This window comes from Rhinatrema bivittatum, chromosome 18, assembly GCF_901001135.1.
Source record: "Rhinatrema bivittatum chromosome 18, aRhiBiv1.1, whole genome shotgun sequence".
NCBI lineage: Eukaryota > Metazoa > Chordata > Amphibia > Gymnophiona > Rhinatrematidae > Rhinatrema > Rhinatrema bivittatum.
Window position 1 is genome coordinate 28,405,403 of NC_042632.1, and position 140,307 is coordinate 28,545,709.

Consider the following 140,307-nt stretch of genomic DNA (forward strand, 5'->3'; position numbering starts at 1 on the left):
CAGGCTCAGTAACCTGGACCTCTATTTTTCAAGATGTATAAAATAGTGATTATGAGAGTACAGGCTACTTACATGCATGTATTTCTGTGAAAATTCACCCCATGAGTATGGCCCTTGATGGAATATTATCTTGGGATCTTCAAAAAGGCAGATAGATCAAGACTATTAGTAAGAATAGTATTCATGGCTCCTCCTACATTGACCCCTTTCTTCATCAATGGAATATAATACATTCTTGAAAGGGTAATAACCTTCTCAATGGAGAATTAATACATCCCTAAAATATTTCTTTAAAATAGTTCCTGCATGGACAATAACCTGGACCTTGGAAAATTGAGCAGCTGTTGATTTTTGTTCTAGCTGCATTCTCCAAGGACTCCAGTTTATTGTTTAAGATTACGCTGTCCTAGATCTGGGCCACACCAGAGGCTTGTAGTATAGAAATCTTAATTCCTAGTGAAGATACCAGCCCCTCCACTTCACTCAACTGCTTATCGGTTTTCCCAACTTGGACACAATTCTCTTAGAAAAGTTACACAGTAGGGCAATTGATTCAGCCAGCGTATTCTCAGTATGAGTAACCACCCTTCACAATCCAGGAGGGTGACATTTGGAGGCACAGCTGGATAAAGCCCTTTAAAATACTCACTCTTCTCCTGGGAGGGTCAAATGGATGACAGCACTGGGACTCTCCCTGGAGCTGAGGGCTTCACACTGTCCTTGGCATTTTGTTCCTTAGTATGCTTCACTCTGCTGCTCTGATCTACCAAAGGGTCCCTCTTGATTTGCCCAAGATCTCCATGCCACATATCTGCTGCTTTCTAGAGCTTCCATCTGTGTTTCCACTCTTCCTCAGACATTCTGCAATTCTTGAGCACATCCAGAATACCCCACTGGCCAGCCCTGGCAGCTGCAGCTAGCGTTTCCAAAAAAAGGATACTACCAGCTGTGGCCAAGGAGGCTCGAAAGTTAGTAACGTTAACTCCTGATTGAATGGCGAGGCCCCTGAAACAACCAAGGCATCCACACATGAGTCCACCCAGGCAGTCGAACGGTTTTGCAACAAAAACATGATCATCCATAGGGCCTTGTATCAAATTGGAAGCCGCAAGTGAAGCCACAGGTTTTCCCTTTCTCTTCCTACCCATCTTGAGCCAAAAAAGAGGAAAATCTCCAGGCAGGTAAAGAAAATCTAACAGACTATGAAGAGCTTCTGTTTCAGCAGCCATCTATGGTGGCCATCTTAGATTCCCCCCAAAAGATCTATTTTGAATTAGTGGCCTAGCCAGAACTGATTTTACTGGCTGGACCTAAGGTTAACACGGGTAAACACTAGAGCATACAGGTCTGAGCTGTGGTAGTTCTCAGAGTCCCCGGTTTCATGTGGCAGATTTTTCAAGATTCTGTGGCAGTGTTTTCAAAATTCTGCAGCAATTTTATGGCAAATTTGCATAATTTTATATTTGCATAATTATGTGGCCAAGTACATGGCACATTTACATAATGTTGCATAGATTTGCATTTAAATATTTTAATTTATAAAAATAAAGTCATTTTCTGATATTTCTGGATAAAGTTAATTTATTTGGTTCTTTATTAGAGGAAAAGGGATCTTAGTGATTGGGGCTGGGGAGAAAAGAGAGGAAAGAATCTGAACTTGAAGAGAGGGGATCTCAGATAGAGTAGATTACGTGATGTGGAAATTGCTCAGTACGAGAGAGAGAAATTTTGTATCTATTTAGTTTGAGAAGATGTGATATTGGTAAAGAGTCTATCCTGCCAAATCATCATTGGAAGAAATATAAATTGACTATAAATATTTTTGTAAATATCTTTTAAATCATTGGTTGAAGTAAGACGTTTTTGGAACAGCACCCAGTGGTGGTGTGTCTTATTTGAAGAGAGTCCGAAGTAGCATTTATGAGTGCCCAACAGTAGGATCTTGAGAGACCATATTCTCCCTCTACCTCCCCATGGAGAAGAATCCATCAGCCCACCTCATGTCTAATAGAGAGCCTGGACTATGCGATTTTCTGTCTTTCCTATTATGGGGTCCTTATGTTTGTGGGAGAAATTAAAACAGCAGTACCATTCTTTATAGTAAACTAGTAATGACCAATTGGCCCATCTGGTCTGTCCAGTTGAGTTTCTTCCTTTTGTTTTCTACCTCTCTGGGCAGATATGCTCACAAATTCTCATGTGCAACCACTCTGGGTAGGCGATCCTATACAATTCTATAAGCAAACCAACACCAGCTCTCCCCTATGTCTTCCCCCTAACCTCTCAATCCGCTTCCCACCACTTCCCTAGACATCTGTCTCAAGCATATCCAAAATCTGCCACAGTGCCAGCCTCCACTACCAATCAGGTCGATACTGTAAGACCGCGGGAGAGCGGACGAACGCCCGCTCTCCCGGCGCGCGCACCGGCCCTTCGCCGGTGCGGGCGATTCAGTATTTAAATGAGGCGACGCGGTGCAAACGAGGAAAAGGAGGCGCTAGGGACACTAGTTCGTCCCTAGCGCCTCCTTTTGGCCTGGAGCGGCGGCTGTCAGTGAGTTTGACAGCCGACGCTCAATTTTGCCGGCGTCGGTTCTCGAGCCCGCTGACAGCCACGGGCTCGGAAACCGGACGCCGGCAAAATTGAGTGTCCGGTTTTCGGCCCGACAGCCGCGGGCCGAATTCAAATTTTTTTTTTTAACTTTTTTTACCTTTGGGGACCTCCGACTTAATATCGCCATGATATTAAGTCGGAGGGTGCACAGAAAAGCAGTTTTTACTGCTTTTCTGTGCACTTTCCTGGCGCCGGAAGAAATTAGCGCCGACCCAAAGGTCGGCGCTAATTTCTTAGAGTAAAATGTGCGGCTTGGCTGCACATTTTACTTACTGAATCGCGCGTGCATACCTAATAGGGCCCTCAACATGCATTTGCATGTTGAGGGCGCTATTAGGTGCCGCGGGTGGGCCGCTTGTTTTCCTCCCCTTACTGAATAAGGGGTAAGGGAAAACACGCGTCCAGAGCAGGCTGACAGTGCGCTCCGACGGAGCACACTTTACTGTATCGACCTGTTTGTAAGCCATTTTAGCTCTTCGTTTCCTTTTGGGTTCTTACAAGGCCAACTTAATCTGACAACCAGGTCTCCTTCCATGTATCTTATCAAGTTTTGTAATAATCTGCACAGCTACTAAATTTAGTGAGGCCATTGTACCTGCTCATTTATGTTCAGGGTTTAACCATGGTCACTCCTTGCAGGTTACCCCAGCATTCTTGGAAGCCTGAGGCAGCCATACTTCTGCAGTTTAGGGCTGTAACCCTTGACCCATACATATTTCCCCAGTGCTTTTGTGGAAGCTTAAGTAGTCATACCATTGCTATTTAGGGTTGCAACCGCCACTCATACAGATTATTACCCCAGGGTTTCTCCACCAGCATACAAGATTCATACTAAAGCCCACATTCAGCTCCTGTCCCCATGTCTTCTCACCAAGCTTTGTAATTATCTAATCTAAAGAGCTACCAAAACTAGCAAGGCTGTTTCTCTAATCTGGCTTCTTTGGTCTCAGTGGGCTTATTGGACATTACCTGGCTACCATCAGCTTGCTGATACTTACCTGGTGGGTTGGGGAGGGGAACAATGTAGCTTGCTGTCACCAACCTGGCTGCCCATGGCCTGCTGTATCTCTGTGTTGCACTTTCATGCTATACCCTTTTGGTTTTTTGTGTGGGTCAGCTCTTCTCTTACCTTTACTCTTCAGGGAGTGAAGAATGAGTTGTTTACAATACTGCAAACTCCCAACCTACCAGTGTTATAGAATATGACAATAGATAAGGACAACTGGCCCATCTAATTTGCCCAGTTCCACCCCTGGCACAATGCCATAGATCCTAACTGACCTCCGATTCCTCCCTTAACTCTTTGCCACTAAGCATCATCTATGCTTAGGACATGCTTTTCTGAATTCTGTTACCATTTCATGCATTTACCATCTTTCCTGTGCTAAATTATTTTCTGAAGTTGCTCTTTCAGTGATACCAATGAAGAAAAAGCATCTCTGCAGTTATTTCCAAATAATACTCAAAGTATATATGTGTGTGTGTGTATATGTATATATATATATATAATCATCCCCTGGGCACAGTGCTTGCTTGAAAGACCAAGCCACAAAGAAAGTTTTACCAGCAATACAGATTCATCATATAGTATAGAAGTATTAATTGATTTTACACTCAATGTGTTAATAATGCAAATGTGAAAAGAATTTAGTCTGCTTAGGGACACTGATCACGATAAATACATTGTTGCTAGCAGCAGGATTACATAGGGCTATTTTTATCTATAGAGTGACAATGAGCAACTGGCATTAAGCATTGCTATGTGTAACACTGGTTTTTGGATTCTTATCCCTGAAGTTGGCACAGGTTTGTGGCCAAAACGTGCATGAGACTGTCACTTCAATGGGCATCTAATCACTTTTCCTTAGGATTGGTGCTTTGTGGGTGTTGGATCCCACCCTTATTTGGCACCCTTGGAGACACTTATTCCATCTCATGGTTTTAGTTGGGTTTTTTTTTATTTCAGATGACATCCGAATGGCGGCGCATCTATATCCCATAAATCTAGATTTCTCTAGGTTGAATTGTTGTCTGTCTGCCATTGCTTCTTGGCTGTTAGTCACAAATTGCAGCTAAATCCATGAAAATCGGAGTCCCTTTGGGTTGCTAAAAGTGATTCTCTCTTGGGGCCTTCCGGCATTGTCAGGGGCGGATGTTGGCCCTATGGAAAAGATCGTGACGCTTGCTGTCAAACTGGGCTTTGTGACTAGTATCTATTTTAAAATAAAACTAAAGGTACCTTTGCTAGATATCTGCAGAGCCTTTCTGTACTGGAAGCAGGTACCCCTCAATTACAAACCCCCCTTCCTTTCCTTTATTTACTGCAGGCTGCCCTGCCATGCTCTGAATGTTTTATTGCACAGAAACATGTTTAACAGCCAAGGTGTGAAATGAATTAATCAGGCCTTCTGGGAACAATCTCCCGCGTTTATGGAGTTGGAAACCGTTCGGTGAGACGGGGTAAAGCCTCCGATCTGGTATTTTAAGCCTGCAGGGTGCCTTTAGTGATTCACCTTTCCAGGTGTGCGCGCACTCGCACTCCTCACTAGGCAGCACTTTAAGCTCCCGCGGTTGTCGGCTTTCATTATTTAATGGACTTCTCCCTTAGCTTTGTCCAGGAACCTTCATGTATTTAAAAGTGTAGACGCAATCTTTCCGACCAACAACAAATGGCTTGGGACCAATTCCCAAAGATCAAAAAAGCAGACCAAATACTCTGTTTTGGGGAATCTGAGAGAAGCACCAGGCAAATGTGCCTCCTCTGTCTCTTGAAAGAAATCTGAAACGGACAGGATATTCTCTTCAAATGAGCAAAAGGTGACATTTCCAGGAAATATAAAGAGGAATGGCTGCAAGTAGTGAATCGTAAAAGGTTTTCCAATAATGGGGTGAAGGGGAGAGAACTGAAAGTGACAAGCAGTAGAAGTTTATGGTACATAACAGGATAGGAAAGCTCAGTGTTTACTGTGTCTTTTTTGTCAGTTCCAAAGGGTCTGATCATTTTAACTTCAAAAGCTTTGCCTGCCTGGAGGGTTTTCCTTTGATTATCCTGATCAGAAGGGCAGTGATGCAGCAGCCTGGTACCTCCATGCAGGCCTTGCTTTGGTCTTTCCTGTGGTGTTTATTTTTGTTATTAGTTCACCTTTATTTAATCCTAAGAGTGCCTCTTTAAATGTCCTTAGTGCCCTCCTTCCTGTATGTCACTGTTACGGATTTAAGGCAGTTGCTTCTAAAAAGCATTGCCCTGCTCTCCTTGCATTTTCAAGGCCTTCCACTTTCCTGTACAGGCTGTCTTCAGGCAGGTTTCGCCATCATAGCCCCGGACGTGCGTTCAATGCACCAAAAAGCCCATAGAACTCTCTTGGGTCCTCTTGTTCTTTCTCTTAACTCATTTCTTTCAATAAGAAGGAATCTTCCACTTTTGTTTTATTTTTACTGCTATTGGGACTTCTACAGCCCTCAGCCTGCCTGCCTGATGCTTTTGTAGCATTTTCAATCCCCAATTTTTTGCCATGTTTAGAAACTTTGATTTTTAATGAATGGAAAGAGTGTCATTAGGGATATTTCATATCTTGATTGTAAAAGTCTTTTGAACAATTAATACAACAGTACAATTTATCAAACCAGAATTTTTTGCATCTTTGCAAGCTAGACACTATATATATCCAGTCTTCTTTCTCATTCCTTGGAGCTCCTTGTGGCAGATTCTCTGGTGTATACTCTTGTTTCCTTAAACCAACAGAATAATACATTATCTTATTGGTATAATTTTAGATTCCGAAGGGATTCTTCTGACATATGCTCTTTATCGATGGAATCTCGGGCTTATCGGTTGGAAAATGTAATGGCAGAAAATTTGGTTATTTATTTTAAACTGGCTTTTAAAATTCTCAGATTCAAAATAACAAGAGATGCAATGTAAATTGTTACATAGATCAATTCAAAATGAATATTGTTGAAACAGAGATGTGCATAAAATTGAAAGGGGTACTTTGATTCATAATTTTGTTCTTTGTGTGGCTTTCTCTTTCCCTTCTGGGAGATTGTGCTGAGCACGGTAGAAAGTGTAATTCGTGTTAAACCTCCGTTTTATGGAGCGTTTCTTCTGTTAGGCTGAATGCAATGGGCTATAAATCTCTGCAGGCAAGAAAAGTGTGTAAGCATTGGCAAAGTCTTGTATATTGCAATGTTGGATAAAGCCAGATAAACCAACATCATTGCTTTGGTTTCAAAAGTTAGCAGACTGGATATTAAATATACTCAAAGCATGGGAGGACCTAGTTTCTTTTTGAGACGTAATGTATCATTATCTACCAGCAAAACTACAGCTTAATTTAAAGGAAGTTGGTTATACTCCTCAATGAGAGAGAGTCTGAATAATATGCCTCAGATTCTGGTTATGATATGAATGGGGACTGAATGAGTGGATGATAGTGGAGTCTTGTGTCCTTTATGTATCTTTTTGTGTTCCAAACATGTAGAGCGATTCAAACTTTATAGAAAGTGTAATTCTACTATTACCTTGTATATTAATGTTATTGGTTCTCTCTCTATTTGATGATTGTTGTTGTTCTTTGTGAATCACTTTATGCATAAATCATAGAAGTAATACTCCACAAAGCAGAGGTTTAACATGAATTACTTTTTCTACAGTGTTCAGCACCATCTCTTCTCTCAATGTTATGCCTATCTCTGTGTCAGCAATATTCATTACATATGGCTCTTTCAACCACCACCCCCACCACCCCTGCCATTCTTTGTACACATATCCATCCTTTGGCTTTCATACACCCCACTACCGTTCTCTCTCAGTTCTGTCTAATCCCAGTCCCCTCCACCCTATATGACAAACCCCTTACAGCCCTCTCTCTCTGTTCTCTCCATTCTAGCATTGTTTCCTTCACGCCTGCTGCAGAACATGTGGGCAGCATGGATCTCGGCGAGAAATAAGATGCCAGACAGTCCAAGTTGCACTGCTGATGCCAAGGAGACAGGGAGGGAGACATTCACCCCCTCCTCACTTTCTCCCAGCATACATCCCCCCTCAACTTCCTCAACATTCCCCCCCCTTCCCTCAGAAGCATTCATCTCCTCTTGCACTGCTTCTCCTTCAGTATTTAGTTCATGCATTCCTCCTCCCCTCAATAATTCACCACGCATGTCTCCCTCAAACTCCACATTTACTTCCTTTCTCTTGCCAGAAATCATTCTGTCCTGACTGTCGCTGTGGTGACTCCCTACTTCTCTTTACTGGCAACTGAAGGAATCCCAACTCCTAGAAGCACAGTGATCTGCTTGCCCCCTCTCCTCCACTAGAACTAGTTATAGACAGGAAGAGAAGAGACAGAGGAAGGATGTACCAGGATCAGTCCAGACTCCTGGTTTTATTCATCCCTGCCAGCAGATGGAGACAGAGAAAAGCCTCACTGACACTGCTTGATAAGCCCTGGTGCCACCTGCAGTAGCTCAATATTTCTCTGTCTCCAGCAGATGGTGGCTGCTGCAGAAACCTGCAGTCTCTTTTTTTTTTCAGGTGAGCCTTCCTTCCAGGGGATTAGTTCCTGTGAGGAGTAGATAAGCCCTGAAAAGCTTAATATAACTCAAATAAATAAGCCTCTGCTCCCTGTTCTAGGCTCTTCTCCTGTCCTCTGCAATGTTGCTAATTTGTCATGAGGACAAGAGCAGCATTTTGCCCATGAAAGAGCCATATGTGGCCCCCCTATAGAGAGTACAGCAAAATCAGCTTCTGAAGAAAATAAGCTGAAAATGAAATTCTCTGTAATTCAGGCTTTGCCATGCTTGAGAAAATGTTTCTTACCTTTCGGCACTCCTACCATGGGGTTTAGTAGAACTTCCCCAGCAGCTTCTTAGTCTGTTAGAGCTCAGAGAGCATATAGGTGTGTAGAATCTGGCCTAAGACCCGGAATAATTGATAACTTTACTTTTAAATATAAACATTTGCTGCTTGGGAGAGGGCAGAATATTATATGCTTATGGGCAGCAATCTAGTCTTGCTGTGGTTTATAGTTCTCCAGGTTTCAGTGCCTCCTTAAAACTAAAAGTTCAGGCATGACAAATGGATTATTTCCCCCTACCAGCAGATGGAGGCTGACAACTCTGATTTCTCCTGTGACATCACAGTTACTATTTAGAGGGTGGTGCCAGCAGTGAGATTCCAGTATTTTCTGCCTCCAGCAGATGGTAGGATTGGGCTGGTGCAGCAGTTAAGGAGTGGATCCCTGATCAGACCCCAGGGGCCAAGTCACTGCTTAGGCAGGACCGGTGCAAAAGAAAACTTACAAAATACCTAGTGGTCCAGGTGGGGACCCGGGAGCGTTCTGCCGCTCCCGGGGCCTCGGCTGCCACTAACCAAAATGGCGCTGGTAGCCTTTAGCCCCTACCATGTGACAGGGGCCGCCAGTGCCATTGGTTGGCCCCCGTCACATGGTAGGGGCTAAAGGCCACCGGCGCCATTTTGCTTTTTGCCCTTTCAAAATTCTGCCGCGGCGCCCCCTATATCGTGGCACCCTAGGCACAGACCTAACTCACCTAGTGGTTCCTCCGTCCCTGGGCTTAGGCCAGTAGTGCAGCCCATTATTCTGCTCCCTGCCCCCGAGCGGGCCTTTGGTTGAGCCTGACCAAGAAGCACAAAATAAAAAAGTCATTCCCGCTGCTGGAAGGGAGGCAAAACCCAGGAGTCTGGACTGATCTGGGTACGTACAGGGAAATGCTATTTTCTGAATCAAAAGGAAATAAGACTGCTTCTTCGCGGTGGGAGGGATGAATTAGTTGGTTTAGCCAACCACAAATCTCCAGGGGGCTTATCTCTAAAATATATAAACTCTTCACTGTAGACTATGCTAAATAACAATATGGATTCCAAACACATCCCTTCCATTATCTCCCTCAATAGACAAAAACAAAAAATAGTTAAGAAAAAATTTCCAAAGCCTTGTAGACATCTAATCTTTATCCCCTTAATTCCCAAAAATAAATTACTTAGTATTTCACTTATTTCCCTACTATTGGTAAATGGGCAATCCCTAGTCAAAAAAAATGCCTATCCTTAATGACATTCTCACAGATAACAACCCTGATATATGTGCAATCACCGAAATCTTGTTTAAAAAATCTGACTATGTTCTTTTAAATCAACTACCTAAAAATAAATATGACATCACAGCTATTCCTAGGCTTAACAAAAGAGGAGGTGGTATAATGATACTGTCTAAAAAAGAACTCCTCCTAAAAATACAGCATATAAATTCTCCACCCAAATTCGAAATAGCTCTCTTAAATTCCAAGTGGCTACAAATTTGTTTAATCTATGCACCCCCAAGCCTACTAGAACTTAATGTCTCTCCATTAATTGAATTTTTCGTTACTAACCTAAAAACTGAAATTCCTACCATCATACTCGGTGACTTTAACTTATATGTCGATAAGGACCCATTATCTCACAACTGTGATGCATTCTTAAACTCAATGTCAGCATTAGGTTTTCATCAAATAGTAAATCAATCAACCCACAAAGCAGGACACACACTAGACTTAATATTCATCAACTCTTATCTCAACACCATTCTCAGTCCTACTACTTCCCCAATCCCATGGTCTGATCATAAATTAATTACCTGTGATATAAATATCCAATACGCAACCGTAACACCCCTAGCAACCAAGACCAGAATTGAATACAGGAAACCTTGTCAACTAGATACCCTAACTGATCATCTCTCAAAATCTCTGAATGACCTAGACACATCAAACAGTGATAACGCAATCAATTCATGGTTCTCTTTAACAAAAAAGTAGCTGATAATTACTGCCCACTTATTAAAAAAGATATTTCCATTAACAAAAAACACCACACCCCATGGTACAACAATGAATTAGTGATATTTAAAACAACACTGAGAAAAGCTAAGAGACACTGGAGAGCTTCTCCTTCCACCGAAACACTAACTACAAATCTCAATTACATAAATACAACGAAGCCACCAATAAAGCAAAAAAAGAATTCTATTCTAGCAAAATAAATACATTTCAATATAACCCTAGAGCTCTATTCTCATACGTAAGAGACCTGACCAGTCCTATTGAAACTCCCACATCAAACAACTCTTCTAATTGCGATACAATTGCTCAATATTTTAAAGAAAAAACTTTAAACATAATAAAAAACATACGGTAGCTCCCGTGAACTCTAACCAAATTGTACTACCAAGCAATCCTAAGGACCATTTAACCTCCTTTGACACAGTTTCATCTCTTGAGGTCGAAGGTATAATTAAATAAATGAACCCAGCTGCCCACCCAATTGACTATATCCCAACTAAACTATTAAAAACAATCACCAATATAGTATCTAAACCTATTGCCGATATAATTAACTTGTCCATAACCGAAGCTAATGTCCCACTCACTTTAAAATCAGCAATAGTAAAACCAATCACAAAAAAAACATACGCAAACTCATATGATCTCTCAAACCTAAGACCCATTTCTAATTTACCTTGTATATCAAAAATTCTCGAGAAAGTAATTCAAAATCAACTAACAGATTATCTGGAAAAACATAGTACCCTGTACAACACGGGTTTAGAAATTATTTTAGTACAGAGACCCTTTTAACTTCACTACAAGATATCATCCTAAGAGGAACCGATAATAGCCAACCTTACTTCCTGATCTTACTGGACATCTCGGCAGCCATTGATACAGTTAACCATAATATCCTCCTTGATAGACTAAACAAAATAGGCATTAAAGACTTAGCGCTCAAATGGTTTAGCTCTTACCTAACAAACAGAACCTTCAAAGTAAAATTTCTTGATAAAGAGTCACATCCTATCGATCTCTGCTTCGGAGTGCCCCAAGGATCCTCTCTATCCTCTACACTATTTAATATCTATATGCTCCCTTTATGCAAAATTCTGTCAGGCCTCGGTCTAACACATTTTATCTATGCCGATGATGTTCAAATTTTAATACCGATCCAAAAGTCCATTGACCAAACTCTAAAGCTCTGGGACATATACCAATCCACCACTGAAAAGGTATTAACCCAAATGAATCTTTCCCTAAATACTAAAAAAACTGAAATCCTTTACATCTCCTCTAAATTAAGCAAGACAAAAGAGCTTGAAATTCGAGAAGTGGCCAAAAACTACCCCATCTCCCAAGAAGTACGAGATCTAGGGATTCTTATAGATTGCGAATTCTCCATGAAATCTTGCGTTAAAAACATCACAAGCGATGGTTACTTCAAATTAAACATACTCAAAAGATTAAAACCCCTCCTATTCCCTAAAGAACTTAGAATTGTCTTACAGGCACTTGTCTTATCAAGATTAGACTAGGTAACTCACTATTCTTAGGCCTTCCCGCAAATATCACAAGACCATTGCAACTTCTGCAGAACTCTGCAGCTAGACTCTTGATAGGTACTAGAAGATCTGAACATATCACCCCAATATTAAAAGAACTTCATTGGCTGCCGGTCAAATACAGGGCCCAGCATAAAATCTTATCACTAATACACAAAACCCTCTCTACAATGAAAAAATTGAAGGGCTAACCTCTTCACTTCACTTCCACACCCCCTCAAGAACCACCACATCAACTGGAACAGGGATGCTGCCAATTCCTTCCCCCAAAATTGCCCACCTAAATAATGTAAGAGAAAGATCTCTCTCTATTGCTGGACCCCCTTCTATGGAACTCCATCCCGCAGGAATTATGACTAGAAGCTGACATCAAATTATTTAAAAAGGGGATTAAAACTTGGCTTTTTAAACAAGCCTACCAAGAGCTGTTTTTATTATACTATCTCTACCCAAACTATACTACCTCGCTAAATGTTTAAATTGAGATTATTTAGCCTATTATTTAGTTTGCTATGTTAATTATATTATGAAATAATGTATTTACTTCTTTATTCTTTGGAAATGCAAATAATTTTAAATGATTAATTGCTAACTACTGTAAACCGATTTGATATGCTTGCATGAAAAGTCGGTATATAAAAATTATTAAATAAATAAAATATATCCATAGATATAGTATGTAGAAAAATGAACTCCTATGGGAAAATGAATTGAACTATGATATTTCTCAACAGGAATGAGATATAATTAAGACAAGGTCTTAATTATATCTCCGAAAAAAATTATATTCCGAAAAAAACTCAAGACTTGGCTTTTCATCCAAGCCTTCCCTTAAGCCTAATATTGCAACAGCTCTTTCATTTAGCCCAATAGACTAAATGACCGACCCAGCCACTGTATTTTCATACGTTCTCATTCTCCAGTTTTTTCTGTCCTTTATTTCCTGGCTACCCTAGCCCCCAAGTTCATTCTCCCTGTTATTTGTATCTGCGCTTCGGCCTTCCTGTTACATGGTTATGTTCAGTTAATCCCTAAGTTTGATGTAAACCGGCCTGATATGAAGCTTGTCATGAAGTTCGGTATAGAAAAATGTTAAATAAATAAAATAAATAAATAAGGTGTGCTTTGGTACATCCCACTTGTGTGGACTGATCTGGGTATGTTCAGGGAAGGAAAATTGGTTCTTACCTGCTAATTTCAATTCCTGTAACACCACAGATCAGTCCAGAGGCCCGCCTCGCTGGTACTGCCAAAATACTGACTGTCCGAGTGTTTTCTTCGATGTATTCTGAAGAATTCTTTCCCAACTGAAATTATTAGTTTAATTGTGTTGAACAGTTGATAAGAGTTTGTTAGTTTCTGCTTCTGGGGGAATCCAACCCTAGGGTCTAGTTTGCCCTATTATAGGGGAATGGTTTTTGTTTTTGGATCTTGGCTTGGGTACCGATCAATACTGAGGGACTGCAGGTGGCACTCTCAGTTATGTAGCAGTGCCTCAAAGCTTTGTTCTCTGCCTCCATCTGCTGGTAGGGATGCATAAACCCCACTTGTCTGGACTGATCTGAGTATGTTCAGGAACTAAACTTAAATATTTCTTGGGATCCAAATTTTTTTTTTGTCCGCCAATACATGATACCAATCAAAATAAACAAGTTACTTGGGCAACTTTTCAAAGCAGATAAAAGCGAAATAGCATTTACTGGAAGAATAAAGATGCACCAACTGCCTCCTCTGCATAATCATTTGGAGACCTTGATGGGGCATGAAGGAGAGACACTGTCTCACTTTTATAGTCGGTCTGGGTGCTCTCTGAAAATTGGAGTAAAATAACTTTAAAAAGGAGTGATTTATGATTTCATTATGGAATCCCCTATATTTATGTTTTGTTTAACTGATTGGGAAGGGAGAGTTGATGGAGGAGTGAAAATTAGAAAATGGCATGATTCCTATTTAAATGTGGCGTATTGGTCTAGTTTGTTATGGCTTGGATAACTGACCATTGCTGATGCAATCGAATAAAAACGAACAAAAAACAACAAAAAAACCCAGGTTTGCCACTGTGTATTCTGTTTGTTCTAATTTTCAGGCATCCTCCTTCCATGCATTGTACTCAGCTTTCCATTCTTTCCTGCTCTCTGAGCTCAGCATAAACGCCGGCACTACTTCTGAATATCCTTTTCTGGTGTCTGCAGTTCTGTGCTGAGGGCTGGCCCGAGCTTCACTTAACTTTCATGGAAGGCTTTGAATGCTGCTCAAGCACTTCTCATCCCGGATCTTGCCATCCCGTGTCCTTCACCAGCTGCATGTTGATCTCTAGTGTTCCCCTCTCTCTCCTGCACCAAAGCACTGCTTTGGGCACCCTTTCATTTCTTTTGGTCTGTAACAAATGCGCCTTACTGCTTCCCTATCCAACCAGTGCCAAGTAATTTCAGAGTAATACTTCTGAGTTAAATCATTAATTTGGTGTATCATCAAATCATTTTACATCTTGTGTGAGCAGTAATAAGACCTTACACATAGAAATATCACTTTAATAAAGGTTTAAATGAACAATTTACAGTAACTTTCCATGATTCTGGTGACATCCGGAACCACTAGAGCTTCAGTCTTTCAGTTCAGGGTCCTGGGAGCCCCTCCAAGAATGGCGAATCTTAGTGGACTGCTACTCATCCACAACACATGCACAGATGAACTGCCACATTTTACATGTCCAAGAAAGGCAATTCTTTTTCACTGATTTTTTCTGGGCCCTGGCTTGTTTCAGTGGATTAATATCGAGCTCGCTGAAACTTCTAGCTAGACTGGCTCAGCGTATTTGCTATCAAAATCAAAATTGTGCCTCAATCCTCCAGTTCACAACTCTTCCTTAAAGGGCAGTCAGCACTCACAAATTACTTGCACTGGAGGAACGCGACTGCCTGAAACGTGAAACCGCCAAAGGCAGATTTTATATTAACCAGAGCAGGATAGCAACATACAGAGCAATGCAAGATAGTACGCCAGGCCAAGCGCACGGCTTTACACGTTTGGACGCGCATTTAAAAACCCTCATGCAATAAGGGGAATAGCGGGTCCAAACCAGTGCGTAGCTAATAGCACTCATCACATGTAAATTCATGTTGATGAGGCTATTGGCTATTACCACCCAATGCAAGAAAACAAATGTACATCCGATGCGCACATTTTTACTCTCAAAAATTAACGCCTTCCCTGGAGCAGGCATTAATTCTTGAGGAACCCCAAAAGTAAACAGAAAAGCAGAAAATACTGCTCTGCACAGGTTAGGAAAATGGACGCTCGAAAATTGAGCGTCCATTTTCCTAACCCGATTTTTTTTTTTTTTTGCCGGTTCTCCTTTTTTCGGCTGTGCACAGGTTAGGAAAATGGATGCTGCTAAAGACGCCCAATTTTCCCTAGTGCATCCTTTTTACCACGGCAGCCCATTCAAATATTAGATCAGGCGCTCTGGAGAGGTGGATCGGTGCGCGTTAAGAGAGCGGATGCTCCAATATTGCATTGGCCTGATAGCGAGACTGGGACGTGGCAGGGAGAGGAAATGAAACAGAGAGGAAATATTCCCATTATTTCCCCCAGAAAGTGCTGTAGTGAGCTGGGTGAGACTCTCTAAAACTTCAGGCTGTTACTTTTCTTGATTTCTTCAACAAGGTTTCCTCTGGGAATATTGAACTACATAAAAAAAGGAGAGAAAAAAAACCCCAACAATAATAAATAGGCAAAACACACTGCAGACATCAAAACTAATCAGGATGACACAGAATACAGACACTGCAGCATGTTTCACAGAGCCCAGACGCTGCATGTTGTGATTCTAAACTGCAGCCCTGAGAAGCTGCCAGGTAAGTGTGTGAAAGCTCAGGCAGCTGAGCTCTGCTTAACGGTCAAAGAGATTTAGGAATTGTTTTTCACACACTCACCTCCTCCCTAGTAGAAACAACTCTCAGTTTGACAACTCCGTCTTTCAGCTCCTGCTCCCCGATGATGGCCACGAGAGGGATTCCTGTCTCTTCACAGTACTGCAGCTGGCTCAGCAGCTTGGGGTTCTTCTTATACATCATCTCCGCCTGCAGGGAGCCCAGAGCAGAGCCAGGAATGAGCGCCCTTTACACAGCCTCGGACGTGCTCCCCCCAGATCCAGCAGTGAGCATTCATTACACAGCCTCAGATGTGCCCCACAGACCCAATGGGCAAGAGTAGAGCTGACAGTGAATACTCGGCCGCAGACAGAGCACTCAGAAGCATCCCACACACTTGGTATATGAGCAGACATTACATATAATGGGAGAGATGCTTTTGGTTCATTGCATAAATATCTTTAAAATGTTAGTATACCAGTAGCCTACATGTCTGAAGAAGGTTGACAAAGGTAACTCAGCTTTTGCCCAGGCAACAGGCCAAGATACACGTCACAGTGGAAAATGACATTCTTTAAGCCTTAAAATACAATTATCATCACTATGTTATTTTGTTTTAATTCTCTTAGAGGCACACCCTCAGGGGGCTAGGGAAATACCTACAGTTCCTGAATGTACTCCACTTTGAAGTGCCTGAAAAATGGCATCTAAATCAAATAAAGGATGGACATCATATAGTTAAAGAACCCAAGACAGAGTAACGCTGCCTTAGCATGGTGCACTTCAGTAATCGCATAGTTTTTTCCAAAATGGAATTAATCCTTCTTCTAGGAGCTCCACCCTGTGCGGTGCTCCTTGATGTTGTGGCCAAATGGGATAAGCCAGCAGTGGACACTGATGTGTTCGCTAAGCACATTGTCGATACTGACCCTGCATTATTACACTATTTAAGAGGGGGCCTTTCTGAAAAGCAAATAGTGGCCACATTCATATTCTCTGATATTCTGGTTTCTTTATAAGTGAGGAAAACAAGGTTTATGCTGCCACAGCAGGAATGAATGGACCCCCACAACCCAGCTGCATGAACACAGATCAGGGACCTCTCACTCACAGTCAGTTTTGGCCACAAGCAAGGTACCTTAATCCCAGCACTCCACAGCTCAGTGATAATTTTCATTCTCTCTTCAAGAAATCTCTTCTGAGCAGCTGCCACAAGAACCTGAGTCTCGGTTGTTCGGATTTTCTCTCCAGAGACCTAAGAAAAAAAGAATTAAAGATGAATGTGAGGAACACTGTGACACGTGTAACTAAAAGAGCTCTGCCCCTAAATTCCACAAACCGATGAACCCCTGGAAAGAACGATGCGCTACCACAGACGTACATCCCACCTGCCTCCAGTGCAGCAGAGATAGTGAGCCATCGCCTGGCTTTTGGCATTCTGGGATTTGTACTCAGTGTTTTAAATTCAGACTTTGGCAGATGAAAACAAGCTCAGAGTAAACTGTAATTATCTGAGAAACAGGACTACACATTCCCTCCTGGTCATCAATCTTACATAACTCTAGGAAGCTCTAAACCTACAGGACATATGCCTTCAAAAGAAGGCAGAGAAGAGAGGGCAGAAATTGGGGGTTAAGCCGATTAATGCTCCAGACTTTCATCTCTGGAGACCTGAATAAAGTAGGAGCTGTACACAAAATGATGGGACGAGCTTACTTCTGCTTTCTGCTCCATGATGGAAAATATCCTCTCGATTCCCATGCTGAGTCCCACACACGGCACTTTCCTGCCCTTGGCGTCAAACATTCCCACCAGCTCGTCGTAGCGTCCCCCTCCAGCCACGCTGCCCACGCCGACCGCCTCCTCGGCGTGATCGTTCTGCTGCCGGAGCTGCACGTCTCCCTGATTCTGCAGCAGGACAGCCTCGTAGATCACGCCGGTGTAATAATCCAACCCACGGGCCAGGCTCAGGTCAAAGGAGACCTACAGGATAGAAAATGGTGACTAGCAAGACCTCCGGCACGCGAGCAGTCAGGCCATCTACTCTCCCCCCCCCCCCCCCAGTCCCTCGACTCTCACATTATCGGTCACACCAAAGAGCGTCAGGTACTGAAACAGCATCTTCATGTCCTCCAGCCCCTCCAGGGCCAACTTATTCTGGGAGAGTTGGGGGTCCTGCAGCAGCTGTTCAACCAGAGCCATCCCACCTGCAGGAATCAAGACCCACAGCTATAAGAATATGAATAAGGTCACAGTAAATACGTATTTTGTACCCTGAGATTCAATGCCTCATGCTGAAGTCAGGCAGAAGCAGGCCTGGAAATGCTGTTTCTATGCAACCATGGAATTGATTTATCAAAGGTCCTTCTGACTGATAAAATCCTTTTTTTTGTATCCTGTATTCAAATAGATATCTCTGCATTACATTAGTCATTTAATTACACTCATAGCCGGAACCTCTGGTTTCCTGTGGCAGAATTTTCAAGATTATGCAGCAAGAGTTTGCAAATTCTATGGCAGATTATTCAAAATTCTGCAGCTATTATGTTGTATATTTGCATAATTTTGCATATATTTGCAATTTAAATACTTTAAAAAAAACTTTATTTAAAAATAAGTTGTTTGGTGATATTTCTGTGACCAGTTTATTTGATTCTTTATTAAGAGAAAAAAAAGATTTTAGTGATTGGGGCTGGGGAGGAAGGAAGGTAAGGGATCTTGGAATAGGAAGAGAGGAGATCACAGAGGAGGGAAATAAAGGAATCTTAGGAGGGGTATAGACATAAGGGATGGAGAAGGACAGAGGGAGGAGAGGATGGGTGATTCAGGGAGGGATCGGGAGTGGGATGGAGGAGGAAGGATCTGGAATGAAGCAAGGGAGTACTGGGGATGTGGGTGGAAGAGGAGGGATGGGGTGGAGACGGAAGGAAGCCACAACCTCCCTCCCCTAATCACACTTCTCCCTCTTTCACTTTCTCCCCCCCTGGGTCTCTCCCCATCACAAACCCCGGTTCACCCCCACGAACCCGTCACTCACCCTAGCTTGCCCCCATCCCATCCCTGTTTTTCCCTCCTCGTGCTGTGAACCACGGTGTTCGGGCGCGGCAGGGAGGAGGTGCCAAAGAAACTGCAAGGCTGACTGTCTTCTCCTCTTATTCCACCGAATGAGCGGACAGACGAGGGGACGCCGACTCTCTTTCAGGGCAGGCAGGAGAGGAGCAATGCCTGAGCATCAGCCCACTCCCACCACGGTAGGTTTGGTTTAAAGGTCCCTGATCTCCTGCAGCAGGGTGGCCAGGCTTAGCCAAATCCCATGGCAAAGGCTGTACTTCGTGGCCTGTACCGCAGCTGCAGAACTGTGGGAGACTGAGGCCTCTGCTCCGAGCTAATTAGAAGCCCCTGGGGCGCAGGTTAATGTATAATACTAAGTGGTAATCCATAAATACAGCCCCAGTTTCTTGCAGCAATAGGCAGCAAATTCTGTGACAAAGGTCCTCAAACTGTGGCAATTCTGTGGCACCTTTGCATACACCGGAATCATTTTGCATATGATATCATGTGCATGTATTTTGCATAATACAAACAAAGTAGTTTTCCAAGCTTACTTTGTGTCTGAATAATTTATTTTGTTCTTTTGGGAGTTTTATGGCTGGAGAGTTTCAGATTCTGATGTTGGGGATGGCAGGAAGAAGATCTCTATGGAGAAGAGGAGGGGGATCAGGGAAGATCAGGGATGTAGGGAGAAGATCATGATGGAGAAAAAGAAGAGGTTCTTGGATCTTAATGGCGGGGGGGATCCAGAGATAGGAAAAGGAGGCATCCTTTCCCTGGTGCCAGCCCTGCTCCCTCTCACATCACGTATCCTTACACCCTCTTTAACACAGTCCCCCCTAGCCCTTCCATTCTCTCACATATACACCCCCTCCCTGCTGCAGCCCCTCTATTAAACACTCCTTCCCTACCTGTCTGTCCACCCAACAGGTGGTAACAGGTGGGAAGGAAGAGGAGAGCAGCAAGCACTGCTGATTCAAGCCGGCATGCTGACACTCTCCTCCTCCTGCCGTCAAGTCAGCATGGGAGGCTGGGGACAGCCTCAGCCTCCAGAACCCAGCTTGGCCCTCTGGTTTCCCACGGTGACTCTGCAGCCCTTCCCGAAGCATCCCTGGCGCCCAGCGGCCCCTGCCCATAATCAAATTAAATAATCCTGATTTCTCTTCACATCACCAGAGTTATGTGCAAATTCCAAGCTGAAGTGTGGTGGTAGGTAAGGCGATAAAAGTCATGCATGTGCTCTGAATCAAACCTTACATGCAAACAGTTATTCAGGGTTAAAAACAAAAGCAAAAAGCTACAACCCTGAATAAAATACAAGATCTACAATATGGCATAAGTGGGGTTTTAGCAGTGCTGACCTTTAGCACTGGTTGGGCGTTTTCTCAAAGCCCCGTTATATAAACTGCATAGAGTTAGAAGTTATAACACTAGAAAGAAAAACCATGCATATTGTGAACGGTAATGACCTTTGCTCTATTTCAGCTAAAGCAAATGTCCTAAACTGGTTCAGATTAGAACTCTTTTCAACTTATGGTAGCATTTTAGAGAGCTAGAGCCTTCTCATAGTTTCTAAATGATTACTCATGACATTACTACATCTGCAGAGTTATTGCTAGTTAATATTTATTTATTTATTTAAAAGTTCTTACGTACCACACCCTCCATAGTGCGGGGCGGTTTACAATAAGACATGCATAATAAATAATATGAAATAATTAAAATACAAAATAAAATAGACATCAACATAATAATAAAAGTCTCAGATAAAATAAGGAACAGAGATGTTATTGATCAGAAGCTGAAATAATGTTGTAAGTAAGACCATTCAAGAGTGCAACGCCCCAGTTATTGACTGTATAGTAATTAATGAACTAAGATGATATATTTGTCTCTATTTCCAGATTGGTGTATGAGCTTGCTGGTCTCTTTACATTGAAGTAATAAAGGGAACTATTACTGGAGGCACAGGTGTGCTTACTGTCTGATATTTTTAGAGTTTTTGTATAGCACCTAGTTAGGGGAAATCTGGTTCCCCACACATGCAGGACAGTCATTCATGAAGAACGAGGCCATACTGTGTAAAACAAATGGTAAACGCGGAGTTCAAAGCCCCCTGCAAGCCCACGGCTGCAGTAAAACACCTTTCACTAAGATAAAGATCAGAGAGCCGGATGCTTTCCTTCATTTGTAGCAATTTCATGCTCAAAGCAGCGCGACACTGAGTGTTCGTGCAGAGACCGACTCGACCCAACCACCAAACTGGAACCAAAGGCTGGCAGAGACTTCACCTTTCAACCCCTTCGACCTACAGTTAGCCATGGTTGAATGCTCCTGTATAACCCCATTTCACAGCCAATAGTTGCAAATGTCCTCTAATAGCCTTCCCTCTTTTACCCCCCCCCCCGACTCTCATCCCAGAACTGTCCATGGAGTAAAGGTCACCCCACAGCGGCCTGGGCCAACAGCTCCAGCCATGCATTATTTCCCATCTGATGCAGAAAAGAACAAGGTGCTACACAATACTCTGTCAAGGTCTTGAGAACAGTCCAAGGTAGTCAGTAATATTACTTTTAGGACAGTTCTGATACTTTACTATCCCCCAGCTTAGCTGATACACACCGCTAAATTTAATGTGTTCTCCTATTTGATCTGCAGCTTCAGGTGCAAGTCCCTTCTTTTCCACCATTTCTTCCTTCACAGCCTCCCAAGATACCTAGAAAGAATAGATGGAAGCTGATCAGATCCCCTGGAACATAATCTGAGGTTCCTACAGTTTCCATGTTTGCATTAAGTGTACAGACTATCATGAACCACAACCCTTACATGGAAACTGTTTCTCTGGGGCATCATCCAACCACCGAATCCGGAGCAGGCAGGAGCACCACTCCCAGTGTGAAAGCAGAGCTTTTATAGATTTCACCCAGCACAGCAACCAGGACGAGGGGACTGCTTTGTACAGAACAAAACTTTATGAATAACCAGCCATCTCAAGAAAAGAAGCAGGAAGTAACTGGTTTCTATTACGCTCAGAATGCCAAAACGGAAAGAGCAGATGAACCCCGAATCCCTTCCTGCAGAACACAGTAGGGGCCAAGTAAAACCTCACACTTCCAGGACAAATCACTCGCTAAACTCACAGCCCCAGCAGTCCCAGTATCCTGCCGTTGCATCCCACCCCTAACCCCATATATAAGAAGTCTGCTTCACAAAGGCCCAAGAACACGCCTCTTGGTGTATCTGAAGGCACAGAGTTCTGCTGGTTTCTTAACACGGAGGGCTCACATCAAACCAAAGGCCAAATCTGCAAAAAGCAGCTGGCAATCTGTCCTTTCTTTACATGCTGTTATATTGCCCTCCCAGCAGTAGCTGGAACAGGGGTGGCCAACCCTGGACCTCAAGAGCCACAAATGAGCCTGGTTTTCAGGACAGCCACAATGAATATGCCCGAGAGATGCTTGCATACCACAGAGAAGTGCATGGAAAGCTCTCTCCTGCACATTCACTGTGGACATCCTGAAAACCAGGCTTGAGGACTGGAGCTGGCCATCCCTGAGCTAGAAGATGGACACATGTTCTGTTTCAGGCCAGATGAAAGCTGGTTACATCACATTCTGCTAGGGTGGGTTTGGGATGAGAAGCCCCGGTAGGATGCTAGGGCTCAGGATCAGCACATCAGTAACCAATTTGTGCTGTGGACTAGAATTTGACAGCAGCCACGAGAGAACGCCCTCATCAGTCACTGTGTCCCACAAGTCAGACAAATGTTTTACCTTGTCCAGTTTGTCCACGCAGGAGCAAACTGTTTGAAATTTATTTCTCGGAACACCACAGATTTCAAATACGCCTTCCAGGATCCGTCTATCGTTGATCTGGAAGCGAAGAGTCACTTTTCAGAGGCCTGGCTATCACATGATTTCATTTCTCTGTTCCACCGGCTGAACACAATAAATCTGAAACTCACACATTCAGTGAGGCTGTTTATTGTATACTTCTTACTAAGAAACCTGCCACAGGTCATGTTACCTGAGAGAGGCTGACTCTCCAATGTCTTTCACCTATGATAGCCCATTTTCTGCCAGTGGCCCACTTCTCTATCACTCCCTTCCTCCCCCCTCCCAAAATCCTGCACTCATGGGCTCTAAATTTGGCCACTAGATTTCACTGTTGCGGCCCTCAGCTGCAGCCAACCTGGGGTCTGCAAGACTCGACGCAGGAATCAGGTTCAGGCCAACCCACAAAGAAAAATTTCATAATATTTACAGAAGTTACAATTTATAGGAATCAATACAAAACTTCAACGTGACCGATCAAGCCACCTGTCATGTCAAAGCAGCAGCTCAGGTCCAGCGAAACAGATGCAAATGAACTGAGCACTGGATGTTTGTACACGGGAGGAAGGGCAGGCCTATCAAATCCTGGGCTTACCTTGATGAGAAAGTCTCCCAGCTGCAGTTCCCTCAGGATCTCATGCATGATCTTCACACACTCGGCATCAGGAATCATGGGATCGTACTTGCCAGCAATGTCAAAATCCTGCGACACAGGCAAGCGGGCGTGAGACTCTACACAGTGTATCATCAACCATGGAGAAAGCAACCACAGAAACTAGAAGGCCACGGAGGTGGTCAAAGGGCCGGAGATCCTCTTAGTTTCATGGAAACAATCCAGAGGAGGCCCATCCTCTCACATTTTGAGAAGCCATAATGGATAGCAATTTTTCTGCCGCAGCCTAAGGACTGTAACTAGCTGTGGAAATATGTGTCCTGTGGTTTGGTCCTTCCAGGCTATTCCATTGTCAGAATACAGACAAGGAGTCGCGCGGGTACTCACACACTGGTAGAACTCCCTGTAGCGTCCCCTCGTCATGGCTGGGCTGTCACGTCTGTAAACTTTGCCAATATGGTAGCGCTTAAAGTTTGTGATTTTATTCATTGCCAAATATCGAGCAAAAGGAACCTGAGAGCCAATGGTTAAGAATAAAATCAAGCACGTGGAGGTCACTCATATGAGAAGCTTTCAGAAGTGTTATTATGGAACCACGAAATGCAGAGCAGGACTCGTTCAAAGCTTCTCCCAGCACTGGGATTCTCCTTGCTGAGAGGAGTGTGATTAAGCTGTAAGACAGATTGTCTGCTTGCTTTTCCCACCCGATTCGAATCTTGGAATATAGAATGCTCCCGCTTAGGGGGACAGGGAAAACAATTCTGCATGCTATGAATCAATGAGTGGCAAAATTAACCTTTTTCATTTAGATTCTGCCTTTTTGGGACACTTCAGGTACTGCAGGTGTTTTCCTGTCCCCCAGCAGGCTCTCAATGGAGGCTGAAGTGACTTGCAAAAGGGTCACAATGAGTGGCAGTGAGATCTGAAGCCTTGTTTCTCTGGTTCACAATCCATTGCTCCAACCGCTAGGCTATTTCTCTATGCCTGCTTGACTAAAAATAGATGGTCTATTACATATCGCTGGCAAATAGATTAGGCAGAATTACTTGGCACTGTCTGGAAAAAAATACTGCTCTGTACTAGGAAAGAAGGGTAAGTAATTAAAGTCAAATCATGGTCATTTGCAAAGTATAAAATCAGATCAATAATTACATTTCAGGAGGATGATTGGTAGTATCTTATTCTATGTTTGTGGCAATTTTTTCTAGTTAGTGTGGTTTACTTTTATTTATTTATAGGCATTTGTTATTTGCCGCCTTTTATCCAAGGCTGGCCTCAAGGCGGATTACGACAAATTTAATACCAACCACACAGTTGAAGCGGCATTAAGAGTCAAACGGTCATTATTCAACACTCAAGAGGTTAGGTCGGAAGACTGAAGGCTACTGCAACGAAGACCTAGCTGAAAAACCACGCCTTAGCTTTTTTTCCTGAACATAAAGTAGCATGGCTCAAGGCATAAGAGTAATGGTAACTTATTCCCTAAACCAGGTTCTAGAACAGGAGCCACGCTAAACTGCACATCTCAGATCCATAAGTACCGGAGTCAACGAATAAGCAAAGCCACTCCATACTTCAAAGCAACAAATGAGCAAGTAAACAGGACTACAATCAGGGATTCAGAGTGTGGAGGAGGAAAATAGATTCCACAGAAGAGAGCCTACCTGATCTTATTTGCAAAGCAGCTAAGGAAAAGGTAGGGTCTTTGGTAGAGCTTCTTCATTTCTTTCAACAGGTGCGAAAAGCTCTTAACAACAGAAGGATGACTGGGAAACCTTGTACTGCCAAAGCTGTCACCACTGACACTATTTTGCCTCGATTCAGACGGATATCCTGATCTACACCGAGGAATCGGTACAACGAGAAAGACGTCTGTAGGTAGGACCCCCCTCACAAAACAGCTGGTAGAACTGAGGGGGGGGGGGGCGCAAAGCTGAGAAGCTTCTGGGACAGTGAGGACTTCAGCGATGTTTACAGAGGTGCAAACATGGAAAATTCAAGCAGAAGGGAAGATGACATTGAAGCACAGAATGACAGATGGACTCAGCTTACCAGAGTCACTCTTGTACTGTGGCATGGGTGAGGTGAAAGGGGAGGTGCTAGTGCTAGGCAATTTCAATCTGCTGGAGGTTGACCGGGACAGTCCCAGTGATCCTGGATTCTCTGCAGGGAAAACTTGTAACAGAATTCACATGGATGGGCCAACATTCGACCTGGTGCTTACAAATGGGGAGAATGTTTCCGATGTTCTAGCGAGTGATTTATTATTTATTTATTTATTTTAATTTTTTCTATACCGGCATTCGTGATAATATCACATCAAGCCGGTTTACAATAAACAATGGGTGATAACCGGAACAGAGAACGAAATAATATGAACTATAAATAATATAGATGCAGTTACAATAAACAAGGAGACGTACAACTAGGAGCAAGAAGAAGACAAGATAGAAACTTTAACAAAGTGTATAAACCTGTAGAATGGAGGAATTTCCAAAAATGGATGTTTGAGATTTACAATGAATTGTTCAGTACAAGTGTGACTGGCAGATGTGGATGAAAGGAGGAAGACTCAGGAGTAATCTAAGGAAATATTTATTTACAGATAGAGTGCCGGACACAAATAGCCTCCCTGTTGAGGTGGTGGAGACAAGGACAGTGTCTGAATTCAGCAAGCTCTCTCTGAGGGAGAGCAAGGACTATCAAGCTAAACAGGAGATGTAGATGGGCAGACTAGATGGGCCATTTGGCCTTTATCTGCTATCATGTTCTATGTTTGACTTTGTTAACTATTGAAAATATTAAACTGAGCTTTGTTTGTGTTTAAATTTTCAGTATTATTCTTCATCTTTCTAGCTTGACATGTTTCCTGTTTCATAGAAACAGAGAAATGAAGACAGAAAAGGACCAACTGATCCACTCAGTCTGCCCAGCAAGCTTATGCCAGTATCTGCTGCACTGTGCAGGTTACCCCCCATTGCTTATCGGTTTCCCAGACCATAAAAGTCAGGGTCCTCGGATGCTGTTTGAATCCAATTTCCCTTAACTGTTGCCAAGGAAGCAGAGAGCAATGTTGGAGTTGCATCAAAAGTATCAGGCTTCGTGATTAAGGGTAGTAACAGCCGCATCAGGAAGTTACCCCCATGTTTATTTGTTCCCCAAACCGTAAAAGTCAGGGTTCTCGTTGGTTGCTCTCTGAATCCAATTCCCCTTTTGTCACTGCCGTTGAAGCAGAGAGCAATGATGGAGTTGCATGGATAGTATCATTTGTTAAGGGTAGCAACTGCCACACCAGCAAGTTACCCCCATACACTCTTTTCTTTAGTTCCAACCTCTACACTTTGCAAACTGCATACAAATATAAAACAGATCTACCCCTCCATTCACTCTACAAGCAACTTTTCAATAAGGATCTTAACTTGTGTATGTTTCATTTTGGAGACCAAAGAAACTGATCCTACTCTGCCATGGAGGAGTAGCCTAAGGCCATGAAAAATATTCAGAACATTTAGATGTTAAGATGATTAGTCTGGATGGCACATTCTCTTCTAGAAGCACATCTTGGCCAATAAGCCACATCTCCATACCTGTGTGGACTGACAGTTCATGAAAGCAATGCAGAAACCAGGGTGATGAACTCTGAAATGAACTATGGAAAAGGTAGACTAACACTGTAATGCTTACCAGACCCCCAAACCCCTTCTTGATCTTAGATTAAAGGATACAGTCAGATCATAACGAAGGGAGAGCAGCTCTCCTCCCTGGTCTTCCAGATTGTAGATGAGTTTGCATTGTTCTCCATATTTCCCTGTCAGCGTCTCCTACAGAAAGCCATTGAAGAGCAGGAGAATTTGGGGAGGAAATTAAAATAACTAGAATCCACGCCAACTGCAATACGATTCCGACTTCATAACACAAAGCAGACGTTCAGCTTTGTTGAACAAGCAGTTCTGGGATTTAAGATAAACTATACCTGTATCTGAAGAAAATCATTTTAATTAGCCTAATTGTATATGAATATGGACTGAGCCTATTCTGAAAACCAGAATATTTGCATCTCTCAAGAATTGAAGCTGGACAGTCCTACTTAAAGTCATAACCTGGGAGTCCAGGGTTACTGAAGCTAAGAAGCTTTTGCCTAGCGCTTGGCAGACAAGATGCCACCTCCAGCAGAAGCGCATCTTTCTGATCGAACCCCAAATCAGTCCAGACAAGTGGGGTTTATGCGTCCCTACCAGCAGATGGAGGCAGAGAACCAAACTTTGAGGCACTGCTACATAACCAAGAGTGCTACCTGCAGTCCCTCGGTATTTTTGTCTCCAGCAGATGGTAGAGGTGCAAATCTGCAGTTTCAAAAAAAAAGAGAGAAAGTAGAGATTTCGGCTCCCCAAGGTGATAGGTTCCTTCGTGGGCCATCCAATGGGTACAGCAGGGCAAGTGGGGGGGGGGGGGTGTGTGTGTGTGAAAGCCAGGGATCCTGGTTCCCTCTCTCCCTCTGGGTCCCTGTCACCCTCAGAGAGATGCCTCCTTCCAGAAGCAAGGAAGTATTTTGAGTTTATTCCCTTTTCTGTCATTTGTTTCTTCTGGTGTGAATGCTCCTTTATAAAATAAAATAAAAAAAAGACAAGGAGCAGGGCTGAGGCAGTGGTCGGTGGCTGATTTCTTTCTCTGCAGGGAGGCAGGTAAGGGTGAGCGGGATGGAATTTCTGTCCTCCGTCGGGGCCAGAGGCCTCTTCAGTGTTGGGCAGCGCCGCGGGGAGTTTTCTTCAGTGGGGGCTGTTTTTAGGCCCAATAAGAAAATTATTACTTACCTGCTAATTTTCGTTCCTGTAGTACCATGGATCAGTCCAGACAGTGGGTTATGTCCCCAATCCAGCAGATGGAGTCAGTCAAAGCTTCGAGGGGGCGTCACCATGAGTACTACTACCCCCTCTGCAGGAGTTCAGTATCGAGTATATCAAAGCCCGAGTAAACAAAGAACCCCCAAATTGGATCAAGTTTAAGTAACGGCAACAATCAGCCGCATAACCTAAGCAACAAAACCGTGCCCGTCCCACCAACGGGTGGGAGGTCAAGAGGTCAGCGTGTCAACCCCAAAACGGAACTGTGACAAACAGTGAAAAACTGAGAAATCGTGAGAGACAGGAAGTACTACCGTCCCGTAGAGGTAAAACAGTCGAGCAGGAGTAGGACCCAAATGCGGTGGGCGTCTGGACTGATCCATGGTACTACAGGAACGAAAATTAGCAGGTAAGTAATAATTTTCTTTTCCCTGTACGTACCTGGATCAGTCCAGACAGTGGGATGTACCCAAGCGTCCCTAAACCGGGTGGGGTCCTGCGAGACCCGCTCGTAGAACCTGCTCACCAAAGTGTCCAAAGACCGAGGAAGCGAGGTGAAGACGATAGTGTCTCGAGAACGTGTGTAACGATTTCCAGGTGGCCGCTCTACAGATTTCTTGAGAGGAGACCGAGCGGGTCTCCGCCCAAGAGGCCGCCTGAGAGCGTGTAGAATGCGCAACAATACCGGGCGGGGGTGTCCGCCCCACCCCGATGTAGGAAGCGGCAATTCCAGCCTTCAACCATCTGGCAATGGTCGTCTTCGAGGCCTGAGCTCCCTTCCGAGGACCGGACCAGAGGACGAAGAGATGGTCAGAGGTCCGGAACTCATTTGTAGCCTCCAGATAGAGGCGCAGAGTGCGCTTGACATTCAAGAGACCGAGAGACTTCGGCTCTGAGGAAGAGAAGGACGGCAACTCCACCGTCTGGTTCACATGGAATGCAGAAACCACCTTCGGAAGGAAGGAGGGAACGGTGCGAAGCGAAACTCCAGAGTCGGAGAAACGGAGATAGGGCTCTCTACACGACAGAGCCTGCAGCTCCGAGATGCGTCGAGCGAAACAGATGGCCACAAGAAATACAGTCTTGAGAGTGAGATCCTTTATCGTTGCGCTGCGCAGCGGCTCGAACGGTGGTCCCGACAGGGAGCGAAGCACAAGGTTAAGACGCCAGGAGGGACAAGGATTCCGCACCGGCGGTCGCATGTGCTTGACACCCTTGAGAAAACGGAGAATATCCGGGTGTTGTAGCAGAGAACCCCCGTCCCGCAGGAGCGAACCAAGGGCGGCCACCTGAACCCGGAGTGAATTGTAGGCAAGCCCCTTGTCCACCCCTGCTTGCAGAAACTGAAGGATCTGAGGAACCGAAGCCTCAGTGGGACTCGTGTTCAGTCCGGCACACCACAGCTCGAACACCTTCCAGACTCGCACATAGGCTACCGACGTCGAAGTCTTTCGAGAATGCAGCAGCGTTGACACTACCGCCTCCTGGTAGCCCCGGCGCCGAAGGCGGTGCCTCTCAAAAGCCAGGCCGCAAGACAGAAGAGTTCTGCCTGGTCGAAAAATACCGGGCCTTGGTGAAGGAGGCGGGGGAGATGTCCCAGACGGACGGGTCCGTCGATCACCAGTTGGAGCAGGTCCGCAAACCAAGGTCGTCTTGGCCACTCCGGAGCGACGAAGATCACCAGTCCCAGGTGGGCCTCTACGCGGCGGAGTAGTCTTCCCACCAGTGGCCACGGCGGGAACGCGTATAGAAGCAGGTTGGCCGGCCACGGGAGTACGAGAGTGTCCACGCCCTCCGCTCCACGCTCTCTCCGGCGGCTGAAGAACCGGGGAGCCTTGGTGTTTCGTGCGGACGCCATGAGATCGAGGTGGGGGGATCCCCACCGCCGGACGAGCAGCTGCATCGCCTCATCGGAGAGGGACCATTCCCCGGGATCCAAGAGCTGACGGCTGAGGAAATCCGCCTGTACATTGTCCACGCCCGCGATGTGCGAGGCCGCCAGGCGGGCCAGATGCCGCTCCACCCACTGCATCAGCATCTCTGCTTCGAGCGCGACCTGCGGACTGCGAGTGCCGCCCTGTCGGTTGATATAGGCCACCGTCGTCGCATTGTCCGATAAGATCCTGACCTCCCGGTTCCGGAGGAGTGGCAGGAAGTGCTGAAGCGCTAATCTGACCGCTCTGGTCTCCAGTCGATTGATGGACCACTTCGATTCCTCCGCGGACCACGTCCCTTGCGTGGCGCTGCGGTCGCAGACCGCTCCCCATCCTACGAGACTGGCATCGGTGGTTACCACGACCCAATTTGGTAGATCGAGAGACATGCCGCGGGCCAAATTCTCCGGATTCATCCACCAGGTCAGACTGTTCCTGGCAAACTGCGGCAGAGGGAGGGGCACCTGGTAGTCCTGCGAAAGCGGCTTCCAACGGGATAGAAGCGCTCTCTGTAGAGGCCTGAGGTGCGCAAATGCCCAAGGGACCATGTCGATGGTGGAACCCATCACCCCTAGGAGCTGCAGATAGTCCCAGGAGGTGGGAACCGATAACGCAGAGAACCGTTGTATGTGTTCCCGCAGGGCTTGCCCCTTGTCCTGACGTAGAAAAACCGCGCCCAGACGGGTGTCGAAGGTCGCCCCCAAGAAATCCAAGCGCTGCGAGGGTACCAGGGAGCTCTTGGAGAAGTTCACCACCCATCCCAGGGACTGCAGAAACTCTATGACTCTGGCCACAGCCGCCTGTCCCTGCCGAAAAGACTTCGCTCGGATGAGCCAATCGTCCAGGTAAGGATGAACTAGAATCCCCTCCTTCCGCAAGGAAGCCGCTACCACCACCATGATCTTGGTGAAAGTGCGCGGAGCCGTTGCCAGCCCAAACGGGAGAGCCACAAACTGGAAATGTTGATCCAGGATCTTGAACAGTAGAAGACAGTGATGCTCCCGGCGAATGGGGATGTGGAGGTAGGCCTCCGTCAGGTCCAAGGAGGCCAGGAATTCCCCGCGATGTACCGCCGCGATCACTGACCGCAACGTTTCCATGTGGAACCGAACCACCCGGAGTGATTTGTTGACTTCCTTCAAGTCCAGGATGGGCCGGTAGGATCCGTCCTTCTTTGGTACCACGAAGTAGATGGAATAATGGCCCGAGCCCACCTCTCCGAAGGGCACGGGCGCAATGGCGCCTATCTCCCAAAGTCTGTCCAGGGTCAACTGCACCGCCCGTCGCTTGGTGTCCGAGCCGCAAGGGGAGAATATGAACCGTCCCTTTGGAGCGCGGACAAACTCCAACGCGTAACCTTGTCCGATGGTATCCAAGACCCACTGGTCCGAGGTGATCCGCGCCCACTCCTCGTAGAAGAACACCAGCCGCCCCCCAATCCTGGGGACGGCGGAGTGGGCGAGCTGAACATCATTGCGAGGACTTGGGAGAGGGTTGTCCAGCTGCGGGAGCGGGACGCACGGGGCGGCGCCCGCGAAAGGAGCGAGACCAGGGCTGAGACCTGGGGGCAGAGGGCCTGGCTGCCGCCGGTCTGTAGTTCCGGTTGCGCCCTGGCTCTGGTCCGAGAGGACGAAAATGCCCTGGTGGAGCAATATCTGTCTTCCGGCAGGCGATGAACCGCGTTTTCCCCCAGCGACTTGATGATTTGATCCAAATCCTCCCCGAACAGAAACTTGCCCCTGAATGGCAGGGAGCCCAGACTCGACTTGGAGGACGTGTCCGCTGCCCAATTGCGGAGCCATAGGAGGCGGCGAGCCGCTACCACCGAGGCCATGGAGCGGGCGAGGACCCGAAACAGGTCATAGGAGGAGTCAGCCCCATACGCAACCGCAGCTTCCAGTCTATCCGCCTGGGCGGCCTCCCCGGCCGGTAGGACCTGAGAGATGAGTAGCTGTTGCACCCAGAGAAGGCTGGCCCGCTGTGCCAGCGAACTACACATCACCGCCCGCAACCCTACCGCGGAGACCTCGAAGACCCTCTTGAGGAAGACTTCCAACTTGCGATCTTGCGCGTCTCTTAAGGCCGCTCCCCCCGTCACTGGGATGGTCGTCCTCTTCGTGACCGCTGTCACCGCGGAGTCCACTTTAGGTACCTTGATGAGATCGAGAAAATCCTCCGGCAGCGGATAAAGCCTCTCCATGGTCCGGCTGCCCTTAAAGGAAGCTTCCGGGGCATCCCACTCCCCTGTGAGAAGCTGAAGAAAAGACTCGTGAATGGGAAAAGCCAGAGCTCTCGGCCTCCGGGCTGCCAAAACCGGATCCCCCTTCTTTGAGGAAGTGACCACAGCTGGCGCTACGGGAGCGGGCGGCTCCGGCGGTGGATCGAGGTCCAACTCCTTAATAACTTGTGGAAGTAGGTCATCCAGCTCTTCCCGCTGGAACAGACGCAGCGTGTGCGGATCATCACCCTCTGAAGTGGAGTCCCCTTGACCCGGATCCGCCGGGTCCGATCCAGGGGAACCTGGCCCTGTGCCCGCTGCCCCCGAGCCCACCGGGAGCCGGGACGCGAGCGGGAGGTAGGGGGGCCCCCACACCTGCCAGAGCGGGGGGGGGGGGGCCGGGGAAGGTAGCGAGGGCCGCGGAATCTTGTTTGGAGGAGGTCCCGTGGGAGCATCAAGGCCCTGCAGATATGCAGTGTGCATCAAAAGGATAAACTCCGGGGAAAACCCCGGTCTACCCGAGGGGGGCTCCGAGGGGGGGGGCCCCGGGGAACCCTGCCCCTGCGGGACTGTCTCCGGGTCCGATTCCGGGAGTAAGAGTGGAGGAGATTCCCCAGCATCCCCGGCCCCAAGCGCTGCCTGCTCCCCTTCAGGGCGCATAGTATGTAAGATGGCCGCCGTTCCCGCCAGGAATGGGGGAGGGGCCGGCCCCCGCCGCCCGGGCAAGCCTGTCAAACGAGGGAAATCGATGAGGGGCCGCGAGGTGCCTTCCCCCCTGGGGAGACACCTCGCACAGATGCCCTCCCTCGAAATCCGCGAGCCTGGCTCGCCGCAGGCAGAGCAGTGCGCTGGCCGCGGCATCGGAGCCGTCAAGGAAACAGTCCCGGCAGAGCCTCGGGGGGGGCCGAGAGCGGGAGCGCCACTGCGGGGGGGCCCGGACGGCCTGCACAACCCGCCGAAAACGAAACGGCACCGCGGGGGGGCCTTCCTGGCCGCGCGACCCGCCAACGACGATCTCCCCGCCTGCCTCCGCAGCCCACGAGGAGCCACGAAAATGGCCGCTGGCAAGGGAGAGAACGCGGAGAGGCCGGTCCTACTGGCCTCCGCGAGCCCCTCCGTCGAAGAAAAACTGCAGGGAAAGGAAACAAAACAACACTGCACTTACCCCGCTCGCAACGAGAGAAGAAGGAGAGAGCAGACAAACACAGAGGGAAGCCACGCCTCCCAATTAGAACCCTCTAACTCACTTTACACTTTTTTTTTTTTTTTTTTTTTTAAACAAACTTGATCCAAAAAGAAGTAGGCAGAGAGAAGAAAACCAGAAAAGCAATACAAGAAGTGCCTAAGGTAAGCGGGAGCAAGCCCAGATTCCACTACTCGCATCTGCTGGAGTCAGAAGATACTGAACTCCTGCAGAGGGGGTAGTAGTACTCATGGTGACGCCCCCTCGAAGCTTTGACTGACTCCATCTGCTGGATTGGGGACATAACCCACTGTCTGGACTGATCCAGGTACGTACAGGGAACGCGCCGGCATGCCATCTCCTGCGCAGCGCGGGAAGATTTGTCACGGCTGCGGATCTCAGTGTGCACGTCTCGGCGTGACCGCGTTTTGCCCCGAACGCATCTCCGGAGGGGTTGGGACATCCATGGGACCCCCGGGGGGGGGGGGGGGGAGCAGCCGGAACACAAGGTCGGCTGGGATGGTTCTGGAGACCCCAGAGGGGGGTTTGGCCTATAATTCCCTTAGGGTCCCTTGAGGTAGGATTCAGGGAAGACCACTGGCATCTCATCCGGATGTAGTTTGTTTCCTCAAGGGGGCAAAGCATCTGTGTCCTCTGGTCTGAAAGATTTGTCCAGCGTGGAATCTTAATTTGATTCTATGGAGGCTGTGTGCGCCTCCCTTTGAACCGATTAGAAATACTTCTTTAAAGGATTTGACCCTGAAGGCCGTTTTCCTGGTGGCTTATCTGTTCCGCTAGAAGGATATCTGAGCCGTAAGCGTTGTCGTGATGGGATTTTTTTTACGTACAGTTCCTTCCTTTTTGCCTAAGGTGGTTTTCTCCTTTCACCTTAACCAGAAGGTCGAGCTGCTGGCCTTTCCGAATTTGGTGGCGAATGCTCCTACGGCGAGGGTGTTACACTTATTGGATGTGCGACAAATTCTTTTATGATATCTTAAGGCGATGAATGCCTTTTGGAGATCTTATCGTGTTTGTCCTGGTCAATGGAGCAAAGAAGGGGAATAAGGCTTCCAAGGGCCCTATGGAACGATGGTTAAAGGAGGTGATAGCGTCTGCTTCCATCTGAAAGGGTCGGTCGGTGCCGGAGGGGTTGTGGGCAACCTTGTGGGTGGAGTGTCAGCTGCTCTCTCCACAGGAGATTTGTCGGGCGGCGACGGGGTCTTCTCTTCCCACTTTTACCAAACATTACCAGTTGGATGCGTGGGCGTCGGAGGCGTCTTTTGGGGGAAAGTGTGTTGCGCGTGGGTCTTTGGCGTTTCCGCTCAGAATAGAGGGGGCTTGGGTATATCCCACTTGTCTGATCTGGACCCGGGGTACAAACGGGAAAGGAAACTTGGTTCTTACCTTCTAATTTTCATTCCTGAAGTACCACAGATCAGTCCAGAGACCCATCCCACATGTTTGAAAAGACTTCCTCGCTTCTGGATATTGCCGAGCTGGTATGTGATAGACTCAGATTAGGGAGAAGGGTACATAGTCGGGTATGTGCTTTGTTTTAATACAAGGGGGGCCTAATTTTTAGGGGGGCTCCGACGTTGATTCTCTGTTCGCCCAAGGTTTATTAGGGTTTGTTAAGATAGACATTTTGGCTTGGGTACAGAGCAATCCTGAGGGACTGCAGGTGGCGCTCTCGGGTATCTACAGTGCCTCAAAGTTTTGTTCTCTGCCTCCATCTGCTGGTAGGGATGCCAAACCCACTCATCTGGACTGATCTATGGAACAAAAATTAGCAGGTAAAAACCAAATTTCCCTTGCAGACCAAGATCCTGCTTTCCATAAGCAGCTGTAGTTCCTCACCTTCAGTTCAAAGACAGGGGTGTCAATAGTCTGCGCTCCATGACGCTTGAAACAATTCAGAATAGTGCTGAAGACTCTCTCCCGAATTGCCATCTGTCTGGGATGGCAATCCCTGCTGCCCTGTGACCAAAGGAATAATTTGTAATGAGAGGAGCTTAAGTGCCGTTTAAACCATTTCCAGCAGATCCTGCTGGGGCATTTACTATAATACCTAGGAAATGATATACACATATGAAATTTACACTAAATGTTATTTATACAAAAATATCTAAAGTATATCCACCTACAAAACTGTATCCAGTCAAAATACCAATCATCAAAGATGCATAAAACTCATTAAAAAGACACCACAAACACACATCTACCATTCTCACACATTAAAAGTAGAAACCCTTCCTCCCAACATGTTTCACATACTATAGCTTCTTCGGGGAGAAATTACAAATTCCATCCTACACATATATAAAGAATGGTGAATTCATCTCAACATTTTTCAAAGATTGCACATATCTCTATCAAAACTGCTCAAAGAGCAATCAAGAAACCTTCATGGGATTTTGTCTTCAAATGACATCAAAGAGGAAAATCCTTTTTTGGGTCTCTCTCTTTTGCCCTACACCACACCATGATCCTTTTCAATTAAGATATCCTTACAAAAATGTTTTAGACTCCTATGTTTTGGGGGTTTTTTTTTTTTTAATTTTATTTTTAACTACATTTCAATTTATAAACTGAGAAATACATAGGATAATATTTACCAAACACGATCATTCCAAGAAAAATATTTCTACAACATTATCCTACAGTTGCTCAGTGTCACTCTACAGATCAACAAAGGCCCAGGGTAAAATTGAATTGAATTTATCTTGGTCCATGTCCATAAAGCAGACTAAATTCTAAGGCACATTGGATATTAATAACTTTCATTCTTAAAAAATGAGTGTAAAACCAATATATATGTCCAAATAATACTGCTGTACAGTTTGTTGAACCTATTATTTCTGATGGAATTCTTTTTGTGTTTGCCTTGTTCAGTAAGCACTGAGTCCTTGGGATGACATTCATTCATTTAAACACATTTGTTTTCCACTTATATTGGACCAGCCATGGTAGGTGGACTACACATTAAAACATATATATAGCTAAACTAAAGTAAAACAGGTAAATAAATCTGTTTTAAATAACATGCACCGAACCTCGCCGATAGTCCCTGAACAACGACTCTATAATGAATGCATATACCTTCTAGACAAGGGCTTCCGAAAGCAGTATAGCTTTCAATTTTTTACTTAACTGCTTAGAATCTGACATTTTTTGAAGCATAGCTGGGTGTTTAGAAACAACCACTCCTACTGTACTTGAAATGTAACTCACCTTGAGCTCCAGTTTGGAAAGGTGAGTAAACAAATTTAAAATCCAAATGATGTTGTTCATTTTTATCACTAAGACTAGTGCTGCCATTTTGATTTCTCTGGCAAGAATAAGGACCACAGAGTAGGAAACCCTGGAACATGTAAACATGTAAAAACCCTGGAACATGTAAAAACCCTGGAACATGGTTTTTACATGTTCCAGGGTGCGGGCAGCACCTCAAAAAGCTTCCAGGCAGCTCAGGAGAACTAGACAAGGAATATAAAACTTATTCCTGGCCAGGGATAGATCAGTGCTACCCATCATAAAATGACGACATTGTTATTTATGACCTGCTTTTCCACCAAGAGAGTTCAAAGCGAGTTTGACTGCTAAGCAATTTCAAAGCAAGTTGCAAACAGTTAAGCAGGTCAGATACAATGGTCACACCCAAGTGACCAGCAGCTACTATTGTGGAAAGAGCAAAAAGAAATTTAGCTACAGCTTCATTAATGTCTGTATTTATGAAAAAGGAAAAAATTATTGAATGAAAACAATGTAAGAAACACAACAGAAGAAAAAGACCTGAAAGCCCATCTAGTTTGCCCAGTTTACTTCCTAGTTCAATGCCATATACCCAGTTAATCTATGGTTTTCCCCTTCATTCCTTGGCAACTAAGGATTCTCTGTGCTTTTCCCATGCCCTCTTTAATTCTCTTCCTATTTCTGCCTCCTGGAATCCTCCACTCCTTCTGTGAAGAAATGTTTTCCAGCATTACTTTCAGCCTACCACCTTTGAACCTAATATCATGGACAGCCAACCTGGTAACCAAGGAAAACAAGAACAGCCTATACGTATATTGGTATGACTTTATTATTTTAAGCTAGTATTTGTTTGTTTTTAATCATATCTTATATTGATTGGAAACCACTGTGATTTTTTTGAGAATGGCAGAAAATCAAATTTAATTTTAATTTGTTTAAATTTTTACTAAAAACAAAAGATGTACAGGTGCACTTTTTTTTTTTATTTAGAATAATAAAAAAGACTTAAAAAGAATTATACTGAGATGATTATGTATTTTCTGAAGAGAATGCTTTGCCGTACCTTTGGAGTTTTGAGAACAAAATTATGTTTCTCATCATCTGTGCTGGAATGAACCTTCTGTCCTAGCTGCCCTGGAATCTCCTCTATAACCTGCAAGTGTCAGAAAATCAGAGAACAAAATCAGCTTTGCATACATGAGAAAAAAAAATCAGGTTTGGCTCTAAGGCATAGGCTCTAGTCAGCTTTTAGCAGAATGTTACCTGCAGGAGGCTCTGTAAGGGCCAGTATAGCAGTGGCACAACTTACAGTCATACTAAGAGCTGTTTATGCAGGATAAGCTGAAAAACTTTTAATATTTATATATCTCCTTTGGAAGGGATTATGAATCTCAACAAAAAGATCTTAATTTTAAATGAACTTCTGAGCCCTAAAGGATGTTGCTCTAAATCAGTTCCCAAATCTTCCTGGAGGACTTCCCCAGCCAGTCAGGTTTTCAGGGTATTCACAAATAATATGCATGCGGGGAAATTGGCATACACTGCTTCTACTGCATGCAAATTATTCATACCTATTCATTGCAGATATTCATTGACTGGTGGGGATCCTCCAGGACAGGTCAGGGAACCACTGCTCTAAATATGAACGGACCTAGTGGGAGATGGAGATCTCACTTTTAAAATAATTTTTTTAGTTTATGCACTTTTTTTTTTGTAATAAACTGGTAAACTAAGCGAGAAGCAATACTCTTTCACATGTGTTTATTTCTGCACATTAGCTGGGGATGTGAGCATACCTAGCCTCTGCAATGAGGACTAGATTTAACACCTACAAAATTCCTCTTCTCCATATTTCCAACTTTGCTGAAACTGCGTGAATGTAAACACTAGAAGGTGGAAAGTGGTAAGGTGTGAGTGATCATATATTATAATTATTATTATATGCTTGTAATGGTGGCATAGCACGTTAAATATTTACACTGTACCTAGGAATTCTCACACAAAAAATAAATACCAGCAAACAAAAGTAATAATCCCTTTTATTTGAACCAACTTCAAAATCTGTGACAAGCTCTTCAGAATAAAACCTTCAGCAAAATTCGCAGTTACACGAAAATTACGCCTACGATAAAAGAGGGATCCACTTTTTGTTTCAAAATGCCAAATCGTTTTAAGTTCAAATGTCTTATAACTTTTGACAGCTAGTAACAAAAGCATTTACTCCTCCAGACCACCTTATTTGCTGACCTTTATTTCTATGTATTTAAATGGACTAAGAGTTCAGCTGCATTACTTCTCCCTACCACTTAAAAAGGGTAGTTTGTTATTAAATCGTTTACTGTAACCAACCAATTACTCCTATTTGCATTAAAAAAAAAACCCCCTTAAAATACAGATGTAAGTCTTTGCATTGGCTTCCTGGTCCTGCCAATGGATGGGACAGAATAGAAAAAGAAAAGCACAGGGGTATCGTCTCCTTCTGGGATGCTCGGGGTAAACTGAGCCCAGTCCTTTCCCACTGGATATTTGGCGTGAACTTCACAGAACCTTTCCAGATGTCACATGCGGTAGGAGTGACCCGGGCAGTTCGGCTCACCTGCCCGTGGAGGGGGCGGAACGGGAGGTCAGCCCTCCGCCAGGCCTGGGCAGCCAGCCGGCCTAGCACGCGCATCGCTTCCGCCTTCCCGGACGGGCAGCACTAGGCGCGAGCCGTGCCCGGTTCAGCCTCTTCATCCCCCCCCCCTCTTCCCACCACCCGGCCCGCTCTACTCCTCCGTGCCCAGCACCCGCGCGCACTCTATGGTTGCTGTCGGCGTGCTCTCTATGGTTACGTGTCTGCTCTGGCGCGCTCTCTGAGGCTTCTCTATGACCCCTGGGCGGATTTCTCGCTTTACGGCTTGTCGTGCGACCCTTCTCCGCTTCATTGAAGCTCCAAGATGGCGTCGGGCAGTGGGGTAGGTGCTGATGCAGAGCTCAAGCTGGCGGGTGGGATGCTCGAGAGTGGGTCTTTAACTATGAGAGTTAGGATGGCGTTTCCCCCCTCGCACTCCTGGGCGTCGCCTCTGCAGCTGGGGTTCGGTTTTCTGTAGACTTCGGGGCGCTGTAACTGCTCCTGCTGGGATTTATTTGCCTGTCTCAGACCAAGAGAGTTGAAGGATGACCCGAAGCCGCTCTGCAGGGGTCTGCTCGGATCTCAGCGAGTCTGGGATCGGGGAGAATAAGTCCCTGTCGTCTGGTCCGGCCATGGAGCTTTGCGTTTACTCGGGTCAGAGCAGGCGGGGGTGAGTCTGCAAGTGTTTTTCAGTTCGCAGAGATACATTTGGAACTTTTCCCAATGTCTTAAACATTCTGATCGGCCTACATTGGCGCTGCCCGAGTTTTTTTGGAATTAGGGCCACTTTTTTTTTTAAAGCAAGACCTTTCAAACCACTGAGAGGGCCGAGGAGTTTATGGGGATCCTCTACCCCTCCCCCTAGGTTTGCCATCAAATTCTTGAAATACTGAAAACATTTTATTGTTTGAAAATGATTCATTGAGTTGGGAGGCGGGGAAAGTGCTGGGTAGGGTGAAAGGGGGTGATATTGGTGTTGGGCATGGGTAGGAGGACAGAGAGGGAGATACTGGCTAGAGGTGACTGCCAGTGGGAGAGAGAAATTCTCCAAATATTAAAGCTTTTCGTTCCTTCTCATAATACCTATGCCCAGTAACAACTCTTCTGCCCTGCCACCAATGCCCGGTAGCATTTTCCTTCTCTTTCATTCACTGCCAGCATTGGCCCTTCTTTTGCCACTTTCCTCCCAGCTGCTGTAACACTGTGAGACCGTTACTAGGAATCAGTCACCATCTTCACATGCCTCTCCTTACTTCTACTACTATGCATAAGTAGAAGTGCAGGTGTATTAAGAGGAAGAATGAAAATCTTTAGTGTTAGGTTGTTTTTTTGGGTTTTTTTAAAATAATTTTTCTCCTGTCTGCACTCAACTCTGACTAATATCTCCCTCTTTACCCCATTACCCATGCCCATTAGCAGTAGCATCCACCTTTATATTTACCCCTCCTCTCAAGCATGCTGACTTTTTTTCTACCCTGTTTCTGCCTCTAGAGGCTCGTGGGACACTTAATTCCCTCTTTCTACACTGCTCTTATTCCTCTACTTGCTTCCTGTATACTGGTCCACCACTTGGTTCCTGTTGGCTCTGTGTTTTTTTTTCCCTGTTCCTTCCTCTTGGAGGAAGCAATGGTGACTCCTTCATGTAGAGGAAAGTGACTTCTGCCCCTGGTGGAAGCAGGAGTATAGGTTTCTGGCAGCAGGATGAAAGATGCTCCTAATATGAGCCTGTACAGAGATCCTCTTAGTTCTTGCTGCTGCAAAGTGCTGCTGTATTTATGCTCTCCCTCCCCTATCTACATCTCTTCATGACATCACTGGTGAGCTGGCCGGGAGAGGAGGAGTAGCAACATCACTTGGGAAGGAAGCTGCCACAAATGGGATCTTAGGGCTGCAGATAAATATAATATAATATATTTAACAGACCAGAAATAATTTTTGTAGGCACATTAGGCCTGCAGGCTGTAGTTTGGGGACCCCTGATAGACATTAAGACTGACTACTGTTCCATGACTGTTGTGGTCAATCCCTTCAGTTCATTACCTGTTAAATTTAGTAAAATAGACTTTTTAAACGAATTGAGAAAGCAATCCTTTGAAGTAATTATAAATGAGTGTCTTGAAATGTTAATGCTGAATATGTTAGAATGTTTTAAGATGAGAGTGGGGGTAGTAAGGCTGTTGGATAAGAAATATTGGACTTCATTTATGAATTGGTGTGCAAGGCGAGGTTCGTCTTTCATAATGATCTTGAAATCTGGAGATCTCTGTGAATACACCTACCCCCCAAATGCATAGTTACTTTTACTTGGAAGATGATGGAGTTGCTGGCGTCCTTTACGGTTGTGTCTCCACTTCCTGACATTAGCTGAGGTGTATGTTTTAGCTTTTACTTTAAGTTTTGGTACCAGCTGCTTTTAGTACAGTAAAGATACTTGAGCAAACTGTACAGGGTGTGATTTGTACAATTAGACAATGAAAGATGCCATATGATCAGTGACCAGCTAGCTATTCAGCAGGGTGCTGCTGATGTTAAACCATTAGCCTGCAGCTAAAATGTTTTTGGGGGTTTTGTTTCTTTATTTGAAATTTTTAGCATGAAGAACAATTGATTACAGAAAACAAAGATGTTTGGAATACACAATACAAGAAGAACATATTAAGCAATTCAGCCAGAGTTTAGACCAAAAATGGGAGGGCTGCACATAAAGGACACTGCTTATCCCATGACCTTTTAGTTTTCTTGAAGAGTCTCATGAGGGACTTTGTCAAACGCCTTCTGAAAATCCAAATACACTACATCTACCGGTTCACCTTTATCCACATGTTTATTAACCCCTTAAAAAAAATGAAGCAGATTTGTTAGGCAAGACTTCAGTGGGTAAATCCATGTTGACTGTGTCCCATTAAATCATGTCTTTCTATATGCTCTATGATTTTGATCTTGAGAATAGTTTCCACTATTTTTCCTGGCACTGAAGTCAGGCTCACTGTTCTATAGTTACCCGGATCGCCCCTGGAGCCTTTTTAAATATTGGGGTTACGTTGGCCACCCTCCAGTCTTCAGGTACAATGGATGATTTTAATGATAGGTTACAAATTTTAACTAATAGATCAGAAATTTCATTTTTTAGTTCCTTCAGTACCCTAGGATGCATACCATCTGGTCCAGGTAATTTGCTACTCTTTAGTTTGTCAATCTGGCCTACTACATCTTCCAGGTTCACAGTGATTTCGTTCAGTTCGTCTGACTCATCACCCCCGAAAACCATCTCCGGAACTGGTATCTCCCCAACATCCTCATTAGTAAACACAAGCAAAGAATTAATTTAGTCTTTCTGCAATGGCCTAAGAGCCCCTTTAACCCCTCTGTCATCTAATGGTCCAACCGACTCCCTCACAGGTTTCTTGCTTCGGATATATTTTAAAAAGTTTTTATTATGAGAATTTTGCCTCTATGGCCAACTTCATTTCAAATTCTCTCTCTGCCTGTTTTTCTTATCGTTACCTATTGCAGATTGAGTGTCTCTTATCGATCTAATTTGCTCTTCAACACTATTTACTCTACCATTATAATCATTAACTTAAGAATATAAGAAGTTGCCATACAGGTTCCATCATGTCCAGCTTCCTGTTTCCAACAGTGACCAATTCAGGATGCAAGTATCCAAACATTAAATAGATTCCTTTGAATTTGTAATTCCACTATTTAAAAAGTTGTCAATTCTATCGGAGTTTTTTCAAGATTTTTAATAAGTAATAGTAATGTCTGCTTGGTAATATGGGATCCTTTTGGCAAATCACCCAATCTGGGGTTGCCCAAAACCTTTGGGTCCACTGATGTAGCAGATTGACCAAGAACTAAATCCTCCTCAACTTGGGTTCTATTCCCCACAACTACTTTGGATGTGGAATTGTTCCCGGGATCAATTACTGTCTCAGTCCCAACACAAAAAGGCAGACGTGCGTCTGGGCTCAGGAAGACTGTCGAACCTTCAAGGACAGCATTGGAAAGGCGAACTGATACTGCCCAGGAGAAGCATCTGGAGTTGAAGTCCTATAGACTTGAATTAAAGGCCGGGTCATAGAAGGGGAGGGCATGATGGATCCCTTATCAGTATGGGGAAGAAGAGCCAAAGTAATATATCGGGGGGGCGGGAAAGGAAAATCGCTATTCACAGTTCCACAAAGTCCTTTCCCAGCCAACCCGGAGGGGAAAAACAAAATCCATCCCTTAGGTGCATGGCTTTGGCAGCGCACTGGCTTAACTAAGAGGACTGGTGCTGGGTGATGACAGACACCAGGGCCGCCTCCGAGGGCGCGAGGACACACCAGGAGAAGGATGAGAGCGCTTCCCTGTCGCAGCCCTGCAGCTAGCGTGATGGCAGCGAGATGGATGAAATTCCTCTCTCTTCCTGTTGATAGCAGATGTGAACGAGCACTGCGAGGCTACTGCTTTTTCCTGACCTTCATTTTTATTCAGTTGGGTTTTTGAGTGTTTGTGTTTTGTTTTGTTTTTAATGCTTAATATCCTCATACTTTTTCTTTGCAGACTAAAAACATGGACTTCCGCCGGAAGTGGGATAAAGATGAATATGAACAGCTTGCTCAGAAACGACTCACAGAAGAAAGAGAAAAGAAGGATGGTATGTATTGAATTCTCTTCTTCCGCTGATGTCTCAGTTTTCCTGTCCCAGATACTCCACAATCTCTGAGCAAAACTGCACATATAGAGAAAAGAAATGAATGGGTTATGCTGTAATATTTAACCATTTCTTTTTCTTCTTATGGGATATGTATGTATGTGTGTGTATATATATTATATATGTATGTGTGTGTGTATATATATTATATATGTATGTGTGTGTGTATATATATAAAAAACCCATTAATTCTTTAAAAAAAAAAAAAAAGACTAATGTCTAGTAATGAGCAGGTCTGGAAGTCGTTTAAGTAACTTAGGCACTGGCTACAAATTATTAAGAGCCAAGGAACACTTTTTCTTTTTTTCCTCCATATTTGCTTTATCTGCCTTTATTTTTGGTTTTTTTTTTTTCCTCATTTTCTTTTTTTCTTTGCTGTTCTCTCTCCTCTCCCTCTCAGCATCTTCCCTTCCTTCCTGGCATTCTCCTTCCAGCTTCTGGCCCTCTCGCCGGCCTTTCCTGGTGGCGAGGGATCGCTGCAGGCTGGGACTCCTGTTCCCAGGCCTGAGCACGGCCAGCAGCTGGATCTCTTCTTGGTCTGGCACCAGCTGCTGAAGTTTGGGCAGTCTAGCACCTGGTACTTTTCATCCTTGGCAACAAGTATTTTGTGTAAATGTATCTTAATGTCTTTGTTGATTACTGGCTACAAAAGTGAGTGTAATGCCAAGCTGCAGGAAGTAATGCATCAAGTATAATTGCAACAGGTATGCTGATATTTTATGACTGTAGCAGATCATAGTAATACCGGATAGAGTGCATTTTTATCAACTTGTTTTATGGTTAGTGTGACGAAGCTAGACTAAGTAAAAGTCAATAACAGATTTCATTTTAAAGGTCTTCTGAAGATGTTTTAAAGCGTATTACCATGGGAGACTATATTCTGCCTATAAGGAAAAACCATGCTAGGTTTTTTTTTTTGCAAACACTCTTAATGTTTTGCCTGCTTTCCAAACCGAAAGAAGGCTTATAATATTACCATGGGTGTGTATGCACCCATGTGTTAGCACCTCCCCGAAAAAACAAAACTTATCTGTTTGGCATCTTATTGATACACAATTTGGAGGAAATGTCAGGGGACACGAGCAGTCTGGCCATAGTGGATTTTTTCAGATTCATGCTTATGGACTATACATGCGTGTGCGTCCCAGAAAATAGGCTTAATTAGTTCTGGGGGGAATATTTAGTTATATTTGTTATGTAATACTGCAGTAGTGAAACGTGGCTTGTGATGTTACTGTATGCGTGACATTTTTTATATTGCCATCTCTATTGCTCCAGGGATGGAGATTCATTCTTGGTGGCATCATGAGTCCAGCTCCCACTATCCATTACAAACACCAGGTCACAAAAATATAAAAAAAAGGATTGATTTGTAAAATGAGGGCTGCTTTTCCAAAATCACAGCTTATGGTATTAAATAAGTGAGCCCTGTGTTATTGTAAGGTGATCAATGGAGTTTCCTAGCTAACCAAGGTTTGGCATGCAACAGCCTGGGTATTTCTAAGACAAATTATATATTATTTTATTACTATAAATCACATTAATAGTTGTGGCAAAAAGCTGGAGAAGTTTTAAAACTATGTAACTGAAAATAACCAGCGTTTCACCACGTACTCTTGCCCTATTTCCTTGTTTAATATTTAAATCTATAGACCTAAATGATGGGGCGCACATGTTAAAAATGACAGGTTCGGTGACCTTACAAAACAGAGACGTTCATGCAGCAAAATCCTCAGGTGTTTCATAGTGTGGCTCTTGCTTTTAGGCAAACCAGTCCAGCCGCCTGTCAAGAGGGAGCTCCTTCGACACCGAGACTACAAAGTGGATCTGGAGTCCAAGCTGGGGAAGACCATTGTCATTACGAAAACCACCCCGCAGTCTGAGATGGGAGGGTAAGCGGATCTCACTTATGTGACTTCTCTTCTGCCTTTCAGCGCTTCAAAGCCGATTACAGTCAGGTACTGCAGGTATTTCCCAGCTAAGGGCCTGATTTACTAAGACTTTTCTCCTGTGCTTGGTAAATGAGGCCCTAACGTTTGTTCCAGAGGCGATGGAAGGTGAAGCGACCTGCCCGAGGTCTCAAGGAGCAGGAGTAGCATTTGAACCCTGTGGTTCTAACCATTGGGCGGCTGCTCCACTGCACTGCATGTCCTTCTCATTTTCTTCAGTTTGTGGTTTAGCTGGGGTTCTGGCCCTAGCAAGCAAGGGCTTCTGCTGTGCCATTGCTTCTTGTGAAGGTTATAGTGTCCCAGGTAGAGCCAAAGGCCTAACGCACCTTTCCAGAGCATGAGTGTTACAGCTGATTCATGCTGGGAAACTGGAACGCCACGTTACCATGAAAACTGGGAAGCTTTATTTTTCAATCACTGTGGAACTTGGCTTTCATCTTTTCCATTCAGTTTTTTTTTTTGTTTAAAATGCAATTCCTAGGTTCCACAGTTGGTAATTGTATTATAATATTAAAGCTTCCAGGTTAGGTGCAAGTTTACATTTTTCAGCCATGGACCCCTCTTGTCCATTTGGAGGACTGAATACAAATTAAATGTGGCCTGAATGTATACAGAGCCTTTTGACTCTGATCTTTAAATCTCTCTCTTTGGTGGGAGTAAAAATGGAAAAATGAACTTGCCCTTTTGGCACCAGTTCTTGAGAGATGTGAACCTTGTCCTCCCTGATTCTTACACATGGGTTCCTTTCTGATGCGTGTGTCATCTTGAAATTACCTGGCGTTGCTTGCTGCCTGGAGAATGATGACCTTTCGGGAATTTCTTTCTTTATAATAAATGTAAAAAAAAGGTAGAGGGACTGTTGCAAATGTATTAATTCTCTCTCTGTTCTGTGTGTGCTTTCCAGATATTACTGTAATGTCTGTGACTGTGTGGTGAAGGACTCCATCAACTTTTTAGATCACATCAATGGCAAGAAACGTAAGAGATGAGCTGCTTTTATGTCTATGTAGATAGCGAGAGAGATAGAAATGGATTTATGTGTAAGCCCTCCTCTGGATCCAGGACTTTGCGGATTTCCAACTCCATGCATGTTGGCACCAGGAAATTCAGGTCCTGTCACTGTGTTACCCGGATGAATAGAAGATGTGTAATACATTAGTAATATTAATATTTAAGTTGAACATATGTTTTATGGATCAACATGAATGTTTTGTGACTCTGAAAGCAAATAGCCATTAAAATCTTTCTCTATAATCCTTTTCTGGCAGTAGAAGATGTCAGAATCTTAAGATTCCAGTAGATATTTAATCTAATTGAATTAATCTTGTATATTTTACAGATTTATTGTTTGGGATGGTTTATGTATGTGACTTGAAACTGCAGAGGAAGGTACTGGGATTGTCTCTATTAGAAAACCGAAGATGTAGACTAAGGAGGCTAGAGGGCTGGTTATTTTCTAGATTGGTTAAACTTTTTTTTTTTTATGAAGGTTAAGTATTTCTCCATTAACTTAATGAAGTATAAAAAAAAAAATGGCATCAGATAGCTAAAGTCACATTTTACCAAATTTACAGATAGGGTTTCCAAAAATGTAACTGATTTAAAATTCAGTTTTTAGGGCTAGATATAAACATGTGTATGGGCTAATGGGGGGTAGTGTTGGCAATTCAGTATAATGAACTCAAACTACCCTATTGTATTCTTTGACCATCTATTGGTATTGAAAGTTGTCCAGAGTTGGACTCCAGATCAGTGCTCTAGGAAGCCAGGGCTTGTGGTGTCCCCATTCAGGAAGTTTGTGCATGCGTTGGGATTACTGGAATCTTTTTCATTTAAAGTGAGTTTCTCTAAAGCGAGCTAGGGTTTTCAGACCTTATTATCTTAAACTACATGTTTTAGGAGGAAATTTGAGTATCAAAAAAAAAATGGTCCTCACTTTATTGAAAACAGAGAATGTCCCAGCATGGCCAGGAGACCGGACGGCTCAGGATTAGCAAAAGATTGTAGAGCCTTTCACTCCTAGGTCATTGGTAGAAATTTAATGCAGTTTAGAGCCCTATGTGAAATAAGTTGGTGGTTTCAGTTAAAATCTCAATGGGCAGATGGCCCATGGTACAAAACCCACCATCATTAGCCAGCTCAGTGGCTTAGTGGCACATGCCATGCACAAGACCCTGGGTTTGGTTTCTAACTCCAATCTTTTGCTTGCTGGATCGTAAACAGGAAAGACATTGCACATCGATGCAAGGGCCACACCTAGTAGCTAGATTTAGGACCCCTGGGGTATGTCCCCTGGAGAGGATATAAACCCCGGGGTAGTAGAAAATGAAGGCTCCTGACAGCAGATGCCGGCCCTGTTTGTGATTTGAGCTGGAAGCTGAAAGCAGTGGGAGCCACTTTTGGCAGTCTCAGTAGAGAGGCCGAAGACTGAACTGGCATGATCGGAGTGAGGTTCTTTAGCAGGAGAGTGTGGAGATCCTGCTCTATGGTTAACTGGAGGATGTAAGTGAAGAATGACATAACTGGCAACCATTTATAAGCATTGTATTTAATAAAAATTAGTCATGGTCAGTTTTCTCCTATTGCTCCGTAGACGTGTTCTTGGGAGGTGCTCACAAGAGAATGTTGAGTTAGTCTGTTTTTTTTTTCAAATAGGGCATGGGGTCTGTAGTGAGGGACGTTTTTCATGAGGACTTATAACCGCTGCTGTAACTAACTATTCCATTTTTGCTTAAAGATCAGAGAAATCTGGGTATGTCCATGAGGGTTGAGCGCTCAACACTGGATCAAGTGAAAAAACGCTTTGAGGCGAACAAGAAAAAAATGGAAGAAAAACAGAAGGATTATGATTTTGAAGAGAGAATGAAGGAACTTCGAGAAGAGGTGAGAAGCTGCATGGCAAATTCTGAATCCGAAATGCTGGGTACTTCATTTGAAAAAGTTATCCTTGAAGGAATACTCTTGGCTTATCTTCCCTTTTCTCACCCTCTCATTTGGTGCTCTCTTACCAAAAAAATTAAGTAAAGCAAAATCTGCCATGCCTTTAGAACCATAGATTCAGCTTTTTACATTTAAGTGGGACACAATTGTTAAAGAAATCAGCATCTGTTTACTACAAAAAGACAGAACTAGTCAGATTTCATTCATAAAAAGCATCCTTGGATGTTAGAGAGAATTTAATTTCCTATCTCCGGCTTGGATTGCTGCAAGTCCCACTACCTTGAGATGCCAAAAAAAAAGCTAAATTATTGCCTGCAGCTCATACAAAGCTCAGCAGCACAAAGCATGCAAAACTTTAGAATTGTACGCAAGCTCCCAACATCCCACCGCATTATATTCAAAATCCTGGCCCTTGCTTTCAAGGCACTCAGGTGCTTGGTACCACCCTGCTTCAGTGACCAGCTCCTGCTATGCACACCATCCTGGCCACCTAGTGGCAGTAGCCCCCAAGGAAATGCAGCTCACTAAGAGAACCTTCTCAGGATAAACCCCCCTTACCTCTAGACATCAGATTTCCTCACCTTTTAAGAAGAAACTGAAAAGCTGGCTCTTTGTAGCAGTCTTCAGCCCATAGTCAGAACCTTGAACTCCTGACTGAGACTACCACAGCATAAGCCTCATTGACCTTTACACTTATTCTATTAATATCTACTGCCGCTGCATGTTTTTTGTTATATCTATTACCCCCATCCTATTCATACTTGTTTGATATTCTGTTGATGTATTGTATGCCTTTTGTAAACTTCGTACTCTGTTATAACATGCTTTCAAGTCTTCTGCTGAAGAAACTTGACCTAACTCATAGCTGCAAAGGGTAAATTATGAATCGTTTACTGAAAGGTTGAGCATTGAGTAGAGCTCCTTGACGCCAAAGCTGCAGTGGCTCTTTGAACTGATGAACTATGCAGCCTGGTAGGGATTCATCATGGAGCTTGAACAGGAAAAAAACGTTCCTGGCTTGGTTTAAGGTAATTTCTTGTTCAGATGAATGAACTCTAAGGTTTTCCCTCAAGCATGTCCTGAGCTGGCGAGGAAGCCTCCCTCCAAATGATTTGTGCCCCCTGCAGCAGGGCAGTAATGTGGAGGACATACTGCTCGCTCTACGGCACAACATGAATGGTTCCAGCAGCAGCTGGGAGCACTCTTCAGTGTAAGCTGGCTCATTACCCGACTGGGCAGTAAGTTTTAGTATTCACTTTCATCCATTCGAACAGAAAACTGCCAGAATGAGAGTACCTGATTGTCCTTCAGCCCACTTTCTGCCTAAGTCATCCCAAGTGGAGAAATGTTAGCCTGCTGAAGATCTTAAGTTGCCTTTTTTGAAGTATGGCCTGCCAAGCACAGGGCCTAGTCTTTATTTGAAACTCGTAGGTTCAGTGAATTCCTGCTTCCCATCCTGTACTCCCGCATGTATTTACAGGTGCAAGCGCTTATTTCTCCACTTGACTGGGAGTTGTGATTGCCAGAGGGAGAGCATTGTCCTTTTAGAAAACCAGAGTCAACATGTTTGCTTTTTGTAGGAGGAGAAAGCCAGAGCGTACAAGAAGGAAAAACAGAAAGAGAAAAAAAGGAAGGCCGAGGAAGAGTACATCTTCGAGGAAGATGATGAAATGGCAGCCGTGATGGGGTTTTCTGGCTTTGGCTCAACCAAAAAGAACCATTGATGTAACTTTTTTGATAATTTTCCCTTGTGAATAATACTGACTGATCTAAGTGGTGTTTAAAAAAAACAACAAACTCGCTAAGGGCTTGGAATGGAGAATTTAGACTTAGTCCCTGCCTGGTAGAACCTGGTGCTGAGAGTTCCAAAGAGAAAGCGGCTTCTCCATTGACCTGCACAGCAGCGCAAGATTGAACCTCGGCTGTTCGATATCCCGCCAGCTGCAAATCTAGCAGCACCTTACTTTGACTCTAGTCTTTTGACTTTCAAATAAAAGAGAGAAAAGTTTAAACGATTGGCCATTGACCTCTGTCTCCAGTGTTCTAACGCATCAGACCTACACCCAGACAGGTCTGAATACACTTGCTCTGGTTGCTGCCGCCATGCTCGTTGATTTTGATGACTTCCATCTATTGCAAAATGACTGGAGCTTAACACTTTTTGTTATGAGACATAATTAGCCTTCCTTCCACAAGCGACTCGCCCCATTTTCTCTACAAGTCCTGAAGGTGCAGTGTATCAGTCTGTGTTCTGTGGCCTTCTGTAAAATATTCTGCTGGGTACATTTTGTGTTAATAAACATTAATAGAGCCCGTTTGGAAAGTTCTGGTAATGGCATTTCAGACATGAAATAATGTAATAATTCATTTGTTTCTGCAATGCAGGTTTACGTGAATCACTTAGCCAGAAAATTAAATTGCAATGGTTTCTGTAGAGTACATCTTTCACTTTTTTTTTATGAGGGATATTGTGGAAAGCTCATTTTGAAATTAGATTATTTAACTGCCCTGTATGTTTACAGTGAGATGAGAGCTCGAGCTATATTTTATATTTAGCTGACACATAATAGCACATTGTTTTCTCCTTTTCATTCTTGGGGATATTTTTTTCTAGATTTCCACACTGCAAACAGATTTTTAGAAAAGCTGGGTTTCCATTTGAGGAGTTTTTATATTTGTCTAAATATGCTTTTTTTTTCTTTGGAATTTGATGCGTTACCTGTAAATGAAAAACATGAATATAACAGATTCTTATCTGTATTTTGGGCGTAATAACAGGAGTTTGTTGCCATTCTTTAATGCTGCAATGAAATCATCTGAGGTCTAATCTTCCTGTTCTTGCTCCTCTGCCCTTCCACCTCTTCCTAAATCAATAGCTGCACGTTTGTATATATTTAACTTATTTTAATACCCCTGTCCTGCTTCCCTTATTTGTATCTTTTTAATGTCTTAGAATAAAGTGTTGGTCAAGATAAGTTTGCTTTGACATTTGTCTGATATATGATATATATACTATATATATATTTATCTTTGCTGCTGTTTTCAGCTCAGTATTTTTTGATTCCTGACAGCTTCATTGCCTGAACTGTTTCCACTTCACTTCAGCTTATAATCCCCTCTGCATGAGGCTCTACAGTGATGAAGAGCCAATGGTGTGGCATGGCCCAATGGCATATTGCTGTCCTTGGCTCTTTGACCTTTTACTAAGAAAATCTTTTGAGCTGCTACCAAAGAACAATAAAGGAAGATGTTATTAATCTACCTAATAATAAAATCAAATCTAGAACAGAAGATTTTATAGGTTTTTTTTTTTACCAATAGATGAGATACAACTGAGAATGCTGCAGATGACGAATTTCACTATTTATTGGATTTTTTTTCTGGAGTTTTTTTTTTTCCCAATTAAATTTGGATCCTTCATCTCCGGTCTGCGATCAGGTATGGTTCTCTGAGCTATCTTCCTGCAGCAAGAGGCTTTTCACAGTTGCTGATGGACACAGAAGTCCCATTTTAAAAGCACTCATTAAAGGGCAAATTTGAAAAGCCCTACGAGCGGCAAATTTGGGAGCTACGTGCATGACCGGGCCACGCGCGTTTTAAGAGGCCCGTAGCCACGCGCCTATCTCCCAGTACGTGCATTGGAAAGGTTTTTGCAAATTGGGGGGGGCATGGGCGGGCTGCGACAGCACCGTGAAGTCAGTCGCCCACGAGCGAGCGCGCGCCAGGCTCCCACAACCGCATAACTTGCTGCTGCTACGGACTGCAGGTAAGTAGTAAAATAAAACAATTTAGGGTAGTCAGCAGGCTTTTAGGGGTCGGGGCTAGTAGGGTAAAAGGGGGTGAGGCAGGTCAGGTAAGGGGTTTTAGGAAGGCCACTGCTTTACTGGGAGGGAACAGGGAACTAGACCCTAATGTATCGCCGTGCGCATATATTAAAATCCCCCCTTCACTTACGCATGGGGGAAGGCATTTGCACACATGCGCGTGTCGATGTAAAATTGTGCACTCGGGTAGTGAATTTTATAACGGGCGTGCATATACGCATGCGGATTATAAAATCAGCACATCCATGTGCGTGCGCCTCTTAAAATCTACCTTTAAGGGATCTGTTCAGAAGTATTAATATAGTTGAAAAATCCTCCTTGGCACTTACTGCCATGATGCATTTCTGGTGCTCAACGTGCTGCTGTCGTGTTTGTCATGAAAACACGATGTTGAATCTGTGTCCTCCCAGCTCCAAGTGTCTGTTCTACAATCGGAATTTTTACAGTAGTACAGAGGAGAAATTGAACTAGGTTTTTCATTTAATGAGTGAAAGACAATTTCACTGTGTGAACTTCAGCTCCCTGCTACAGTGACTCAATGGGTGACAAAGGTCAGTGATGGATTTAGCTGCCACCTGCAAGGCAGTTCTGGTACCTATTCTCTTCCCCTTAGTCCAGCGCAAGTCTTATGGTGCTGTAACCGCAACACCAAACATATTGCTCTCTAATTATCCACCTTCCCATTTTCCTCCCGTCTGCGACCTGATGCTACTATTCCCACTTCCAATTTTCTCCTCTTCCTCCTTTCCAAAGCTCCTGTGCTACCTCTGCCTTCCAATTCCATCCTCCTCATTCCTATATCTGGTACTGCCTCCTCCCTCGTACACCTCCAGTTTTCCTATTTCTTTCCCACATCTCTCTCTAGTCCTGTCTTTACCCTCCTGTCTCTGGGTAGAAGGTCCCTGCATGCTTCTGTTGATGGAAGGCAGCTCTTTGGCTCTGTAATAATTGGTAGTAGGCAGTTGTATAATCACTTGCCAGGTGTATTATGGGAAAAGGCCTTGTGGGCAGCCTGAGTCAGAACAGGTATGGAAAAGAACAGTTATTAGCCCTGTGGTTCTTGGTGGGGAAAGCAGAATGGGGACAGGAATCTGCACTTCTTTAACCTTCTGGACTGCTAAGAGCAACACGCGCTGGGCATGTCCGCTGAAGAAAGCTGGGACCAGCAAGAAAGCGAGCCTGAATGTCTTTCATCCCACAGACCTCTCAGAAACCAGGAGGAGCAATCAGTCTTCTGCCCCATGTATTGGCCCCAGAAATCTGTGAGCCTTGGCCGAGCACTAGTGTGGATGGAGTACTTTTGAAACACAGAAACATAGACATGATGGCAGAAAAGCGCCCCTTTGCGCTGCCCATTTAGTGCTTCTTTTACCCCTTCAACTGGACACTGTTCAGATAACATTAGTCGATGCTTCAAATCACATTTCAACTATGTACCGCAGAAATTCTTCCTTGCTACTAATCTCCACTTATCACTCTCATAAGAGACTGTTTAACAATTAGAATTTTCAATTAACAATTATGGACACAACAATTGAGCTCCAAAATCATAATAAAATAACCACACTCCCAATAAAGCAACCAAGGCAATGGAATCACTTGCCTTTTAATCCTCGATATTCAAAAAAACAGCAACTTCCAAATATCTCAAACAACACATGCATCCAATTCTCAAATTATATTCTACTTTCATTCATACTAGTTAACACACGCTCTATAGTAAAGAAAATACCTTTAATCAATGACGTGCTCATTGATTATAAACCAGATTTCATTGCAATAACAGAAACCTGGCTAAAAAACACTGATACTGTACTCATCAACCAACTAAACAACCAAGAATACAACATGTTTTCAATTCCCAGAAAAAGAAAAAAAGGAGGTGGTGTAATGTTAATCTCCAAAAAAACCCTACAGCTGACACAAACATAATGCAATTTCAAAGGGTGCAGTTATTTGATGCCGCTAAACTTCAAATATGCCTTGTCTATTGTCCACCAGGATCACTTGAAAAAAACTGCTCACCCTTAATCGAATACATTATGAATAATATCTCGCTTAACAAACCCAACATCATCCTGGGAGATTTCAACATACACTTTGACACATCCAACCACTCTATCAACTTTACAATTAAGACAAGTGGTTGATACTCCAACCCACAAAGCAGATCACACTATTGACCTCATATTCGTCAATACCAATGATTGGAATAATATTGAAACTCACGTCACTGAAATACCTTGGTCTGATCATCACCTAATCCAAGCATCCTTGACTACTAACTCCATACTTACTCCTTTTCAAAAACCACAGAGTAAAATAACATATCGCCCCCCCATTCAACCCTGAACTCTTACAAGACACTCTTCAAAAAGAGCTAACTTTAATCTTTCAAACTCTGATGAAGCCACAACATCATGGCTAATGATTACAAAAAAAGTGGCTGATAATATCAATATCAATCCGATTATAAATAAAACAATCAAAACACAATAATCCATGGTATAATGATAGCATCAGAGCTTCCAAACGTTTACTCCAAGAAAAAGAATGGAGATGGAACAAAAATTCAGCCACACTAAACAAATACCGAATCCACCTAGCACAATATAAATCCATCATCAACAATGCTAAGAAAGAATACTTCTAAAAAAAAAAAATCAACAAATTTAATCACAACCCCAGAATGCTCTTCTCTATAGTACAATACCTCACAAAGACAACCCAGAAAAATATTTGCACCTCACACAAAAGCGATGATTTTGTTGAATTCTTTGAATTAAATTTAATATTTTATTGTTAATCTAACTTTGTCAACAACACCCAACCAATATGTTTCCATGTAAACCGATATGATGTTGCGACGAATACCGGACTATAAAAAAATGTTTAAATAAATAATGTTTCAGCACAAACGTAAAGTCAAAATGGACAAACTTTGACACCACCTCCACCATCCAGATTCAATCAATCATCAAGAAAATGAATCCCGCAATTCACCCTCTGGATAGTATCCACATAACAAGCCTCAAGGCAATTGAACCCACTATAACAAAAACAATCACCAAGATCGTAAACCTATCTCTTACTGAAGGAAGTTACCCAAATTGCCTCAAATCTGCAATAATCAAACCTATACTAAAAAAGAATAACCTCGACCCAAAAAATCTAACAAACTACCGCCCAATTTCTAACCTACCCTTCATAGCCAAACTCATTGAAAAAATAGTTTATTTCCAACTGGATGAATACCTTGAAACAAATAACATCTTATCCCCAAACCCATCTGGATTCAGAAAGAACCTCAACACTGAGGCTCTCCTTTCATTAAATGACACTATACTAAGAGGATTCGACAATGGAAAACAATACCTACTTATACTCCTCGACCTTTCTGCTGCATTTGATACAGTAAACCATCAAATACTTCCAGAACGTTTGACAGAAATTGGTTTAGCTGACACTACTCTACAATGGTTCACTTCCTATCTTTCTAACAGAAGCTACCAAGTATTTTTCAACAATAGCATCTCTTTAAAAAAAAAAAAAAAAAAAAAAGACTGGAGTTCCACAAGGCTCAGCATTATCTGCTACTCTATTCAATATATACCTTTTACCCATTTGCCAGCTACTAAATAATCTTCAAATCACCCATTTCCTCTACGCAGATAACATACAACTTCTAATTCCCATCGAAAACTCCATTGACGAAACATACAAAGAAACATCTATTCTACTTGACTCAGACAACTCCTTACAAAATTAAAACTCATAATCAACATTGACAAAACTGAAATAATCATACTGGACAAAAAACTCAATCTAACACTACCACTTCAACTCATAGCTAACAATCAAATTAACCCAATATCTCCTGTCACTCAATCCAGAAACCTTGGAGTAATTATTGACAAAAACCTACCCTACAATAACCACATAACCAAAATCAAAGAAGGATATCACAAACTCTTAATCCTAAGACGTATAAAACCTTTCCTAAACTCGTTAGACTTTAGAACTGTTCTGCAACTAATAATTTTTTACAACCACAGACTACTGCAATTCCCTACTGATTGGCCTTCCGAGTAACACCATCAAACCTCTGCAGATTCTACAGAACTCAGCAGCTAGAATACTGACTGGAAAAAAAAAAGAACGATCATATCACCCCCATACCAACTTCACTACACTGGCTTCCTATTAAATCTAGAATTGAATATAAGATTTTGACCGTCATACTCAAATTAGTACACTCCAATCATAGAAATCAAACAGGTTTAAAAATCACTCAACAACATACCCACAGGAACCTTTGATCAAATAAACATCTTGTCTAACGATTCCTCCCATCAAAGATGCCCACCTATCAACCACAAGAAATAGAGCATTCTCCATCACCTGCCCAAAAAGATGGAACTCCCTACCACCTTATTTGAGAACACAAACTAACATCAAAACATTCAAGAAAGATCTAAAAACTTTGCTTTTCCAAAAAGTCTACATTAACGATCAGTGAAATCAACAATCTAACTACAATCAATATCACCAATCAAACCCTCGCAAGAAAGAAACAGAACCAACAACCGGCATGAACCATAATCACACCAATATGAACTTATAAAAAACAACACTAAGAATCTGCATCTAATATGAATAAATCTCAATACCATTACCATCCTCCTTTCCCTTTATTTCCATCTCTTCCTTTTCCCCATCCCCTCACCCCTTCCCTTCATCCCTCCCACTGTTATTTTTACAATGATCAACAATGTTTAATTATCTGTATACTGTTTGAATCTTGTAAACCGTTGTGATGGCTACACCGAATGACGGTATATAAAACCAAACAAATAAATAAATAAATTCAGTCTGCCCTGCAAGCTTATCGTATATCTGCAGTGCCGTGCAGGTTACCCCCATCAGTTTCCCAAACCTTAAAAGTCAGGGCCTTCATTGGTTGCTGTTTGAATCCAATTCCCCTTTTCCCTCTGTCATTGAAACCGACAGCCATAATGAAGTTGCATCAAGAATATGAAAACTTATTGGTTAAGAGTAGTAACTGCTGCACCAGTAAGTTATTTCCATGCATTGTATTCATTTCCATCGTCTAGCCTTTAGGGATCCACAGCGTTTATCCCATGCCCCTTTGAATTCTTTCACAGTTTTAATTTTTGCCACCTCCTCCAGAAGGGCATTCAAGGCATCCATCTCCTCCCTTAAGCAAGAAGGCTAGAGAGACTGCAGCCCTTTCTCTCTCCAGGTGATCCTCCATCCCCCCCCCCCCCCATGTTTACCTCAAAGGATTTGAACCCTTCCAACTTCACCAGATTCCAACAGTCATCCTAGACCCCCCAAGTATCAACCCTCACCAACCCGTTTTCTTCAAGTTATCCACACTGTTACTAATTCCAATTCCACTCTCCAATAGAAAGATAGAAGTCACCCTTACTTATCCTCTTGAGCAACACTCTTCCTCCTTGGAAGATAACGAATGCCCGGTGTTTGAAATACCATGCGTTACCACACTGTCAAGGCATTTACCATGCTGTAAACACTATTTACCGCATGGTAAAATCCTAATGCAGTTTAGTAAATGCCTCTGAAGTTTGTAACCTGAGGAAATAGAGGAAAAACTGACTTGCCCAAGATCACAAGGAGAATCAGTAGGATATAAAGTGAACGCCTGATTATCCTGCTTCTTAATTCGCTGCTCCAACCATACTCCTCCACTCAGGCTAGCGAAGGAATTGCAACAACCGGTGATATAAGACAACTGTCTTATTCTTCTGGAAAATATCACAATTATCATTTGCTTTTCAAATTATTCTTTCCTAGCGGGTAGCAGATGGACTCAGGACCAATGGGTATAGTATACTCCTGATAACAGTACATATACCCGTGCAGGAAGCTCTGCTCTTCAGTATTTTCCGTCTCCATAGCAGTTCGGGACTCTATACATGCTTGCACAGCGTTAGAGTATTCTAACCAAAGAAATCCAAAACAAAGAAGAAAACTTACCACTACAGAGGAGCCCCACTCTCCTGCGGTGATACCTAAGGGTCCCTCCCCCAGTTGAGAATTCCTTAGGTGATTTCCGAGATCCCTCAGACGTAGGCCTCGGTCCGGTAGTCGGTTCCCCGCATGGACTTAGCCCCTGGCAACAGGAGTGGCTGAGAGGCAGCGGGTGCAATACTGAGCGCGGTGGTGAAGGTACTTTTCCCTCTCCCCCCGCAGCCGGAGACTGCCGGAACGAGACCGGGAAGCACCAAGACAAGGTAAGGTAGAAAACTTTTTCTAAGTCTCCGGTCTCCAAGGCTTGGATAGCCGCACAGATCGCCAGGCGGCGTCTATACCATTGGATTGATCAGCCCAGTTTGGGCTAGACCCTGATCGGATATGAGGGCCCTCCCACATGGAGACCCTCAGGGGTGGTCGCCATCTTGCTCGTGTGGTTGCCGACGCCATTTCCCCTTGATCACTGCTCTGTCCTCCTAACTGAACCGTGCGCACAGAGACGAGCCGGGCGCACAAGTTAAGGCTGTCCGCACAGCAGCGCGCGCATCTCAGTGAGCGCGCATTCCGGCCTACACGCACATCTTTGGTGCACCCGGAGCGCATAACTAAGCCTCCTGGTGCGCACATTAAATGCACAGACCAAGGTTTCAACGACTTACACGTACAAAGCCATGGCACCACTGGCCAAGAAAACCAAGGCTCAAGCCCTCTGCCCAGCCTGCCACATAAGAGCTGCGCAGCACGAGGAGGCCACGGCCCTGTGTCTACAGTGCAAGGAAGCCCTGGGAGAACCTGGACAAAGCCCTCCCCAGCCAGTACAGGAATCCGGATCCACCGATTAGTACCCTGGATCTCTCTATGCCCAACACGACCCTCCCTCAAACTGGGTCCCTGGGGAACATAGCGGTTTTCAATCTAGATCCAGGATCCTTCTCCTTGGTAGAATTCTTTAAGGGTCTACACACCTTTGTCCACATGCAACTGCCATCAATGATACAGACACATCCTCCACCAGAGGATCCTGGCCTCCCAGAGACGTGCCCCCCCCCGGCCAAAAGCCTTAACATAGGGGTTACAGACACCTCAGACGAGGATCAAGACTCCCTGGAGGAAGGGGAAATCCCTCCAGGAATGGAGCCTTACCGAACCATGAGGCGCTTCTTCTCCAAAGATGAGCTACCAGATCTCGTGTCTCTCAGCTTGAAGGAGCTTGCCATCCCAGGCACGAGTGCCACAGGGGAACCAAAGACGAACTCTCTCCTAAAAGGGCTCCATCAGGCCTCCCGCCATTTCTCTTTGCTGCAAGCCGTACAACAGCTGATCGACTTGGAATGGGACGCTCCGGAGGCCAGTTTCAAAGGGGGACGGGCCCTGGAAGCCCTATATCCACTGGAACCTTCAGTCAAAGATCTCCTGGTGTTCCCCAAAGTGGACGCCATGGTCTGCGTGGTCACAAAGTGCAGTACCATTCCAGTCGAGGGAGGGGCGGCACGCAAGGATGCCCAGGACAGACGTCAGGAATCCATCCTTAAACAGTCATTCGACTTATCAGCCATGTCGTTGCAGATTGCAGCCTGCTGTGCCCGTGGTGACACGCGCCTGCTTGTCAATGACCAGGAACGCTACTACGCCAGTTGAAGCACTAGAACCAGCAATATCCTTCCTCACAGACACGACATCCGACATGGTGCGCACCTCAACCAGGGGTGTCTCATCCATAATGGCAGCCAAAAGGCAACTCTGGCTCCAAAGCTGGTCAGCCGATGCAACTTCCAAGATGAAACTCACGAGAATGCCCTTTAAAGGAGCCCTCCTGTTTGGAAGCGAGCTGGAGAAGTTAACTGACAAATGGGGTGAATCTCCAGTACCTTGGCTACTGGAGGACAAGAACAAAAGAAGCCAACGCCCCTCTCCCCGATTACCTAAGGGCAGAAGATCACAGTGTTTTAGACTCTACAAGAGTACATATCAAGCACCTCGCCTCGCAGGTAGGGGCCAGTCCATTTGGCACAAACACAACAAGAGGGGAGCCGGCTCTGGCCCAGGCCCCAGCTGCACCCCACAATGAGAATCAGCTGACCCATTCACAGAAGAAGCCATAGGGGGCAGGCTTGCCCTATTCTACAAAGATGGGTCGCGATAACAACGGACAAGTGGGTCCTAACCATCATTCGAGAGGGATACTATCTGGACTTCCACAACATCCCTCCGGACAAGTTCGTGAAATCTCCTTGCCACGCACCCTTCAAGAGGACGGCAGTGGAAACTACTCTGGCCAAATTGCTCGCCCTATAGGCCATAATGCCGGTGCCCACGCAACAACAAAATAATGGGCACTATTCCATCTATTTTATCATCCCCAAGAAAGAGGGAATGTTCCGGCCCATACTGGACCTCGTCAGTCAACTGCTACCTGAGGGTGCCACATTTCCACATGGAAACCCTGCCCTCGGTCATAAGGGTGATACAGCCGGGAGAATTCCTTACATCCCTGGACCTGTCAGAAGCCTACCTGCACATCCCGGTCCATCACGAGCATCAGCGCTTCCTACTCTTCATGATCCTGGACTACCACATCCAGTTCCGGGCATTACCCTTCCGGCTAGCCACAGCCCCCCCGGATGGTCACCAAAATCATGGTTGAAGTGGCAGCGACACCGAGGAAAGAAGGATTCCTCGTACATCCATATCTGGATGATTGGCTGATCAGGGCAAAATCTCCAGAGGAAAGTCATCAGGTGACCACCAGAGTCAAGACTCTACTGGAGAACCTCGGGTGGGTCATCAACACAAGCAAGAGCTGTCTGTAGCCCTCCCAATCTCTAGAATACCTGGGAGTCCGGTTCTACACCAAACAAGACAAGGTCATCCTTCCTCCTACAAGGAGAAGAAAACTGATGAACCAATTGCGAAATCTGCTAGGAAGTCTCCGCCCCAAAGTATGGGACTACCTCCAATGCCTCGGCCTCATGACATCAACCCTGGAAGTGGTCCCATGGCCAAGAGCTCACATGCAACTGCTACAGCACTCCTGTCACAATGGAACCCGATGTCTCAGGACTACTCTGTTCGCCTCCAGCTCCCGGAGGAAGTATGGAACCAGCTCCAATGGTGGCTTCAAGAAGACCATCTAAACAAGGGAGTAAGGCTATCCCCACCGACCTGGATTTTGTTCACCACGGATGTGAGCCTTCGAGGGTGGGGAGCCCACTGCCAGGAACTGACGGCCCAGGGGCAATGGGACAAGGAAGAGTCGGGGTGGAATATCAACTGACTGGAAGCCCGGGTGGTCAGACTAGCCTGCCCCTGGTTCAGTCACAACTCCAGGGCAAATCTGTCAGTCATGTCGGACAATGCCACAACAGTTGCCTACATCAACCGCCAGGGAGGAACCAGAAGCCAACAGATGTCCCTGGAAATAGATCCCCTAATGGTGTGGGCAGAAGCAAACCTACAAGGGATCTCAGCTGCCCACATCGTGGGAAAAGACAACGACACTGCGGACCACCTCAGCAGAGAAAGTCTAGAGCCAGGGGAATGGATGCTGTCAACCACAGCCTTCCAGTTGATAGTAAACCGCTGTGGAACCCCAGCAATGGATCTCCTGGCAACCCGGTCCAACGCCTGAGTTCCCAACTTCTTCAGTTGTATACAAGAACCACAATACCAAAGGATCGATGCCCTCGCCCAGACCTGGCCACAGGAAGACCTGCTATATGCCTTTCCCCCGTGGCCACTACTGGGCGGGATCGTCCGCAAGATAGAACACCACAGGGGGCTCGTACTTCTAGTGGCCCCGGACTGGCCAAGAAAGCCATGGTTCGCAGACATGCGAAGACTCTTGACGGGGAGCTCTCTCCCCCTGCCTCCACACAGGGATCTGCTCCAGCAAGGCCCGAGCCTCCATGAAGACCCAACTCGATTCTCTCTTACGGTCTGGCCATTGAGAGGACACACCTGAAGAAGAGCGGATACTCGAGGGCGGTGATTGACACCTTGCTCCGAGCACGTAAGTTCTCCACATCACTAACCTACATACGAATATGGAGAATATTCAAAGCCTGGTGCGAAGACCACGACATCCTTTTGCGAACAGCCAAAGTTCCCACGATTCTGGAATTCCTGCAGGACGGCGTACAGAAGGGGTTGTTCCTCAACTCCATCAAGGTTCAGGTGGCCACGTTGGCCTGCTTCAGAACCAAAGTGGAAGGCATTAGCCTAGCATCTCATCCGGATGTCTCCTGCTTCCTGAGAGGGGTCAAGCAGATCCGACCACCCTTAAAGTGGCTGGTACCCCTATGGAACCTCAATCTAGTACTAGACTTCCTAGCAGGAGCCTCCTTCTGATCTGTGATCTGTCCCTATGACTCCTAACCTTGAAGACCGCATTTCTAGTGACAATATGTTCGGCCCGTCGCATCTCCAAACTTCAAGCTCTATCCTCTCGGGAACCTTTTCTCAGATTCACACCGGGATCCATACAGCTACGCACTGTCCCCTCCTTCCTTCCAAGGTGGTTTCTCACGTCCATCTAAACCAAACCATCTCGCTGCTATCTCCAGACGAGCATAAGAGCTCGGAAGAATCTCGCCTTCTTCGCCACCTTAACGTCGGCAGACTCCTAATCTGATACCTGGAAAGGTCGGAATCCGTATGAAAGATGGACCACCTATTTGTCTTTCACAGCGGGAAGAAACAAGGGGAAGTGGCCTCGCGGGCAACCATAGCCCACTGGATCAAAGAAGTAATCAAGGCGGCCTACGTAGAGGCAGGCAAGCCTCCACCGCTACAAGTCAAGGCCCATTCCACTAGAGCCCAGGCAGTGTCCTGGGCAGAAACCAAGATGCTGTCACCCACCGAGATCTGTCGGGCAGAGACATGGTCCTCCATTCACACCTTCTCCAGGTTCTACCGCCTGGATGTTCAAGCTCGGGAGGACACAGCATTCTCAAGGGCAGTACTAAGTGGGCCACAGGCAGCCTCCCACCCGGTTCGGGAGTAGCTTTTGTACATCCCATTGGTCCTGAATCCATCTGCTACATGCTAGGAAATGGAGTAATTATTTACCTGATAATATCATTTTCCTTAGTGTAGACAGATGGACTCAGTATCCTGCCCACAGCTGCCGCAATATACGAAAACCTCGAGGGCAATTCCCAAGAGCAAGACAAGCATGGGCAAGCCACTCTTCCCTTCACCTAGGACACCCATAGTTACCGGGTGTCGCCATTTCTCAGTTGAGGGCACTTGTGATCTCCAGCTATAGTCCAAGTCAACCAGTTCAAGTTAATCAGATTTATCAAGTTAATCAAATTATACAGACACACATATATCCACAATTGCTTTTCGAGGAGAATACTGAAGAGCAGAGCTTCCTGCATGGGTATATGTACTAGTGCTGACATCAGATTGAAATCTGACTCCGTCTCCAACTGCTATCAGGCGCACACTATACCCATTGGTCCTGAGTCCATCTGTCTACACTAAGGAAAACGAAATTATCAGGTAAGTAATTTCTCTAATTTTGGATAACGGCAATAATTTTCAACCGGCATTTCTGGCAAATTAGTTTGAGTTATATGTGTTAACAGGAAATTCCATGCAGAAACAAAGATGTCCTATGGTCAGGAATGTGTACACGTGTGGATTCAATCACTTAATCCCCTTCTTCTCCGAGGTCTCGGCCATCTTTTCCTTTGGAAAGTAGACTACAAGAAATAGTTTGCCCTTGACTACAAGACTAAGGGTTGTCATGCCCTACTTATTTGGCAAGCCCATGTTCACAACGTTGCATGGGGCCAGCAAGGTGGGAGATTCCTCATGCAAAGACGATAGGCGAATGGACTCCCCTACTTTCCATCAGTACTAGTTTTCTTTTGTAACTTTATTTCTATTTTTTTTAATGTAAAATGGAGACTTCTGGATTTCTACGTGTGTTGTATAATCTAGTTATTAAGTTTATCCGAAGATGCGAAAAAAGCTGCCGATTAAATGCAGCTCTGGCTGAGATGTTACGTTGCAGTCTCTTGTAAACATCAGAGGGCTCTGTCCTAGGGATCGGCCATAGCTCAACAGTTCCTTTGATGTTTGCAAGCCTTTTCATACCTCTCTTGGAGGTAGTTTTTGTGTTTTAAAACTTTTAAAACATCACAAGTAATCGAAGCAATAATTATTCTAATTCTCTTTCTGACGATTCAGAATGCTCCTTCTCTAAAATAAAGGTAATATTAATTAACATAGTTTTCTATTTCCTTTTGATCAGCGGGAGCTTTTCTCCAATTTTAATTTGGATCAGTAAAGATTTCACAGAGGCTAAGATCAGGGCAGTGATTAATTTTTAGATAAAAAGGAAGTAAAACTGTGCAGTAGTGGAATAGGAAGAGTTTGTTCTCTCTCTCCTAAACTCTCACTCCAACACATGCACACTCTCTTTCTCAACTGGTACACTCTTCTAACCTCCAGACCTCAAGTACAGTGGCAGAATTTAATGCCAGATTATAGATTAAAAATCCCCTTTCTCTCTTCCTCCAGCTCCCAGTGGTGCTCAACCTCCAGTCTTTCTTTGTCTACCAAATCTCAACCCTCAGGGTTCCCCCTTTCTCTCAACCTCCTTGTTCTTCTTTTTCCCACCTAATTTCCCCCAGTAATTTTGCTCTTAACAGTAGCATCTACCATTTTACCCAGCACTGATGTCAGGTTTACTGGTCTGTATTTTCCTGGATTATCCCTGAAGCTCTCTTTAAATGTTAGTGTAACATTGGCTACCCTTCAGTCCTCCAGTTCAGTATAGGAGCAGATTCTAATGAGAGGTTAACAATTCTCCCATTCTGTTCCTATCCCCTCCCAGTGGTCCTTCATCCTTATCCCCCACCAAAGTGTGGCCCTAGCCATCCTCTGCCCACCAGTGCTCCAGTCCCATGGGGATCTAGTAACCTGCTCCTTACTCCAGTAGTCTTCTATTCTCAGCTCTAATACTGCTGAACCCCTGCAGGATCCTAGTAGTTCTCCATCCTCTGCCCCACCACTGCTGAAACCCACAGAGACCCTGAGAGGATGGATAACTACTGGAGTAAGGAGAAGGGTAGGGGGAATGGGGCCCTTTCTCTCTATCTTGGTGGTCCTCCATTTCTATACCCCCCTCCCATGTTTCCCCCAATAGATTTTGAGCCTTTTAGCTTCACCCATATCCCTACAGAGCACTCAAGTGTCACTCCTCCCTGAATCCCTGTTTTTCCCCTCCCATCTATTGGTCACCAATTCCAACTCTCACCCAATAGAAAGCAAGAAGTCACCCTTACTTATCCTGTTCTGCAACTCCTTCCTCCTCTGTCTTCCTGGCTAACTGATGAAGCTACTACTACTATTATTAAATATTTATTTAATGCTTCAGGATTTGTGCAGTGGTGCACAGGCACTGCTGCTTGTGAAGTTTACAATCTGGTCAGGAGAAGGGCATTAGGACTGATGGGCGTTGAAGACACGTTCACTTTAGTGGATCATGGATCTTTGCCTTCTGAAGTCTAAGGGAGAGAACAGTCAGAGGGATGGATGTGGATGCAAGAAGGACTATTTGCTTCTGCTAGTTGAGCTGCTTTGCATGCAAAGATGGCTCCTGTATATAGAGTCTAGTTAGGATGTTTGGCCAGCATTTTCTCCCAGTCCATAGTCACACCTCTCTTCCTCCTCGGGGAGGGGAGAGGGGACAGATTGACCCACATTGTATTGGTCCACACCACCCACACTTCAGCCTCCTCAAAGGGAGGGATCCCACCACATTTTTTTCTTTTCAAATTCATTTTCTGCTTTTCAGCATTTCAAAGCAGATTACATTCAAGTAGGGTAAGTATTCCCTGTCCCCAGAGGGCTTACAATCTAACAGGGTCATTTTTCAAGTCACGTTAGGGCCTTATCGCGTGTGATAAGTCCTTAATGTGCTCGATAAATATCGCATCACCAATGCGTTTGCAAATTCTACATTGAGTTTGCAAGTAGGAGGAGTTAATGGAAACGAGGGTCTGGTAGTGCGGAATGCAATAGAGTAATGCAAACTAATGCAGGATTTAACAGCAGAAATAACTTTTTTCTGTGCGTTATACCTGAATTAGCTTTGCGATACTGGGGAAAATGTTTTTATCGCCGGGGGGGGGGGGGGGGGAAGAGAGAGTCTATGGACATGCTCTATATATATATATATATACACACACAGAGAACTGTAAGAGGGTACACTTTCAACTCAGGGCAGGTTTGGGGGGGGGGGGGGGTTAACTGTCCTTTCTCACTTCATTCTCCACATTTGGCTTGATGGGAAGGTCCAGATCTGAAACTGTTTATGAATTAAGTCTCATAAAACTGTTTCTGGTTCAAACTACTGAAATCACATTGCAGACTGTTCAGCACCACTGGCTCTGACCACAGGCACCTGTTTACAAGATCAGGCTTACTATTTGGATTGGGATTTGTCAATGACTCCTGCTAGTATGCAACCAAGCTGCTCTCTCAGATTTTCACTTCATGTCCAGTGTTTTTACATTTTTGACAGGATGTATAGCATTAATAAATTATTTCTGAATCAAAGCTGCATTTCCAAAGGGCAGCACTTGCATATGGCAAATCCAGCACTCTGTGAGAAAAATTGAGCAGAAGCAACAAAGTGGATATGATTTGAGAGAGGAAAGGAGCAGAGTTCTGCAATATCCCAAACTAGGGTTGCCAACTGGGTCCAGATTTTCAGGACAGGTTCATCCAGTCCTGGTTTTACTCCATTGCATGCTGGGATTTATTCTGATTTCCCTATCGCATTCTCTAAGAAAAGCAAAACTATAAGTATCTGCATGCAAGGGAGTAAAATCAAGACTGGATCAACCTGTCCTGAAAATCTGGAGCCAGTTGGCAACCCAGGGAAAGCTGCCAGGTAATGCACACCCAGGCAAGGACTAAGACAACGTGCAGACCAATGCCCCTCTGAATGCCAGTGGAATCTTTTGGGAGTTTTGTGGTGCCAGCAAGAATAAAAACAAAGGAGTTATTCCAACTGGTGCCCAGATGAGTGAAAAGAGAATACATGTGAGCAGGATGGTAATAACCATGAGGGGGAGATTTCCTAATCCACCCTGTCTACCATCACTTGTCCAAGTGCATCTGCTACTAGCAGAGTCCCAAAGACAGCCTGGCCTTTGCTCAAGATCTGAGAGTGTGAATCTGAAAGCAGCAGATGGGACTGCATCTGGAAGCTCTGTCTAACCAAAAAAATGAAATTATTTGTAATAATGAAACCTGAGCAATGCTTTAGAACAGATAAGAGAGACACCACTTTTGAGTGCTTGTTCGGTTCAATCTCTCTCAAGACTTATGACCAGTTTGGGGTTTCTTTGTTTGTTTTCCTATAGTAACAGATTTCTTAATTTATGGATAGAGAGTTCAAACTTATTCCAGAGACATCAGGTCAAGAAGTAATGTCAAGTAAAACATGAAAAAAGAAATCAGAATTTGCTATAAATAAAGAAATGTAAGGTTTCTGTGTGAAACGCAATATGTAATGTTGGAATTAGATAATATTATTTTATTGGATAATATGCAATGGATGTAAAATATTGTGATTTCTTTTTTATCTTTTCTGTAAGTGATGGCTTGCTGTGAATTTTGAAAAGCATAAAAAAAAAAAAGAAATGTATTAAATTAGATGTATTAAATTAGATTGTACTGTGTACAATTCTGGTTGCCTCATCTAAAAAAAGATATAGTTGCGATGGAGAAGGTACAGAGAAGGGCAACCAAAATGATAAGGGGAATGGAACAGCTCCCCTATGAGGAAAGGCTGAAGAGGTTAGGGCTGTTCAGCTTGGAGAAGAGACGGCTGAGGGGGGGATATGATAGAGGTCTTTAAGATCATGAGAGGTCTTGAACGAGTAGATGTGAATCAGTTATTTACACTTTTGAATAATAGAAGGACCAGGGGGCATTCCATGAAATTAGCAAGTAGCACATTTAAGACTAATTGGAGAAAGTTCTTTTTCACTCAATGCACAATAAAGCTCTGGAATTTGTTGCCAGAGGATGTGGTTAGTGCAGTTAGTGTAGCTGGGTTCAAAAAAGGTTTGGATAAGTTCTTGGAGGAGAAGTCCATTAACAGCTATTAATCAAATTTACTTAGGGAATAGCCACTGCTATTAATTGCATCAGTAGCATGGGATCTTCTTGGTGTTTGGGTAATTGCCAGGTCCTTTTGGCATGGTTTGGCCTCTGTTGGAAACAGGATGCTGGGCTTGATGGACCCTTGGTCTGACCCAGCATGGCAATTTCTTATGTTCTTATGTACCTTATATATTTTTATTTTTTGTTAACTTTTATTTCTACAAATAAAGATCAGTAAACAAGTTGCAGGTGATAACTTTTAATTACATTAACTTTTCTCATTCATGACTGCCTTTGGACAGTCGGCAAAATCTATATACATGGTCAAAGAGTCATTTCACAGGGAAAAACTCAGTTTTGTCAAAACAATATTTTTATATTAATATAAAGAAATCTGTCTGTGCAGCAGCTGTAAAAAATACTTTTACAATTTTTCATGGATTTTCCTTATCACCTTTATTTCTTATTCATTGTCATACCTGCACAGTGACTACATTTCTTCATTCAAGTATATATTTAAAGAAAAAGGGCTGTGGGGCTTACAGTTGTTAATTGTTTACAAAGGTAAAGCAGAGTTCCCAATTTATCTAGACTTCTATGACAAATTTCTTTAATGCTGGATGCCCTGAGTTTATTTAACATTGTCTTGTTGTGCTCAAAAAGAATGCAAAAAAGGCAAAGGAAAGATATGGTTTCTCTAGAGCACGGCTTTCCAAACTTTTAGCCAATATCACTCCTTTTTTTGCACTTAAAAATGCGCATGGCTCCCCTCCAACAATTTATCCTTCTTACTCTTCTCATACTGCAGCTGATCCCATCTTTCAACCTCCACTCTCTCCACTCTCTCCAGATAAACACCTCCCCTCCAGTGGATTCCCTCTTTCAACCTCCACACCTCTCACCTCCCCAGTCCATCCCCTCTCTCTCACTTCCAAGACCTTCTTATAACTCTCTACTGAGCCTCTGTCATCCCCTCTTTCTCACCCTATCCCACATTCCTTCTTTATTCGCCATCCCCTCTTTCACCTCCCAGCCTCCCCTTCAACCCTTCTCTTACATTCCACCAAGCTGATCTCCTCTTACCCTCCCCAACTGCTGTTACATCTCGCAGTTGATCTTCTGTCATACCCCCTTCTTGCCCTCCACCACCAATACATCTTCCTCTTATCCAATCCTCAAGCCCCTCCTGCATCTCATCCCTTTCATCCAATAGTCCCTCCTCCAAATCTGCCCCTGGCCAGGGTCAGTAGCAACATTTTCCTTTGGGCCTGGGTCAAAGGTGGATGACAATGGGTGGGAAGAGAGGAAAATTAATGAGAGGGACAATATGTTTCTCTTGGATAGGTTCAGTGGTAGGTATTATGGTTACATGTGCTTTGGTGGATCCTTGGGTGCTGTGGAAATGACCACGCCCATGGGGAGGAGCCCCGTGAGGAGCCACAGCACTGGGCTAGACTCTTGCTACACAAAACACAAGACAGTTCTTTATTAGACAGCTTGATGATATCCACCAGCAGTGGCAGTAGTGAGGCAGTCTGTAGTTGCAGTCTCAGGGACCTCGGCAGAGGGAGCCCTTCTCCCCTAGATGACGTCAGTAGGTTCCACAGCAGGTCTCCCAGCGAGGAGGTATTGTGGATGAGATAGACTGGGAGTTAGAGTACTCACTAGGTGTTGGCTGTAGATATGCAATTCCATCAGTTATGTTGTAGAAGGTACAGGCACCGAGGCAGGGAAAGCAGGCCCTAGAGGAGCGAGTACCTGTTCCCTGTAAAGCACCTGACATAAAGCAGAGGGCCCCTGAGGAGCGGGTACCCAGGTTAGCAGTTTACCTCGAAGGGCAGAGAGATAGCTTCCTGCAGCAGCATGGAAGCGGCAGAGTAGTGTAGACAGGAACGGATTCGAGTCCTTGCTAACTCAACGAGCTAGCAAATTAGTGAAGGTAATATACCCCAATGGCGTGATGTCAGCATGAGGGAACGCCCTCGAGGTTTGCGCCAAGGATGGTACAAAGACATGGGTTGCGCGTGCGTGCGCACCCTAGTAGGTTCCTGGGAGGAGCAATGGCAGGAGGCTGCACCATAGCCGTTCTGGGGACGCCAGAGAGGTTAGCTTGTAGACGCGGCAGTAGCCATCTTTCTCAGGTAATCGGGAGGAACCGTGAATAAGGTGAGGCAAACGGGGTGAAGCCGTCTAGGATCGATGGACGCAACAGTAGGTGAGAAAGGAAGAACAGTGGTAAGCTCCACTGACCCATACATACTAGGCTCTCCCCTCATGGTTGGTCCTAAGTCTAAAGTTGCAAGTGGCAGCAACATTATTATTGAAAGCCAGCACAGGACAGGACACGACAATTTACTAAAATTCTAATTTTACCTGGGATCAATATGGTGACTCAACCTGCACTAAAAAAGTTATGGGAGTGAATTATATCTGGCTGTTGGATGCAAGATACTATACAGATTTACATTTTGTAGCAGCAATTTGTTTCTCCTTTGAGCCATAAATCCATCTCACATGCTTGTAGAGATTCCATAGGACAGGGACTCTTATCTTCACTATAGTATTAATATTCTCCCTGAGAGGAGCTTGGTAGTCTCTTCAGAAACTATGAAACTTCTCAGTTATGGCTTCACTATGTGCTCTTATGTTTAAATGTTATTCAAAAAAGTTATACAATATGTTACTCAAAAAGTTCTTTGTTATATATAATTGCCCACAAGCAAGCCTATTCAACTGTTCTCTGTAAACCGATTTGATTTACATATAATGTAAGAAGATCGGTATATAAAAACAATAAATAAATAAATAAATAAATAAATAAATAAATTTCTGCCTCTTATGAGTATCATATGAGTTTGCTGGGCGACACAAATCCTCTCTATGTTAGTTTAGCAAATAAAAGGAATTGGCACTATTTCTGATTTTTTTGCTTGATAATGCATAGTAAACTCAGTCTTTTACACATTGTAAGAATACTTTTGGTTTAAAAAATAGTGACCTTTTTATTTATGTCTAGATTAGACATTATATTGTTTAATTGAAAAAGACATAGAATTTAGTCATTACTTCTTTTGCCTTGATAAATCTGTGTAAGAAAAATCAAGGGTCACTCTCAAATCTCTATAGACTTTAGAACATTGCATTCTTACTCTTCTTATCATTTGTTGATGGTATTTGCTGATATATGGAGTAAGAATCTTGAAGTCACACTGGATGAGGACAATTTGGGTTTCTATGTATTATTGATCAATCAATGTATTGAGAATATGATGTTAAGAGAATTATAGTTTCAGACACTACATAGAATAATAATTCCTTCATTGGGTGCCTATAAAATGGGGTGTGCTAGCTTTAGCAATTGTTTGTAAAGTTTACAGGCAGATGCTACGTTATTGATTGCATATGGGAATCTACCTTTATACGGAACTATTAACAAGTGATCATGTGAGAGTTGGTGAATATGACAAAGAAGGAGGTACCCCTGACAACTGCACTCTATACATTGGAACACTTGTCCAAACATATCTTCCTGAGCAAATTTCATGAATTATTTTTGATGAAAGCTTGCCTCTTGGCCAAACTATGTATCTTAATCAAATGGTTGTGTAGGGATCCCCCTTCGGTTCATATGTGGCCAGGCAAGTTGCTTGAAATGGTTCATATGGAATTTTGAAATCCAAAAAAAAGTGTAGATCCTCAGTAACAATAATCACAAACACTAAATGACAGTGACAGGTTCAAAGTGCAATACATTCTTTCCTTCATGAAAAATTCCAATACATAATCTTAAAAAAATGTTTCATATATCGACACTCTCTAAAACACATCATCAGAGTCACAAGCGCTACAATACAATCTATCGTCTCTTGCCATGCAATGGGCTGTAAATGGTGTCAGATAACATGCGCTTAATATTTTCATTTACTGATTTTATTAAAGAACCTAATATAAATACCAATATAATAATGTATCCCAAGAATATTTTATCAGAGAACTGTTAGCAGCTTAAAACCTCTTCAATTAATCCAGAAACATTTTTAACAAAACAGAAAAATACTTAGCTGAGACAATGTAATCATATAAAATGCTGTGTAAGATACAGGAGATCCCGAAATCCCGGAAACGGGCCCATGTTTCGGCGTCACTACGCCTGCATCAGGGGACTATTTTATCTCCCCTGCCCCGAAGGACATTTAAAGATGGCCGCTGGCTCTACTAAGACGCCGTTCACAGAAATAATTAAATAAGCAAAGTCCAACCCATAAAAGCCATTTCCCAACCAATCAAATCGTGTATCTAGCATCCCTAAGGCTGAAATTGCTAACAGGATAGATTATTAGTATTATATCGGTATTTAGATTAGGTTCTTTAATAAAACCAGCAAAGGAATGAAAATATTAAGCGCATGTTACCTCATTTTCCTATAATGTTCATATTGGCCTTATGAAAGGTCTTGTCTTTCTCCCAGTAAAGTATTCTGTACTAATTAATTATTCAAATATTGTAAAGGGTAGATCCTGAACCTCATAATATATGGTGTAGAATTAAAACCTGTTAGCCCAGGAAGTGAAGTGTTTTCATGTATTATTAAGTAAACATGGAACATTCAGAGCCTATGGTAACTTTGATTATGGTTCCATTGCAGCCCAGCAGCCTATAGCTAATTTTGCTTGGTTTCATTTGCGCGTCTTCAAAGCCTTAAATCTGGGGTAGCCAACTCTGGTCCTGGAGTGCCACAAACAGGTCTGGTTTTCAGGGCATCCGCAATGAATATTCAGAAGGTAGGTTTGCACGCTCTGCCTCCAGGGTATGCAGGTACATATATATATGTATATATCCCATACATATTTATGTATTCATTTAATATTCATTGCGGATGTTCTGGAAACCAGACCTGCTGGTGGCACTCCAGGCCCCCCTGCCGCTGGTTATGCCGGTGCCCGATGCACCTGCAGCATCAGGTGTAGACGCTTAACTGAGCAGGCAACCCCTGTAGTACCTCATTAGCCCGTTCATTTCTGGCTGCCTGGAAAAGCAACTTAGATCGTGCGCGCCTCTCGGCCAACGCTGGTGAGAGCTGCAGCTGGAATGCAATTCGGCTCTCCTCTGGTATCTAGGATATGGGTCTGGGGCAGAGCCAGGAGATTTTGATTCAATATCCCTGATTAAGGCATGCTAGGTCGGTGTATAGTTCTGGGGAGGAGATGGCACTTAAAAGTCAGACATTTCACCTTCTTTAACCTAGGAGGTAATCATAATGATTTTCAAAAAAGATGACTACATTTGGATGGTAAAAAACAGAAATCGTTCTCCATTTTCCTAGTGCATGAAACCCGCGACTCGTAGATTAGAGACACTTTGTAAAAATAAGCCTAGGTATGACTGCGGGTAAACGTTTGAAATTGAAATAGCGAAATGGAATTAAGGTTTATCCGGCTGTCTGGCATTTAATCCCTCTCTTTTATAATTAAAAAAAAAAAGAATCAGTATCACAGTGCAGCAAAAGGTAATAAATTCCGGAAAAGCGTAACCATCTGTTAAAGGTTAGCCTGTGCCTGATTTCTGATGCCTGGGTATATATTCGGAGGATTTGGCTGGTAGTATATTTTGGACCTTTTAATCTCACTGAGATAATGAAGCAAACATCTATGGGCAAATATTACTGACATAGTGCTCGACTTCCCCAAGGTTTAAGATTTATATTGATTAACTAAGTTAATCTTAGTAAATAGCAGAAAACAATTTACATCCGACACAAGTGAGCGAATAGAGACTTTATGTAGTTTTTTTTAAATCATAAGCTTATAAGCTACATTTTCAAAATATTAAACAATTTTACACTAAAATACAGATGCATTAAGTAAATGCTTCCTATGGAAGTATTCTTTCTTTCTCTTTCTCTGGCTTTCATTAGTACTCCATTTCTATATTTTGATTTTCTTTTCTTTCCTTTAGATCGTGAGGTATTTTCATTTTGCTTCTCTTCCCTTATGCTCTTGTCCTCTGGGTGAAAGAGTTAAATTATTCCCAGCCAGCTCCTGATTCTCTGTGCGCTGTCCACCAATACGGTGCTGAAATGTGAATCCCAAGTCCTCCCACTTCAACGCTTCCAAATTGTCTAAAATAATTAGAAATCACGGGTAGCAAGCCGAATCAACTTGACAGGCGCCTCCAGCGCCAAGGATCTTTGCCTTTTCTGTTATTCGGGAGAGCCCCGGAAGAGCAGAGGCGGTTCGCCCCTCTGGGAGAAGGACTAAGCTTTCAAGGTCGGTTCCCTTTTATTACACTGGATCAGTTCAGAAGGAGCAGCGCTAGGGTTTTGGCCAGCAGAAATCATGCTCGCCAGCATCCAGGGCAGAGCTTGGACTTGCAATGGCCTGATTCTTCTGGTTCTGTTAACTTCTTTCATAGATCTGGTTTTCCTTCAGATCCGCTACTCGGTTCCGGAAGAACTGGATCACGGAGCGTTTGTTGGAAATATTGCAGAGGACTTGGGGTTAGACGTTTCCACCCTCTCCTCACGCCGGTTCCGGATGGTATCCGGAATCCACAAACAATATCTGGAAGTGAATTTGGAAAACGGCATTTTGTTCGTGAACGAGAAAATTGACCGGGAGGAAGTTTGTGAGTTCACTTCTGCCTGCTCCCTGCACTTGCAGGTGGTGCTGGAGAATCCCTTGGAGTTGTACCGGGTGGACGTGGAGATTATGGATATTAACGATAACCCCCCCAGCTTCCCCTGGCAGGATTATGTACTGGAAGTCACCGAGTCAGCAACCCCGGGGGTTCGTTTCCCCTTGGAGAGTGCCCAGGACCCCGATGTGGGCAGCAACTCCCTTTGTACTTACAAGCTCAGCCCCAACGGATATTTCTCTCTCGAGGTCCAAACCCGCAGCGACGGCAGCAAATTCGCGGAACTGGTGCTGGAAAGCCCCTTGGACCGGGAACAACAGAAGAGCCACCGGGTACTTCTGACCGCCATAGACGGGGGCTTGCCGGAACGATCGGGCACTGCCCTGGTGACCATCAGTGTCTTGGATGCCAACGACAACGTGCCCACTTTTGACCAGCCTTCCTACAGGGTGAGCCTTCGAGAAAACGCCCCGACGGGCACCCTGGTGATCAAGCTGAACGCCACCGATTTGGACGAGGGCACGAATGGGGAGATCGAGTATTCCTTCAGCGGTCATGTCCCGGGAAGGGTGCGGGAGCTGTTCAGCGTGGAGTCGCGCAGTGGGCAGGTGCGCGTACAGGGGGTGCTGGATTACGAGAAGGCCAGTGTCCATGAGCTCTACGTGCAGGCGAGGGACAGGGGTCCCTCGGCGGTGGCCGTGCACTGCCGCGTGCTGGTGGAGCTCTTGGATGTGAACGATAACGCTCCAGAGGTGAGCCTGACCTCTGTCTCTTCGCCGGTCCTGGAGGACGCTCCCCCTGGTACGGTCATCGCCATCATCAGCGTCACGGATCGGGACTCGGGAGACAACGGGGAGGTGACCTGTGAGATCCGGCAAACCATTCCCTTTCGGCTTCATCCATCTTTTAAAAGCTATTACACTTTAGTGACCAGCGATTACCTGGACAGGGAACTGGTCTCCGAGTACAACATCACCATCAACGCCCAAGATTTCGGGGTGCCCTCCCTGATGACCAAGAAGATCATCTCGGTGCAAGTTTCCGACGTCAACGACAGTCCTCCTAGCTTCCTTCAGCCTTCCTACTCCGTGCATGTGTTGGAAAATAACCCCCCCGGGGCATCTATTTGCTCGGTGATCGCCCTGGACGCCGACTGCAACCAAAACGCTTACCTGTCTTACTCCATTCTGGATGAGCAGATCCAGGGGATGCCCGTGTCCACCTACGTGTCCATCAATTCGGACAGCGGCAGCATCTATGCGCTGCGCTCCTTCGACTACGAGCAGATCCGCAACTTTGCCATCCGGGTTCAAGCCCAGGACGCCGGCTTCCCATCCCTCAGCAGCAATGTCACCGTCAACGTGTTCATCCTGGATCAGAACGACAATGCCCCGGTGATCGTCTCCCCTCTGCCCAGGAACGGCTCAGTCGCCATCCATGCCATCCCCTGGTCGGTGGACCCGGGCTACCTGGTAGGCAAAGTCTCCGCCATGGACGCGGACGCCGGACAGAACTCCCGCCTCTCCTACCAGATCCTGCAGGCTACGGACCCCAGCTTGTTCAGCGTGGCCCTCTACACGGGGGAGCTGAGGACGATCCGCTCTTTTACGGACAAGGACGCCACCAGGCAACGGCTGCTCATCCAAGTTAGGGACAATGGCCAACCTCCCCTTTCCTCTACCGTTTCTATTCTCTTATCCGTGGTGGACAGCGTGCCCGAGGTCCCCTCTGATTTCAGCTTGAATGCAGAGTCCTCTTCTTCCACTGTAACTCTTTACTTGCTTGTCTCCCTTGGGTCCGTGTCCTTTACTTTCTTGGCGGCTATTGTCGTCCTCACAGTTGTAAAGTGCCGACACGACCGAGCCTCCACGGACAGATACAGCTGCTCCCGCGCTGCCTGTTTCTGTCTACGATCTGGGACTTCAGGCTCTGTACTTAAAAACTCCAATATAAACCTCCAAATCTCTTCAGGGAACAAGGTGCCGACTAACTGTGTGGATGTTGGGGGCTATTATTATAAGGTGTGCCTGACGCCGGAATCAGCCCAAAGCGACGGCCAGTTTCTGAAGCCTTATCCCCCAGCCACTCCGCAGAATAACCACAAAATTGCCATGAAGCTGCAGCTGCCTGGAAAGAATGGACAGAAAGCCCAAGCTATAAACAATGCAGTCTCCACAGCCAACGAGGTAAAGCAGGGGATGCACCGCAGCTGGATTCCACCTACTCATTATTGAAAAGTTAATGCAACTAGTAAGATCTGGGATTTCTCTGGGTAAATTCTTAAAATGTGTGTGAATGTGTGTGTGTGTGTGTGTGAGGGTGTGTGAGTGTGTGTGAGTGTGTGTATGTGTGTGTGTGTGTGTGAGTGTGTGTGTGTGTGAGGGGAGGGGCGGGATGTTGGGAACATTTTTTAAAGTTGTCACTGAAAATGAAGCATCTACAGGATCTAACTTAAGGGTCTACCAAAAATGAACCGTAAGGTTAAAGGATTTATATTTCTTGAATGCTGTAGTGTTTCTTAGCTATACAAGTCACTCCAAGTCGGAACTGGCCAAGAAAAGTTCTTTCCAATACATATAACATATAAACTGGGATACCGAAGATGCGTTGTTACATCCACATGTCTAAATCTTTCTGTCAGTTTTGCGAGATCCTAGTTTCATAAAGACTACTTCTACTATATTTTGCTCCCAAAGGAAAAACTCTGTCCAGAATAGGGATCCGACATGTAACTAGAGATGGAATTAGGAGTTTGCCATCCCTAGGCACTGTTGCTGCTGTTGCACCCCTTCCCTCCCCCCCCCGTAAGGTCAGACTACAGCAGGAGGTGTAAGGCACAGTCCCACGCTTTGCTGCAGCAGCTCCGGCATAGATTCTGTGGCAAAAACTGGAAAAATCTGAAGCACATTGGCAAACATTTCCATCTTTCATATTATAAAAATTAAGTCATTTTCCAACCTTGTTTGCATATTTTTTTTTTTATTGGGTGAGGAAAAGGGACCTTCATTATTAATACAGGAAGGAGATCTCAGGGATGAGCAGAGGAGAAGGAGAGTGTGAGAGGAATAGGGATGGGGAGAGGAAAGGAGGAGGACTAGGAATCTGGTGAGGAGAAGGTGAAAAGACTCGGGATAGGAGGGAGGCCAACGAGAAGGAAAGAGGACTGGGGAGGAGAGATAGAAAGGACTGGATGGGGAGGATGAGAGATGGGGAAGATCAAGGAAAAGAGGTAAATCAAGAATCTGAGATGGGAGGAAGAGAGAGAGAGAGGGAGATTCTGGAATTGAGAAAGGAGGAAAGGAATTAAGAAATGTCAGCGGGGTAGAGGGTCCAGAATCTGGAGAGAAGGGAGAGGGAAGAAGGGAGGATCCAGGGTCTGGGAGATAGAATCTGACGTCAAGTGAGAGGGAACTTGAATTGTAGTACATGGGGGATGGGGAAGGGGAGGAGGGAGGTATCCGTACTGTGCTCTGCTCCTGCTCCCCCATACCATTCTTCTCTATCCTCTCAATCTGGCATACACAAACCAACATCAATCTCTTCTCTCTCTCTCTCTCACACATACACACACAAACACTGCCCCCTTCCCCCCATCTGATCCACTCTCATCCCTCAGCCTCTCTTCTCAACCCCAATGATCTCCATTCAGCCCCTCCTAATCTTATCAAAAGGATTCCCCTTTGCTTTCTGTGTTCAAGACTCACACTCTTCTCATTTTGTTTCCTGTATACTGCCTGGGAAGGAAAGAGCTGGATCAGGAGGCAGAGGGCTATTCTCTGGCTGAGTGAAATTCAGCAATAAATCTTCAACCAGCCTGCTGCCCCCACCTCTCCCCAGATTTTTGCCACCTAATGTGCCTATTGACAAATCCAGGCATGCATGTAACAGAAAATATTAGTAGAGATTAGAAATGTGGCATAGGAATTACCAAGATTTTCAATTTCTTGGTTGTTTGAGTCTTAACATAAAAAGCATTTCCAGCTCAGGAAAAAAAATGCATGTATCTAAAAACTGCAGTCTTGATCACAGTTCTTGCAGTAGTCAGTTTGTCTTGGTCTGTTCTTACAAAACATAAGAAGATAAGATATGCCATACTGGGTCAGACCGAAGGTCCTTCATGCCCAGCATCCTGTTTCCAACAGTGGCCAATCCAAGTCACAAGTACCTGGCAAATACCCAAACATTAAATAGATCCCTAAGATTACTAAGAGCCAAGAGTAACAGATAAGTATGAGAAAAAAAAAAGTGCGAAGCTTGCTGGGCAGACTGGATGGGCCGTTTGGTCTTCTTCTGCCGTCATTTCTATGTTTATGTTTCATCCCATGCTACTAATGCCAGCAGCAAGCAATTACACAAATGTTATCACTTCCTTTCAATGTTTTTCAATTCTATGTATTTATCTTCTTAATCACCCACATAGGAGTATAATTATCCTATACCCTTTTGCACTATTATCACATTGCATTTAACAAACAGAACAATTTTTTAAGGAAGGTTTCATACGGTATTATATATCACTACACCCGGTAATGTATTCAGTATAATCATTAACCAACCTCCTCCTAATATTTTTATATATGTAATCCAGCGTGTGTTCACCCACTCTTTTTCTTTTTTTTTTAAAATGTTTAAGTGTTTTTTTTATCCAAAAATCTTTAAAAATGTTGACTGTTACCAGTTCATATCAAAGCGTCTCATTCTTGACTGCCATAATTATGTATAACATGAACTGTTATTCAGTATGAAAATGCCACTATAATCTTTAACTTTTATAAAGTTGTGCACCAACTAAACTAAGTGTAAAACTTTCCCGACTTATCTGAATATCAAAATTTCCTAACAAGGCCTTGTTTCAGATCCATAGATCTTTCTTCAGGGGATTATCTACTTTGAAGTCGTTGGAATCATTCGGCGCCTCAAAATGCTCTGTCTCTTGATCATGTCTTAGTAATCACCATCTTGTATCTGTTCCCCATATTGCTGACCGCTTTTATAGTATCCCCCTGGTTCCAGAAATAACCAATCCTGATCCACTTTAGTTCTACGTCATACCATGATTTTAAAGTAAAGAGCTCCAATCGAGTTCCTCGTTAAGTCCGCTAGGCGTCTGGGTTTGGAGCACAAAAATCCAATAAGCGTCTCTACAATTCAACATGTCAATTCGGTTGCCATCCCAAGATGATAGTTGAACATGGTCGAGAATAGTCCATTTTATTTGTGTAAAAGTGTGTCGATGTTGTACACAATGTGTGACTATTGGGGCGGTTAATGTCTGGGTGTGTAATCGGGACTTATGTTCATTTAGTCTGATTCTTATGCTACGTGTTGTCCTACCAATATATACCTTAGGGCAGTTACAAATTAGTGCATATACTATGTGATCTGAATTGCACGTTGTAAAGGTTCTATGGACCACTTTCTATTTGGTTACTGGATCTGTCCTTTACAAAGTGAATACATGAATACATACTACACACATTTTTAAGAGAGCCTTGAGACAGATTATATTATAGAGAGAGCCTTGGCTGGCAAGAAATAATATTTTCTTTGCTGTGACTTGTTAACCTATTTCCAATTAATACAGTTTAGAAAAAATGGCCACCTCCTGATCCAGCTGCACTTCTGAGAAAGTGATGCCAGGCATCAGGTGTAGGTCTGCTAAAGCACAGGACCCATGGCAGTCATCTTGATTCATAACCTCCTTCAAAGAAGGTCATGGGAGAGGGCAAGGTGGAGCACGGGTCTGGCATTTGTCCTGTTAAAATGATCTCAATCTGATAAGGGTGAGGACATTTTCAACAGGGTCAAAGTTGAAAAGCACTAGAAAATTCATGCACAAGCATGGTTTTCAATTTCTTCCTTGTTCTTTTTTAAAATGCTTTGAAATGTGGCTGTTCACTACCACGTGGAGGACCATATCTTTTGCTCCCCAGGTTAGCAGGTTGGGGATATCATGGAGGCAGCATTCATAACCCCTGAGGAGGAGGGAGCCCCAGGCATCATGCAGTAGCAGCAGTTTGTAGTCAGATTTGGGACCTTTGATTGCAGGGCTCCCACCTGAGGATTGTCCCTGCAATGAACAGACCACATATATTGGGATGAAATATATAATAGGGGAAAAGTCCCTGGAGAGTTGCATAGGAAAGCTATGGCACCAGATCCCAGCCTGAATCTGACTGAGCTGAAAGTCCAAAGAAGGAAGCTGGCAGTCCAATCATCTACCTTAAAAAATACATTTAAGGGGACAGTAGTCTTTTAAAATCAGGTTTTGACTGCACAGCAGGTGAAGGCCATGAACAAACCTTCTCAGAATAGCTCTGCTAAAGTAACATAATCTTGGCTTGCAGAACTACTGCTGTCCCCACGTTGTTCTGCTAATACATCTGACCAATAGTACTCACCTCACACCATGATAGGAAAACCCTCTCCTAATGCGTTTCAATCCTGTGTTACGCTTGCTATTCTGGGATTCCACACACCTTTGGCTCTGTGGATATACGCTACTCTTGACCTGCTCTTTCAAATATTGATTTCTAGCTCTGGATTTCTCCTGAGTGGAGGCTGTCAATCACATTCAATTGTGAAAAAAAAAATATGTATATCAATCAGATGTCCTTTCAGGACTGAGTTGAAATTGCTGAATATTTTTTTTTTCTGATTTCATAGTTGCAAAAAGAGTTTCCAGTTAAAGACTAATGCATTTCATCAACCTCCCGAAATCTGTAAAAAAAAAAAATAAAAATTCCCTTTTTAACTATTTGCAACATTTTGGTAAAGCAAACAAAACAGAATGCATGCAATAAGTCTAATATCCAGTTTCAGTTTGCTGGTTTTTTTTAATCATTGTGATATTAAGCAGTAAAAATAGGAACTAACAATGGGAATGTTGATAAATCATGTAGCCATGTTACAGCAATATCTTTGGATAATTCCTTATAAGTGATGGAATAAAGGTTGTCTCATGCAAAGAACCAAAGATTAAGAAAACAGTTAATGAGAGCCCTTATAAGTGGAATAAAGCATTCATTTCAGGTTAACAAGTACAAAATATCAAACCCTATTGGATAACTAGGCTTTACAGAAGATTAGAATGTGTGTGTGTGTGTGTGTGGGGGGGGGGGGGGGGGAGGGGGGATGTGTGGGGGGGGGGGAGGGGGAAGGGAATTAGAAGGAATTACTTATTTCTTCATCCACCTGGCATGCAATGTTCCATCGCTCCATTCCCTTCCCAAGGGTTGGACTGGATTAACTCAGGCAGATTACACACAGAAAGCAACTGACGTGAATTACAGCAGGTGGAGGATGCAGTTTTTCCAATAATTTTTATGTAAGCATATGAGTTTCCAGGTTCATTGTGGAAATATAAACAATAAAGCTGCTTCCTTTGAAAACCATGTAGACATCTATCCAGCAATCGTAAACTTTGCTCCTCTGCCTTATAGGGACACCAATTAAATACTGTAATCTTCCTGAGTTTCTATAGTAGACTGAAAACAGTATTTTGACTGATAATTTAAAGGCCTGATTTACTAAACTACTATCCCATAGACACAGAATGGGAAAAAAGCCTTAGTAAATCAGGCTCTAAGTTCCCAAGAAAAAAAATAGATCCATGTATCTTTTATCCCCAAGGAGATAAAAGTGTTGATGCAGCACAGGGCAGCAATGCATTGAGTTTTGCTATGAAATACTTTTTTAAATACCTACGTGCTTTCTGATTTTGCTTTACACATAAAGCCTGAATGACAAGTTTTCTGCTGTATCTCTGTTTCTAAGTAATCTTTTTGTCTCTGTCGGGTCTTGTCTTTCTGATGCTATAAAATTAATCATAGTTTTTCTGTGGTACCCTCCTTGCGATCTGATTTTACAACCGATAGCAAAGAACTTGGATCATACGGTGTTATATAATCATTAGATGAGGAAATCCTGAAAACATTTCACCATGTGAAATACAAGGTCCTATTTTACAAAAGTTTTGTCCCAGGATACCAAACAGAACCTCTAATTGAGGCGATGGGGTGTGAAAAATAAATGATAAATAAATAAATCTACTGTATATTTATTTTCTGTTAGCATTGTGAAACTACACAAGTTCATATTTCACAACTTTAATATGATAAAAGTATCCAGATACTGAGATTATTGCATGCATTTTCTATAGAAATCCCAGAATGGAAATAATGTAATAATATGTGATCATGATGGAAATACTTGTATATGAAATACTTATGTTTTGCAGATTAAACAGCCTAATACTGAATGGCTAGCATACAAGACTCAGAAATCATGCCTCAAAAGGTAACTCGCTGCATAATGTGAGCAGGATGGAGACGTGGTGGATTTTTAACAGATGGATTAATAGTTATCTGCTTTTCTTTCTTGATCTGGGTTTCCAGTTCACAGAGTTTAGAAGATATTGGCTCTGGAAAAAGTGGTAATCAAAATCCTGATCGGCTGCAGACTTTGGTTTCTCCAGTATCTGGTTAGTACTGGGACTTCAGGACACACTCTCTTATTACTTAGTTAAATTATTTCCCACTTATTCTTGCCCAAAGATATTTTATTTCTCTTATGATAGCGTGAACAACTGGGTTCAGTTGTTAAAGATCAATAGATCAGGCTGGAGGCGGTGATATATTTACAGGATATTGTACCCATATTCAGGGGTGGTCTTAATTATTCTGGGGTCCTGGGCAAAAATCAAGGATGGAGAAGCCACACCCCCTTTACTCTCAGCCAACCTACTCTGAAGAAAAAAAAAAAAGTTACCAGTTTTCACCATGCACGTCCCTTCAATAATACAGTTTGCATTATTATGCCCTCAACTCAATACCTCCTACCACATAAAAAATGTTTCCTGCCTGAAATTGTCTCCCAGTCTCTCCCTTAGGTAGTGGAGTGTGGGGAGTGACAACCTCAGAGGTAGTGGTGGCTTTAGGCATACAAACAACAGAATCCAGCTGAGACTCCCCAGGCAAGCTGGTCCCAGCTTCAGTGGCCATTAGGGATGTGAATCGTGTCCTCGATCGTCTTAACGATCGATTTCGGCTGGGAGGGGGAGGGAATCGTATTGTTGCCGTTTGGGGGGGGTAAAATATCGTGAAAAATCGTGAAAAATCAAAAAAACGTAAAATCGCAAAACCGGCACATTAAAACCCCCTAAAACCCACCCCCGACCCTTTAAATTAAATCCCCCACCCCCAAATGACTTAAATAACCTGCGGGTCCAGCGGCGGTCCGGAACGGCAGCGGTCCGGAACGGGCTCCTGCTACTGAATCTTGTTGTCTTCAGCCGGTGCCATTTTCCAAAATGGCGCCGAAAAATGGCGGCGGCCATAGACGAACACGATTGGACAGCAGGAGGTCCTTCCGGACCCCCGCTGGACTTTTGGCAAGTCTTGTGGGGGTCAGGAGGCCCCCCCCCAAGCTGGCCAAAAGTTCCTGGAGGTCCAGCGGGGGTCAGGGAGCGATTTCCCGCCGCGAATCGTTTTCGTACAGAAAATGGCGCCGGCCATACGCGTATGGCCGGCGCCATTTTCCGTACGGAAAATGGCGCCGGCAGGAGATCGACTGCAGGAGGTCGTTCAGCGAGGCGCCGGAACCCTCGCTGGAAAATGGCACCGGCTGAAGACAACAAGATTCAGTAGCAGGAGCCCGTTCCGGACCGCCGCTGGACCCGCAGGTTATTTAAGTCATTGGGGGGGGGGGTTCGGGGGGGGGGGGGATTTAATTTAAAGGGTCGGGGGTGGGTTTTAGGGGGTTTTAGTGTGCCGGCTCACGATTCTAACGATTTATAACGATAAATCGTTAGAATCTCTATTGTATTGTGTTCCATAACGGTTTAAGACGATATTAAAATTATCGGACGATAATTTTAATCGTCCTAAAACGATTCACATCCCTAGTGGCCATAGTGGCAGTGGTGGGGAACTCCTAGGGAGGCAGGCATCATACTTGGGCTTTAGTGGCTTCAGGGGCATGGATGGCTTCCAGGTAGGCAGGCTATGGGGATGGTGGGGGGCTTCAGTGTTCCAGGCGCAGGCAGGAGGTGCTCCCGACTACATGGCCGCAGTAGGGATGCTGAGGCAAAGCAGCGATGGTGGCTGGCAGCAGAAGGCAGTGGAAGCGCTGAGGAAAATACTAGCGGCAACTTGCAAGGAAAAGGTGGACGAGGCATATGGACCAACACCGCTTCCTGCAGTTATCTTCTGCACCTGGGCCCCTCCTTCTGCTACTAGAGATTGCCTGCTCGCTGCAGATGTAGTGAGTGCTCAGGAAGAGGCAGGGGAAAGCAGCCACAATTGCCTCTGCTCACTGCAGATGGAGGGAGCATGCTGGTAGAAATCATATAATATACCACTGTCATCTGCCATTGGGCCCCTTCCAGTACAGGGTCCTCGGCCACTTCTTAGGTTGCCTCATCGCTCAAGCTGCCACTACCTATGTTATACACGGGTTTTCTGGCACATGTAGAGTCCATTATCAGTTTTCAGATGCCCTTAGTTGTCTAAGAAAAATGGGGGCTGGTTCTGAATTTTGTAATATCCTAATGCATTCTGGTCCAATATCTACAAGATACATCTGAACAACAAACACAGAGAGATTATAATTACAGAATTAGGGAAAATTGGTCTTTCAAGGTAACAAGGACGATACCAGGGAAACAGAAGAATAATTTAGTGGTGCCTGTAGAGCATTCTGGTAGGAAGAAAATTGTCGTAACATGTCAGGGACAGTGGGTGCATATTTGATAACCAGATTTAATAATCTAATACTTTCTTCATCTCGTGATTTATTCTCTCCAGATTTTAAGAAGATATTGAGGACACCCACCAGTACCTGGATCCCCAAATATGGACCTCTGTTCCCACAATACATCCCACCACTGGATTATCAACACAATGTTTATATTCCTGGGACCCCTATCATGCAAGTCAGCAAACAAGGCCTCTTTTGCGACCAAGAAGATAAAAATAGTTTCTCTACCTTTGGCAAAAAGAGAAATATGACCTCTTGCTGTGATGTGCACAATGATGTAATTATTAATAATGATCTAAAATAAAAGGCAGTCATTTAGTGGGCATGGGTGCCATACTGGTGCTACAATTGGATGGAGTCCATGCACTAGTAGGGGTTGGTACAGCTTTTGGCTGATCCTGCTTCAGTGTATACGCCATAGACCATCTCAGCTCATCTTCCTGTCAAGTTCTTGAATGGGGGTGTAATGAGAAAACCTCCCTTTAATTACATCACATGGACTCAGAGACAAAAACCCAGCTTTGAAGGGCAGCCAGATCATCAAGGGTACAATACACTGGTGAAATCTGGAATACGAAATGCACTGTGGCTAATCAAAGAAAAGGGAAAAAGATTGGTATAGGAGCACAATGAAAATGTTCTCATTTTGTATGCTGAATCCATTATGGTGGGGTGGAAGCTGTGTTGCAGTTCCATTTAAAAAATTAGTGTTGAATTGCAAGATGGAAATGAACCTACATGTAAAAGTAATTTTCTCTAATCAACAGAACGATTCTTCCTAGAGGACTGAAGCAAATTAATTGACAGCCGCTATGAAATGTCCTTTGCAGTTCAAGCCTCTGGCAATCTCTGTTTAGTAATTGTTCTGTGTTTCATTGTTGGGCTGTATGAATGTATCAAGTGAACAAATGCTTTTCCTTTTATTCATATGTCTGCTGTAGTTAGCACAAGGCAAAATAAGAACCAAAATGTATCTGTAGAATATGAGTGTAAGATCAAGGGACCTAAAAACACAGTTTATAGGGAAACGACCATTCACAGTAATCAAATCACATAGGCAAATTACATCTAAACACAATTAGAACTGAATATTTTTGTTACTGAAATGATTAACTGTTCATCATGTTAAGTTGCTTAAGATGTTGGCCAAATCCCTTCTTTTTAAAGAGTAAAAACCCTGGACAGCTTTCATTTTTTAATGCCAGTATATAAACGTTGAGAAAACACAAAGGCATACCTTCTTTACTGCTATGAAAAAAGAGAGTTGATAAAACAGTGATGGCTGGAGCTAGGACAAGGGCAAGACGAGTGAGACACCCCTGTTGGAGACAACATTGAAGGGGTTGCAAATAAATGGACAATTTGAACCGAAGATGACCTAGGGATTACATGAGTAAAAAAAAAAAAAATCCAGCCCCTGTGAGGAGCAGACTAATAATAGTTTGACACCTGGCCCTGTGCAGGAGCTTTTAAAAGAGCATGCCAGTGGCAATGTGCTGCAGCTGTGAAAAGAACCAAATCCTATGGGCTGTAAGACTGACCATGGGAGCCAGCTGAAGACTGAGGCAGGTGATGGCTGACCGAAAATCTTTAACGGCAGGGCCTGTCAGGGAAACTAGCAGAAGAGAAGCACTCCAGTAGGATGGATGACAGCTGTGAAAAGAGCTGACTCCCGCACAAGGCTGTCAGAAGGAAAGAACAACCCCTGGTAGAGCTGACCTTCTTTATGGACATTTATTGGTTCAGCTGAGCTGTGAGCCCCGTGGCAGGCTGGGTAAGTAGGAGGAAGTGCTTTTTTAACAGTCTGCTACTCTCCAATAATCCATTGGCTCACTCTGCTGCATGGCTGGATTTACATTTTGGGTGCCCATAGGCAGTGGAGGTGGGCAGGCATCAATTCCCATCCCACGCCCCCTCCCCAAAGCCATCAGAAGTATGAGGGGACGTGAAGGGGAGTAGGTGAGTGACCCCCAGATGGTGCCTATCCATTTCCTCTCCTCTCCCTTACTTCCAACCCATGGCAGGGCTCCGCTCTGGCAGCAGTAGCAAGTTTGCAAAGGCAATTCAGCGTGGGGCCTCTGTCGGCCTGCTGCATGCTCAAGACCCTGCAGTGCCCTGCCCCTTTCCCACACAGGCTTCCTGATACTTTGGAAACCTGTGAAAGTGGTGGGCCTTGAGCACATGACAAGCAGCTGGAGGCTCTGCCTGAATTTCCCTTTGTAAAGCTGTTGCCGCTTCTGCTGCTGGAGCAGAGTTGCCACTGCGGCTCGGAGGCAGGCAGCACGGATAGAGGCATGGGAGCAGCTGCAACATTCCAGTGCCTATCAAAATTTGATGCCAGAGGCAGTTTTTCCCTAAATCTGAGCCTTCCCTGCTGAGTCTGCTCAGGAGAACTAACGAGGCATAGGAAGCAAGAGAAACAGCAAAGTGCAAGAATAACTTTCTCTTGCTCCTGTCCTGGCTGCTTCCCCAGCTTATCCTGCCCAGCACTGGGACTGGAGATGGGAAAACAACAGAGGAGGGGAGGTAAGATTAAATCCTAAGAAGGGATGAGGAGTAAGGTAGAGAGACATGTGAAAGCAAAGCAGTTAGGATGGAGGGAAGAGAGCAAAGGCGTGATGGGAGGAGAGAGGTGAGAACCAAAGGGGGAATTTGTATATTAAAATTAGCATTTAATTATTTATGGGAGGTGCAATCTTTAAACTTTGAAATGCAGGGCCGTAGCTGGGCTATGGCCGATAGGGCCATAATCATAGGCCACAACCATAGGCCATGACCATAGGCCACGACCATAGGCTTGCACACAGTGTTATGGGAAAGCTGTCTCCCCTCCTTCCGATACAGCCTGGAGGTTTGCCACCGGCGGGGGGAGGGAGAGAATGAAATACTGCACCTGTTCTTGTTGTTCCCCCTCTCCTCAGAGCTGTCCTTGAAGGGGGGAGGTGGAAATCATAAAAAAATATAAACACAGTCTACAGATCACAAGATGAATCATGGAAACAGGAAAAGCAGGGCACCCACTGGCTTGAAGATGATGCCTTGGCCTCCCCCCCCCCCCCCCACCATGGCAGTTAGAGCAGCGTGGCCTATAGGGCCCAAGAAACATCAACCTCCTTTGCCTCGGGCACTCAGGAGCAGCACAGCCTGCAGAAAAAAAAAAACAATTTTCCCCTCTTCTCCTGGCAGTCAGGTGCAGGAGGAGCAGCACTGCACACTGGCCAGAAGATACAGGACTGGCCTTCTCTAAGTCTGGAGCAGGAGCAGGTACAGTAGGGCCCTGTTGCTAGAAAGACGAGTCTAGTGAATTCTGGGCCTGAAGGAGGACGCTGCTGCTACTTCAACTTCCAGAGGGGGAAACAAGTGAGAGAGAGCGAGAGCAAGTGTGTGGATGTGACTGAGCATGGCAGAGAGTGTAGGTATGAATGTGATTGAGCTTAGCAGAGAGTGAGTGTGACTGAGCATGGCAGAAAGTGTGTGCGTGGGTGTGATTGAGCATGGCAGAGAGCGAGGGTGTGGGTGAGATTGAGATTGGCAAAGAGTATGTGCGTGGGTTTGATTGAGAATGGAAGAGAAGGGTGTGGGTGTGATTGAGCATGGCAGAAAGCGTGTGTGTCTATGATTGAATATGGAAGAGAGAGGAGAATGTTTGTGCCCAATAATCCCCCTACTCTTCCCCTGCTAATCCACAACAATCTCAAGGCATCTGGAAATCAAAAGTTGCCAGGTATGGAAAGCAAGGAATTAAAAAAAATCCTTATTAGTTTTTATTATTGGGTGTTATTTGATATGTCTGCTGTTTTGAAATATTTTATTGGCATTTGGAAACATTTTATGATTTTTTTATTATTGGTTTTATTTATCATCAGTTTTGAAATATTGATTTTTTTTATTAATATGGTTTTATTGTTATGACTGTTTTATATTTCTTGATTTTATTTGATGCTTTATGAGAAATTATTTTCTGTTTTTTCATTGTTGCAATGTATGCAGAATCTGGCTTGTTGTGGTTTCCCGTTTGTTTTGTCTACCCATTTCTATTTATATTTTATGATCTCTTTATTCTATGTTTGAGGGTCTGTCTGTGTTCTGCATGTGTGACTGAGGTGAGGGATTCTGCTAGTTTATAGTTTCTGTGTAGTGATCTATAACAGCCTGGCTGTGGGAATTATTAGAAAGGGAATGGTGAATAAAACGGAATATATCATAATGCCTCTGTATCACTCCATGGTGAAACCGCACCTTGAATACTGTGTACAAAAAAAACCAAACAAACAAAAAAAAAAAAACAACTGGTCACCACATCTCAAAAAAGATATAGTTGCGATGGAGAAGGTAAAGAGAAGGGCGACCAAAATGATAAAGGGGATGGAACAGCTCCCCTATGAGGAAAGACTAAAGAGGTTAGGACTGTTCAACTTGGAGAAGAGACGGTTGAGGGGGGATATGATAGAGATGTTTAAAATCATGAGAGGTCTAGAACGGGTAGATGTGAATCGGTTATTTAGTCTTTCAGTTAATAGAAAGACTTGGGGGCACTTCATGAAGTTAGCATGTGGCACATTTAAAACTAATCGGAGAAAGTTCTTCTTCATTCAACGCACAATTAAACTCTGGAATTTGTTGCCAGAGGACGTGGTTAGTTCAGTTAGTATAGCTGTGTTTAAAAAAGGATTGGATAAGTTCTTGGAGGAGAAGTCCTTCCGCCCCCCCGCACCTTCCCTCCCTTCCCCTACCTAACCCGCCCCCCAGCCCTACCTAGAACCCCCCCTTACCTTTGTTGAATAAGTTACGCCTGCCTGCCGATGGCTGGCCCGCGATCCCAGGCACAGTGGCAAATGGCCGCTGTGCCTGGAGGCTCAGGCCCCTCCCCACTCCGCCCCCAGACCACCCACACCCCGCCCCTTTTTGCAAGCCCCGGGACATACATGCATCCCGGGGCTTGCGTGCACCGCCAAGCCTATGCAAAATAGGCTCGGCGCGCGCAGGTTTTTTTTTTTTTAAGGGTTAGATGCGTAACTTATGCGCGTAACCCTTTTAAAATCCGCCCCAAACTGTGAGTACCTTTGGTGTGGGCCCTAAACTGACTGGGTTAGAAACTATGTGTGTAGGAGGTGAAAAAGGGTAGTGGCAAATGAAGTTCACTATGATGATAGAGACATTACTAGTGGTGTGCCACAGGGACTGGTCCTTGGACCAATTCTTTTCAACATTTTCGTACGAGATAATATGGAAGGGTTATCAGGAAAGGTTTTTCTTTTTGCAGGTGATGCCAAAATCTGTAACAGGTAGACATCCAGGAAAACATAAGGAGAGATCATTTGGCAGCTAAGATTTAATGCTAAAAGAATGCAGTCATGTATTTGGGCTGCAAACACCTAGGCAGAGGGTCGGGGATAGAATTCTCCTATGCATGAAATAAGAGGAAGATATGGGGGTGATCTTATCTGATGATATCAAAGTGGTCAAACAGGTGGATAAGGCAATGGCAAAAGCCATACAAACGTTTGGGTCCATAGGGAGAGGAATGGTCAACAGAAAAAACGAAAGTAATATCGCTGTTATATAAGTTCCTGGTGAGATCCCATTTGGACTAGGGATGTGCATTCGTTTCATTCATGAAACGAATGCACATTCCTAATTTGGACTACTGTGCACGATTCTGGAAATTGAACCATCAAAAGTATAAACACTGGATGGAGTCAGTCCAGAGAGTGGCTAGTAAAATGGTAAGGTCTTCATATAAACATTTGGGGGCAGACAAAGATCTAAACATGTATGTCCCTGAGGAAAGGCAGGATAGGGGAGATATGATAAAAACATTTAAATACCTCCAAGGTATCAGTGCACAGGAGGTGAGCCTTGTTCTGTGGAAAGGATGCTCTAGAGTGAGAGGTCATGGAATGAGGGTGAAAGGGGAAAGATTGATTAGTAATCTAAGGAAATATTTCTTTACAGAAAGGGTGGTGGATGCATGGAGGTAATGGAAACAAGGATAGGATCTGAATTCAGGAATGAATAGGGTATCTCTGAGGGACTTGTAAGGAGCATAGAGCAATGTAGTTGGTGTGACCATATAGTCTTTTTCTGCCATCACATTTCTATGTTTCTTTATGAGGAAATTTTCTATATGCTTAACACACCCTGGCATCTAATATAAAATCATGTTTCATTCATTTCTTAAACCAACATTGCTAAATAAGAAATAGACATTTTAGATTATGCTTGAGGAATGGAGAGTGTTTTGCTTTCTAAAGGGTATCTTTAAACATATTTTTATGGGACTGCCCTAAGATTAATGACTGCAATCTTCAAAGTCATTTATGCAAATAAAAAGTGTTTTGCCCACACTAATCAGACCTTAGAAAATTGCCTTCCCTCAGCCTTGGTCTCTGGGCCACTTCAAAGAAAATAAAAATGGGTTTTACTCTCTTCCAAAGCAGCAGCAGAATCTCTTTTTGATTGTGGGGGCCAAGCCAACCAAGCTCCGCCTCCATCACTCTCTCTGCCCCTTTCCTCCTCCTCCTCCTCTTCTCTGTCCTCTTGCCCTCACACCCTCTCTATCTCTTCCCCACCCCCACCTAGGCTCTAAGTCTGACCAGCAGCATTCCCATCCCCTTTAGTCCCTTCTCCTTTAGATTAGCAATCTCTCTTTCTACCTCTCGAGCTGATTGTTGGCAGTATGAGGACAGAGGTCCTTGGGGCCATGCCCTTTGCCATCTGGCCCGACTGCTGCTTTATACCATGGCCCTGTAGATTGTCCAGTCTGGTTCAAAGCAGCAGTGAGGACAAAAAAAAATTGCAGAGTGGGGGAGGACATGATGAGATGCACCCCTGTTCTTCTCCTCCTGCCGCCCGATCAGTGTGGGAGGGAGTTGAAATGAGTTGCCGGTCAGCTGCTGCCTACCTGATCTGGCCCTGGATCTCCCACCCCAATTCTGAGGGATTGGTCAGATTTTGTGGCCCTTTCTGCAGCATTGCTGTGCTGCCTTGTCCAAAGTTATTTGGGCTATGGCCCATTTGGCTCACCCAGTTCTGACATCTATGCTAGCGTGCATAAGATTCTTACTTTGATTGTGACTTGCTGATAATTGTGTTTGAGTATTTAGCTTTTCATGTCAGTTAGTAAGCTCTAAAATGTTTTTTTTTTCTCTTAAGCAGTCTTGATTTATTTTTCAACTGATTTTTATGACTGTATCCTTTCAAGAATTCAATCACATTTCTCTTCAGAACCTTAACCTACTGTGGCATATTGCAATTTGCACTTCAAAAGTTCTCAGCACACTAATAGTATACTTTCAGTCTTGTTATTGTTTTTTTTTTTTTTATTCTTTATTTATAATTTTCAACATTTACAAATTTGCAAATACTTACATTCAGTTGAGATTGAAAATAAATAAAAAATATATTTCCCAGGTTATCTGAGTTATTCACTTGTTATTGTGAAAGAAAATTTACAAATATTTATTCTTTCCACAAATTATTTCAAAACAGATGAAAACTCAGAATACCTTCCAATTTTAACATTATATTCATTAAGGAATCTAAAGAGAAACCTGAGACTAAAGGAGTGAAATACTAAGGGAGAAATTAAGTAAAGAAAAACCTTTCCTTTTAAACTAATCAGTCTTGTTATTGTTAAAGCTACTTAGGAATTAAGGTCTTATCCACTGAGGGCTTGATTTGACAAAATACTGGCATTTCAAATAATTCTGGTCAAAGATATTCATCAACTTGAATGAATAAAACATTTTCCATCTGCTTTAAAATTACTTTTGGGGTAGACAGGAGGGGGAAGAGAAAAAACAAGCATATTTTTGTCTTTTGCAAGGCAATTTTGGACATCTATCCTCATAGGAAAGAAGGGGCAAAGGAAGTTTTTTGTTTATGAAAATACACAGAATACATATTTCAATAGGTAAAAAAAAACCACAGGTCTCATCACAATCTACAAAGATGGCATAACAAAAAGCACATATAGCTTTAACTATGAGCTTAAAGATAAAGTCATGTCTCTGTGGAAGCACTGTGCATTCTCATGCAGAAGGTCTCCAGCTTGATCCCCAAGGCAGATCATCTGCTCCTAGGGGGCTAGGGATGAAAAGGAGGAAGCATTCACAGCAACCCTGGGGTGAAGGGGTGGGAAGGAGTCATGAAGTGTTACATGAAGTCATGTAATTTCCTACTTTAGCTCTATTGTTATAATGAAAACCGATGTGATGTGGAAATGAATGTCGGTATATAAAAGAGTTAACTAAATAAATAAATAAATAAATAAATCATTATTTCAGATTGACACTTAGTAAGCTGCCTGATTTAGGGCCCATGTAAGAACCCTGATGCATGCCCCCTAGAAGGACTGTTGTTGAAATGACTAGTTGGGGAAGGGGAGGAGACTTGTAAGAATGGAGGCTCATGGTTCTGCCTGAGTTAGATGCTAAAAGAAGCAGAAGGAAACTGATGGATCGAAAAGATAAGAAAGGGTGTATGAGGAGTAACCAGCATGGCGTGGCAGCTCCATGTCATGCTGTTAATTAGATAGAAAGACATGTGTGCATATGTTGGGCACATGGTAGCAAACACAAAAAGAGGTTGAAGTAGCATAAGTTTGAAACTTGTCAGCAGTAGTGCCAGTCATCAAGGCTTTTATAAACTGAAATTAATGCCCTCTCTACCAGCTGAGAAACTCCAGATGTTGCAGACTTCTACATGGTGTATTATTGGACACATAAGATGGACCAAGTAAAATGTTTATTAATACTGTTTATGCCTTGTTGGAGAAAAAAATAAACAAGACTTGGAAAAGGCCACTAATCACTTGGAGAAATCTAAGGCCTACATAACATCAACTAAACAGGAAGAGTTATGTGCTGACAAGCAGGTTCTCCCAACAACATCCCTCTGTCAGATATTAAAATAAAAACGATGCATTCAAATAATAAGGTAGGTGTAAATGTTAAACTACAAAAAATGCAAACAACTTTCTAAAGTATCAGACAGCAAGCGTTTAGGTGCGATGGCTGAAATACAGTACCTGAAGCACTCTAAGGACTCTAAGGACTCTAAATCTTCAAAGTGGTGATGGGGAATTATGGAAACATTTATTCTTAGACTTTTACTTTATTTTTAATAGTGCTTCTAAATGCAAAGGACAACAGATAAGCCCCCAAAATTCTTAGAGCAGTGTATTCTTTGCGCCGACATTATTAACATGTGCAAATTTTAGTTTCAGATTTGCGCATTTAATGTTATGGGGTGCGTTGTTATTTTAAATCTTTACATATTCTGAGTTGTTTTAAGACTTTAACTTGTTTTCCCAACGCCTACAAATCAAAACAACTCAGGACGCTTGATTCTGCAATCATTTTTAGACTCACGATGTCGCTGTTGTCCACTTAACGAGTACAGAGTAGAAACCTCCCATCCTATGAAACGTTCGACCTTACAACCAAGAAGATTATCCATCCACCTACCAAACCCAAGGAGAGATCGCCACGTAAGGTAAATTATTTTCAATAGAAATTGTTTCCAAGGCTCTAATATTCATTTAAAATATTATTCACCGTGTTCAGGAGGAACCCAAAAAGAGAGCTTTGATTTATTAGCTTTATAGAAGTTGTCTCGAGAGAGGAAAACAAGACGTCGGCTGCGGTAATGGCGTTTCAATCTCTCCTTTGTTTTGTAGCCTTTGTGTGTTCTTCTCTTGCTGGATTCATTCGCTATTCCTGAAGAATTAGAGCACGGAGCTGTTATTGGAGAAATATTACTGAGGATTTGAGATAGAAAGGTGAAAATAACGTATTATTTGGGAAACTAAAAGAAGAGTTTGCATCACGGCACATTAAAAGGAATGGAAAGATGGAGAGAGAAGAGATATGTGGATGAACAGTAAGTAGGTTGCAAAGAAGTGACATTGAAATGAAAACTCCTTTTGAGAGGTCTGATGCTCAGAAGAAAATCCTGGATACCCATGACGGACTGCGATGTTTTCTTTTGGATGGACAGAGTCATATTTAATATGGACTTAATTCCTCTTTAGCTGGAGCTCAAAATCTTGTAATCGTATGAATTATGTGGCCATGTCTGTATACATTTAGCCTTGCATCATCTCCAATGAATATTCGTCTGAAGAGAATCGTGGAGAGCTCTTGTGACTTACTATTTTAGCTCTAGAACAACATGTATGTTTCTTAAAACTGTAGATAATGGAAATCCTCGGAAATTCTGAATTCTTTAGATCACTAAAATTGCAAGGATAATCCGCCTATATTTGATCAAAATATATTAGAATAGAAGGTGCAGGAGAAGCGATGTTGGTTATGTAGATATATGCAAAAATGAAGATGAATATGAACAATATATTTTGGAAATATCATAAATACAGATAAAGAAATGCTTTCACTAAATATCTATATTGGAAAGAGAAAAGTTGAAGTTCAAATACTTCTAGATTTTGAAAAAAAATTAAAAAAGAGAAAATGAATGTAAGATTGAAGTGAAAACTCAAGATGGCAGTCAGCTTCCAACTACCTTCGGTGTAGTTTTTATGTTAAAATGTTGGTATGGGGATAGACTTAAAGATCTAAACATGTATACCCTAGCGAAAAGGTCAGATAGGAGAGACATTTAAATATCATAAAGATTTCCAATCACAGGATGCAAGCCTCTTTCAAGAGACAAGGGGTCATGGGATGAGGGTGAAAGTGAATAGACTCGGAAGTAATCTTAAGAAATATTTCTTTACAGAGAGGGCAGCGGATGCATGGAACAAGCCACTAGTGGAGGTGGTGAAGACAAAATCAGTATCTGAATTCAAGAAAGCATGGGATAAATACTTGGGATCTCCAAGGGAGTGATGGGAATTGTAAGGGCTAGATAAATTGGATGGTTGGGCAGGCTAGATGGGTCTTTTTCTATCATGTTTCTATGTTTCTAACAAATGATTTTCCAATTGTACCCATTAAATTCACTTACCAATCCAAATGAAAATATACTCCGAGACAAATTTTTAAGAAGTGTAACTAATTTATAGTTGAGAAAATGGTAAAGTTAGTTGCTTAATACTCAAAATCTTTCTGTTTCTATTTCAGTTTAAACATAATTTCTGGAAATTCATAGTATTCCCTGGTACCAGAGATATCTTAGATACATAAGGTAGAGGGAAGGTACAGAGAAGGACAAGAAAATGATAAAAGGGATGAAAAATCGTCTTTATGGAGAAAGGCTAAACAGATAAGAGCTGTTTAACTTGAAGAAGAGATGACTGACATGATTGAGATTTATAAAATTATGAGTGGGGTGGAATGGATAAATAGTGAATGATTATTTAGCCTTTCAAACAACACTAGGACTAAGGGAACACTTCATGAAACTAGCAACCATCAGATTTAAAGCAAATCATAGGAAGTATTTTTTCACTCAGCACGCAATCAAGCTACGGAATCTGTTGCCAGAGGATGTGGCCAAGGCAACTAATATAGTGATGTTCAAAAAGAGATTTGGATAAGTATCTAAAGAAAAGGTTCATAAACAGTTAATAGCCAGGTAGATTTGGGAAAGCCAGCACTTATCCCTGGAAGTGAAATAGATCAAATATTTGGGAACTGCTGAGTACTTGGGATCCAGATTGGCAATGGAGACAGACTGTTGGGCTCGATGGTCCTTGGTTTGACCCAGCATGGCATTTCATAAGTTCTTATAAAGAAACCTGGACTGAATAGTCAACTATTTCATGTGATTTTCTGTCCCCTCCTTGTCTGGGCAGTAAGCTAAAAATGTAAAGCTTTCCAACACAAATTACAAGGCACCTCAGTATTTGTCTGACTGATCTTTCATAGGCTTTGTAATGGGGAATATGTTCCTTAGCAATTACATTGGTTGTCACATATATGGATTTAGATTTTAGATTTAATTTCTTGCCTTTTTGAAATCTAAGCTCAATATGAGTTACAATTTAAGTACTGTAGTTATTTCCCTGTCCAAGAGAACTTACAATCTAAGTTGCATCTGATGTAATGGAGTTGACAAGCATCTGTGGGAGAAGCAGGATTCAAACGGTTGCTTCCTTGGTTCAAAGTCTGTTGCTGTAAACCACTAGGCTATCTGATAATTAAAGGTTTACCATCACTATCAATCCGATACAGTAAAAATCGCGGGAGAGCGGGCGAGCACCTGCTCTCCTGGTGCACGCACAGGCCACTCTCCTGTGCGCGCGATTCAGTAAATTAATTTATTTAAATTAGGGCCCGTGGTAAAAAGAGGCACTAGGGACACTAGCGTGTCCCTAGCGCCTCTTTTTGGACAGGAACGGCGGCTGTCAGTGAGTTTGACAGCCGACACTCAATTTTGCCGGCGTCGGTTCTCAAACCTGCTGACAGCACGGGTTCAGAAACCGGACGCCGGCAAAATTGAGCGTCCAGTTTTCAACCCACGAGCCATGGGCCGATTTTAATTTTAATTTTTAACTATTTGTAACTTTTGGGACCTCTGACTTAATATCGCCATAATATTAAGTCAGATATTAAGTCGGCACTTTCCCGGTGCCGAGAGAAATTAATGCCTACCTTTGGGTAGGCGCTAATTTCTGAAAGTAAAATGTGCGGCTTGGCTGCACATTTTACTTTCTGAATCGCGTGGGCATAACTAATAGGGCCATCAAATTGCATTTGCATGTTGCAGGCGCTATTAGTTTCGGGGGGTTGGACCCTCGTTTTCGGCACGCTATTACCTCTTACTGAATAAGGGGTAGAGCTAGCGCGTCGAAAATGCGCATCCAAATGCGGGTTAACGGTGCGCTCCACTGGAGCGCACTGTACTGTATCAGCCCATATATTACTAAAAATGCAGGTGTAATAGTTAAAATAGCAAGTGAGAAATCTACTGAAGATGATTTGAAATCATGTACCTGAAAAATGTTTACTAACTTCTAAAATATATAGTATTTTCTGCAATCTAGAGAACAAATTTTCTGACTTTTGATGCCCAAAACCATTTTGATGTGTTATACTGACACAATATTCTCTTTCAGAAAATAAAATCAGTTCTCCAACTTTCATGTCTCTGGATGATCTTTACGATTGTCATCATTAACATCACCATCAGGATCAGCATCATTTATCTTTCTTACATTCACTTTCATTTATTCTACTTTTTATCTATGATTTTTTTCATAGCTGCACTAATATTAACAGGATCTGAGAAAGCTCCTCAGTATCACTCTGACACAATGGACTCAGTTATGCTTACTGTCATATTTAGGATGACTTGTCCAAACTTTATGCAGAAGCAGAAATATTATCTGGGGAGGGAGTGCTTCTGCTTTTTGAAGTGGTTAGGAGTGGTATATTGCTTACAAGAAAAGAAACTTGTTTCCCTCCATAGTTACTGTAAATACTGCTGCTAGTACCAGTGCAATTGCTATGTTTGCTGTCTGTAATAGACTGAATTTATTCTTGTGATGGGGAGGGTGGGTTTGGAATTTGGGTGGTTTTTTTGTCTGGGGGGATCGCTTACTGCCATGCTAATGCTGTTGGTAAAAAACAACCGTAGTGGGTTTGTCTAAAAGAGTTTTAGCAAGCTCCAGCATAGATCAAGAAGAAAGACCAGGCTTAAAACTGTAAAGTTTTAGCTTTGGAGCTTTAGGTTTTGTTTTCTGCTCTCCTGCTGCCAGACTCAATTTGACCACGTCCAATATTACTGTTATAAGTGTACAACATTACAGTCAACAGCTGGATTCAGTGCCTCTGATAGCCAAGCTCTAAATTTGTCTTCTTCAACCAACCACTTTTATTTCCTAGAATTTACTGAAGGAGCTTAGGACAGAGTCCACAAAAACAACAACAAAAACAAACAAAACACAGGGGTAATCAAAAAACAGTGATTTGAACTTTTAAAAAATAAATACAATAAAAAGTGTTCAATAAGGCTATCATAATTGTTCAATAAGGCTATCATAATTTATTAAGTGACCCTTACTATCTGCTGAAGAACCAGGAACGTTGGATTAAGAGTGCGACAGGCAAAGATTAAAGCAAGAGATTAGAAGAATTGTACATGAATCGGCTACTCACAGTGTTTTATTTGATTAAATTGTCTCGATATTCTTAAGGTTACATAGTTAGGGCGCTTGTAGTTCACTGAAACATGTTTGTCTGAGGTGGATTCCATGGAGCGAAAACTTTCTATATTTTTGGTCAAATGATCACTATGAATTTAATCACTTTAACGAAGTAGAAACATTTTCTTAATGCAGAATGTTATTGAATTTTGATATTTTCCCAAGCCTTTAATATCCAATAGCTGTCTATGATAATAGTACATTCTCTATAGGTATTAATCACAACTCTAGAACTGTGATTTATTTTCAAGGTACTTCAATAAGTACTTAAATAAACGCTCAGAGTAGTTAAAAAATATTTTTTTCTATTGTAATATATGTGCTAATCAGTTCAAGTCCTCTACAATAGAGAATTTATGATGTAAAGCTCTAGATGTCGCTGTTGTCCAAATTAAGGATACACGGTTACTTTCCAGTCCTACAAAACGTTCAAATCAAGACGTCACAAAGAGGAGCATTCGCCCGCGCAGCCAGATCAAGTGAGTGCTGATGACGCAAACACAATTATTTCAATTGACAACTGACCCAGGCGTACGATTTTAAACTGTTTTCTTAAATGTCGAACTGTTTTGATCATCGTCCGAGAAGCAGAAAGGGAAAATCTTAATTTTAATGTAGAAGCACAGGCAACGCTAATGCGGCAAAGAGGCAAAACAAGATGTCTGAAGCAGGGATGATATATTCCGCATTCTTTGCTGTATATTTTGTGCTACTGTAATTTGTTCCAGATCAATAGATACAATGCTTCCCCCCCCCCCCCCCCCCCCCGAAATGTTACCAAGCTTTTGGTAGGTATATAAGCTTTTTGTGGAGTCTTAAACTATGCATTGCCACGGGAACTACAAGATTCTCACCTACTTGTTTACATAATCAATACAAGATGGAGCTCTTGGAGTTAGATTTCATTGACCATTTTTCTAACAGTAAGTATTAGTCCTAAGCAGAAATCAGACAGAAGGATATTCTAAAATAAACTGCTACGTTTGAATTATTTTCAGAAAGCCTGTAGTTCTACTTAGGTGCAGATATTTTTTTTGGGGGGGGGGGGCAACCTGTGTCTACCAAAAACGTCTTTATAGTTATTGATGTTCTTGTAAGTCATGGCTTTCCAATACCTTTGAGATTGTCATCCATATTAAGAACAGATAAAACAATTCTTATAGCTTCTGGTATCTCCTTATGTAACTAATTCTGAACTGTAGCTTGCATCAATTGATAAGGTGGTGGTGTTCTATTACGGTCATATGCACCACTCTTTCTAAGCAACCTACCAAAATGAGCAGATGGATACACCTTCCTCTATACAGAAGCTTTCTAGCATGGAATACACAATTTGGGAAGTAAAGTCTTTTTCATCTAAACTGTATAAATAACCACTTCCTGCTTTAAAAAGACATAGCAGACCTAGAAAAAATATACAGAGAAGGCAAAACAAATGGTCAAACATAAGGAATCATTTCCATATGTGGAAAGTCTCAAAAATGAAGGCCCATAATCATGAAAGGCATGGAGAAAGTAAATACAGAAATATTCACTATAGGGCTTATTTATGAATAGGGACCTTTGTTTTCAGTTTTTATTTTTCCTTGGAATTTAACAGGTCCATGTTTATGAACAATTAGTGCTAGTGGTAAGGCCTTAATGCCAACACTATAGGCATTAAAGAAGCAGTGGAAGTTCAATTAGTATCATCATGCAAGAAGTTCAATTAGTATCATCATGCAAGAAGAAATGCAAATTACCCTGAAATAGCTTCTTTATAATATTGTGATGAAGGTGAAATAACTGTTAATTGTATGGAAATTAACCTACAGGAACTGTCTAGGCGTAAAACCCCACATAATGGATCAGATGCTTTAAAGTGCAATAATTTTGATAGATTATGCAGAACAATTTAACACTATTATTGTGTGAAAAAAATCATCTGATGCTACGGTAAACTAATGAGATGCAAAAATATTGCGTGATATTTTCATTGTATTATTGTGTAGTATTATATCAACAAAATCAGTCTGTATTAATAGGGAAAAAAACATGCAGTATTCTGACCAAATGCGAGTGGCACCATAAGAAGCAGCAAATAATCATCTCTTCAGGACAAGAATAAATGCTTAGGCATCTTGGATACTTGCAAAGCAGTGTTCCTAGAAGATTGTGGGGAGCTACTAGAAAGAGGAGAAGGAGGCTGAGGACACGTGGAAAAGTCTGGAGGTATGAGATGGTAGGATGCCCCCTCATCATCCTGAATTGCTTAACACAGAAGTGGCCTCATAGGCGATGAACTTCATCACTGAGATCGTGGACCGGAAACATCCTTTTCAGTACTGAGGACAACAACCTTCTTCTGGACTAGGTCCTTGAGCACTTTTTGAGGAAAAGCCCAGCAAAGAGGTCCACACTAGCAAAGGACAAGCTGTGGAAGAAACTTGCCACAAGATCCAACAGTTTCAGGGGGGTGCTGGCATCCTGTGGATTACTTCAAGAGGAGGTACAGAGATTGCAAATGACTACACTGGCAGAGCATTTCTAAAAAAATATGGCTCATTCTACCCAAACTGGAAAACTCCATTCAGATCTGTGCCATAGAGGAAAGGCTGAAGGGTATTCTGGGAGCTGAATAGATTTACGGTACAGTACAGTGATCCAGGATTCCTCAATACCTGTGCCATGGTGCATGCTGAGAACTTTTCCGATGCCTTGCTATATTTTCCTTGGTTAATTTCTCCTTCTCTCACTGGCTTTCCTCTCTCTTTCTTATATTTCCCTTTTCTCACTGCTTTTCCTTTTCCTTCCTCCTTAGGCTACTGCTTCTGCAACCAGAGCACAAACAGGGACTTCACATTAGAGAAATATGTTGCTCTGTGAGATGTGAGCTTTTCTTCCTTATGCAATTTGCCCTTCAGATGGCAAGGGTTTTTTCTGATTTAAATTTCCTGTGGTAAATCTTGCACCACTTATTGTACCTTAGTACATACTGTAGATGGAATACCTAACCTGCTTATTGTTCTTCATTAGCAAAAGCCATACTTGCATAGGTAACCATGATAATAATTATCCCAGCTGAACTAGTGCTGGTGCAGCAAAGGTTCAGTAATCAGTGTGCGGGATAAATGCTGTATTGCATGTTAGTATAGTGGCCCTGATATGATCTATCACAAATTTTACTGCCTCTCACAACCAGCCTTAAAAATCAACTGCACATGTTTAAAGCACAATGGTAGGGTGTTCTGTAACTTTGGCTTTTCCATTCCAGGAATCTTCTGCCTCATTAAAGCTATCCCAGACTTATGAAAACAAGTTCCCTTCTCACAGGGTTTGCAGGCTGCTATCTATTCTCTAGGATTGGAAATGCCAACTCATCCTGCAGGTACTGCAATGAAAAATGCTGTGGAAATGCAAACAGCAACAACAACAAAACATAAAGAAGAAATGAGAAGCCCTACAATAAAAAAAAACAAGGAACAACATTTCTTTCTTTCTTTTTCTCCTTTTCTTTTTCTTTAATCACTTTTTTTAGGGTCTTTTTTCACTTATTTTATTTACATTAGGTTTTTGTTTCATTGACAGTTATTTATTTATTTTACAATTATAGAGGCCTCAGTACAAATGACAAGTTGAAATAGTATGTGACTTGTTCATTTTAGGGAGCAGGATAATGCTGCAACATGTACTGAAATAATACCATTCTCTTTCTAGTCAACAATTTATACCACTTTATGAGCTTAGCTTTCAAACCTATACATGTTACAGCCTTTGCATGCAAAAGTGGATGCACAGAAATTTTTCCTAGTATTTTATAAAATGTGTTGTGGGAACTGCATAATGTATAAAGTACTGTATAGTTCTGCACCAAAAGTATGCACATATTTTTCAGTATATGTGAATATTTCCATTGTAAGAAAACACATACTTTCTCCCTCCCTTTCTGCCCATAGGTTCTGGCAGCTGGTGAGACTTAGAAGCAGAGCTGAGGTTGAGAGAGGCTGAAGGTGAAACAGCATCAACATCCAATCCAGGGTCAAGGCAGGCTGAGAGCAAAGGACTGATCCGGGGTTAAGGCAGGCTGAGAGTGAGGAAGAGTCAATGTCTGATCCAAGGTCAAGGCAGGCTGAGAGCGAAGAAGAATCAAGGTCCAGTCTAGGGTCAAGGCAGGCTGAAAGCAAAGAAGAGTCAAGAGTCAATCTGAAGACAGGGCACCAGGACACAGAATGGGAGCAGACAGATTAGGACTCATAAGTGAAGACCAGAGAACAAGCAGAGACACAGGGCCAGACAGGAACACACAAGAACACCAGGAGCACAGAAAGGAACAGGAACACAGAAACGCTGGAGCACAGGAACGCTGAGCAGCATGTACTGCAGGAATGTAGGTGACCTGTTGTGAAGGCATCTGCTGGTGAATTCATCAGGGTTTAAATGGCCTGCTGCCATGACATCATCTCCCGGCACCTTGGCCAGGTTCCCACCAAGCCACTGATAAATACAGTGAGGTGCATGCACATGTGCCTAATGAGCCATCTAGCCACACAAGGAAGACAGCATCCTGCAGGTTGGGTAGATGAGGTTGGCTGTGGAGTTGTCCCGCAGTTGGCCCTTCATTATAAATCACTGGATCACTAATATCTTTGTCAGTTCACTCAGTCCATTTAGATTCTTTAGCACTTTACCCTGAACTCCCACCAGTTCACCCACTCCCACCAAAACTGCAGCCAACAGACAAGTAGAATTTCACTTGAACCAGTCAATTAGCAGGTGTAAAATTGCACAATTAAGTCCAGTGATGTCTTCATATATATCTCATACAAATTAGCAATTACTGTTAGGGATGTGCATCGTTTTTCTGATGGATGAAAATATCGTATGATATTTTCTAATCCGTCAAGTATCAGAGGGACCCTGAAAGTGATAGGAAAACCCCACGAAATTTTTGTGTGGTTTTCTTATCATTTTGGGGGGTGGGGGGAAGAAAGGGCACCCCAAAAAAAACCCCAAACCCACCAGACCCTTTAAATCTAATTATTTAGAATCCCCCACCCTGCCGACCCCCCCCAAAACTTTCCTAAAGTACCTGGTGATCTCCTGCTCTTGGGCCATCGGCTGCCACTGATCAAAATGGTGCCGATGGCCCTTTGCCTTTACTATGTGACAGGAACTATCAGTGCCATTGGCTGGCCCCTATCACATGGTAGGAGCAATGGATGGCCCGTGCCATTTTTTAAGATAAAAATATTTAAAATAAACTTGTATATTTCTATGGCTCTGAAAAATGTGATATTTGCACATGCATTTTTTTAAAATATAAATATTAATTGAAACAGATCCTCAGTTTCTTAAAGATGTTTTAAATTGTTCCATGCTATAGAGACTACCTCATCTCACCCTTTCTGTGCTGAAATATTTCCTCATGAATTTGTGCCCCTGTCAGCTTTGAGTTTCATTTCTTGACCTCTTGGTTTAGAATTTCTTTTCCACTGGAACATGTTTGCTTCTTCTGAATTACTTACAGACTACCTTTCAGTTATTTGAATATCTCAGTTATATCCTTTTAATCAACCTCTTTTGTAGGATGTATGTTTAGGTCAAGTTCTATTTCATAAGGAATATGGTGCAGACTTAACAGCAGTTTGGAAGTTTTTCTTGAATCTGTCTATACTCCATAGGTACTCTTTATGTTTGAAGGCAAAGTATATTAAGTCTTCAGAGTTTTAGCACAGTGGAGGTATGTTGGCTTCCATAATGTAGAAGCTAGTGGAATATTACATTTCTTCTTTTTTTTATTTTACTAAGATTATAATTATCTGATTGTTTAAGTTATACTTGGTAGTCATCTCAAAACAGTATAGGCATTAACAACGTTAAAATTTATGCAGGTAGATTCCATATTTAGTACTAATGTTCCTAAAATATTACTATAGTTTACTTGATTTGTTAGAGAACAGGATATGTGAATACAAAATGTAATTACAGTTTTAAACACACAGTGTCGCTGTTGAATCACATTCCCAGGATCAGACAGCCATTTCCTTCCAGCACCCACAGGAAAACTATGACCAAGGACAAAGGAACAAGTTATGATTTTATTAACCAGTAGCGAAGACATCTTTGATGTCATAATAAGACTACTGTGCTTATTGCTTTGCAATCTTCTTGAAAAACACAGAGAAGAGGTTTTTAGAAAATATATTTTTTTCCATTGGATACGATGGCGTACAAGGACAAAGCTGTTAGGGGAAAATGGCAAACACTGCAGTGCCTGCTCTTTTATGCTTTATGCGGTCCGGTTTGGGGACAGATTCGCTATTCTGTGTTGGAAGAACTAAATCGAGGCACTTTTATTGGAAATGTAGCCAATGATCTTGGAATGGATGTCAAGAAGCTAATTTCCCGGGGAATGAGGATGATCTCTGGATCCAAAAAGCACTACTTTGAGGTAAACATACAAAACACTGATTTGGTTATCAATGAAAGAATCAACAGAGAGGAAATCTGTGCAGAGAACACTGTCTGTATTTTGACATTTGAGATAGTAATTGATAATCCATTAGAAATGCATCCCGTTGAAGTGGAAATTTTGGATGTAAATGACAACACTCCTAGTTTCCATTTTAAAATACTTACTCTTAATATCTCAGAATCAGCTATACCAGGGACTCTTTTTCCACTTCAAAAGGATACGATGCAGATATAGGTATAAATGCAATTCATACCTACCAGCTGAGTCAAACGAACACTTGATTTGGACGTTAAAAGAAACGGTGACCACATTAAATCCGTGGAACTGAAATTAAGAAAACCTTTGGACCGAGAACAAAATCGTTTCCATAGGCTTTTATTAACAGCATTTGATGGGGGAACGCCTCAAAGATCTGGCAGCACATATGTTAGCATTCATGTTCTGGATGTCAATGATAATGCGCCCACGTTTAACCAAACGCTTACGAAGTGAAGTTATTGGAAAATACATCTATTGGGGCGATGGTAATAAAACTCAACGCATCAGACCCAGACGAAGGCTCTAACGGGCAGATTATTTATTTATTCAGTAAACTAGTTCACCTGCCGTAGAAAAGAGTGTTTCCGCATAGATACTGACACCGGAGAAATTAGAACAAACGGAACATTGATTTTGAAGACTGTAGAGAATATGAAATTTACGTGGAGGCCATGGATAATGGCCCTGCTAGTGTGGCTGGTCACTGTAAGGTGGTTGTAGAAATTATAGATGTCAATGATAATGCTCCTGAGTTGACTGTCACCTCCTTATTAAGTCCTGTATCGGAAGATGTTAAGCTCGGTACTGTACTAGCCTTGATTGCTGTATCAGATAAAGATGAGGGAGTGCACGGGGCAGTGTCTTGTAAAGTGCCAACAGACCTTCCTTTCAAAATATACAACTCTTTCCGAAACTATTGGGCTATAACATTGGACACACAATTGGATCGTGAGAAGATTTGGGAGTACAACATCTCTGTCATAGCCACAGATGGAGGTCTACCTCCATTATCCACAATCACAACGATTCTACTTCAAGTATCTGATGTAAACGACAATAGACCGGAATTTGTACAATCTCCTTACGTAAGCTGCCTAAAGGAAAACAATATACCGGGATCCCTCATAATTTCAGTATCGGCTATGGATCCGGATTGGCAGGATAATGGACACATAACCTACTCTGTTTTGGAGAGCAATGAAGTTGGCATTGTTTCTATACAGCCTGACAGTGGTAAAGTATTTGCACTAAAATCTTTCGATTATGAAGAAAGTAAATACTTTACATTTCAAGTTTTGGCCATAGACTCAGGTATTCCACCTCTCAGCAGCAATGTATCTGTTGAAGTGTTTATATTAGACCAAATGACAATTCTCCTACTATCCTACCTTCTCATCCAAAGAAAAGTTTTGTAGACACCTTGCTAGTCCCTCGACCATCGGAAGCAGGCCATTTCATTTCAAAACTAAGAGCAATGGACGCGGATGGTGGATATAATGCTTGGTTGTCCTATCATTTAATTCAAGATAAGGATGATTCCCTTTTCAGAGTGGGACTATATACTGGAGAGATAAGAACCTCTCGATTGATAAGAGATTATGATGAGACCTATCAAAAGCTGATCATTCTTGTGAAGGATCATGGACAGCCAGCTTTATCGAGTAGTGTGACTATTCCAATCACCTTGGCAGAAAATGTGAAAGACAAGTTAGCCGAAAATAGGCAAGATGTAGAACAGAACAGCAATCTTTCAGAGCTAAACGTTTACTTGGTTGTCTTTACTGCTTTGATCTCAGCAATATTTCTTTCTACTGTTATTATCTTCGTTGCCATAAAAATACACAACTTGAAGAGTAACTTAATTGGGTTCAATCAACCCGTGTGTCCAAATACTGACGGAAACTGGAGTCGATCTGAAAGTCATCGCTACACTGTATGGCTCAATGCAGAAATGTCCAAGAATGATTTATCGATTTTTAATTCTAAGATGTCACAATGTCATAACATATTGCAAAACAAGGAAACCGAAGCACCAGGACAGAATAGATCTCAACAAACTCAACAGCAGAATACTATACTTGAGTCCAAAAAGGTGAGCTATTTTTATATCATTCTCTAAACATGTAGGTTGTTTAAATGTAGGCAATGAATTAAAATTTGTAAGGGTGTCTGATCAAAGACACAAAATTAAAGGTATCCTTTAATAAATATAACCTATAATGTTTTACTCTAGTGCTTTTCAGGTAAGATTAAGAACTTAATCTCCCTATTACCTAAACAAACTATATTTTAATTAATAATATTTTAGATTTAAGTTTGAACTCCTTTGTAATAGATAAAAAAAACCCCTTTGATTTGGTGAAATACTCTAGGATTTTCATGACTATAAAGTACCATGCGCTTTTCATTAAATATATCAATGTAGCTATCAACTATACAAGTTCTGCCATTTTAAGATAAGCTCTATACTTTTTAAATAAAAGGATTTGTTGAATTACAGATTAAAATGCATGCTAGACAAGGCCTTCCATTATATAAAAATATCCAATGAAGTCAAAAGGTTTAAAGTTGAGCTACAATCTTGGGCCTAGACACAGAATGGGAAAAAAGCCTTAGTGATTCAGGTCCTTAGATAGCAGTAGAAGTCTGAAAGGGCTTGATTCTGACATTTTCTAGAGGCCCTGAAGTGGTAATAGCCTGATATTCATGACTGACAAATATTTTTCTGAAAGAAATTTAAAATTTAAAAATAATGTCAAAATATGAGGGAAAAATATGTATGTCCTATAAGATGTGTGACCAATGAAGAGATACCATATGTCCTCAATTATGCCCCTTGCCTAGAATTTTTTAGTGATTCTGCCACATCTTTAGGCAACCTCTTTAATCAACATCTTTAGGCAAACTGATCTCTCCCCCCAGCCCAGCCACAAAAGTAAACATGATGCATTTATAATAACAGATTTTATATGAAAAAGGACATTTAAGGTACAGTTTTCTGAGGTAAAAACATAACTTACAGCAGTGCATGTAAATATAGTATACATATTGTATGTCAACTAGAAAACACTACTAAAAGGCAAAAAAGACACTTGGAACCCATATGGTATTAGGCCTATTGTTACACATGTCAGGTGTAGGCTTGGCACTCAAAGCTATGAGTAAAGTGAATTACAGTTACATTAAGAAAACTGCACTAGCTGCCAGCACTTAAACAATAACAACCCTACCTAGGAAAAAGCAACACTGTAAATATTGCACCAGGCTCTAAAACACCAGTACACCTCCTGTTAGAATACAGAGCAAGCCTATCTGCTAACTGCTATAGAACCCTATGCAGAAAGTACATGCTAGCAGAGTACCTTGTTTGATCACCCATATAGAACAGAGAAATCCTCACCAAATGCAGGATAAAGAGACCATAAAATAAAAATTAAAATTATACAGATAAAAACTGAAATGGAAACTACAACACTAGACTTTGTATGCAGCACAACAATGGAAAACCAAACACTGTCATTCTTCATAAAATATCAAATGATAAAATAAAAAATTATAAAATAATAATAGTAAAATCATACTATTAAAAAGAGTATTTCAAAATAGCTGACAAATAGAATGACATATAATATTTAAAAAATCATGAAACTTAAAAACAAAATGTTCCAACCTCCCAAAAAATATTGAAAAACAGCAGATGCATTAAATAACACCCAGTTATTAAAATTAACAAGGATATAAAATCAACCACTCTCCATACCTGGGAATGTTTGATTTGCAGATGCTCTGAGATTGTCGCGGATTAGCTCATGAGGTAGGGAGCGAGGCTTGTTGCGCACAAGCTTTCTCTCACAGACACACACAGGTTCCTTGTCTCATTCACACACACACTTTCACACAGGCTTCCTCCCTCTCTCTTTCTCTTACACACACTCCCTCACTCCTTCATACACACACAATCCTTTTCACTTTCACACACTCTCATACAAGCTCCCTCTCCCTCTCACTCACATACACTCTCCCTCATAGAGGCTCCCTCTTTCTCTCACACATGCATGGCACCCTCAATCTCTCACTCCCTCACACACACACACACACACACACTCCCCCAAACAGAGGCACCCTTACACATACGCATAGCTTTTCAATCTCTCGATCACTCACATAGGTTTTCAGGCTCATTCTGGGCCTTGCCTTCATCTTCTTTTCTGCAGGCAGTATGGGCTCTGCCCCCAGCTCTCCTGGCCTCTCTTTCTCCTGTCTTCTTGCCCCATGGACAGGATGAGCGCCGCCCATGGCTCTGTCTTTTAATCTTCGGTCATGAAGTGGCACTCTCAGGCTTCTCTTAGTTTTTTGTCATAGGCAGGATGTCTTTGCTCACAGCCCTGTCAGGCCTGTCTCCTAATCTTGGCTGTGAGCAAGATGGGCAGCCCCCTAATGGATGGTATTTATTTATTTAAAGTTTTTATATACCGACATTTGTTTAGTAACATCACATCGGTTTACAGTCAACAAATTTTTGCAGCAGTGCTCAGAAAACATAATGATTAGCGGCAGTGCTTTACAAGTAATAATCAACTTAGGATCAAAGAAAGAGTAACATAGAATAAGTGCCAAACATGGCGGGGGTTAACTATGAGAGCTAAACTAGAAACAAGAAGTTGGTTACATTGATTAATATGGTTTGAAAAATTGTACAAAGGAAGCATTTACAGGGATATTATTGGATGCATTTAAGGGCATGCAGGTATATATCGAGAGGGAAATATATATGGGGGGCATGGAACTGTATGAAAATAAGGATGGCAGAGGAATAACTTTTTTCTTATATGGATGGTACTCTAGGTGACTGCCTAATTTGCCTAATGGAAGTGCAGGGACTGCTTAGCATAGTTGTTCACTTGAATGAAATATTGAGTGATTCCAACAATTTCCATTCTTTAGAGGAAATCTTTTTGTTACTGATTATTTTGGTAGTCAAAATATAAGCATGCATTAGTAAAGGGAAGACTGAGAGGGGATATGATAGAAGTCTATAAAATCATGAGTATGGTAAATGGATAAATAAAGTATGGTTATTTACCTTTTGAAATAATACTAAAACAAGGAGACACCCCATGAAATTAACAACCTGCAGATTTAAAACAAATCATAGAAAGTACTTTTCCATTTAACCCACAGTTAAGCTGTGGAATCTATTGCCAGAGGATTCGATCTAGGCAACTAGCGGGTTTAAAAGAGATTTAGATAAATTCCAAGAGAAAAAGACATAAAACAGTATTAGCCAGATAGATTAGGGATAGCAATTGCTCTCCCTGGGAGTAACAAGAACTAGATCTACTTTTTGGGATTTGCTGGCTACTTGTGACCCAGACTGGCTACTGTTGGAAACAGGATGCTGGGCTTGATAGAGCTTGGTCTGACCCAGCATAATATTTCTTTTGATCATATATTCAGAAATCTCTGAAAACATGAAAATTGACCATCAGTTTGTTACTTTATTTAGTGTATTCATAGTTATTTAGCTTTGTAACTGCATTATATGTTTAAAAGTGGTTCATTGCTCTTTTTTTTTTTTTTTTTTAAGATATTTTATATTTAATATAATTTGGCCAAAATAATACAGTATGTATGTAAAAGTAACTTATTAACTAATTTTATAAAATATTATAATATGGATAAAGTGTTTTGAATGATACTTTCAGATTGATTAATATGAATCAATTCACAAAGTGATTCTTGGTTAAATCTACAAGGGCTTAACAAGGTGATGTCAGAAGCTATGGTGTCTGATACATTTAAAATGAATCCAAATGGGATGACTACCAGATCAATGTCATGTTATAAATATTCACACTGATTAATTCTCACCCCTCACCCAAGAAAATCCCCCCAAAAAACTAGGTCTAGTTCTCTGTTCTCTTCTACTTACTTATAATGCTATGCAACATGGGCCAGCAACTAATTTGACGTCTGCATTCGGTTTCATTTTTTTCGTAAATCCTAAAACTTAGGCAATATTTTGTTAAACTGTGCATTTCTTCTTCCGCTAGCCCTAATCAACATCACTATATGGCGAGCAACAAGAATATGTACAGTAAGAAGTCTGCCATGCTGATTCTGCTGCTATTCCTTTCTATGCATTAGAGTGGATTTATTTCCATGTGAGATCATCAATCTGCCCCCTTTCACATGAAAAAAAAAATAGAGGAAAGAAACCGAGTACGTACTGAAACTCATTTGTAGTTTTGGAATGAGGGGGAAAAGGAAAGATGAGGTAATTAATAAATTGAAACAGTCATAAGATTGTAGTGCTCTGTGTTATTATGTTAAGTTTCTTTCTCATCATCATAACAGTATTAATGATGGCCTCCCTCGCCTTCATTATAAAGCCACCCTAAACATGTTTCCGAATATATCCAGCGACTCTGTCTGAATGTATATAAAAAATATGGCCCCCAAACGCTTTTCTCGAGTACAAATAGTCGGAAGATTACTTTTCTGTGATGGTGTAAACATTATTGAGTCTCAAATACATTATGTGAAAAAGTGACTTAATTTTGTGCAACTTTGTATCTCTGGAAACTACTTGAAAATCACTTGATTAGGGCAATGAAGAAAAACTCCACACGGTTGTCGCTGTTTATCCAGCCACGGAAAATAAGGTCTGTGACCGGAACCCCTCCCTGTCGGAGGACAGAGAAGTAAAGGTTGCGCATTTCTCTTTTAGAATCCAAGTCTCTGGAATTCCTTTTTTATTTATTCTTTGTTGTGCACCGCATAGTAAAGATTTAGTGCATGGCGAGTTTATGAAAAGGACCTTCTTCTTCTTCTTGAAGACACTACAAATCATTTGCTAGCAAACATGGCGCTCTCATACAGCCTGGGAACCCGGTACAGATATTTCTGTGTTGCTGTCATTTCTCGACTTTATTGGGTAGCATCTGCGGGACAAATTCGCTATTCAGTAGTGGAAGAACTGGATCGGGGTTCTTTTGTGGAAACCTGGCCAAGGATTTAGGAATAGGATATCAGCAGATTGAAATCTCGAGGACTGAGGATTGTCTCCGGGCCCAGGAAACAGTATTTTGCGGTAAATATGGAAATGGTAACTTATTTATCAATGAGGAAAACCGACAGAGAGAGTCGTGCGCCCAGAACCCGAGGTGCACGTTGAATGTAGAAGCTTGTAATTGATAATCCCTTAGAAATGCATAGGATTGAAGTAGAGATTTAGACGTAAATGACCATCCTCCTACCTTTCCAGTAAGGACAAGCTTTTTAATATATCTGAACTGGCTTTCCTGGCACTCGTTTTCCACTTGAGAAAGCACAAGATCCCGATGTGGGTGCGAATTCCCTACAAACCTACCAGCTCAGTCCAAATGAATATTTTAAACTAGATGTTCAGGAAATAGCGACGGTAGCAAATCTGCAGAGTTGGTGTTGAGTAAAGCTTTAGACCGCGAGCTGCAGCACTTTCATCAGCTTGTGCTAAGGGCGTTTGATGGCGGAGACCCACGGAAGTCAAGCGACCTTAATATTTTGATAAATATTCTGGATGCAAATGACAATGCTCCTGTGTTTGATCACTCTGTGTACACGGCCAAAATATCGGAAAATGCACCTAAAGGAGTTTGGTAATAAACTCAATGCAACTGATTTGGATGAAGGGCAGAATGGAGAAATAATGTATTTTTTTAGTACTATAATTCCCACTAAAGTACAAAAATATTTCGAATCGATTCTGTCAGAGGAGAAATATCACTCAGGAAATCCTGGACTTTGAGGATATTGCTTTGTATGAAATTCAGGTTTCAGCCATTGACAAAGGACCACTTGGAGTAGAAGCTCATTGTAAGGTCATAGTAGAAATCATTGATGTGAATGATAATGCTCCTGAAATAACAGTAACGTCCTTGTCCAGCCCTGTTCCAGAAGACACTAAGCCAAGAACCGTGATAGCTTTAATTGCAATATCAGATAAAGATTCTGGCGTGAATGGCAAAATATCATCTACTATACCTCAAATCTTTCCATTCACTCTTGAAAACTCCTTCAGCAATTATTACTCTTTGATTTTGAAAAACACATTGGACCGTGAGACTGTGGAACAGTATAACATCCCCATCACTGCCTCGACCAAGGTTCTCCTTCACTGACCACGACCACAACCATCACAGTGGACGTATCTGATGTGAATGATAATAAACCGAGCTTCACTGAACCATTTACATACTACATGTTCCTGAAAACAACATCCCAGGAACTTCCATATATGCAATTTCTGCTGCTGACTCGATCTAAGGAAAACGGTTCTGTAACATATTCGATTTTGGGGAGTTCAAATCAGGATAACTTTGTGTCTATAAACTCTAAGACCGGTGAGATCTATGCTTTGAAATCCTTTTGATTTTGAAGAAAATAAACACTTTCAGTTTCATGTCCTGTGCAGAGGATGCCGGTGTCCCAGTCGCTCAAAAGCAACGCACCTGTTGATATATTTATAGTAGATGCAAACGACAATGCTCCCATCATCCTACCTTCTCTGTCTAGGGAAGAGTTTGTCCACACTGAGTCAATTCCTCTTTCGCCACGCGCTGGTTATTTCGTGACAAAGATTAGAGCAGTAGATATGGATAATGGATACAAACGCCTGGCTATCTTATCATTTGCTTCAAAATACGACTTCCTTGTTCCTCGTGGGGCTGTATACCGGGGAGATCAGGACAGTTCGGTCTGTTAGAGAGCATGAAGGAAATCAACAAAAACTGGTTATTCTTGTAAAGGATCAGGGGAAACCATCTCTATCGTGTACAGTGACTGTTAACATTATATTAAAAGACAAGCTAGAAAAGGAGTTACCTGACTTCATACATTTCTCCAATCATAATAATTACATTTCTGATCTAAATCTTTATTTAGTTATTTCCATTGTCTTCATCTCCATATTATTCCTCCTAACGGTGGTAACCTACATTGCTCTGAGGGTGAGCAGAGCTGGCCGCGGCTTAACTGGATGTGCTCAACCTCCATGTTCGGGCACCAGAGAAAGCTGGTGTTACTCTCGAAACGAGCATTATAAGGTGGAGGCTTAGTGCAGAAATGTCTAAAAGTGACTGCATGATTTTTAATAGCCATTCTCCAAGCTCCTCTGGATATGAAGTAGAGATTAAACCCACTTCTACAGAAATGAAGCGAGTGCAAGACCGAGGAAACGTGTTAGTCTCCATTTACACTAAGGTAAGACGTGCTCTAAAAGTTAAAATTCATTTTAAAAGTAGTATCCAATTATTTTGTGAAATGGTGATATAATTCCAAACATGTTACATTAGTGAATGTAATGCGCATGATATTTTTACTTGAATTCTCTCTTTTAGTCAGCTTTCGATATTAACAATCTAAATAGTAGATGAATAGAATAAAACTGTCAGATTAACTGAAAAAAGATTTGCCATGCTGGGTCAGACCATTGAGCTCCACATCCTGTCTGACAGTGGGCAGTCCAGGTCACTAGGAAAGTACCACCAAATCCCAGAGCAGATCCATTCCTTGTTGCTCACTACCAGAGAATCATGATGGCTTTCCCAAAACTTCCTAGCTAATCATGATATATGAACTTTTTCTCCAAGAGCTTGTTCAAACCTCTTTTTAATCCAACTATGCTAGATGCCTTGAACTCATCTTCTGGCACAAATTTCAAACCAGATTGTGGGTTGAGTGAAAAAAATACTTTTTCCAGTTTTAAAAAACTTTTCTGTCTGTTATTTTAATGGGGTGTCCCCCTAGTCTTAATATTATTTGAAAGGTAAACAACTATTCCCTATTTATTTGTCCCCTACAATTTATGATTTTATAAACTATCATATCTCTTTTCAGATATCTTTTCTCCAAGCAGAAGACCCTAATCTGCTCAATCTTTCTTTATAAGGGAGCAGTTCCACTCCCTTTATTTTTGTGCCCTTCTCTTTACCTTTTCTAGTTCCCACTATATGCTTTTTGAGATGTGGTGACCAGAAACTGCACATAATACTAAGGTATAGTTGTACCATGGATTGATACAGAGACATTATGATCAAGCTCATGGTTTCCATTGATAGATTTTTCAAGATTCTATGTTACAGCTATCAAATACTTCTGTGGCAAATTTCATAATTATGCATAAGATTAATACCTCTGACAATGCAAAAAGTCAGTTACTGAAAATCATTCACGTTTGTTTTTAAACAATATTCATACAAATACAACATTTAACACATGCCAAAATCAACAATTTATCAAGACATATGTTACACAGCCTTTTAATTTTGAAATGTTACTTATGTTTTGATTTGAAATACAGTGCAACCATCCTTTTTGTATTTTCTTGAGAAAGTCCTTGTCATCTTTATAACTATATGAGTATTTGTATGCTAAAAATTTCCCCTCAGTTTGTCCAGCTGTTAATTGCAAAGAAAGATATTCTGTATGCGCATATACTGGGCCTTGGACATGGTGACAAACATAAAAAGGGGTTGAATTAATACAAGTTTGAAACTTGTCAACAGTAGTGTTGGTCATCAAGGTTTCTATGAAATGAAATGTATGCCCTCTGTGCCAGCTATGGGACACTAGTAGTTGCAGATTCCAAAACACATGCAAGTCTTTGTAGCTGGTGTATGATTGGTCACATATACACATGCAAGAATCTTTAAATAAAGATGAAATTCTTCTAAAAGGACTTCACTCTATCCAGGAGTTATACCAAAATTACCTTTGATTTCGTTTAAGAGATTTTTGAAAATCAAATATTTGGACTGCTTTCTCTGTCCAGTTCAGCTTCACCCCTCCCATACAGGTCAATACAGTAAAGTGCGGCCACGATTACCCTGCTCCTAATCCACTTTCTACCCACTTTCCGGCCGCGTTAGCCCTTCCTGCGAATCACAATCCCCTTTAACCTACTCTTACCTGTGTCCTTAAATCACCGGGTAACCCTTCTGCCCGCGGCATGTATATTACATGTAAACGATCGAATTAGCTATTCCCTCCCATACAGTAACATATGCCCCAACTATCGCTATTTTACCCTGCCATTTTTGCCGCGTGTTTAACCTGCTAACTTACCGCTTACCCTTACCCCTGAGTTAGAGGCAGGGGTAAGGTTAGGCGGCAAACTTTCCCCCCAGCCCCCGCTCACCTGCCCTGGCCGTGTCAATGGGTGCTGGTCTCCGGGGCAGCCCCCGTCCTCTCCCCCCTCCTCCCAAAGCAATGAAAGCGGAAAAAATAAAAAAAATCGAAAAGCCAAAAAAAAAAAAAAAAAGCGAAAAGCGAAAAAAAAAAGTTGTCAAGAGAGAGAGGGGAGAGGAGGACGGGCAATCCTACGCTCGGGCTTGCCACTCCTCTCTCCCCTCCTCCCGAAGCAAGGCGCAAAAAGCAGCCTTGCTTCGGGAGGAGGGGAGAGGACTGGCAGTGTAAAGCAACGAAACGATTTACTTTTTTTGCAGCCCCCCTCCGGAGATGGACATCGGCGAAGATGACCGTGGCTCCCCTGGCCTCCAGCTGCCCACGAAGATGGACGCATCGCACGGGCAAAGCGGCCCCTGTACGTGCAATTGGGCCGCTCAAGACGTGATGTCACATGCCGTGACGCCAAACATCGTGACGTCACGCCTTGAGCAGCCCAATTGCATGCACAGGGGCCGCTTTCGCCCGTGCAGGCGTCCATCTTCGTGGGTAGCTGGAGGCAGGGGAGCCATGGTCCCTCGTTGCCGATGTCCATCTCCGGAGGGGGGCTGCAAAAAACGTAAGTCGCTTCATTGCTTTTGTCATATTATGTCATAGAACACTCTACACACAATCTGGAAAAGCAAAACTTAGTTGTACTAAATGTTTGTAAATATATGGATAATAAATCAACAAAGTAATATCAACATTAAATACAGTATCACAGTAAACTGTACATAAATCAATACAGGTAAATAGGAGACAGACAAATAAGGATAGGAATATTAACAGAGAACACGAAGAACAAAAGAAGAACACCTCCCTTATATGTCCTCCTCGATATAAACCCGTGTTCAAGAAATCTGGAGGACTTGCGGGCCCAGGGTCTCTGAAAAAGACCAGCTGTTCACTCTCTGTTCCTCTCATCTCATCCAACTAAAGTAAGCAATTGCTATGCTTTATATATCCCTCTCTGCAAGTTAGGTGCTTCAATTTGCACTTTACCCAGGAAGGTATTTCAGTACCAGTCTTTTGGATCTCCCATTTGGTAAAAGACACCAACTGTTTAACTTATTATCAGCTCATTGGTTTGGGTACTAGGTCTTTAGCATTCGATCTTCCCAGGTGGTAAGAAATATCAAATGTCATAGTCTTTGATGACCCCAGAGATACCAGATGTTCCTTGGGGCCATCCCAGCTCTTTATCAGCTCATTGTTGGCAGAAATACAGGGAACAGATGGTGACAGTGTTGTGCCTTTATACAATCCCTGCACTCAAATCACTTTATACAATCCCTGCACTCAAATCACATGCAATATATTGATTCATACTCAATCATCATTAGAACCTGTTCTGATCCATATCTGTTTATTCATGGTTCAAAGTATTCTGGAGATCTAGCTAATTCTCTAAAACTATCTTTCCACAAACATACAGACAGATATGGTTTTAATGGGAAACAACTAGTATGGATTTACCCAAGGGAAGTCTTGCCTCACAAACCTGCTACATTTTTTGAAGGGGTTAATAAACATATGAATAAAGGTGAACCAGTAGATGTGGTGTATTTGGATTTTCAGAAGGAATTTGACAAAGCCCCTCATGAGAGACTTCTAAGAAAGCTAAAAAAATCACGGGTAGGAAACAATGTCCTTTCATGGATTGAAAACTGGTTAAAAGACAGGAAACAGAGAGCAGGATTAAATGGACAGTTTCTCAGTGGAAAAAACGGTAAACGGTGGAGTGCCTCAGGGATCTGTACTTGGACTGGTGCTTTTCAATATATTTATAAATGATCTAGAAAGGGATATGATGAATGAGGTGATCAAATTTTCAGATGACATAAAATTATTCAGAGTAGTTAAATCATAAGAGTATTGTGATAAATTGCAGGAGGACCTTGTGAGACTAGAAGATTGGACATCCAAGTAGCAGATGAACTTTAAGGTGGACAAGTGCAAAATGAGGCAATATAGGGAAAATAGCCCATGCTATAGTTATACGATGTTAGGTTCCATATAAGGAGTTACCACCCAGGAAAAAGATATAGGCATCATAATGGATAATACATTGACATTTATGGCTCAGTGTGCTATGATGGTCAGAAAAGCAAACAGAATGTTAGGGATTATTAGGAAGGGAATGGTGAATAAAATGGAGAATGTCATAATGCTTCTATATCACTCTATGGTAAGACCACACATTGAATACTGCATGCAATTCTGGTCACCACATCTAAAAGATATATTTGTACTGGAGAAGGTATGGAGAAGGGTAACCAAATGATAAAGGGGATGGAACGGCTCCCCTATGAGGAAAGGCTAAGTGGTTAGAGTTGTTAGCTTGGAGAAGAGACGACTGAGGGGGGATGTGATAGAGGTGTATGACATTATGGAGGACTAGAATAGGTGAATGTGAATCAGTTATTTACTCTTTCAGATAGAAGGAGGTAGGAGGCATGCCATGAAGTTAGTAAGTAGCACATTTACAATAATTGGAGAAAATTATTTTTCATTCAATGCACAATTAAGCTCTGGAATTCATTGCCAAAGGATGTGGTTGGGGAAATTAGTGTAGTTGGGTTTAAAAAAGGTTTGGATAAGTTCCTGGAGGGAGAAGTTCATAAACTGCTATTAATCAAGTTGACTTAGGGAACCATCACTGCTATTATTGGCATTAATAGCATGGGATCTATTTTATGTTTGGTTACTTGCCAGGTACTTGTGACTTGGCATATCCACTGTTGGAAACAGGATGCTGGGCTTGATGGACCCTCGGTCTGACCTAGTATGGCAACTTCATATGTTCTTATGTTCTTTCCTGTTTTTAACCATGTATCAATCCATAAAAGGACAGTACCCTCCTATCCTGTGATGTTTTCATTTCCTGAGGAGCAACTCATAAGGGACTGTCAAATGCCTCTGAAAATCACATACATTAAATTGACCAGCTCACCCCTATCTATATGCTTGTAGCATACTCTTAAAATTATGCCTCAAAATGGTAGAAGAACTGACTTGTTTTTTTGGGGGGGGGGGGGGGGGGGTTCAGGTTGGAACATGCATCTTTACAAGAATATTTCAAATACCAGAAAAGTTGTTTTTTTTTCCAAAAATCAGAACCTTAGTTTACAACATATCAATGGACTAAAAACTCAGCAACTGAATACAATTTATATTATTTTAGTTTTTTGTATCCTGGTTTTTGTACTCTTTTCAACATTTCAAAGCTAATTATACTCAGATACTGGAAGGTATTTCCATATCCCTAGAGGACTTATAATCTAAGTTTGTACCTGAGGCAATGGAGGGTAAAGTGACTGAACCTGGTCTCTAGCCTGCTGCTCTAACACTAGGCTACTCCTTCATAGAATATTGGCAGTTTACTACTTTACTCCATATATGTTAAGAATGAGCTCAATGTTATTTAGTTTTCTGCTTTCAAATGTTACAAAGTTCAAGTTAAGCGGCCAAAAAAAAGAAGGAAGACAAGCGTGAATTCAGACAAATTTTCTAAAATAAAAGTCCTCAAAAGTACTTGAATTAGATCTAGATAGTTCCAGGACCAGGCTCAGTGAAACAATCATTTGCAGCATGTCCTTGATGAGATATTCATCCAGTCTCTCCCATTTATGATAGTGCTCCCTAATTTATTAGCGTTCCTAATTTATGTTAGCAATCACTATCTGTCTCTTCGTTCCTGGCCAGATGGACGGTAGTATATCCGTTACAGCTATACTTTTCTCTATCATATTGGGAATTTCTATCCATAGAGATTCCACATTGCATTTTGTTTCCTGTAGGACTTTTATCCTGTTTGATTCTATGCCATTCTTAACATATAGTGTCAGCCCTCCACCATTTTGACCCAGTCTTTCATTTTGATAAAATTTGGTACCCTGGAACTACAGTTTTCCATTGGTTATCATCTTCTATCAGATCTCTGAGATGACTATTATATCTGCATCTTTGTTGCATTCCATACATTCTAATTTACCAATCTTATTTTTTAGACTTCTGCTGTTTTTATACAGACAATTCAAAGTATGATTTTTAATTGTATTCTCACCCTGCCCAGTAGTTGAAAGGCATAGTTTGAATCATTTCTTTCTCTCTCTGCTCTTTATTTAAATGCACTTGGGATACTTTTGCATTTATGACAACCTCTCTATTGGGATATTCTAACTTCCCCATTAACAGTATCCATTGAAGATACCTCACTCTAAATCAAGTGCTCCTGAACAACTATTGGCATTCCCCCATGATTTGGTTTAAAAGCTAATTTATCTCCTTTTTATGTTCAATCATTTTATTAGTATTTAAATATGAAATCAACTGCTACAATTGAAATGTGCAGGTGATAAATATAACATATATCTCCTTTTTAAATGTTAGTGCCAGCAGCCCGGTTCCAACCTGGTTAATTTTGCACCACTTCTAACAAATCTAAAGCTCTCTTCCTTGCACTATCACCTCATCCAGAGCTCTGCCTGCCTTTGGTTGTCCTATGTGTGGAATGGGGATCATTTTTTGAGAATGCTACATTGGAAGTTTTAGATTTCAACTTTTTATTTAAAAGCCTACATTTGGGTTCTAGAACCTCCCTCCCATACGTTCCTATGTCATTGGTATCCACATGTACCACAACAGCTGGCTCCTCCCTAGCACTGTCTAAAATCTTATCTAGGTGACCTGTGAGGTCCACCACCTTCGCACCAGGCAGGCAAGTTTATCAAGCGATCCTCATACCCACCAGTCATCCAGCTATCTACATTCCTAATGATCATTCAACCAACTACAATTGCTGTCCTAACCCATCCCTCCTGGGCACATGCCCCTGAAAACCCATCAGTGTGAGAGGATACTGCATCCCTTGGCAGGGAGATCCTAGTTACAGAACCACTTTTTTCTTTCAGGTGACCTTTTCCCCTCCAAGGCAGCACAGGGGCTGCCAGATTGGAGGTGGGACTGTTCTACTATGTCCCTGAAGACCTCCTCTACATACCAATTTGTAGCTCCAGCAAATCAGAGGTGAAGAAGTGAAGGCAACTCAATTCTGTCCTCACTCTCTGTTTTAAAAATAGCACCAATGGGCTTTTTTTCTGCCCTTCCAACATCAAAGTTATGGATGTCATTGGAGGAGCCTGTGCAGGCCCCAGCTGGGCCCAGGCTAGATTTTTGTGACTTAGAATGGGTAATGAAGAGACCCAAGGAGGCCTAACTGGGTAAGCCTGGGCCCAGGGCTTGTCTTTGCTGGGTGGGAGGGGATAGGGGGTTAGAGACTTTTTTTTGGAGGTGGGGAGGATTTTGACATTTTTTTTAGTCATGAGAAAAAAGGACCATATGCTATTCTCTAGGTTGGAGCTCTTTACTTAGAAAGAGTATTGAAAAGGGAGTAGGAGGATAAATCTGACTACTGATTTTGGTCACTATTTAATGTTGCTAGGATGCATCAGTGCATTATGAGGCTTATCAGTAATTTCCAGAGGCAGTAATGGAAATCTCAGTTCAGGGTATGTTTGAACTAAGAGATATTGACAGACATGGCATGACAGAGAAGTATAAGGTGTTTGATTAGGTACTTTAAATGCCTACAAGTTTTGGTAATAAAAAAAATCAAAACATCAACTAATCTCATAGCTGAAGAAGTGGGTCTGTGAGAACTTGAAGGCTTATATGGCCATCATGTTTGTTGCTCCTTGAAAAGAAGAAATTGAAACCTAAAATATCTCCAGTTTCCTCCAATATGGATACTGCTACACTAAAGTGAAAACCAATAACATCATGAAACATTTCACATTTCATTTTATGAAAACTTTAGAATGTGCTTAATGATATTAAAAAAATTATTGTTTACTAAGTTAGTTGAATTAAAACCGTGTCACATATTAGAAGTGCTTACAGTATTTTCTTCAGTGCAATAAAAAAAAAAGAATGGACGTGTTGAATATTTATGATTTACCTTTCGATTTGTAGGGAATTTGTCAAATTGAGTTGAAAGTGGTTAGGTTAACAATCTGGAAAAGAAGTTGTTAAGTATTTGCATTTCACAGCATAATTATCGATGATGTTGTGCGATAGTTAATTCTCAATACCACAAGGTTGTCGTTGTTTTGCTAGAAGAAGTAGTGAAGGTTACCGCTTCCTTCTTTCCTTTTCTCCACTGTCCAGCAAATCCATAAAACGCTGGAGACAGAAATAAAGCCTCCATCTTTGCAGTGAAAAGAGCTTAAATAGAGGTGCAGAACGCATATGGCCTCTGCATTATTAAGTTTACAGTAAGTATAACTTGAATTAAGACTTTGTCCAGATGCAGCTTATATGTATCATGGCAATTTCAGACAAAACGCTTGGAAGAAAATGGCGATTGGATTGTCTGTTGTTTGTTACCGTATGGGATCTTGTTTTCGGCCAGATTCGCTACTCGATTTTAGAGGAAACAGGATCGGGGTACATTTGTTGGTAATATCGCAAAAGATTTAGGAATCAATGTCAACAATTTGCGAGCCCGTGGAGTGAGGATAGTGTCTGAAGCCAAAAAGCAGTACTTTCAGGTGAATATGAACAATGGTATATTATTAACCAATGAGAAGATTGATAGAGAAGAAATATGTGCACAGAAATTAGTTTGTAATTTAAATATAGAATGTGTAATTGACAATCCCTTAGAAATGCATCGTCTTGTAATTGAAATAGTGGATATAAATGACAACTACCCTTCATTTTCTGATAGGGAAATGACCTTTAATGTCTCCGAATTAGCTTTAACCAGGAGCACGATTTCCACTTCAGAAAGCTCAGGATCCAGATATTGGCACCAATTCTCTTCAGACTTATGAACTAAGCCATAATCTCATGTTCGAGCTACAGATTGTGACAAATTCAGACAAGAGTAAATCTGCCGAACTAATTTTAAGAAAACATTTAGATAGAGAAGATCAACCCACACATATACTTATTCTGACAGCTTTAGATGGAGGTGATCCCTTCAAATCTGGAACTACTCAAATACTTATCAACGTCGGTGATGCTAATGATAACATTCCGTGTTTTGATCAATTGGTTTATAACATTAAGTTGCTGGAAAATGTACCAAAGGGAACCACAGTATTAACTCTTAATGCCACTGACATAGACGAAGGGTCTAATGGTGAAGTAACCTATTACTTTAATAAACTCGTTCCAACAAGTGTACGTGAAATATTCACTATAGAACATCACACTGGGGTTCTTACAGTGATCGGCGAGGTGAACTTTGAAGATAGCAAAGTGTATGAGATAGCAATAGAAGCCTTGGACAGAGGTATTCTCCCGGTAGCTGCTCATTGTAAAGTTGTAATAGAAATAATTGACTTTAATGATAATGCTCCCGAAATAATTGTATCATCCCTTTCGAGTTCACTTCAAGAGGATGCTAAACCCGGGACCGTAGTAGCGCTTATTAAAATCTCTGATAAAGATTCGGGTGATAATGGGAAGATATCTTGTAGTTTGCCCACATGGCTTCCCTTTACACTTCAGAATACTTACAACAACCACTATTCTTTGACTTTAAAAGAGCCACTGGACCGTGAAACTACACAAGAATACAACATTCCCATCACTGCTTCAGATTATGGTTCTCCATCATTATCCACGAGTATAGTTGTTACAGTGCACGTGTCTGATGTAAATGACAACAGACCAAATTCACCCAATCATCTTACTCGGTCTGTTTAATGGAAAATAACATCCCAGGAATTCCTATAGTTACAATTTCGGCAGTTGATTTAGATTTGAACGAAAATGGACAAATATTCTATTCTCTCTTGCGAGTATGCATCATGACAAATTTATTTCTATAATTGCTAAGACTGGTGAAGTCTAGCTTTGCAATCCTTCGATTATGAAGAAACGAAATGTCTTCAATTACATGTGCAGGCAAAGGATGCAGGTACCCCATCCCTAAGCAGTATATCTCTTTGGAACTATTTATACTCGACCAAAACGACAATCCTCCTACTATCTTACCTTTTCCAAAATAAGAAACACTTTGTTGGCTCTCATTTTATGCCTCGATCTGCTCAAACAGGTTACCTCATATCAAAAATAAGAGCAATTGACGATGATAGTGGATACAATGCCTGGTTATCGTACCACTTGCTGCAGTCTACGGACAGTGCACTTTTCAAAGTGGGGCAATATTCAGGAGAGGTGAGGACAGCGCGGATTGTTCGAGAAAGTGACGGACACCATCAAACCCTCGCTGTTCTCGTGACGGATCATGGAGAGCCGTCTTTATCTTGTACTGTGACCATTAGCATCTCATTAATCGAAAATGAAGAGAAAGTGCTTCCTGAACTTGGCCATTTCCCAACAGCGAAAATATTTCTAATTTGAATCTTTATCTGGTAATTTCAATTGCATTTATTTCGATAATATTTCTGATAACAATCATAATCTTCGTTGCTTTGAGAGCTAGCAACGTGCTAACTTCTGCAGAGCCTCAGCATCCAGACGTTGGTGGAAGATGGTCTTACTCTCAGAACCAACATTATAATGTTTGTCTGAGTGCAGAAACATCTAAGACCGACTTCATGGTTTTTAATGTACCGTCTCCAAACTCTGCCGGGAAGGAAGAAGGAAGATCCGGGGAATTCTGCAAAATCCAAGGAGAAACTAGACAGGGATAACGTGTTAGTTTCCGTTTTTCAAAAGGTAAGAAACTGACTTATATTTATATCAAGAAAATTGCAATGATATTATTTATTATTATTATTTAACAGTTTTATATACCGAAGTTCCAGTAACAAAGTTACTAATCAATTCGGTTTACATTGTAACAATAAAATTGACAGAATATAGATTATGTCTTACAGAGAACAGGGAAGATTTAACTTGGAGATAAATAAATAACTTAGTGAGAGCAATAAATAACTTCAATGGAGCAAGGAGAGTACAATTTAAATACAATATAATATAGGAGGATAAATTCGGAATTGAATGAGTTGGGCTTGAGGTCGATTGTTGAAAAGTTAAGAAAAGTTATTGGGATAAGGAGAATGCTTGATTAAACAGCCAAGTCTTGAGTCGCTTTTTAAAGGTGGGTGTTGATTGTTCCAATCTCAGGTCAGGAGGGAGAGAGTTCCAGAGTTTAGGTCCAGCAGTGGAAAGAGCTCTTTTACTGAGTGAAGTTTTGAGCGGATGGGCCTTTAGCGTGCCTCTCTGGGCTAGCCTCGTTGGACGGGAAGAGGTGTGAAATTGTAAAGGGATGGTGAGATCAATTGGAGAAGCGTTTTTTGATGACTTTGTGATTATTGTTATAGTTTTATAGAGGATTCTCTGATTGATGGGGAGCCAGTGAAGGTTCTTTAAGATGGGTGTAATATGTTTCCTTTTTGTTAGATTGGTTAGAATCCTCGCAGTGGCATTTTGTAATAATTGTAGAGGTTTCAAAGTGTTAGCGGGTAGACCAAGCAGTAAGAGTTACAATAATCTATTTTCGAGAATATTATTGTTTGTAGAACATATCTGAAGTCTTGGAAATATAAGAGTGGTCTTAGTCTCTTTAATATTGAAGTTTAAAGAAGCAATCCTGATATCAAGGACGGTAGACCCTGTTATAGGTTGTTAATGTATTTAAAATGATTTATTTCCCTCACACTTGGAGGTGAGGAACATAGAGAACCATTCATTAGATTGTGTACCAGATTTATTTATTACCAATCTTACATCTAAACAAAGGAAAACAATCCATACATAGTCATGGATTTGGAATGCTTTTCAACATGATCGTCTGTAAAACTACATCAGCCTCATCAAGCTCAAGTTTATTTTCACACTATGGGTATCCATCAATCCAAGATTAGAAAGATACATTTCTACAGTTTATGGATAGTTATGGTGCCTCTTTTGAACAGATGGTTGGAAAATTGAATGATCAACTAAGGCAATGGTCCTCACTATTTTTTCAAGTGAGGGGCCACTTTGGCAAAATAGCTTTAATATGAGAGCCAGATCAATCAATGGCCAAAGTGGCCAGCACCCTGATCAAGAGGCCAAGGGGCTTCCCCTCTGCAATAACACAGTTGGCTGGGGATTGGGGGTGTTTTCTCTTCAATGATGCAGCAACACAGCTGCTCATGTTCACTCAAAGCAACTTATGAAACTATAATGAAACCTGGTCCCACCTGGTCCTTTCACTCTCTCTTTCCTTTCACCCATCCCTTTACACACTCTATCTCCCTATCCCTGAGCTTGTCTCCCTAACTCATCTCTGCCCCAACACTTCCTCTTCCCCAAGCTCATCACACCCACATACTATCTTCCCCAATATGCCCCAATACACACCTTCCCCAATTCCATCCAGCCAGTCTCAAACCCCTTCCCACCAGTGAGCCTCCACCATCTTGTTCTCTGGAACCTTACTGCTGGCATCACCTCTGGAATAGCTATTGTTTTTTCTTCTGACACAAAACGATTCTCATAGTCTCATGAGAACAGTGCAGGAGTTTGGGCACCACCAGCTGAAACTCATTGAGAACCATGTGGTTGCCAGAGGAAAACAAAACAGTTGTTTTCAAGGTGGTTGCAGCAGCAAGCCCCTGGAGAAGGTGGGGGAAGTATTTATTAGGGAAAGAGAGTCAGGGATTCACATGTATTCTGGATGGTTGCTGCCATTATCTTCCACCCTTTCAATAAAAAATGTAAAAAATGTTGCACAAAGCACTTTCCTGCTATATGTTGAAAAGCTCTAAAAACTAAGACTTCAGTTCCACTTTCATTTAGGTGGTGTTTTTGAGACAATACTTGTTACTGAAATGTTGAAATTAGATTTGTAGGTTTCACTATATAAATCACTAAGAGAAATTGACAGTGACTAAAAAATCAATGAGATTGTAACAAAAATGGTCAGAAGTTTTGGAAAAAATACAGCAAACAGTATTAGGATTTGAAATGGAAAGATGACTTTGTTGAATAGGGTACAATCCAGCTGCAATTTCTGGACATAATAAGCAGTTTATCTTTTGTATATTGTTTTATTAATTAATTAATTAATTTAATTGATTCACTTGAAAAGGTAACATCTTCACAATTCTGCATATGGTTAGGAGATGGGAAATACTGATATTAATTATTGTTAGAAAATGCATGACAACAGGGACAAATTTCTCCTCCTAAAATGCTTGAAAAAATCAAGCATAGAGGTTTGTACTACAGAATCATGTGATAGAACAGAGATCATTTAAAGCACAATTCCAAGATTCTGAGGTACTCATCAATGGTAGCACAGCTTTAATAATACTTGATGACATCACAGTATACTATTGCCTCTAAATCTTTCAACTGAAAGTGTTGAACAGATAGTAAAAAAAAGTTTAATTTGTTTTATAATTTATAATTTAGAGAGTTGAATGTATGTTGTCTGCTGAATAAATTGTATAAGTACATGGACAAATTTTTCCACTTACCAGGTCATGAATATCCTTAACTTTTGCCTTCACCCTAGCTTCCAACCCCAACCATAACCCTGGAGATCACTGTAAATTAAAATATTTTAATGCATACCATCTTATGTAAAAAGGCTTATATAGAGCAGAGTTAATCCACTCAAGTTGCAAGCGCAATCAAGGTAATGCAGACTAGACATCAGGGCTATGAGTTGAAAAGATATATTTCAGAGAATATGAGGAAGGAGGAAAATATGATAGAGACATCATGACTATCATTTATTTATTTAGTGTTTTATTATACCGGCATTCATGACAGGCATTACATCATGCCAGTTTACATTTAACAAGGGGTGAAAAACACAGAGAAATACAAAAAACTTTAACAGGTACATGGTTAGGAATATTGCAGTTACAATAAAACAGGGAATAAAACAGGGAATAAATCATCCATCAGTTCCCTTACAAGCATTATTATTATTATTATTATTATTTATTGAATTCAGTTTACCACTTGTAAAATAGTGTATCCAAGTGGTTTTACAGTAAAATAACATACATAAAATCAAGTCAAAATACATGCAAACCAATACAAACAATAACAAAACAGAATGTCAAAAGACAAAGCCTGGAAGGTGGTATTTAACAACTCTTCATTACAATAGGAGATTTAATAATCAAATTCCTGACTAAAGAGCCATGTTTTAACTGCCTTTTGGAATTTCATAAAGTTTGTGAGTGACATTGTGGAAGGGATAGAAAGTAAAGTTTGTCTATTTGTGGATGATACTAAGATCTGCAACAGAGTGGATATGCCTGAAGGAGTAGAGAGAATAAAATGTGATTTAAGAAAGCTTGAAGAGTGGTTGAAGACTTGGCAGCTGGGATTCAATGCCAGGAAGTGCAGAGTCATGCATCTGGGATGTGGTAATGCAAAAGAGCTATATGTGAGGGGGTTGAAGAACTGATGTGCATGGACCAAAGACAGAGACAAGATGGACCAAAATAGTGTTGGGTGAGGAGAGGTTGAAGAATCTGAATATGTATACCCTGGAAGAGAGGAGGTGCAGAGGAGATATAATACAGACCTTCAAATACCTGAAAGGATTTAATGATGCACACATGTCAAAACATTTCCATTGGAAAGAAATCAGAACTGGGGGTCATGAAATGAAACTCCAGGGGGGACCTCGGAACCAACATCAGGAAATATTTCTTCATGGAGAGGGGGTGGATGCCTGGAATGCCCTTCTGGAGGAAGTGGTGTTGGTGAATGATGATGAAACAGTAATAGAATTCAAAGGGGCATGGATAAACACTGTGGATTCTTAAATGCTAGAGGATGGAAATGAAGAAAAGAATGATTGGGGGTAACTTGCTGTGCGGTGGTTATTACTTTTAACCAATAAGCCTTGATGCAATTCCAATTTTGCTCCACTTCAATAGCAGGGGGGAAAAGGGAATTGGATTCAGACAGCAACCAATGAGGGTAGACTTTTAAGGTCTGGAGAACTTAACAGCAATAACCCTTGATGCAACTGCAACATCACTTTCTGCTTCAATGGGGGGAGGGGGAGGAAGTGGGGGTGGTGGGAAGAGGAATTGGATTCAGAAACAACCAACATGAGCCCTAACCTTTTTTACAGTCTGGGGTACTGATGCGCAGACATAAAGGAAAAAACACAGGACTGCTTCTATGAAGTTTTTTCATCAGCCCCTGAATGAGGAAGGAAGATGCAGGAGATTCTTTTGTGAGGAGCATAAGGTACAAAATGGAACATAGGGAATATTAGTTTTGAGAGCTAAAGAGCAGAACTGGAGTGAAGGTGTGAAATGTCAGACATAGAATTTTAAACCTAATCCAGGATATGACAGGTAACCAATGTAATGTCTGTAAAACTGATGACACATTATTGAATTTCGTTAAATCATAATTATTTTAGCAGCTATATTCTGAAGCGTTGCAGCTGTTTGAGTTGAGAATTAGGAACCCAAGGAGAAGGGAGTTACAGTAATCTATCCTTGAGATTACAAATGTATGGATCAATGATATCAGGACACATGGCTCAAATAATGGATAAAGGCAGTGAATATATCAGCAAAAAAAGAATGATTTCTAAGTAAAGCAAGAGATGTATGGAAACATAGAAAGCTTGGAGTCAAGTTGGACTCCAAGGGTAGCAATGATATTCTTGTGGGATGGAGGTGCCAAGCATGACCAGAGAGACAAGCTGGTCATTGGTTTGATAGTTAATCCAAAAGGCTTCTGATTTGGTGGAGTTGACTTTCAATTTATGACTGAAGAGCCAACCAGTTACCTGATCTAAATATTTATTAAGGTCTGTAAGTGACGGAGAGGATCTTGTGATCACAAAAGCAGTAATTTAGATGTTGTCTGCATAAAAGGAATGTCTGAACCCAGTGAGTCTGATGTCTGTGCCAGGCAAAATGGAAGAAACTATCATAAAGTATACAATTACTGAACATAAAGACAGGCATAGTTTAATGGGACAAAACCAACATTGATTTAGTCAAGAGATATCTTGCCTCACTAATCTGCTACATTTTATTGAGGGTGTAAATAAACATGTGGATAAAGGACAGCCAGTTAATATAGTGTATCTGGATTTCCAGAAAGCTTTTGACAAAGTCCCTTATGAGAGACTTCTTAGGAAATGAAAAAGTCATGGGATAGGAGGTAGTGTCCTAATGTGGTTTGGGATCTGGTTAAAAGATAGAAAACAGAGATTAGGGCTAAATGGTAAATTTTCTGGGATCACTGCTTTTTAACATGACCTGGAAATGGGAAGAATGAGTGAGCTGATCAGATTTCCCAATGACACAAAGATATTCAAAGTTGTTAAATCACAAGAGGATTTAACTGGGAGACTGGGCATAGAAATAGCAAATTAAATTTAATGTGGACAAATGCAAAGTGATGCACTTAGGGAAGAAATTATAGCTACACGTGCAAGGTTCCACATTAGGAGTCACCATTCAGGAAAAGGATCTAGGTGTCATTGTTGATAATATGTTGAAATCTGCTCTGTGTGCAGCAGCAGCCAAGAAAGCAAATAGAATTTGAAGAATTATTAGGAAAGGAATGGGGAATAAAATAGAGAATATCATGTCTCTGTATCACTCCATGGTGTGACCTCATCCTGAGTACTATGTGCACTTCTTGTCACCACATCTTAAAAAAGATATAGCCAAATTAGAAAAGGTACAGAGAAGGGTGACAAAAATGATAAAGGGTATGAACGATTCTCCTATGACAGTGATGGTGAACTCCAGTCCTTGGGTGCAACAAAAGGCCAGGTTTTCAGGATATCCACAATGAATATGTATGAGATAGATTTGTATATGATGGAGGTAATGCATCATATCTTTCTCATGCATATTCTTTGTAGATATCCTGAAAACCTGGCTTGTTTATGGCACTCGAGGACTGGAGTTCACCATCACTGCCCTATGAGGAAAGGCTAAGGACACGAGGACTCTTCATTTTGGAGATGGCTGAGGGGAGATAAGATAGAGGTCTATAAAATAATGAATGGAGTAGAATGAGGAAATGTGAATCGATTGTTTATTCTTTTGAAAAGTACAAGGATGAGAGACACACAATGAAGTTACTAAGCTGTACATTTAAAACTCATAAGAGATGATAGTTTGTAACTCAATGCATAATTTAGCTCTGGAATTCATTGGTAAAATATGTTAGTGTAACTGCATTTGGAAAAAGGTTTGGACAAGTTCCTGGAGGGAAAGTATATAAATTATTATTAAGGTAGAGTTTAAAAACTCCACTGCTTATTCCTGGGATAAGTAGCAAGGAATCTACCCTTTGGGATCCTGCCAGGTACCTGTGAACTGGGTTGGCTGCTGTTGGAAATAGGATACTGGACTTGAGGGACCTTTGTGTTACAACATTAAAATGAAAGGTGTCACCTTTGACAGCCCTTCTCTCCTTCTGTTCAATGCAAACAACAAGAACTAAGCAACAGAGAAATCACTACAAAAATAGGATTGAGAATGATCTATTCTGTCTTTATTTGTGACATTTCAACAGCTCAAAAGTGAAATAAACTACTGCACAATTGTCAATTGGCAAGCAGTTTTCAGTTCTGGGAAGGCCTAGAACAAAGGGTCAAGATATGAAACTGAATGGGGATAGACTACTGAATAACATAAGAAAATATTTCTTCACAGTAAAATAGAGGATTCATAGGATAATCACTGGAACTGGCAGAGGCAAAAGCAAGACTACACAGAGGACTTTTGGTGGTGGAGAACTGAGGCTTAATCACAACCTTACACCCACACACCACTGTATTCCAGTGTACCCTCAATGTGTATCCACAAAATCAAACAACTCGTACTACTGATCAATATTTCACATAAACAGGTTTTTGCCAAGTATATATGTAGGCCCCTCACTCTAAGGGTCTGTAAAATCCCACAGACTCCCACATTGGTACGGGGCCACCTTACTTTAATTATAACATCTTTTTTTAGGATTTTACTTTTTATATTAAAACTTCCCCATATCAGTCTGAATCTTCAGTGATCACTTTCGGTCATCGCTTTCATAAAAAGTAAAAGATACGAGAGGAACAATCATTACTTATCTGATCCAAATTTGGTTGATTACCCTCTCCCCGACACGTGCGTGTTTCGAACAGGAAGTTCTGCCTCAGGGGGTTTTCCTTCTGTATCTGTATCTTAAACGATCTTCCCGGCTTCAGTGCTGCGATTTTCCATCTTCAATCTTTCTCTTCTTGGCTTGTTTAAGGCATCTTGATTTCTCAGCGGTCCCCTTTGAGCGGCTCAAGACCCCTTTGAGCCGCTCAAAGGGGACCGCTGAGAAATCAAGATGCCTTAAACAAGCCAAGAAGAGAAAGATTGAAGATGGAAAATCGCAACACTGAAGCCGGGAAGATCGTTTAAGATACAGATACAGAAGGAAAACCCCCTGAGGCAGAACTTCCTGTTCGAAACACGCACGTGTCGGGGAGAGGGTAATCAACCAAATTTGGATCAGATAAGTAATGATTGTTCCTCTCGTATCTTTTACTTTTTATGAAAGCGATGACCGAAAGTGATCACTGAAGATTCAGACTGATATGGGGAAGTTTTAATATAAAAAGTAAAATCCTAAAAAAATGATGTTATAATTAAAGTAAGGTGGCCCCGTACCAATGTGGGAGTCTGTGGGATTTTACAGACCCTTAGAGTGAGGGGCCTACATATATACTTGGCAAAAACCTGTTTATGTGAAATATTGACAAAGTATTCCAAAAAGAGCTAATTATTTTCCATTCAATTCAATCACCAAACAAACAAGGAAAAAGAAAAAAACAAATATCACAAGGCTGTGCTCTAAAGGTTATATTCAAAAAAGATTTTGTTCAGAGAAAAATTTTTTTGAAATTTTTTTAAATAAGACTGACCGTATCGGCAAGCCTGGCGACAAGTCCCTGGAATCATTCAACAGGGGTTGTCCGGACTTCTCATCATTTACAGTCAACCTTAAATACACTATTTTATACTACCTTAAATACACTATTTTTTACTGTACTTTTTATTTTAATTTTTTTGGTTATTTTTCACGGTATTTTCAATAAAATTTGTAAATCCAGAGCAATTTATTTATATTTTTAACTCAGTCCAAGAAATTATTTCCTATGTCAAAGGACAAGAAAATGAAATAGTCTTGACACCCGGCCGATGTTTCGCTGCTGCTTCATCAGGAGCGCTAATTTTCTTCAAGTATCTCCCGTCGGTATTTATTTCACCGGGAGCATACTGACATCCTTCTTGCCCAGATAGTATTTCAAAGGTTGGAATTAACTTATGGTGTCTCCCGCCAGTATTTATTTCTCAAGGAGATATCCGCTACAATTCAAAAGCGGTTTAAATCTCCTACACCCGCCAGATTTTCGGCGGTGTCTCCTCACATAATTGCCCGGAAGTGTCCTATAATAAAACACGAATGCATTTCATAGTATTTTAAAACGTATAATCCACTTATTTAAAATTACTTATCTTAATACCGATGAGCACTGCCAAACCTTCATTGTGGACGTAAACCATCTCGACTGACTTCCGGAATTGCAGGAAACAGCAACCGCATTGTCGTACGGTAAGCACTTAAATAGAAGATTTAGACCAATCAAAACCAGGCAAAGGCAGTCAATCAAAAAACTGCATCAATGACGTCACTAATTGATCAGCTGTGAATCGCAACTTCAAAGGGAACCATTCAGTTCTAGTTCAGCATTGAACCCTTGGATTGTATCAAAAAAGTTAATCCGTTTCTTTATGTCAAAAAAACGTTATTAATTAATCAGCTGTGATTCACAACTCAAAGAAAAACATTCAGTTCTTGTTCTCCGTTCAGCCCTTTGGGTTGTAATGTATCAAGGAAGTTGATCCATTTCTGCTCGGCTTGCATTAATTTTCTATTGAGATCCCCTCCACGCCAATGAGGCAATATTTGCTGTATGACACAGACCTTTAGATCTTCAAATGTGTGTTCTTTTTCTAGACAATGAGGGACTAAAGGAGCATTTAGCCGTTTTGTATTTATACTAGAACGATGTTCAATCATTCTCACTCTCAATTGTCTCATGGTTTTACCCACATATAACATTTGGCATGGGCAGATGATAACATAAATGACACCCATGGATGTACATGTGGTATTCTGTCGTAGTTTAATGGTTAATGGAGGATTTTGTAATGTTAATTGTGTGTTGCCATCATGATGTTACATACCGAGCATCTGCCACAGGGTTGATGTCTACCTTGACCATTGTTGAATTGCAATGGCGAAGAGTCAGAATGTACCAGTTTGTCCCTCAAACTAGGTCCTTTTGTATAGGTGAACCTCGGGCGGTCGCCAAATTCACTATGGTTCTGAAGAATATGCCAATTTTGAAAAATTGTCTGTTTAACCATCGATGCCATAGGGGTAAAGGGAATCACACAGGTCAGAATGTTTTCCACATTATGATCTGGTTGTGGCGGTAAAAAAAGCCATTCTCTGTTTACATTTTTTGCTCTTTTAAAAGCTTTTCTAATGCACGATGATGGATATCCCCTTTCTGTAAACCGTCCACTTAAATCTTTTGCTTGTGAACGATAATCCATCTGAGTGGAGCACAATCTCCGTATCCTTAAAAACTGGCTGGTTGGTAAATTTTCTTTTAACCCACGGGGATGTGAGCTGGAAAAATGTAAGAAGGTGTTACTACTTACTGGTTTGCGATATATTGATGTTTGAAACCCATCTTGGATTTTACGAATAGAAATATCCAAAAAGTTTATAGTTTCAAAATCAAATACAGCCGTAAAATGTAAACATGGGTTGCAATTGTTCAACCATTGAGTGAATTCAAGAAATTGAGCATGTGTGCCCTGCCATAGGATAAAAATATCGTCAATATATCGTTTCCAAGTCACAATGTGTGTAACAAATGGTTGAGAAGCAGTAATCCATTTTTGTTCAAAGACCCCCATATATAAATTCACAAGATCGGGGGCCATTGAGGCCCCCATTGCTGTTCCACATATTTGCTGATAATACCTCTGTTCATATGCAAAAAAATTGTTTGTTAAAGCAATCTTCAAAATCGATGTTAAAAAATCAGAGGGTATACGTTGAGGTTGGGGTCTGCTCTCAAAATAAGATTGAGCAATAGTTATCATCTCTTGTTGTGGAATTACTGTATAGAGGGATTCCACATCCAAAGTGGCCAGGGCTAAATTCTTTGTATCACAATGTATATCCTCCAGAAAACTGATCATTTGCTGTGAATCTCTAATGTAGGAGGGTTTAGCCGGTACACATGGTGCCAAAAAATGGTCCACAAATCTAGAAAGTGGTTCGAGAAGGGATCCTCTACTTGACACAATCGGTCTCCCTGGTGGATCCACTAATCTTTTGTGTATCTTAGGTAGTAAATAAAGTACAGGTACAACCGGATGTTTCTTCATCAAAAAACGTGCTTCTTTGGCAGTCAAAAAACCTTTTTTCTCTCCTTCCTCAACAAGTAATTGAATTTCATCAGATATTTCTTTTGTGGGATCATATTGTAATGGACGATATGCCTTTAGATCTTGTAATTGGCGCTGAACTTCTTTTGAATATTGCACTCTATCCATTAGTACTATTTTCCCGCCTTTATCGGCGGGTTTTATAATTAATTCGGGATTGTCTATTAATTCTTGAAGAGCCCAAAATTGTATAGCAGATAAATTACAATATTTCCGTTGTTCAGTAAATTTTGTACGTATTTGATGTAAAATATCTGATGAAATTCAATTACTTGTTGAGGAAGGAGAGAAAAAAGGTTTTTTGACTGCCAAAGAAGCATGTTTTTTGATGAAGAAACATCCGGTTGTACCTGTACTTTATTTACTACCTAAGATACACAAAAGATTAGTGGATCCACCAGGGAGACCGATTGTGTCAAGTAGAGGATCCCTTCTCGAACCACTTTCTAGATTTGTGGACCATTTTTTGGCACCATCCATTTACCATTTGCGAATTTATATATGGGGGTCTTTGAACAAAAATGGATTACTGCTTCTCAACCATTTGTTACACACATTGTGACTTGGAAACGATATATTGACGATATTTTTATCCTATGGCAGGGCACACATGCTCAATTTCTTGAATTCACTCAATGGTTGAACAATTGCAACCCATGTTTACATTTTACGGCTGTATTTGATTTTGAAACTATAAACTTTTTGGATATTTCTATTCGTAAAATCCAAGATGGGTTTCAAACATCAATATATCGCAAACCAGTAAGTAGTAACACCTTCTTACATTTTTCCAGCTCACATCCCCGTGGGTTAAAAGAAAATTTACCAACCAGCCAGTTTTTAAGGATACGGAGATTGTGCTCCACTCAGATGGATTATCGTTCACAAGCAAAAGATTTAAGTGGACGGTTTACAGAAAGGGGATATCCATCATCGTGCATTAGAAAAGCTTTTAAAAGAGCAAAAAATGTAAACAGAGAATGGCTTTTTTTACCGCCACAACCAGATCATAATGTGGAAAACATTCTGACCTGTGTGATTCCCTTTACCCCTATGGCATCGATGGTTAAACAGACAATTTTTCAAAATTGGCATATTCTTCAGAACCATAGTGAATTTGGCGACCGCCCGAGGTTCACCTATACAAAAGGACCTAGTTTGAGAGACAAACTGGTACATTCTGACTCTTTGCCATTGCAATTCAACAATGGTCAAGGTAGACATCAACCCTGTGGCAGATGCTCGGTATGTAACATCATGATGGACAACACACAATTAACATTACAAAATCCTCCATTAACCATTAAACTACGACAGAATACCACATGTACATCCATGGGTGTCATTTATGTTATCATCTGCCCATGCCAAATGTTATATGTGGGTAAAACCATGAGACAATTGAGAGTGAGAATGATTGAACATCGTTCTAGTATAAATACAAAACAGCTAAATGCTCCTTTAGTCCCTCATTGTCTAGAAAAAGAACACACATTTGAAGATCTAAAGGTCTGTGTCATACAGCAAATATTGCCTCATTGGCGTGGAGGGGATCTCAATAGAAAATTAATGCAAGCCGAGCAGAAATGGATCAACTTCCTTGATACATTACAACCCAAAGGGCTGAACGGAGAACAAGAACTGAATGTTTTTCTTTGAGTTGTGAATCACAGCTGATTAATTAATAACGTTTTTTTGACATAAAGAAACGGATTAACTTTTTTGATACAATCCAAGGGTTCAATGCTGAACTAGAACTGAATGGTTCCCTTTGAAGTTGCGATTCACAGCTGATCAATTAGTGACGTCATTGATGCAGTTTTTTGATTGACTGCCTTTGCCTGGTTTTGATTGGTCTAAATCTTCTATTTAAGTGCTTACCGTACGACAATGCGGTTGCTGTTTCCTGCAATTCCGGAAGTCAGTCGAGATGGTTTATGTCCACAATGAAGGTTTGGCAGTGCTCATCGGTATTAAGATAAGTAATTTTAAATAAGTGGAATATACGTTTTAAAATACTATGAAATGCATTCGTGTTTTATTATAGGACACTTCCGGGCAATTATGTGAGGAGACACCGCCGAAAATCTGGCGGGTGTAGGAGATTTAAACCGCTTTTGAATTGTAGCGGATATCTCCTTGAGAAATAAATACTGGCGGGAGACACCATAAGTTAATTCCAACCTTTGAAATACTATCTGGGCAAGAAGGATGTCAGTATGCTCCCGGTGAAATAAATACCGACGGGAGATACTTGAAGAAAATTAGCGCTCCTGATGAAGCAGCAGCGAAACATCGGCCGGGTGTCGAGACTATTTCATTTTCTTGTCCTTTGACATAGGAAATAATTTCTTGGACTGAGTTAAAAATATAAATAAATTGCTCTGGATTTACAAATTTTATTGAAAATACCGTGAAAAATAACCAAAAAAATTAAAATAAAAAGTACAGTAAAAAATAGTGTATTTAAGGTAGTATAAAATAGTGTATTTAAGGTTGACTGTAAATGATGAGAAGTCCGGACAACCCCTGTTGAATGATTCCAGGGACTTGTCGCCAGGCTTGCCGATACGGTCAGTCTTATTTAAAAAAATTTCAAAAAAATTTTTCTCTGAACAAAATCTTTTTTGAATATAACCTTTAGAGC

The 140,307-nt window shown here is 42.2% G+C and overlaps 4 protein-coding genes and 1 pseudogene across 6 annotated transcripts; 4 read left to right on the top strand and 1 right to left on the bottom strand.

Moving 5' to 3' along the window:
* Positions 1 to 15,331: 15,331 nt before the first annotated feature.
* Positions 15,332 to 39,569, bottom strand: LOC115079659 (histidine--tRNA ligase, cytoplasmic-like). 2 transcript variants are annotated; one of them, XM_029583385.1, is made up of 13 exons: positions 39,396 to 39,569; positions 37,863 to 37,952; positions 35,405 to 35,524; positions 27,097 to 27,192; positions 23,759 to 23,884; positions 23,354 to 23,461; positions 22,699 to 22,797; positions 21,548 to 21,641; positions 17,954 to 18,081; positions 17,591 to 17,857; positions 17,013 to 17,129; positions 15,938 to 16,084; positions 15,332 to 15,689 (listed from the first exon to the last, which is right to left on the bottom strand). In XM_029583385.1, the coding sequence occupies exons 1-13, from the start codon at positions 39,468 to 39,470 to the stop codon at positions 15,627 to 15,629; spliced, it is 1,530 nt and encodes a 509-aa protein (XP_029439245.1). In that variant the 5' UTR covers positions 39,471 to 39,569; the 3' UTR covers positions 15,332 to 15,626. The 2 variants fall into 2 exon arrangements, with proteins under 2 accessions (XP_029439245.1, XP_029439246.1); XM_029583386.1 differs by lacking the exon at positions 39,396 to 39,569 and adding an exon at positions 38,371 to 38,391.
* Positions 39,570 to 39,606: 37 nt separating this feature from the next.
* On the top strand, positions 39,607 to 51,973 carry ZMAT2 (zinc finger matrin-type 2). Of its 2 annotated transcripts, none has more exons than XM_029583387.1 (6): positions 39,607 to 39,753; positions 43,959 to 44,052; positions 45,875 to 46,001; positions 46,963 to 47,036; positions 48,796 to 48,941; positions 50,579 to 51,973. In XM_029583387.1, the coding sequence occupies exons 1-6, from the start codon at positions 39,736 to 39,738 to the stop codon at positions 50,720 to 50,722; spliced, it is 603 nt and encodes a 200-aa protein (XP_029439247.1). In that variant the 5' UTR covers positions 39,607 to 39,735; the 3' UTR covers positions 50,723 to 51,973. The 2 variants fall into 2 exon arrangements, with proteins under 2 accessions (XP_029439247.1, XP_029439248.1); XM_029583388.1 differs by lacking the exon at positions 39,607 to 39,753 and adding an exon at positions 39,783 to 40,080.
* Positions 51,974 to 70,471: 18,498 nt separating this feature from the next.
* LOC115079800 (protocadherin-10-like) lies at positions 70,472 to 87,554 on the top strand. The gene is made up of 5 exons (XM_029583659.1): positions 70,472 to 70,504; positions 75,400 to 77,790; positions 83,844 to 83,902; positions 84,001 to 84,086; positions 86,410 to 87,554. The coding sequence occupies exons 1-5, from the start codon at positions 70,472 to 70,474 to the stop codon at positions 86,664 to 86,666; spliced, it is 2,826 nt and encodes a 941-aa protein (XP_029439519.1). The 3' UTR covers positions 86,667 to 87,554.
* Positions 87,555 to 108,442: 20,888 nt separating this feature from the next.
* On the top strand, positions 108,443 to 116,212 carry LOC115080054 (annotated as a pseudogene).
* Positions 116,213 to 124,467: 8,255 nt separating this feature from the next.
* LOC115079714 (protocadherin alpha-5-like) lies at positions 124,468 to 126,741 on the top strand. The gene has a single exon (XM_029583461.1). It carries the CDS (start codon positions 125,029 to 125,031, stop codon positions 125,890 to 125,892), a length of 864 nt encoding a protein of 287 aa, XP_029439321.1. The 5' UTR covers positions 124,468 to 125,028; the 3' UTR covers positions 125,893 to 126,741.
* The last annotated feature ends 13,566 nt before the right edge of the window (positions 126,742 to 140,307 follow it).

Excerpts from the sequence above, each read along its gene's own strand:
- LOC115079659 (XM_029583385.1), bottom strand. The coding sequence starts at position 39,470 with ATGCGCGTGCTAGGCCGGCTGGCTGCCCAGGCCTGGCGGAGGGCTGAC. Across the intron at positions 27,193-35,404 it reads CCCCTGTCTTTGAACTGAAG|GAGACGCTGACAGGGAAATA; the intron begins GTGAGGAACTAC and ends GGCTTTCTGTAG. Across the intron at positions 23,885-27,096 it reads CCCTTCGTTATGATCTGACT|GTTCCTTTTGCTCGATATTT; the intron begins GTATCCTTTAAT and ends ATTGGCTCTCAG.
- ZMAT2 (XM_029583387.1), top strand. Across the intron at positions 47,037-48,795 it reads TCACATCAATGGCAAGAAAC|ATCAGAGAAATCTGGGTATG; the intron begins GTAAGAGATGAG and ends TTTTGCTTAAAG. Across the intron at positions 48,942-50,578 it reads TGAAGGAACTTCGAGAAGAG|GAGGAGAAAGCCAGAGCGTA; the intron begins GTGAGAAGCTGC and ends TGCTTTTTGTAG.
- LOC115079800 (XM_029583659.1), top strand. The coding sequence starts at position 70,472 with ATGATATCCACCAGCAGTGGCAGTAGTGAGGCA. Across the intron at positions 83,903-84,000 it reads CAGAAATCATGCCTCAAAAG|TTCACAGAGTTTAGAAGATA; the intron begins GTAACTCGCTGC and ends CTGGGTTTCCAG. Across the intron at positions 84,087-86,409 it reads TTTGGTTTCTCCAGTATCTG|ATTTTAAGAAGATATTGAGG; the intron begins GTTAGTACTGGG and ends TATTCTCTCCAG.
- LOC115079714 (XM_029583461.1), top strand. The coding sequence starts at position 125,029 with ATGTTCGAGCTACAGATTGTGACAAATTCAGACAAGAGTAAATCTGCC.